The 119671-nt window shown below is 48.9% G+C and overlaps 3 protein-coding genes across 14 annotated transcripts; all 3 read right to left on the bottom strand.

Annotated features, from left to right (window-relative positions):
- Positions 1 to 7187: 7187 nt before the first annotated feature.
- On the bottom strand, positions 7188 to 33508 carry B3GNT3 (UDP-GlcNAc:betaGal beta-1,3-N-acetylglucosaminyltransferase 3). 3 transcript variants are annotated; one of them, XM_064280960.1, is made up of 5 exons: positions 33370 to 33508; positions 30089 to 30236; positions 14653 to 14711; positions 11349 to 11978; positions 7188 to 9245 (listed from the first exon to the last, which is right to left on the bottom strand). In XM_064280960.1, the coding sequence occupies exons 4-5, from the start codon at positions 11916 to 11918 to the stop codon at positions 8694 to 8696; spliced, it is 1122 nt and encodes a 373-aa protein (XP_064137030.1). In that variant the 5' UTR covers positions 11919 to 11978; positions 14653 to 14711; positions 30089 to 30236; positions 33370 to 33508; the 3' UTR covers positions 7188 to 8693. The 3 variants fall into 3 exon arrangements, with proteins under 3 accessions (XP_064137030.1, XP_064137029.1, XP_003413314.2); XM_064280959.1 differs by lacking the exon at positions 30089 to 30236; XM_003413266.3 differs by lacking the exon at positions 33370 to 33508 and having other exon boundaries at positions 30089 to 31705.
- An 11583-nt stretch (positions 33509 to 45091) lies between these two features.
- FCHO1 (FCH and mu domain containing endocytic adaptor 1) lies at positions 45092 to 76173 on the bottom strand. 10 transcript variants are annotated; one of them, XM_023552243.2, is made up of 28 exons: positions 72756 to 72865; positions 71105 to 71209; positions 70373 to 70443; positions 64928 to 65019; positions 63606 to 63680; positions 62610 to 62751; positions 60613 to 60765; positions 60277 to 60381; positions 58931 to 59029; positions 58749 to 58845; positions 57459 to 57503; positions 57260 to 57338; positions 56569 to 56593; positions 56114 to 56171; positions 55487 to 55665; positions 55378 to 55402; positions 54960 to 55113; positions 54289 to 54380; positions 53727 to 53999; positions 52266 to 52378; positions 52085 to 52157; positions 51823 to 51931; positions 51003 to 51158; positions 50616 to 50748; positions 49571 to 49695; positions 48917 to 48972; positions 48404 to 48568; positions 45092 to 48044 (listed from the first exon to the last, which is right to left on the bottom strand). In XM_023552243.2, the coding sequence occupies exons 3-28, from the start codon at positions 70397 to 70399 to the stop codon at positions 48022 to 48024; spliced, it is 2673 nt and encodes an 890-aa protein (XP_023408011.1). In that variant the 5' UTR covers positions 70400 to 70443; positions 71105 to 71209; positions 72756 to 72865; the 3' UTR covers positions 45092 to 48021. The 10 variants fall into 10 exon arrangements, with proteins under 10 accessions (XP_023408011.1, XP_064137023.1, XP_023408008.1 ...); XM_064280953.1 differs by lacking the exon at positions 72756 to 72865 and adding an exon at positions 76120 to 76173 and having other exon boundaries at positions 46784 to 48044; positions 49571 to 49770; positions 71165 to 71209; XM_023552240.2 differs by having other exon boundaries at positions 46784 to 48044; positions 49571 to 49770; positions 71165 to 71209; positions 72583 to 72845.
- Positions 76174 to 102548: 26375 nt separating this feature from the next.
- Positions 102549 to 116875, bottom strand: MAP1S (microtubule associated protein 1S). Its single transcript, XM_003413267.3, has 7 exons — positions 116755 to 116875; positions 114724 to 114825; positions 113598 to 113680; positions 112896 to 113036; positions 110017 to 112333; positions 104127 to 104362; positions 102549 to 102795 (listed from the first exon to the last, which is right to left on the bottom strand). The coding sequence occupies exons 1-7, from the start codon at positions 116873 to 116875 to the stop codon at positions 102640 to 102642; spliced, it is 3156 nt and encodes a 1051-aa protein (XP_003413315.2). The 3' UTR covers positions 102549 to 102639.
- Between the last annotated feature and the right edge of the window lie 2796 nt (positions 116876 to 119671).

Here is a 119671-nt window from a genome sequence, read left to right as displayed (position 1 = left end):
GAAAACTGAATGGACTCCTAGACTGATATACCTGATAACAGCTCTAGCCAGCTGGGGACAGGAAACCAGAGCTCCAAAGGCGAAAATAATCAAGCTAGCTCACTCAAGCAACCCATAGGGGTATACCAAAACAAAACAAAGCAAGCAGCTATGACACAGTAAGCAAGCATAAAATAATACAATAACTTATAGATGGCTCGGAGACAACAGTCAATATCAAGTCACATAAAGAAACAGGCCATGATCACCTCAACAGGCTCTCAAAACAAAGAATCCGGGGATCTTTTAGATGAAAGTGCATTCCTGGTATTAACAGATGCAGAATACAAAAGTTTAACATACAGAACCCTTCAAGACATCAAGAAGGAAATGAGGCAATACGCAGAACAAGCCAAGGAACACACAGATAAAGCAACTGAAGAAATCAGAAAGATTATTCAGGAACATAATGAAAAGTTTAATAAGCTGGAAAAATCCATAGACAGACAGCAATCAGAAATTCAGAAGATTAAAAAAAAAATTACAGAATTAGATAACTCAATAGAAAGTCAGAGAAGCAAAATTGAGCAAGTAGAAGCTAGAATTTCTGAACTCGAAGATAAATCACTTGGCACTAATATATTTGAAGAAAAATCAGATAAAAGAATTTAAAAAAGTGAAGAAACCTTAAGAATCATGTGGGACTGTATCAAGAGAAATATCCTACGAGTGATTGGAGTACCAGAACAAGGAGGGATAACAGAAAATACAGAGAAAATTGTTGAGGACTTGTTGGTAGAAAACTTCCCTGATATTGTGAAAGATGAGAAGATATCTATCCAAGATGCTCGTCGAACTCTACATAAGATAGATCTTAAAAGAAAGTCACCAAGATATATTATAGTCAAGCTTGCCAAAACCAAAGATAAAGAGACAATTAAAAGAGCAACGAGGGATAAAAGAAAAGTCACCTACAAGGGACAGCAAATAAGAATAAGCTCGGATTACTAGGCAGAAACCATGCAGGCAAGAAGACAATGGGATGCCATATTTAAAAAATTGAAGGGAAAAAATTGCCTGCCAAGAATTATATATCCATCAAAACTGTCTCTTAAATATGAAGGTGAAATTAAGACATTTCCAGATAAACACAAGTTGAGGGAATTTGTAAAAACCAAACCAAAACTACAAGAAATACGAAAGGGTATTCTTTGGTTAGAAAATTAATAATATCAGGTATCGACCCAAGACTAGAACACTGGGCAGAGCAACCAGAAGTCAACCCAGACAGGGAAATCCAAAAAAAAAAAAAAAAAAAAGGCCAACACAGTGTAATGGTGATGTTTTTATATAAAAGAAGACAACATTAAAATAATACAGAGGGACTAAGAAATATAATCATACACCTTCCATATGGAGAGGAAGATACAACGATACAAAGAAATAAAAGTTAGTTTTAAATTTAGAAAAATAGGGGTAAATAATAAGGTAACCACAAAGGAGACAAACTATCCTACTCATGAAAATAAAATACACGGGAAAAATACAGACTCAGCAGAAACAAAATCAACAACAACAAATATGAGGAAAGGACAATATATAAGGAAAATCTACTGAGCGCATAAAATCAAGTGGGAAAAAGAAGCTGTCAACACACAAAAAAAGACATCAAAATGATAGTGCTAAATTCATAGCTATCCATAATTACCCTGAATGTAAATGGACTAAATGCACCAATAAAGAGACAGACAGTGGTAGAATGGATTAAAAAACAAGATCTGTCTATATGCTGCCTACAAGAGACACTCTTAGACTTAGAGACACAAACAAACTAAAACTCAAAGGATGGAAAAAAACATATCAAGCAAACAACAATCAAAACAGAGCAGGAGTGGCAATATTAATACCTGACAAAATAGACGTTAAAGTTAAATCCATCAGAAAGGATAAGGAAGGACACTATGTAGTGATTAAAGGGATAATACACCAAGAAGATATAACCCTATTAAATATTTATGCACCCAATGACAGGGCTGCAAGATACATAAAAAAAACTATCAGCATTGAAAAGTGAGATAGACAGCTCCACGATAATAGTAGGAGACTTCAACACACCACTTTCGGTGAAGGACAGGACATCCAGAAAGAACCTCAATAAAGACATGGAAGATATAAATGCCACAATCAATCAACTTGACCTCGTAGACATATACAGAACACTTCACCCAACAGCAACCAAGTACACTTTCTTTTCTAGTGCACATGGAACATTGTCTAGAATAGACCACATATTAGGTCATAAAGCGAGCCTTAGCAGAATTCAAAACATTGAAATATTACAAAGCATCTTCTCTGACCATAAGGCCATAAAAGTAGAAATCAATAACAGGAAAAGCAGGGAAAAGAAATCAAACACTTGGAAACTGAACAATACCCTGCTCAAAAAAGACTGGACTATAGAAGACATTAAGGATGGAATAAAGAAATTCATAGATTCCAATGAGAATGAAAACACTTCCTATCAGAACCTTTGGGACACAGCAAAAGCGGTGCTCAGAGGCCAATTTATATCAATAAATGCACACATCCAAAATGAAGACAGGGCCAAAACCAAAGAACTATCCCTACAACTTGAACAAATAGAAAGCGAGCAACAAAAGAAACCCACAGGCACCAGAAGAAAACAAATAATAAAAATTAGAGCTAAACTAAATGAAATAGAAAACAGAAAAACAATTGAAAGAATTAACAAGACCAAAAGCTGGTTTTTTGAGAAGCTCAACAAAATTGATAAACCATTGGCCAAACTGACAAATGAAAAACAGGAGAGGAAGCAAATAACCTGAATAAGAAATGAGATGGGCAATACTACAATGGACCCAACTGAAATAAAAAGAATCATATCAGATTACTACGAAAAACTACTCAAACAAATTTGAAAACCTAGAAGAAATGGATGAATTCCTAGAAACACACTACCTACCTAAACTAACACAAACAGAGGTAGAACAACTAAATAGACCCATAACAAAAGAAGAGATTGAAAAGGTAATCAAAAAACTCCCAACAAAAAAAAAAGCCCTGGTCCAGATGGCTTCACTGAAGAGTGCTACCAAACTTTCAGAGAAGAGTTAACACCACTACTACTAAAGGTATTTCAGAGCATAGAAAAGGATGGAACACTACCAAACTCATTCTAGGAAGCCACCATATCCCTGATACCAAAACCAGGTAAAGACACCACAAGAAAAGATAATTTTAGACCTGTATCCCTCATGAATGTAGGTGCAAAAATCCTCAACAAAATTCTAGCCAATAGAATTCAACAACATATCAAAAAAATAATTTACTATGACCAAGTGGGATTCATACCAGGTATGCAGGGGTGGTTCAACATTAGAAAAACAATTAATGTAATCCACCACATAAATAAAACAAAAGACAAGAATCACATGATTTTATCAATTGATACAGAAAAGTCATTTGACAAAGTTCAATACTCATTCATGATAAAAACTCTCAGCAAAATAGGAATAGAAGGAAAATTTCTCAACATAATAAAGGGCATCTATACAAAGCCAACAGCCAACATCACCCTAAATGGAGAGAGCCTGAAAACATTCTCATTGAGATCGGGAACCAGGCAAGGATGCCCTTTATCACCACTCTTATTCAACATTGTGCTGGAAGTCCTAGCCAGAGCAATTAGGCTAGATAAAGAAATAAAGGGCATCCAGATTGGCAAGGAAGAAGTCAAAGTATCTCTATTTGCAGATGACATGATCTTATACACAGAAAACCCTAAGGAATCCTCCAGAAAACTACTGAAACTAACAGAAGAGTTCAGCGGAGTATCGGGATATAAGATAAACATACAAAAATCAATTGGATTCCTCTACACCAACAAAAAGAACATCGAAGAGGAAATCACCAAATCATTGCCATTTACAGTAGCCCCCAAGAAGGTAAAATACTTAGGAATAAATCTTACCAGAGATGTAAAAGACTTATACAAAGAAAACTACAGTACACTTCTGCAAGAAACCAAAAGAGACTTACATAAGTGGAAGAACATACCTTGCTAATGGATAGGAAGACTTGACATTATAAAAATGTCTATTCTACCAAAAGCGATCTATACATTTAATGCAATTCCGATCCAAATCCCAAGGACATTCTTTAATGAGATGGAGAAACAAATCACCAATTTCATATGGAAGGGAAAGAGGTCCCGGATAAATAAGGCATTACTGAAAAAGAAGAACAAAGTGGGAGGCCTTACTCCACCTGATTTTAGAACCTATTATACCACCACAGTAGTCAAAACTGCCTGGTACTGGTACAACAACAGATACATGGACCAATGGAACAGAATTGAGAATCCAGACATAAATCCATCCACATATGAGCAGCTGATATTTGACAAAGGCCCCAAAACAGTTAAATGGGGGAAAGACAGTCTTTTTAACAAATGGTGCTGGCATAACTGGATATCCATCTGCAAAAAAATGAAACAAGACCCATACCTCACTCCATGCACAAAAACTAACTCAAAATGGATCAAAGACCTGAATATAAAATCTAAAACGATAAAGATCATGGAAGAAAAAATAGGGACAATGTTAGGAGCCCTAATACACGGCATAAACAGTATAGAAAACATTATAAAGAACGTAGAAGAAAAACTAGATAACTGGGAGCTCCTAAAAATCAAACTCTTAAATGCTCATCCAAAGACTTCACCAAAAGAGTAAAAAGACTAACTACAGACTGGGAAAAAATTTTTAGCTATGACATTTCTGATCAGCGCCTGATCTCTAAAATCTACTTAATACTGCAAAAACTAAACTGCAAAAAGACAAATAACCCAATTAAAAAATGGCCAAAAGATATGAATAGACACTTCACTAAAGAAGACGTTCAGGCAGCTAACAGATATATGAGGAAGTGTTCACGATCATTAGCCACTAGAGAAATGCAGATCAAAACTACAATGAGATTTCATCTCACTCCAACAAAGCTGGCATTAATCCAAAAAACACAAAATAATAAATGTTGGAGAGGCTGTGGAGAGATTGGAACACATACACTGCTGGTGGGAATGTCAAATGGTACAACCGCTTTGGAAATTGATTTGGGGCTTCCTTAAAAAGTTAGAAATAGAACTACCATGCGGTCCGGCAATCCCACTCCTTGGAATATATCCTAAAGAAATAAGAGCCTTTACAGGAACAGATACATGCACACCCATGTTTACTGCAGCACTGTTTAAAATAGAAAGGTGGAAGCAACCAAAGTGCCCATCAACGGATGAATGGATAAATTATGGTATATTCACACAGTGGAATACTATGCATCGATAAAGAACAGTGATGAATCTGTGAAACATTTCATAACGTGGAGGAACCTGGAAGGCATTATGCTGAGTGAAATTAGTCAGTTGCAAAAGGTCAAATATTGTATAAGACTGCTATTATAAGAACTTGAGAAATAGTTTAAACTGAGAAGAAAACATTCTTTTGTGGTTAAGAGGAGGGGGAGGGAGGGAGGGTGGGAGAGAGGTATTCACTAATTAGATAGTAGATAAGAACTACGGTGACGGGAAAGACAGCACACAATACAGGGAAAGTCAGCACAATTGGACTAAACCAAAAGCAAAGAAGTTTCCCGAATAAACTGAATGCTTCGAAGGCCAGCGTAGCAGGGGCAGGGGTCTGGGGACTATGGTTTCGGGGGACATCTAAGTCAATTGGCATAATAAAATCTATTAACTAAACATTCTGCATCTCACTTTGTTTTTTTTTTATAGTAATTTTTATTGAGCTTTAAGTGAATGTTTACAAATCACGTCAGTCTGTCACATATAAGCTTATAGACACCTTACTCCTTACTCCCACTTTCCCCCTAATGAGTCAGCCCTTCCAGTCTCTCCTTTCGTGACAATTTTGCCAGTTTCTAACCCTCTCTACCCTCCCATCTCCCCTCCAGACAGGAGATGCCAACACACTCTCAAGTGTCCACCTGATACAAGTAGCTCACTCTTCATCATCATCTCTCTCCTACCCATTGTCCAGTCCCTTCCATGTCTGATGAGTTGTCTTCGGGAATGGTTCCTGTCCTGGGCCAACAGAAGGTTTGGGGACCATGACCGCCGGGATTCTTCTAGTCTCAGTCAGACCATTAAGTCTGGTCTTTTTATGAGAATTTGGGGTCTGCATCCCACTGATCTCCTGCTCCCTCAGGGGTTCTCTGTTGTGCTCCCTGTCAGGGCAGTCATCGGTTGTAGCCAGGCACCATCTAATTCTTCTGGTCTCAGGATGATGTAAGTCTCTGGTTCATGCGGCCCTTTCTGTCTCTTGGGCTCATAGTTATCGTGTGACCTTGTTGTTCTTCATTCTCCTTTGATCCAGGTGGGTTGAGACCAATTGATGCATCTTAGATGGCCGCTTGTTAGCATTTAGGACCCCAGACAACACATTTCAAAGTGGGATCTGCATCTTACTTTGAAGAGTGGTGTCGGGGGTCTTAAACGCTAGCAAGTGGCCATCCAAGATGCATCAATTGGTCTCAACCCACCTGGATCAAAGGAGAATGAAGAACAACAAGGACACAAGGTGATTATGAGCCCAAGAGACAGAAAGGGCCACATGAACCAGCGACTACATCATCCTGAGACCAGAAGCACTAGATGGTGCCCGGCTACAACCGATGACTGCCCTGAAAGGGAACACAACAGAGAACCCCTGAGGGAGCAGGAGAGCAGTGGGATGCAGACCCCAAATTCTCATAAGACCAGACTTAATGGTCTGACTGAGCCTGGAAGGACCTGGTGATCATGGCCCCCAGACCTTCTGTTGGCCCATTACAGGAACCATTCCTGAAGCCAACTCTTCAGACAGGGATTGGACTGGACAATGGGTTGGAGAGGGATGCTGGTGAGGAGTGAGCTTCTTGGATCAGCTGGACACTTGAGACTGTGTTGGCATCTCCTGCCTGGAGGGGAGATGAGAGGGTGGAGGGAGTTAGAAGCTGGTGAAAAGGACACGAAAAGAGAGAGTGGAGGGAGGGGGCAGGCTGTCTCATTAGTGGGAGAGTAATTGGGAGTGTGTAGCAAGGTGCATATGGTTTTTTGTGTGAGATGCTGACTTGATTTGTAAACTTTCACTTAAAGCACAATAAAAATTATTAAAAAAAAAAAAACAAAAAACCCTATGGAGCATTGCCCTGAGATAATTTTTAAACCTTAGACCAAAAATACCCCCTGAAGCCTTCTTAAAACCAAATAATGTCTGCTTTGAGCATTATGCTCTTTTAAGATCTATCTCTATGGGATCAAATTGACAACAGCAAATTGAGAGATTCGATAGGGACCTTAGCGGCAGTGAATTTGTTAATGGGGTAGGAACAACTCAGAAAAGAAGGGTGAGAATGGTTGCACAACTCCAAGAATGTAATCAATGTCACTGAATTGTATATGTAGAAACTGTTGAATTGGTATATGTTTTGGTGTGTATACTCTCAACAACACAATAAATAAAAAATAAATAAAATTAAGAACTTAATAATGGTTTTCTCAAAAAAAAAGAAAGAAAAGAAAACCCTATGGGGCACAGCTCTACTGACACATGGGGTCACCACAAGTCCGAGTTGATTTGATGGCAACTGGTTAACTGGTTAAATTTTCTACCGGAAAGGAAACTTTTAGGGATGAATGTAGACTGGGTTATATTAAAACTTGTAAATTGTTTTTTTTTTAAAAAAGAGCATCTACGTCTTCAAGAAATATTTTATTCCCTGAGAACTCAATCCCCAGTGCTCAATCCACTGAGGTCCCCCCACAAATGCCCATGAAGCCCAAGCCCCATACACCTGCCTGAGACCAGTGGGGCTGGAGGTCGCCAGCCCTCTTGGACCTCCCCAGACTGTGAGACATGCTGGGCTGGGGGCTAGGCCTAGCATTTCAAAGAGCTCGGGGCCACCTAATGACTTGAATCTCCCCTTCTCTGGGCTCTGGGGTGACCATGTGTGCTGGCCTCAGGCCCAGTGAAGACCCTTCCAGCCCCAACACTGTTCCCTGAATTCTTGGGGTACCCAGGTTCAAAGGCAGGGTCCTATTGGGGACTCTGTTACCTGAAATGGACAGTTTCCCTCCTCTGCCCAGTGCTTCCACCATTACAGCACTTGATACTACAGCAAGAAGGGAGTGGCTATCTGGCTCCTCCTACCACCTGAAGGGTCTATGATGGGCCAGGGGCCAAGAGGAGGACCCCTCTTTTCCAAGCTGAAGGATGCTTCTCACTTCAGCTCCACATGGACCCAGAAGTTCCTGGGTTGCCTTGAACTGTGGCTGAACTCCTCCACCATTAACCATTGTGAGTTCACTACTAAGGACTGAACAAGTCTGTGACAAAAGTCAGGGCTAGGAAATAGGACCTCGATCCAAATGGCATCGATAAAGCAGCAGCTGGGACCACAGGAGAGGTGCTTCCTTCAGTAGCCACTGAAAGGAAATGGATATTTTCAGAGGTCCCTCCAGTTGGGATTCTGGTGTTTTGAAGGATGTGTAGGAGTCTGTCAGAGAGAATATTCATTCACCAAACTCTCCTTGGTACTCCCTTATTCCTAGGCACTAAGGAGGACAAAGGTTTTAGCATCCTAGGAGGAAGGTGCTGCCCTTTCCAATGGGTATGGAGGCTGATGGTCCCAGCGCTGCCTCAGTATACCTGTGTCCGCTTGCCACAGGAGAGTTCAGGCTGGCTCAGTGCATCCCACATGAGCAGCATCTCATAGGGCAGAAAGCGATGCACTAGTAGCAAATCCTTGTAGAAGCAGGGGTCAAAGGAGGGCACACGTGCCGAGGGGGTCTGCACGCCTGACGTGCGGATGCCGTTGTGTCTGGTGGGCTTTAGGCCCTCGTGCTCCAGGCACATGCCCAGGAAGACATCATCAATGGGTAAGAGGTCCAGGGCACTGGAAGCCCGGCGCAGGGCGGTGGCCGTGAATTGGGACAACAGGAAGCCGCCGCCCCCACAGTAGGGTGGGTATTTTTCCTCCTGTGTCACTATCTTTGGTATATAGTACTTGCTCCAAGGAATCCGAATGGGACCCACACCTTGGATCAGATGTCCCACAAAGAGGTGGCGGCTGGGGTCATGATCCTTCAGGTAGGCGACCATGTTGTCAGTATGTGCAAAGACATCATCGTCCCCGTTGAGCAGGAAGCTGGCATTGCTGCATCGTGTCTCCTGCCACTGTAGGAACAGCACCTGCAGGTGGAGCGGGTAGAACACATGAAGTTTGAGGGCTGGGGTGATCAGCTCTGGTGTCCTAGTCAACTGCCTCAGCCCAGGGAGCTGGAGAAAGGACGTGTCCCCCAGTCTAGTGGCCTGGGTTCTAGACCCTTCCCTGTGGGGTAACCTTGGCAGGTGACTGGCCCTTCCTGTGCCTCAGTTTCCCACTCTTCAACAGGCCTCATTGTAGGACCTGCCTCCACGGTGTTGTTGGGGATTTATGGAGACAATGCTCCATAAAGCATTGAGAAGTGCTAAAAAATTGTCATGTTTACATTTTTGTTATTTCTTCTGATTCTGCCTGACCTGAGTTTTGTCATTAAATAATTAACTGTGTGCCTGTTATTCAACATCTGTTTCTTCCACTAGACTCTGTCCCCTCTCTGTGCCTCAGTTTCCAACTCTCCAACAGGTCCCATCATAGGATTTGCCTCTGGGATATGAAGATTCACAGACAGTGCTCTGCAAAGCATTGAGAAGTGCTTGAAAAATTGTTACATTTACATTTATTGTGACTTCTTCCAACCCTGCCTGGCCTGAGCTCTATGGTTAAATAATTAATGTGTGATTGTTATTTAACATCCGCCTCCCCCACTGTGACTCTCCCAGGGTGGGATCTGTGTCCCTCCTATGTGTGCCATTTTCCCAGCACCCAGAGTAAGGCTGGCACTTCATCAGTGCTTGATTCATATTTGTCAGGTTGCCATTTACCACACACTTCTGCGTTTTATTTTGTGAACATGGCATGCTGAGTGGTGTGCCCCTCCACCCATCCCAGCTGCAGTTTCCCCCATAATAATCCACTTGGACTGGGCATTTGTTGCGTGCTGGGCACTGTGCTCAACGCTTGCCCTACCTCAAATCCTTAATGCAACCTTAGGAGGTGGGCATGGTTTTTAACCCCATTTACACATGAGGCAATGAAGGCTCCCCAGGGAAGGTGCTTGAACAAGATTTCACAGCAGAATAGCAGTGCTTGATCTCAAACCTAGGCCTCTCTGCATTCACTATGAGCAGGAGTCTGCCCCGGACCCCTTTTCAACACATAGTCTTGACTCTGCTTGCTCCACCCACCAGCCTGAGGTAGGTCCTTGGAACCTCCACTTTCTTGTCTACAAGATGGGCAGGAGTCTCTCTACCTCTTGGAGGTCTTTATTGAGCACCTACAGTGCGCTGGGCCCTATTCTAGGCACTGGGGATATAGAGGTGAGTGAAAGAGACACAGAATCAACCTTCATGGAAAGCTAGCACCTGAACAAATAAATGAGACGTGTCCCACGCCATCATCATCATTGTTGTCTTCATCACGAATGTTAGTTGAGATTACAGCACTGGTCCGAAAAAAAAAAAAAAAAAACAACCCAAACCAGTTGCTGGCAAGTTAATTCTGACTCATGGCAACTCCTTGAGTGCGGAGTAGAACTGTGCTCCACAGGTGTTCAAGGCTGACTGCTATGAGTTGGAAACGACTCGACGGCAACAGGTTTGATTTTTTTTGGTTCAGACCATTTGGAAGCAGATAGCTAGGCCTTTCTTCTGAGCTGCCTCTGGGTGGGTTCAAATTGCCAACATTTTGTTTAGCAGTTACGTGCTTAACTCCCTTATAATTATCATCTCCTATAATTCTCACAACAGCCCTTGGAGGTGGGAGTGGGGGTCTAATTAATATCCCATTTGCCAGATAAGGAAACCGAGGCACAGAGAAGTGAATAGACTCGTCCAAGGTCAAACAGCCAGTAAGAAGCAGAGCTCAGATTTGAACTTGGGCCATTGGGCTCTGCCACCATTCCCCTGCCTGGGTTCAAACCCTGGGTACTGGGCTCTAAAATCTGTGCTTTTAACCTGCCACCCCCCCATCCCCCATACTCCAGATTCGAACCGCGTCATCCTGCTCCAAGATCCATGCTCATAACCATACCCCCCCAGCCTGGATTCACGATCTTGCCCCAGCCATCCCTTTCTCCCAGGCTCCCCGTGGGGAGGAACAGTGAACACAGTGATGGGTACAGCAGGAAGTGGCAATCTGGGTAGGAAGGACAGGTGGCCCCTTCAGGTGACCACTGGCCCCACACTGCCCACCTGCTTGAGCGTCAGGTTGAAGAAGGTGTCGTGGAAGTCCCACTGCAGGATGTCGCCATGCGCGCGCGCCTCCAGTTCCAGCAGCCAGTTCACCTTGCGGGCCTCGAGCGGGTCGGGGGCGGTGCCCACTAGGAAGAGGCGGCGCAGCTGTACGCCCAGCACCTGGCGCTCACGGCCCCACGTGCGCCGCACCAGCTCGCGCCGCTCATAGTTGGCAGGTGACGACTTGATCACCAGTAGCAGAAATACCGGCTGTGCGCACTTGTCCAGGGGCACGTCCTGCAGCACCGTGAAGTTGCGGCAGTGCTTGTATAGCAGGAAGTTGCGCACCTGCTCCGGCTGCTTTGCAAACTCTGGGTGGGAGGCTGCCGAGTAGTTTGCCTGGCAGGGAGCAGGCCGTGGGCGTGAGGCCACTGAGAGCCCGGTCACCCCGGCCTTGAGGCTACCAGGCGACTCCTCCGGGACCAGAGAGGCGGGTGGCGACACTGGCAGACTGAGGAGGAAGAGGAGGGTAAGGGCACCCAGGACCAGGGTCAAGCCCACCTTGGCTCGCAGGAGCCACCACCTCATCCTACCGGGTTAGGGTCTGGCGGAGGTCTGAGGTCGTGGGAGGAGGCCCCCTGGCTGCTCCTGTGGAGAACAAAGCTGGCTGAATCCAGTGAAGTGTGGTCACTGAGTCAGAATTGACTCAACGGTTTTGGTTTTTCCCTGAACTATATGCTGTTGGGGTTGAATTGTGTGCCCCCCCCAAAAGATGGGTTGAATCTCGACTCCACCACTTCCTGGCTATGTGCCCTCCATACCCTGGGCCTCAGTTTCCCCAGCTATAAAATGGGCATTCAAGCAGTCCCCAACTCACCCCCCACCACCACCACTTGTGAATGTATGAATGTGACTTTGTTTAGAAATAACATGTTTGCAGATGTTATTCGTTAGGCTAACCTGAGGTCATAATGGAGTAGGGCGGGTCCTAATCCAATTTGACTGGTGGTATAAAAGAGAAGATATAGCCCGTTTGGAAAGCAATTTGGCAGTTCCTCAAAAAGTTGAACAGAGAATTACCATATGACCCAGCAAACCCAATACTAGGTATGTACCCTGAAGAAGTGAAGGCAGGAATGCAGACAGAAACCTGTATACCAGTGTTCTTTGCAGCATTTTTCACAAGAGCCAAAAGGTGTACACAACAGAAACGTCCATCAACAGATGAGTGGACAAACAAAATGTGGTCTAGACACACAATGAAATGTTACTCAGCCATAAAGAGAAATGAAGTCCTGATGCATGCCAGGACATGCATGAGCCTTGATAACACCGTGTTGAGCGAGATAAGTCAGTCGCCAAAGGACAAATACTATATTATCTCGCTTACATGAAATGAGCAAATATACAGAAACCAAAGGTTATTAGTGGTTACCAGGGTTGGGAAGGAGACGGGAGTTTTTGCTTAGGGAGCACTGAGTTTATGTTCATGGAGGTGGAGTGACTTGGAAAAGGATCGTGAGAATGGCTGCAGAACTTGAAGAAGGTATTCAACATAACTGAATTGTACATGTAAAAATTGTTGAGACTGCGTATGTTTTGCTATGTATATTTTCACCACGATAAAATTTTTAAAAATTGCCATAATAAAAAAATAACATTGCACAAAAAAAGGAGACACACGCACCCACACACCCACACACACCCACACACCCCCACCCACACCCCCACCCACATCCCCACCCACACCCACACCCACACACGGGGAAGATGTCCCCGGGACAACGGATGCAGAGAGTGGGATGATGCACCCACAAGCTCAGGGCCGCCTGGAGCCAACAAGGATCCCGGAGTGTGGCCCTGATGACACCTTGACTTTGGCCTTCTCGCCTCCAGAACTGTGAGCAAGTATGTTCTGTGGTTTTAAGCCACCATTTGTGGTGCTTCCCTTACCGCAGCCCCAGGATACTCATACACACCCCCATGGACCCTAGCACCTGGTTGCACCCGTACAGTTGCTCAGTTTGGTAAAATGCTGAAATTCACCCTCATCAGACCCCACAGGACCTCTCCAGCACCCCAACCTATGTTGGCTCTGAAAGGTGCTCAGACCCTGTTGGAGGTTAAATGTTTTTGCCACCACCTCATTTGACAGAGTGGACACTGAGACATGGAGACACCAAGGTGGGTCCCCCTGACTCAGCATGCCCAGAATCTCCTCACCCATCCTGGTCCTTCCCATATTCCCACCTTGGAGATGGCCCAGGAGCCTCCCTGGGGGTGAAAATGCTGCACCAAAGAAGACAGGAAAGCCCCCCTTAATTCAGCTGAGAGCTGCTGGGGATCTTCCTGCTTCCCTTTTCACCTACCCTTCCAGGAATCTCCAAGCTTCTGGGTTTCTGGCCCAACCATTCGCCACTCTTCTTGACTGTGTTTCTAATGGTCCTCTGTCTTAGTATGGCCTCTGGCTCTTCAAAGACCCCCTTAGGCCCAACAAGTCCCAAGCTGAGCTCAGAATCTTCCTTAGCAAACTCCTATTCTTCCTTTAAAACCCATTTCAAATGACCCTTCCCCTGATAAGCACTCCTTGATCTCTCAGCAAGAGTCCTGTTTGGCACCTCCAGCCGCTGTCTCTCCCTCTGGCTCAGCCCTGGTCCCACAAATCTTGGGGTATCTGTGTCTGGGTTTATCTTCCCCCAGACTAGGGGCTCCTTGGGGGTCCTAGCAATGCCCAGCATGAAGCAGGCAGATGGGGAGGCAGAGTTTGATGAATTCATTAATAAAAGTAAATTTCTTAATTTTCTGTCTGGCAAACTCCTGTGCACCCTTCAAAACTTCAGCTCTAATGTCCCCTTTATGGAAGATTTTCTTTTCCACACCCAGACAGAGCTCTTGGTACTCCCCTCCAGATCTCTTCCCCAGCCTCCTTGGGTCCCCTCAGTGTTCTTTTGTCTGGAAAGGTCGTGTCTGTGCTGATTCCCAGACCTGAATTTGAGGATCTACGTTCCAGCGCAGCATGAAAATGCTAGATTAGACTCAAGGCAGGTTTTACTCATTCAACAAACATTTATTCACACATCCCTGAAAGGTGCAGGAAACCCCAGAATTCAAGACCACAGATGCTAGAACCCAACTCCTGAGACTGACTCTCGACTCCACCACTTTCTGGCTGTGTGCCCTCCATACCCTGGGCCTCAGTTTCTCCAGCTATAAAGTGGGCATCCAAGCAGTCCCCAACTCACAGGGCTCCCAGTGCCCAGCATGTAGTGAGCACTCACTCAATGAGTGTTTGTTGAATGAATATGAGAACCTCAACACTTACCTCAGGCTGTTTTGGGATGTCTGTGTTGGCTGGGTTTGCCTTGATCTCCCCGACAGCACCTGGAACAGTATGGAGCAGTCAGTAGGTTCTACCTGGCAGTTGTCTGGGAATAAGGAAGCGGGTGGCTTCTTCTTCTTTCCATCTGAGCCCAGGAGTTAGAGTTGGAGCTGGGGACACGCCCCCCCCAACCTGATCCCTGAGGCCACTTCCCAACATGCCCAGCCCTGTCCCTGCTCACTGCCCAGCCATGGCCTTTTCAGCCAGATGTGAATATGCAGCCCAAAAGAGGCTCAGACCACACACCCATTACTGCTGTGTGACCCCAGGGAAGCAGCTTGACCTCTCTCAGCCTCAGTTTCCTGGATGTAAAAATGAGGGGAGGGGAGAATCCACCCCAAGTAAGAGTATTAGTGTAGGATTTTACTGTGGGGTTTTAGTCTCAAACACTCTGGGCATAGTCTGGCCTCAGGGCCTTTGCACTGGCTGTTCCCTCTGCCTGGAATGCTATTCCCTGAATCTCTGCAAAGCTGCTCCAGCACCTCCTTCCAGGCTTTGCACAAATGTTCCCTTCTCAGAGAGGCCCTCCTAGGGCACACCATTTCACTGGCAGCTCTGATTCCCAATCTGTTTCTACTTTTTCTTTTTTCTATAGCATTTTCCACTTCCTAAAATGTTGTTGTTGGTTGCCATCAAGTCGATTCTAACTCATGGCAACCCCATGGGTCAGAGTAGAACTGTGCTCCATAGGATTTTCAAGGCTGTGACCTTTCAGTAGATCGCCAGGCCTTTCTTTCGAGGTGCCTCTGGATGGATTTGAGCCACTAACCTTTCAGCTAGTAGTTGAGTGCTTAACCATTGGCTCTACCTAGGGGGTCCTTACCTCCTAAAATGTATAATAAACAACTTTTTAAATTTTATAATGTTCATCGCCTTCCACCTATGTACCAGACACTTCCTGGGCACTGGGGACAGAGCATCAGACAAGAACCAGACACCCAAAATCCTCTGCCCCTAGAGAGCCCACGCTTTCCAGGGGGAGACAACACTAAACAAACAATGAAATGACAGGAGGTGACAAAAACCAAATGAGTAGATGGGGTCTGGGGGACTGGTTTGGACCAGAGGCATGAGTGGCAAAGAGAAGTCAGCCTGGCTGAGGTCTGGGGTAAGGGAGACAGAGCAGGTGCAAAGGCCCTGAGACAGGAGTGAGCTGGGGGAGCTGGAAGAGCCGAAGGGCCCAGCATCATGGTCACAGGGCCTGTCTCGTGGCTGCTGCATACGGCACAGGGCCATTCCACACCCCTCACTTGGCTTCCAGCCCAGGGGTGTGCCTTTTGGAGGGAGACCCAAAAGGTCAGTAAGAGGGGTCTTAGAATTAGACCGTGAATTGATGAATGAGATGTAATAATGAACTGAATCCCATGTGTGCACACAGAAACTCGTACACGCATGTTCATTGCAGCACTATTCACAACAGCCATAAGGTGGATACAACCCAAGTGGCCACCAGCGGATGAGTGGATAAACAAAATGGTGTATCCAAATAATGGAATATCACTCAGCCACAAAAAAGGGTGAGGTGCTGATACTTGTTAGGATGCGGATGAACTGTGAAAACATGGTGCTCAATGAGCAAAGCCAGACTCAAAAGACCACACATTGTCTGATCCTATTTACATGAAATGTCCAGAACAGACAAATCCAGAGACAGAAAGTGCAGGTGTGGTTGCCTAGGGCTTAGAGGAAAGGAAATGGGGAGTGATAGCTAATGAGGATGAGGGTTTCCTTTTGGGGTGATGGGAATGTTCCAGAACTAGACAGAGGTGGTGGTTGTACAAGATTGTGAAAGTACTAAATGCCACTTAAATGTGGGCTTTAAATGGATGAACTGCATGGTATGTGAATTGTATCTTAGTAAATTTATAAGAATTGACACCTTTGAATTGTGGCGTTGGTGAAGAATATTGAATATACCATGGGCTGCCAGAAAAATGAACAAATCTGTCTTGGACGAAGTACGGTCAGGATGCTCCTTAGAAGCAAGGATGGCAAGACTTTATGTCATGTACTTTGGATATGTTATCAGGAGGGACCAGTCCCTGGAGGAGGACCTTTTGATGTGACAGATAATTTTTGGGTGTGGCCTTTCTAGCCATGGTCTTATAACTCCCATCCAAGTGATTGGGTGAGACTGTGCATATATGGTAAAAAAGATTGGTCAGTTTCGCCATCCCGCTGGGCTTGAGGTGAGCTATCCAGAGGCACCCACCACCACCAAGGAAGAACAGCCAGGAGCCAGCATGTCCTTTGAACCTGGAATCCCTGTGCTGAGAAGCTCCTGGACCCAGGATGCAGAGAGCAAGCTGTAACCTTGAAGACAGTGAGAACTGGTAGTAGAGAAGCAGCAGAAGAGACCCGGCAGGAGAGACCCGGTAGCAGGAGACAGAGTGGTGGGCTTCTAGGCCCACAGAGAGAGAAAGCTGAGTGCCTTTGGGCAGAGGTTGTCCTAATGGAAGAACTGTCTCCTTGACTATTCCTGAGCCTGAATTGGAACCTGTTACTTCCCTAATAAACCCCATAACTGTGAGCATGATCTGTGAGTTCTGTGTGGTCATTGCAATGAATTATCAAACTCAGCAGAGAAGTAGAGAGTACTGTGGGAGGGACGGTTGGTGTCAAAGTTGGTAAAGATGGCTGAGGGAGGAGACATGTCTGACCTCCTCCTCATAGGAATCAGCCTTGGGCTGTTGATCTTGATTCTCCTTCCCCCTTGTGAGTTAGAGGAGGTTGGACGCTGCCCACATGCTGTTTATACAGACATAATGCTTGGTAAAGTAGAAGGTTGTTGAAAGAGAGGAAGGTCCACAACTAGATGGATTTACACAGTGGCTGCAACAATGGACTCAAGCATAGCAATGATTGTGAGGGTGGCGCAAGACCAGGCAGTGTTTCCTTCTGTTAGACATAAGGCCGCTATGAGTTGGAAGTGACTCTAGGGCACCTAAGAACAACAAATCTGTAACAACAACAAAAAAAAATCTAAAGGCAAAAAACAAAAAAGAGGAATGAGTTGAGTCCTAGAAGGAGATTTTCCTGAGCTGAAGAGAGGCCCAGGGTCCAGGTGGATGATGAGGGGACTGGCTCCTCACCAGGCCTGGCAGATTCTCAACTCCAAGTATGGGAAAAACCTCACAAGCTTCAGCAGAGAAACCAAGTTTCCAAATGAGAAATAAAACCAGAGAAGTCTTGGAGTTCTCCTGGGCCACACTAGTAGCCAGAGACCCCAAGAAGCTGGGAGACAAGGGTGGTAATCCGGAATCTAGGCAAGGGATGCTCACTGTCTGGGAAGAAATACACGGAGGTCCTATGAAAATTTAGAGGGTGATTCACCCCCTACCCCATCTGCAGTTGGAGTTGAAACCGGTGTTTTTCAATTGGGGTGATTTTGCCCCAGGGCACAGTTGTGGATGTCTGGAGACATTTTTGATTGCCAGGACTGAGGGGAGGGGGATGCTACTTGCAGCAAGTGGGTGGAGGCCAGGGGTACTGTTCAACACCCTACAGGGCTCAGGACGGCCCCCACCACAGAGAATGGGCCAGCCTCCATGACCCATCTGTCAGCTTGCCACACTGTGGTGGCTTCCGTATTGCTGTGATGCTGGAAGCTAGGCCACTAGTATTTCAAATACCAGCAGGGCCACCCAAGATGGGCAGGTTTCAGCAGAGCTTCCAGACTATGACAGACCAGGAAAAAAGGCCTGGCAATCTACTTCCAAAAAGCAGCCAATGAAAATCCTACGGGTCACAGAACATTGTCCAAGACTTTGACTTGCTTGCTTTGGATGCATCACCAGGAGGGACCAAGAGCTATAGAACAACATCATGTTTGGTAAAGTGGAGGGCCAGTGAAGGTGTGGGAAACCCTCAGGGAGATGGATTGACTCAACAGTCACCACAAAGATCGTGAAGATGGCGCAAGACCAGGCCAACATTTCGTTTTGTTACACATGTGGTCACCATGAGTCAGAGCTGACTTGATGGCAACTGTCTTAGTCATTTAGTGCTGCTATAACAGAAAGTGCATGGCTTTAACAAGGAGAAATTTATTTTCTCAAAATCCAGTACGCTACAAGCCCAAATTCAGGGCGTCAGCTCCAGGGAAGGCTTTCTCTGTCGGCTCTGGAGGAAGGTCCTTATCATCAATCTTCCCCGGGAGAGGAGTTTCTCAGGTGCAGGGACCCCAGGTCCAAAGGATGCGCTCTGCTCCTGGTGCTGCTTTCTCGGTGGTATGAGGTCCCCAACTCTTGCTTCCCTTTCCTTTTTATTATTTCTTGAGAGATAACAGGTGGTGCAGGCCACACCCCAGGAAAACTCCTTTTACTTTGGATCAGGGATGTGGCCTGAGCAAGGGTGTTACAATCCCATCCTCATCCTCTTTAACATAAAATTACAATCACAAAATGGAGGACAACCACAGAATACTGGGAATCATGGTCTAACCAAGTTAATACACACATTTTGGTGTGGGGGGGGGACATAATTCAATCCATGACAGCAACTAACAACCATAAATGTCAATAGTCCTGAGATCAGGGACCTTCCGCCTGCCCTGCCCCAGCTAGACAAATACGGAAACTGAAATAGAGAACTCAGCATGAGGGAGTTGAGGGGGAGAAGCAGGGGTGAGCAAAGAACCTTGATAGAGGTTTACATAAATTCGTCATATGTGGTATTATTATGAATTATTTGTATGCTATTTACATATTCGTTAAACATGTATTAAATAAAAAATTCAACCTAAGTGGATGGGGATCAATTTACTGGCTAGGTGCTTTGTAAGTTCCAAGAAAAGGCTCGGAAACAAAGGAAGATACCTCAGCAAGAAGGAATATTTATAACTCGGCCAAAGCTGGGCATTGGGGATTGAGAAGGAGCCCTGGTGGTACAGGGGTTAAAGATTCAGCCACTGACTGAAAGGTTGCTCCAAGTGAGAAAAATGTGACAGTCTGCTTCTGTAAAGATTGGAAATCCTGTGGGGGAGTTCGACTCTGTCCTACAGGGTCACTATGAGTTTACGGCAATGGGTTTTGGGTTTGGGGGTGTGAGATGGAGCTACTACTAAATAGCTCATATTACTGAGATGGGGGGGTGTCAGGTCAAAATAGAATCTTTCAGGAGGGACATTTAGTTTTATTCTTCCATTAATGTCTGCTCATATCCTTGGTGTGCGTCAGGGTTGTATCCTTTCACCAAATTTATTCAATCTGTACGCTGAGCAAATAATCCGAGAAACTGGACCATATGAAGAAGAATGGGACATCAAGATTGGAGGAAGGCTCTTTAACAACCTGTGATATGCAGATGACATAACCTTGCTTGCTGAAAGTGAAGAGGTCTTGAAGCACTTACCAATGAAGATCAAAGACCACAGCCTTCGGTATGGATTACACCTCAACATAAAGAAAACAAAAATCCTCACAACTGGACCAATTAGCAACATCATGATAAACGGAGAAAACGTTGAAGTTGTCCAAGGATTTCATATTACTTAGATCCACAATCAACCCCCATGGAAGCAGCAGTCAAGAAATCAAACAATGCAGCAACAACAACAAAAAAAGATGCATTGCATTGGGCAAATCTGCTGCAAAAGATCTCTTTAAAGCATTAAAAAGCAAAGATGTCACTTTAAGGACTAAGTTGTGTCTGTCACCAAGCCAGGGCATTTTCAATTTCCTCATATGCATGTGAAAGCTGGGCAAAAAATAAGGAAGAAGAATTGATGCCTTTAAATTATGGTGTTAGCAAAGAGTACTGAATATACCATGGACTGCCAGAAGAACAAACAAATGTGTCTTGGAAGAAGTACAGCCAGAATGCTCATCAGAAACAAGGATGGTAGGAATTCATCTCATATACTTTGGACATGTTATTAGGAGGGACCAGTCCCTGGAGAAGGGCCCATGTTTGGTAAAGTAGAGGGTCAGCAAAAAAGAGGATAACCCTCAACAAGATGGACGGACACAGTGGCTGCAACAACCAGCTCAAACATAGCCATGATTATGAGGATGGTGCAGGACCAGGCAGCGTTTCCTTCTGTTGTACACACGGCTGCTGTGAGTCAGAATCCACTCAATGGCACCTAACAACAGCAATGTATCCTTGTGACTTTTTTCCTTTGTTGTTTATTGTTAACAACTCTTTGCATATGAGGCATTTAACCCTTTATTGGCTACCTGCATCCTCAACATGTTTCTCCCTGTATTTATGGTTTCTCTAAAGAAAGGGATCCCACACATAGTCCCCGAGCTCCCACAAGGGTCCTGGCAGGGGAGGCTTGCTCCCCTCCCTCCACCTGCATAGTACTTCATGAATGCAGCCAAGATCTCCCTCCTGTCTTAACAGCTCTTATCTAATAAAACTCATCGGACACTTCTTAAAACCCCAAGCAGGGAGTGCTGCCATTCTCACAGTTGCCCACATCCAGGCTGACGGGAGAAACTCCAGGTATTCCTCTCAGCAAGGCTGAGCTTGATGAAGGTTCACTTGATTTGTCTAATAAAACCTACTGGGCACTTGTCTGGGCCACGCCCCAGACAGTGACTGAGGCCAGCCTATCTTCATGGATCCAACAGTCTAAAGGGGCTCACAGGGGCCTAGCCTGGGGTCAAGGCAGCTTCCTCAAGGACAAGATGCCTCTTAGCTGTGCCTCCTCCAAGCTACAGAGCTGCAATTCTGGGACCTTCACCAAGTGTGGCTGGGTGGTTGATGGGAAACCCCACTCAGACATGGGTTCCAGTCTCTACTCCCTGATCCCAGATTCTGCTGCCTGCTACCCACAGGCTCACCCATGAAACAGAATGATTGGACTTGTTAAGGCCCCAAAAGTGGCTTGCTCTGAAGTTCATGGGGGTCTGAATAACTCTGGGGGGAAATATAGCAACACCCCCAATTTTACAGATGGCAAACATAAGGCTCAGCAAGTTGCCCCGAGAAGACCTGAGAAAGGTCTTAAAAGCTCTTATCCCAAAACGCATATATGAAAACCATTTCTTTATTCACTTATTCATTCAACAAATATGCAAGGTTGCCAGGCTTTAGCCTCAATCCTAGATCCGAGCCCCAGGAGCCCTCAGTGTTGGGGAGACAGAGTTGGACACCTGCAGGGTCAGGGCTGGGCCAGAAGGGACAGAGATATTGAAATTGAGACTTTGATGGATGCATAGGGATTCACCACAGGGAGAAAGGGAGTTCGAGTGGAGGGAACAGTAAGTGCAAAGGCCTGGAGGGGTGTTCTGTTTAGGGAACTGCATGTAATTTATTTTGCTGAAAGGTAAATGTACTGGGTCAAATAGTAATCCCAAACATTCAGGTATACCCGGAACCTTAGAATGGAAACTTATTTGGAAACAGGGTCACTGAAGATGTAAGTAACCCAGGTAATAATTCAGATGAGATCACCCTAGGTTAGGGTGGGCCCTGTATTCATGACAAGTATCCTCATATGAAGAGGAGAAGACATAGACACAGGGCAGATGGAAAGGAAAGGCCAAAGGGACAGAATGTGGGAAGCCTTTGAGCCTTCCAGATGGGGGTGTCCAGGGGCAGTGGGAAACCCAGTTCAGGGGAGAGCTGTTGGGATGTGCTGGAATGGAAAGCACGATAAATGCAAAATGAGTCCCTCAGTCTGTCATCTGCATGTGGCTTATCTTCTCTGCACTTCTCTTGGGGTGGTTGTTTCCTGGCTTTCAAATGTGAGGGGAGGGGAGGGAGGAGCTTTACCCACTGATGCGGTTTCCACGTGTGCAGGGTCCCAGCAGTGACATCCGGCAGTGACATCCGGGACCACCAGACCAGCCAGTCCTGTTCTAGTCTGTTTGCCCTCCACACACTGGTGTAACGTCACCATCACACCCAGCCAAGCCACTTCCCCCAGTGCAGAAAAGCCACCTGTTGTCCTTGGCGGAGAGTCAGGTGTCTCCTGCCCCAAGGCCTCTGCATAGGCTGCTCCTACTGCTTGGGATGCCCCCCACCCCCAGGTCTTCCTCCTTGGTCTTCAGCCCAAATGCCACATCCTCAGAGAGGCCCCAGCCTCCAGGACAAATCACCATCCTGCATCCCACCCCGCCCCACCCCAGCTTTGCCGTTCTTTGCAGTATTCCCCAGTAATGGATTAATTTGTGTCTCCCCAAAATATGTGTTGTAAATCCTAACTCCTGTATCTGTGGATGGAAACCCTGGTAGCATAGTGGTTAGGAGTTACAGCTGCTAACCAAAAGGTCATCAGTTTGAATCCACCAGGTGCTCCTTGGAAACCCTGTGGGGCAGTGCTACTCTGTTCTATATGGTCACTAGGGGTCAGAATCAACTTGATGGCAACGGGTTTGGTTTGTTTGTTTGTTTTATATCTGTGGAGGAGTCCCCGGGTGGCAAAAACGATTACGTGCCCAACTTTGAGCTGGAAGGTTGGTGATTCGGACCCACCCAGAGGTACCTTGGAAGAAAAGACTGGTGATCTGCATTTGAAAGGTCACCACCTTGAAAACTCTAGGGAACGCGGTTCTACTCTGCACACATGGGATCCCCATGAGTCGGAATCAACTTAGCAGAAACTAACAATAAGATATGCGTGTACGTGACCCAGTTAGGAAATAGGATTTTCTTTGTCATGTGAATGAAGCCATTACCAGTGTATGGTGTGTCCTAAACCACCACTTTTAGCTCTGGTAGCACGGTGGTTAAAAGGCCAGCAGTTTGAATCTACCAGCGGCTCCTTGGAAACCCTATGGGGCAGTTCTACTCTCTACTATAGGGTGGCTATGAGTTGGAATGGACTCGACTGCAGCAGGTTTGGTTTTTTCTTTTAGACTAGACACAGAGATAAGGAAGCACAGGTCAGGGAAAACACATGCTGCTTGGAGATTGCCAAGGAAGGAGGAACAGGAACTGAAAGAGGTAAGGACCTTCCCCCAGACCTGACAGACTTCCCCTAGAGCTAAAACCCTACCTATTGCCATCCAGTAGATGCTGACTCACAGTGACCCACTAGCATCCTGAACTATGAGAACATAAATTTCCGTTATTAAAGCCACCCACTTGTATTTCTGTTACAACAGCGCTAGGAAACTAAGATAATCACCATGGGACTTGGGAAATCTACTTGCTTCTTTCCTGTCCGCCTCCCCAGCCAGCCTCTGGGAGCCCAGAGATGAGGCCAGGCGTCTTGTCCCCCATAGTGTGTCCCCACGCCCAGCACAGCCCAGGGCACACAGTGGCACTTACTAGTGTTTATAACAGGAGGGAAAGATGCTTGTGATGCCCCGCCCCCCGTTATACTAGTCTCCATTTTAAACCAGTCCCACCTGGAGCCTAGGAGGACAGGACCAAGAAGCCCCCAATATTTCTGACCCTAAATATTCCTAATGCTCTAAACAGCCGACTATTCACACTTCTAGAATATTTACAGCACATTCAATGTGCAAAAAGTACTGAATGTTAATGACTTACTGGATATGAGCCCACCCAACTCATGGTGACCCCATGTGTTACAGAGTAGAACTGAGCTCCACAGGATTTTCTAGGCTGTAATCTTAATGAAAGCAGATTGCCAGGCCCTTCTTCTGTAGCATAGCTGAGTGGGCTCAAACCACCAACATTTAGGTTAATCATAGTCAAGCATAAACCGTTCGTGCCACCTATATACAAAGAGGCGCTAAATATTCACCTGGAGACGCCGGATATTTATAACAGTATACGAAATACCTGCAAAGTAACAATCCATATTTCCAAAGCATATATTTATGATGAATTAATGAATATTAATATGATGAATATTAACAAGCCACTGAACAGCTCCAAGGCACCAAATCTTCATGGATGCTGAATATGTTAAGTCCTAAATATTAATGAATTGTTGAATATTAATGAAGCACTAGATATACAGAAAGGACCCTGGTGCCACAATGGTTAAAGTGCTCAGCTGCGAACCAAAAGGCTGACCCTTCGAACCCACCAGTGGCTCCACAGGAGAAAGACCGGGCAATCTGCCCCCATAAAGATTTCAGCCTAGGAAACCCTACTGGGCAGCTCTATTGTGTCACGCAGGCTGGTCATGGAATCAACTCAACAGCACCCAACTACAACAACAGATACACAGAGAATCCCTGGGTGGTGCACACAGCTAAGCACTTGGCTGCTAACCTAAAGGCTGGAGCCTCGAGTCTACCTAGAAGTACCTCAGAAGACAGGCCTGGTGATCTACTTCCAAAAACTCAGTAATTGAAACTCCTGGGGCGTAGAGTTACTCTCTGTTATACAGAGTCACCAGGAATCAGAATTGACTCAATGGCAACTTACTAGTTTAGATACACAGATCACTAAGCAGGATTAATTTGGGGTCTCCACTGGTGACTTCCCGTAAAAATGGCATGGCAGGGGCATCTGGGCTCCTCTAACTTCACGAGAGGGTAGGAGAATCAAGATCAATAGCCCAAAGCTGAGCCCTATGAGGCAGAGGTCAGGCATACCTTCTCCCTCCAAACTTTTTTCCAATTCTGACACCAGCCGTCCCTCCCATGGCACTCTACTTGTCTGCTCGGTTTGATAACTCATTGCAATGGCCACACAGAACTCACAGACAATACTCATGGTTTTGGGGTTTATCAGGAGGGAAGTAATAGGTTACAAATCAAGATACAGTTCTTTGATCTGGACAGCCTCTTTTCAGCTGTGCCTGCAGGCAGGCCTCTCTCTGGCCCTCAGCCCCTCAGCCTAGCCTCTGCCCTCCTCAGGCAAGTGTTACAAAGCTCTTTAGCTCCATAGACAAGTGCCCAGAGGCATTCCATTCCACCAGCAATCCTCCTGCCATAATGTGCTCAGCTCTCTCGCTCCGTGGATTGGCACACCCACTGTAACCACCTTACTCAATGGGCCAGGAACCCCACTGTGCTGTCTCATGCCAGTCTCCTGGCTTTGCTGCCACAGTTTCTCTGTTGACACTTCTCGCCATCCTGTGCCATCACAGCTCTCTTTCTATCTCCTGTGTCTAGGAGGTTCTCAGTGCAGGGACCCCAGGCCCAAAGGACGCACTCCAGTCCCATCTTCTCTTGGTGGTAGTGAGGTCTCCCTACATGGTCTGCCTCTGGATGGCTCATTTTAAGGCTAAAAGGATGACAAAATTGACCAATCCCCTTGGTAGCATTTCATACACCTTATTTGCATGGTCCCACCCCCAAAAATGACAAACTGAAGAGGAACGGCATTGTATTTGTTGCCAAAAAGAACATTTCAAGATCTATCCTGAAGTACAGCGCTGTCAGTGATAGGATAATATCCATACACCTACAAGGAAGACCAGTTAATACGACCATTATTCAATTTACGCACCAACCACTAAGGCAAAAGATGTGGAAATTGAAGATTTTTACCAACTTCTGCAGCCTGAAATTGACTGAACATGCAATCAGATGCACTAAAAATTACTAGTGATTGGAATGTGAAAGTTGAAAACAAAGAAGGATTGGCAGTTGGAAAATATGACCTTGGTGATAGAAAGGATGCCGGAGATAGCACAGCAGAATTTTGCACAACGGACGACTTCTTCACTGCAAATACCTTTTTTCAACAACATAAAGGGCAACTATACACATGGACCTTGCCGGATGGAATACACAGGAATCAAATCAACTACATCTATGGAAACAGATGATGGCAAAGCTCAACATCATCAGTCAGAATAAGGCCAGGGCCTGACCACGGAACTGACCATCAGTTGCTCATATGCAAGTTTAAGATGAAGCTGAAGAAAATTAGTACAAGCCCACAAGAGCCAAAGTACGACCTTGAGTATATTCCACTTGAATTTAGAGACCATCTTAAGAACAGATTTGACGCATTGAAGATTAATGGCTAAAGGCCAGATGAGTTCTGGAAAGACATCAAGGACATGAAGAAAGCAAGAGGTCATTAAAAGGATGGGACAGAAAGAAAAGACCAAAATGGATATCAGAAGAGACTCCGAAAGTTGCTTTTGAACATAGAATAGCTAAAGCAAATGGAAGAAATGACGTAAAAGAACTGAACAGAAGATCTCAAAGGGCAGCTTGAGAAGACAAAGCAATGAAATGTGCAAAGACCTCGAGATAGAAAACCAAAAGAGAAGAACATGCTCAGCATTCCTCAAGCTGAAAGATGTGAAGAAAAAATTCAAGCCTCGATTTGCAATAGTGAAGGAGCCTATGGGTAAAATACTGAATGACACTAGAAGCATCACAGAAGATGGACGGAATACACAGACTCGCTGTACCAAAGAGAACTGGTCGACATTTAACCATTTCAGGAGGTAGCTCATGATCAAGAACCAATGGTACTGAAGGAAGAAGTCCAAGCTGCACTGAAGACACTGGTGGAAAACAAGGCTGCAGGAATTGACGGAACACCAACTGAGATGTTTCAACAAATGGATGCGGCACTGAAGTGCTCACTGTCTATGCCAAGACATTTGGAAGACAGCTACCAGGCCAACTGACTGGAAGAGATCCATATTTATGCCTATCAATATAAAGGTGATCCAACAGAATGTGGAAATTATAGAACAATATCATTAATATCACACACAAGTAACATTTTGCTGAAAATCATCAAAAAGCAGCTGTAGCAGTACATCAGTAGGGAACTTTGAGAAATTCAAGCTGGATTCAGAAGAGGACGTGGAACCAGGGATATCATTGCTGATGTCAGATGGATCCTGGCTGAAAGCAGAGAATACCAGAAAGATGTTTACCTGTGTTTTATTGACTATGCAAAGGCATTCGACTGTGTGGATCATAACAAATTATGGATAACATTGCGAAGAATGGGAATTCCAGAACACTTAATTGTGCTCATGAGGAACGTGTACATAGATCAAGAGGCAATCATTTGAACAGAACAAGGGGATACTGTGTGGTATAAAGTCAGGAGAGGTGTGTGTCAGGGTTCTATCCTTTCACCATACTTATTCAATCTGTATGCTGAGCATATAATCCAAGAAGCTGGACTATATGAGGAAGAACGTGGCATCAGGATTCTGGGAAGACTCATTAACAACCTGCATTATGCAGATGATACAACCTTGCTTGCTGAAAGTGAAGAGGACTTGAAGCACTTACTAATGAAGATCAAAGACCACAGCCTTCAGTATGGATTGCACCTCAACATAAAGAAAACAAAAATCCTCACAACTGGACCAATGAGCTACATCATGATAAACAGAGAAAAGACTGAAGTTGTCAAGGATTTCATTTTACTTGGCTCCACAACCAACGCCCATGGAAGCAGCAGTCAAGAAATCAAAGGATGAATTGCATTGGGCAGATTTGCTGCAAAAGGCCTCTTCAAGGCATTAAAAAGCAAAGATGTCACTTTAAAAACTAAGGTGTTCCTGACCCCAGCCATGGTGTTTTCAATTGCCTATTCCGCATGTGAAAGCTGGGCAATGAATAATGAACACCAAAGAAAAACTGATGCCTTTGAATTGTGGTGTTGGTGAAGAATATTGAACATACCATGGACTGCCAAAAGAATGAACCAATCTGTCTTGGAAGAAGTACAACCAGATGCTCATTAGAAGTGAGGATGGTGAGACTTCATCTCATATACTTTGGACGTGTTATCAAGAGGGATCAGTCCTGGAGAAGGACATCGTGCTTGGTAAAGTAGAGGGTCAGTGAAAAAGAGGAAGACCCTCAATGAGCTGGGTTGATACAGTGGCTGCAACCATGGGCTCGAGCATAACAACGATTGTGAAGATGGCGCAGGACTGGGCAGTGTTTCGTTCTGTCATACAGAGAGGGTCGCTATGAGTCAGACTCGACTTGAAGGCACCTGAAAACAAGGACAACCACCACCACCCCCACAAGGGTGCTATCCCCTGTATTTGCGTTAATTAGCATGCTGTCCATTCCCCTTGTTGGGCCACAAGCACTTCATTTGCATAGTCTCACCCAGTCATTTGGTGGGAGTTATAAGAAGATGGTGAAAAAGGCCACATAAAAGCAATCCATAGCACCACACCCTATTCTTGCCTGTGTTCTCTGCTCATACCCATAGGTGACATCCAAGCCCTTGTCCAAGGTATGTGTGGGTTTGGGCACCTTCTGTCCCCCTCAACTCAGTTCTTGTCACCACCTGCCAGGAGGCTGAGAAGACTGGCACAGCTGAAAGGGACACAGGGGATCCGAATGGCAATGCCCCCTCACCCTTGCTGACACCATCAGACACGAACCTGCCCCCTTGTGCCCTGCTGTATCCCATTGCCATGGGGGCCCTCCTGACGCTGACTTGGAGATCTCCATTATGTCAAGGTGATCCCCCACACAATGCTCCCACTTTCCAGATGAGGAAATTGACGTTCAGAGAGTGCAAGTATCCGGATCCCCCAGGCCTGGGCTCCCCTGATTGGCTGGGTGACTCTGGTCAACCCACTCATTGGGTCTCAGGTTCCTCATCGGGAAATGAGGGCTCATCGCCCCCTTGTCCAGCAGCGAAAGTGGCTGTGGTGGCACCAGGAATGGCTGAGGAAGGACATCCTGGGCCTCAGTGCCACCAACCTGGCCACTGAATGGATGCCGGACCCTTGGATCTCTTGCCCTCACAGTAAGGCAGGGACCAGGCCAGAGTTGAAAACCAGTGTTTTGAGGTCGTTGTTATCACTTCAAGGTGTCCCACAGACTCTCACCTGGGATCTAGATCCAGCCCTGGAACACTCCAAGGCTGCTGGAAAGTCAAGGCTGAGGGGTGGGGGTGACAGAAACATCTAGAAGGCCCCCACTGCTGGGTATAAAGCTAGAAAAAGGCTGGAGGGCCAAGGACCAGCTCCTAGCAGGAGTCATCATTTACGAAGCCCCAATGTATTGTTTTTAGCTGCAGCTGAGTCGATTCTGACTCAGGACGATGACCCAAGGGATGCAGCATTGAACTGCTCCGTAAGGTTTTCAATGGCTGAATTTTTGGAGACAGATGCTCAGTTCTTTCTTCCGAGGTGTGTCTGGGTGGGTCCTGTGGGTTTGAACCACCAACCTTTCAGCTAGTAGAGTGCTTAACTGTTTGTGACCCCCGCAGCAGCCGTGTTCCCACTTGCTCACACCTGACTGGTCTGAGCACACATTGAGCACCTAGTGTATGCCAGGTGACAGTCCAGATTCTGGGGGCACAGTGGAAAAACCACAGTGCTTAAGGAGTCGGTGTGTTAATGGGGGACAGAGAGGCAGTGGACAAGACAAGTCTCCAGAGAGGAGGGTGGGTGAAGAAACACTCAGGAGGAAGTTGGGGGTGCTGACAGGGAAGCATGTGAGCCCTCGCCCGTGGGAGAGCCCCCGTGATGCTCACTGAGACTTGCGGGGGTGGAGGGACTGTTTCCAGTTCCCAGCTGGGTGGGAGGCACAGAGATGGTACCCACCTGCCCAAGGGCACACAGCCACAGAACCCCCACAGAAGCCGGGAGGGCTGGTGGAATTTGAACCCGGAAGGCAGGTCCCACAAGTTCAGTCCAGCCTCGCTTCACTATAATGGCAGGCTGGTCCTTTTTCACAACGGATATGAGTTGCCTTTGTAAACAGACAAAAAGTCCTAATAAAGATAAATGTCACAAAGGCCAGAACCTAACTTTGTAAAACCATATGCCCCGTGGATTTATGTAGATATAAACCCAGTATGCATGCATGTAAAAGCCTAAACCAAATCCATTGCCAAAGAGTCGCCAACTCATAGCGACCCTATAGAACACAGTACGACTGCTCCATAGGGTTTCCAAGGCTATAATCTGTGGGGTCGAACCACCGACCTTTCAGTCAGCAGCCTAGCACTTAACCACTGCACCTGGAGGACTTGAACCACTGACCTTTTAGTTAGCAGTCAATCTCTTATCTACTGTGCCACCAGCGCTCTGGTAAAAGGCTAGCTGGTGATACGGTGGGGAAATGGGGTGGGGTGGGGCTGGGTAGGACTTCAGACCTTCCTGCTCTGGGTTTCCAGGTCCCCAGGCCTCACCAGAGGTGATTCATAAGACGAACAGGGTCCTCTCACCTTCAGGAACTGACTGGGGCTTCTGGGGTGGATCCAGGAAGAGATTTACAGCAGGATAAATGCCCCAGAACAGATGCCAGCTGGGTCTCAAAGGGCAGCTCTGGGCTCATTTCCTAGGCAGGGAAACTAAGGCTCGGAGAGGCATGCCCCATCTCCCAGTTCCCCTCTGACCCTCCCCTGATCCAGGGCTGAGGCAGGGACTGTGGTCTCAGGTGACAGTCCAGGTTCTGGGGGCACCATGAAGACAGTGTTGAAAACCCCTATGCTAGTGGAGCTGGTGTGCTAATGGGGGACAGAGAGACGATGGACAAGACAAATTCCTCCTCCAGGAACTTCCTGGACCCTCAGCCTCTCAGGCTGGTCAGCCCCCACATCAGTCCCCCTACTCAGGGCCCCAGGATATTCACATTATTATTATTTATATTCAGTGATGTTGATGACATTCTTCAAGCTATGCACATTATATTCGTCTTTCGAAAACGTCACTAACGGGAATGTATGGAGCCACGTAATTAGGATTAGAGTTAACAGCCAGGTCCTGTGTGCAGTGTTTCTACCACTTGCTCATCTAAAGTCCACGCCTGCACTAGGAGGGCTGTGTGAGCCCCACGCTACAGATAGGAAAACTGAGGTACAGAGTGATCGAGGAACTCATCTGAGGAAGCCTGAATGGGGACCAGTCCCTGCCCTGAACCATCCTGTGACAGGGGCTTCCCTTAGTTTGCTATGCTGATAGTGAGCTCTCCATCATGGGAGACAATTAACTCAAGCCAGACTCCCACCAGGAGAAGGGACAGCAATAGGTGTGCTCTCTAGCTTGTGGGGGCCTCAGAGGCCAGTGGCAGGAAGAGAAGTTGCCTGGTGAGACTTCACCTGCTTCTCCTGTGCTGGCTCTGCCCAGCCACCTGGGGTCCCTGGGTCCAGCCAGCTCATCTGCAGCAGAAAAGATCAAGGCCTCCGTCTTAGTTCCGCCACACCCAGAGTACCTACACGAGGCACCACACCCTGCAGGTGAGGAAGAGGGGAAGGGAGCACCTGGGTTCGCTGGGCAAAAACAGAGCTGCCCCCTTGGCCAGGTGGGGGCCTGCTGCCTCATGCGGGACCACACCTCTTCCTCCTGACTCCAGGGACATGGATTGCCTAGGAACCCACAGGACAGTCGGTGCAAGGAAGGAGCAGGCCCAGGACCTGCCCAGACCTGGGGCAGGTCTCCCTGGGTCCTGAGTCCCAGATCTGGGCTGCTGGGGGACCTGGTTCAGACAGGAGGGTCCTCAGTTTCCCCATCTGAAAATGAGCATAAAAAAACAATCTGACCCAAAGGGAAAGGTGATTAGGAACCTGGGAAATGGAAGGGTCCAGAGCGGGGCTAATGATGTAATTATTATTACTACTGGGGTCCCTGGGTGGAATCGACTCGACGGCAGTGGGTTGGGGTGGAGCAAATGGTTAAGTGCTTCACTGCTAGCTGAAAGCTTGGCAGTTCAAACATACGCAGAGGTGCCTCGGAAGAGAGGCCTGCCGATCCACTTCTGAAAAGTCACGGCCTTGAAAACCTTATGGACACAGTTCTACTGGGCACACATGGGGTCACCATGCACTGGAGTCAACTCAATGGCAACTAACAACGACAACAAATTACTGTTATTATTAGTATAATTACGACAAGGCTCTGACGGGATGCAGCACTTATTGACTCAATTTACCTTCACCACAGTCCTGTGCCATAAGCCCACTTGACACATGAGAAAACTGAGGCTCAGAGACCTAAAGCCACTTGCCTGAGGTGTCCCAGTGGCCAGAAGTTAAAAGCTTTCCTTAGCAGAATGCCACAAATATCCTAGGCAACCAGATCACTGTTCCACCTCAAGGCAGGAAAACTGAGGCACGAAAGGAGACGAGGAACAACCTGCCCAAGTCACACAGCCAGGCACTGGTTGATCCAGGACCTGAACCCTGGCCTCACCCCTGATTAAGGTCCGGAACCCAGACCGTGTCCCCATGCCTGGTGGCAGGGGGCAACTCGGAGAGTCTGGGGTTGAGCCGTGGCCCTCACAAAAAACAACAATAATTCCACCTGGGGGGACCCAGGCATCGGTCTGCCCAGACCCTCCTAAGTCCCCAGATGTCAACCACCACAACAACGAAGACAGTAATAGTAAAGGCCAAAGCATACTGAGCACCCTGGGCTCCTGTGTTCTCAGTCCTGGAAGAGGGCGCGAGTCTGGGTTCGCGCCTTGGACGCCCAGGGTCGCCGGGCTGTCCCAGGGGCTGGGATGGGGTCTGAGCCCAGCCCTGCAGGGTGAGAGGGCGCCGCGGGGTCCCAGGTGGATCCGTGCGGGCTCCGCAAGCCCTGGCCTTCTCCAGGGGCTCCGGATCTCTTCCACTCCCCAGCTGTGCAGGAGGGTTTCAAGCAGCCATGGAAATGCTGGAGACTATTATAATTATATTCCATTGTACAACAGGGTCGCTATGAGCCGGAGCTGACTGGACCGCACCTAACAATAATTTTTACCGATGGGGGAACCATCGAGCTTATTGAGACTTGGGAAGTGGGAGGAGGCGACCCCCCAGGGACCCGCCGAGGCTTCCCTGGAGCCCCAATTCACCCCCCTCAAGTGACCGTCAAGACCATCCCCAGAGGGCCCCAACACTCACCCCCAGACAACGGCCCACACCCCGCGCCTGTATCTGAGCTTCTCTGGTCCCGCGAGCTGGAGGACGAGTTTTCCCCAGAGCCAAGGTCCCGCCTCCACCCTTCCTCCGGCTGCCTTCAGGCCCCCCAGCTGAGCCGTGTTTCCTGAGGGCGAAGTTTCCCCCGCTGCAGGTCCCTCCCTTCCTCCCGGCCCCGCCCCTTCCCCTCTCACCTCTCTCGGCCCAACTCCTTTCCTGCCCTGCCCTGGCTGCCCTCTCCCGGGTCTAGACTCTCACCGGGGTCGGGCTCGCCGCTAGAGAGTGAGCGCCCTGCAACTGGAGGTATTCAAGTTCAGAACGGGCCACCACCAAGCGCTGCCTTCTCAGTCCCGGGCCCGGGGCCTGGCGCAGCAATTGGCCCAACAGGAGCTTGATGGAGAAATGATTGAATGGGGGGCGGGGGAGGCAGGTCGAACCAGTGGTGCTTCAGGTCTCTGCAGGAGTTTCGAAAATTCCAGAACTGGAAAGCCTGTCCTGAGCTCCCTCAGACTTCCGGGTACTGGCATTTGAAGTCGAAGGTCAGAGTTGAAAATTGTGGAGTGGGGCTGGCGGGGATTCGAACCCTGCTTAGTAGGCGCTGCGTTTGGGTCTCAGAGGCATCCATCATTGAGCCTAGGGTTGGTGAGCTCCGGGTTGCAGGTGGTGCCCTGGTGGCGCAGTGGTTAAAGAGCTCAGCTGCTAACCAAAAGGTCTGCAGTTCAAACCCAGCAGCCCCTCCTTGGAAACCCAATGGGGCAGTTCTCTGTCCTATAGGATCACTATGAGTCTGACTAGACTGCAGAGGGGGAGGGGTTTCATGTGCGCCCATGGATGATTAGACACCCTGCTCCTTCCCTTCTTTCCTCCCCTTTCCTGTTTCTTCCTGGGCGGGTGGGTGGAGGCCTGGCTGTGCCTCAGTTTCCTCATATGTAGTAAAAGGGGGAGAACAGCCCTGGCTCCTTGGACTGGGAGAGGGCTGGGAAGCCGTCCTCAGCTCAGAGCAAGTGCATGATCCACATGGTTTTATGAAGGATCATTGATTCTGGAAGTGGCTGAGCCAAATGGAGCCCCTTCGGGCAGCCTGTGTTTGGGCCGCAGGTGCTTTTCACCCTTGTGGGGGTCTCAACTCCTCCCTCTAAGTTCAAAGCCCGACCAACGGGCCCTATTGCTTTATCACCTTATATGGTTCCCAGAGCTACTGGGCCTCAGGGAGGATGCTTTTGCCCTACAAAGGAGCTGGAACCCCAGGTCTGATCTTATGCTGGGCTCCTTCCTGTGTTGCCCCCAATCCCATATTTAGGGCTGTGGTAGTCGACTGGCAGGTAGAGAAGTGACCTCTGGGAAACTGAGGCCAGCTCCAGTTTCCTATCTCAGGTGTGCAGCGAATCTCCCCTGCCTGTGCACCAGATCCCTCTAAACTTGGTGTTTAGAGCTTTAAGCACAACAGCCACAGTCTGGCACCAGAGTACCCAGGTTCAAATCCCAACTGGTAGAATTTCCATAAACCCATTGATTGCCCTAGATTGTGACTCATGGAGGCTTCATGTGTGTTAGAGTAGAATTTCTCCATAGGGTTTTCTTGGCTGTGATCTTTATGGAAGTAGATTGCCAGGCCTTTCTTCTGTGATGCTGCTGGGTGGGTTCACACTACCAATCTTTAGGTTTGTTATTGAGTGCAAACCATTTGTGCCTCCTAGGGACCTCAGAAGGAAACCTGGTGGTGCAGTGGTTAAAACACCCAGCTGTTATCCAAAAGGTCAGTGGTTTGAGCCCACCAGCCACTGCATGGAAGAAGATGTGGCAGTCTGCTTCCTAAAAATTTACAACCTTGGAAACCCTATGGGACAGTTCTGCTATGTCCTATAGGGTCACTATGAGTTGGAATTGACTTGACAGCAGTGGTTTTTTTTGGGGGGGGACTTTAGAGTTACCACCTGCCACTCATCTGTCAGTTTGTCTGATATAATGCTGAAAGATGAGCCCCTCAGGTTGGAAGGCACTCAAAATACGACTGGGAAAGAGCTGCCTCCTCAAAGTAGAGTCGACCTTAATGTCACTTTCAGGACCTTTATTTGTTGATGTGGCACAACTCAAAACGAGAAGAAATAGCTGCAAGCATCCATTAGTAATCAGAACATGGAATGTACAAAGTATGAATCTAGGAAAATTGGAAGTCTTCAAAAATGGAATGGAACTCATAAACATCGATATCCTAGGCATTAGCTGTAATGGACTGGTACTGGCCATTTTGAATTGGACGATCGTATGGTCTTTTTTTTTTTTATGGTCTACTATGCCGGGAATGATAAATTTAAGAGGAATGGTGTTGCATTCATAGTCAAAAAGAATACTTCAAGATCTATTCTGAAGTACAATGCTGTTAGTGATAGAATAATATCCATGCCCCTGCAAGGAAGTCCAGTTAATACAACTACTATTCAAATTTACGCACCAACCACTAATGCCAAAGACGAAGAAATTGAAGATTTTTACCAACTTCTGCATTCTGATATTGATCAACTATACAATCAAGATGCATTGATAATTGAATGGAATGGACTGTGTAAGTTGGAAACAAAGAAGAAGGATGGTAGTTGGAAAATATGACCCTAGTGATAGAAAGGACATCGGAGATCACATTATAGAATTTTTCAAGACCAATAACTTCTTCATTGCAAATACCTATTTTCAACAACATAAATGGCAACTATACATGTGGACCACACCAAATGGAATACACAGGAATCAAATAGACTACATCTGTGGAAAGAGACAATGGAGAAGCTCAATATCATCAATCAGAACAAGGCCAGGGGCTGACTGTGGAACAAACCATCAATTGATCATATGCATGTTCAAGATGAAGCTGAAAAAAATTAGAACTAGTCCATGAGAGCCAAAGTATGACCTTGAGTATATCCCACTTGAATTTAGAGACCATTTCAAGAATAGATTTGACACATTAAACTCTAATGACCAAAGACCAGACAAGTTGTGGGATGACATCATCCATGAAGAAAGCAAGAGGTCATTAAACAGACGGGAAAGAAAGAAAAGACAAAAATGGATGTCAGAAGAGACTCTGAAACTTGCTCTTAAACACAGAGTAGCTAAAGCAAATGGAAGAAATGAGGAAGTAAAAGAGGTGAACAGAAGATTTCAAAGGATGGCCTGAGAAGACAAAGTATTATAATGAAATGTACAAAGACCTGGAGCTAGAAAACCAAAATGGCATTTCTCAAGCTAAAATAACTGAAGAAAAAATTCAGGCCTCGAGTTGCAATATTGAAGGATTCTATGGGTAAAATATTGAACAACACAGCAAGCATCAAAAGAAGGTGGAAGGAATATACAGTCACGTACCAAAAAGAATTGGTCAAAGTTCTACCATTTCGGGAGGTAGCGTATGATCAAGAACCAGTACATCCAAGCTGCACTGAAGGGAATGGCAAAAAACAAGGCTCCAGGAATTGACGGAATACCAATTGAGATGTTTCAACAAATGGATTCAGCGCTGGAGGTGCTCACTCATCAATGCCAAGAAATTTGGAAGACAGCTACCTGGTTAGCCAACTGGAAGAGATCCATATTTGTGTGCATGCCAAAGAAAGGTGATCCAGTAGAATACACAAATTACCAAACAGTATGTTTAATATCACATGCAAGAAAAACTTTGCTGAAGGTCATTCAAAGCATTTGCAGCAGTATATTGACAGGGAACTGCCAAAAATTCAAGCCAGATTCAGAAGAGGACTTGGAACGAGGGATATGATTGCTGATGTCAGATGAATCTTGGCTGAAAACAGAGACTACCAGAAGGATGTTTACCTGTGTTTTATTGACTACACAAAGGTGTTTGACTGTGTGGATCATTACAAATTATGGATAACATTGCAAAGAATGGGAATTCCAGAACAATTGATTGTGCTCGTGAGGAACCTGTACATAGACCAAGAGGCAGTTGTTTGAACAGAGCAAGGGAAGACTGCGTGGTTTAAAATCAGGCACAGTGTGCATCAGGGTCATATTCTTTCACCGTACTTACTCAATCTGTATTCTGAGCAAATAATCTGAGAAACTGGACTATAGAAAGAAGTATGTGGCATCAGAATCACGTTAACAATCTGTGGTATGCAAATAACACAACCTTCCTTGCTCAAAGTAAAGAGGTCTTGAAGCACTTACTGAAGATCAAAGACTACAACCTTGAGTATGAATTACACATCAACATAAAGAAAATGAAAATCCTCACAACAGGACCAATAAGCAACATTATGATAAGTGGAGGAAATATTATTGTGAAGGATTTCATTTTACTTGGATCCACAATCGATGTCCATGGATGCAACAGTCAAGAAATCAAAGGATGTATTGCATTTGGCAAATCTACTGCCAAAGAGCTCTTAAAAGTGTTGAAAAGCAAAGGTGTCACTTTGAGGACTAAGGTACACCTGACCCACGCTATGGTGTTTTCAATCACTTCATATGCACGCGAAAGCTGGAAAATGAACAAGGAAGACCAAAGAAGAATTGATGCATTTGAATTACGATGTCGGTGAAGAATATTGAATATACCATGGACTGCTAGAACAACGAATTTTGCCTTGGAAGAAGTACAGCTGGAATGCTCCTTAGAAGCAAGCATGGTGAGGCTTAGGACATTTGTACTTTTTACATGTTATCAGGAGGGACCAGTCCCCAGAGAAGGACATCATGCTTGGTAAAGTAGTTGTTGTTGTTAGGTGCATCGAATCAGTTCCAACTCATAGTGACCCTGTGTACACCAGAAGGAAACACTGCTTTGTCCGGCGCCCTCCTCACAATAGTTGTTAATGCTTGAGCCCATTGTTGCAGCCACTGTGTCAGTCCATCTTGTTGAGGGCCTTCTTCTTTTAAGCTGACCCTCTACTTTACCAAGCATGATGTCCTTCTCCAGGGACTGGTCCCTTGCCATCCTTGCTTCTAAGGAGCATTCTGGCTGTACTTCTTCCAAGACAGATTTGTTCGTTCTTCTGGCAGTCCATGGTATATTCGATACTGTTTGCCAACATCATAATTCAAAGGCATCCATTCTTCTTCCATCTTCCTTATTCATTGTCCAGCTTTCATACGCAGATGAGGTGATTGAAAATACCATGGCTTGGGTCAGGCGCGCCTTAGTCCTCAAAGTGACATCTATGGTTTTTAACACTTGAAAGATGTCTTTTGCTGCAGATTTGCAGAACGCAATATGTCATTTGTTTTCTTGATTGCTCCTTCCATGGGCATTGATAAAGTAGACCCACCCGTTGCCATTGAGTCGATTCCAACTCAGAGCGACCCTATAGGACAAAGTAGAGCTGCCCCATAGGGTTTCCTAGGCTGTAATCTTTTTTTTTTTTTTTTTTTTCTAATTATGCTTTAGGTGAAAGTTTACAGAGCAAATGGCTTCTTGGGTACTTTGGACAAGTTATTAGGAGGGACCCATCCCTGGGGAAGAATATCATACTTGGTAAAGTAGAAGGTCACTGAAAAAGGGGAAGACCTTCATCAAGATGAACTGACACAGTGACTGCAACAATGGGCTCAAGCATAGCAACCATTTTGAGGATGGCACAGGACTGGGCAGTGTTTCTTTCTGCCCTGCATAGGGTTGCTATGAGTTGGAACCAACTCAACAACACCAAACTATAACGGAGTTACCATGTTGTGTGCCAGCGAGTCAATTCCAACTCGTAACGATCCTATAGGACAGAATAGAACTGCCCCATGTGGTTTCCTAGACTGTAATCTTTGTGTGTGTGTGTGCTTTAGGTGAAAGTTTACAGAGCAAATTAGTTTCTCATTAAACAATCGATACATAAATTGTTTTGTGATATTGGTTGCCAACCCCATGATGTGTCAACACTATTCCCTTCTTGACCTTGGGCTCCGCATTTCCATTCATCCAGTTTTCCTTTCCCTTCCTGCTGTCTCGTCTTTGCTTTTGGGCTGGCGTGCCCATTTAGTCTCGTATACATGGTTGAACTACCTGTGTTATTGTTTGTTTTATAGGCCTGTCTAATCTTTGGCTGAAGGGTGAACTTTAAGAGTGACTTCAGTACTGAGTTAAAAGACTGTCCAGTGACCATACTCTCGGGCTTTCTCCAGTCTCTGTTAGACCAGTAAGTCTGGTCTTTTTTTGTGAGTTTGAATTTTGTTCTCTGTTTTTCTCCCACTCTGTCCGGGACCCTCTATTGTGATCCCTGTCGGAGTGATCAGTGGTGGTAGCCAGTCACCATCTAGTTGTTCTGGACTCAGCCTGGTGGAGGCTGTATTATTTGTGGTCCATTAGTCCTCTGGACTAATCTTTCCCTTGTGTCTTTGGTTTTCTTCATTGTTCTTTGCTCCAGACAGGGTGAGTCCAGTAGATGTATCTTAGATGGCCGCTCACAAGCTTGTAAGACCCCAGACGCTACTCATCAAAGTAGAATGTAGAACATTTTCTTTATAAACTGTGTTATGCCAATTGAGCTAGATGTCCCCAAAGACCATGGTCCCCAACCGTGAGCCCAGTAACTTGGTGCCTCAGGGAGGATGTGCCTATGAATCTTCTATGACTTTGCCTTAGTCAAGTTGTGCTGACTTCCTCAGTATAGTGTACTGTCTTACCTTTCACCAAACTTAACCACTTATCAATTGTCAAGCTAGTGTTTTTCCCTCCCACCTCTTCCCTCCCTCATAACCATCAAAGATTGTTTCTTTCTGTGTGTGAACTGTTCCATGAGTTTTTGTAGTAGTGGCCTCATACAGTATTTGTCCTTTGGCGATTGACTTATTACACTCAGCATAATTCCCTCCAGATTCATCCATGTTGTGAGATGTTTCACAGATTCATCATTGTTCTTTATCATTATGTAGTATTCCATCGTGTGTATTTACCAGAGTTTGTTTATCCATTCATCTGTCCATGGGCACTTAGGTTGTTTCCATCTTTTTGCTATTGCGAACAATGCTGCAGTGAACAGGAGTATGTATATGTCTATACTTGTTACGACTCTTATTTCTGTAGGATATAGTCCTAGGAGTGGGATTGCTGGATCATGTGGTATTTCCATTTCTAGCTTTTTAAGGAAGCACCATATCATTATACAAAATGGTTGTACTATTTTGCATTCTCACCAGCTGCGCATAACAGTTCCAGTCTCCTCCGAGCCTCTCCAACGCTTGTTACTTTCTGTGTTGTTTTTTTTTTTAATCAGTGCCAGTAATGCTGGGATGAAATGGTATGTTATTTTAGTTTTGATTTGTAGGCTGTAATCTTTACTGGAGCAGATTGACAAGTCTTTTCCACCATGCCACAGCTGGTGGGTTCAAACCACTGACAAGTGCTTACCTGTTTAGCCAAGGGCTACTTTAGGACTCAACAGTCCCACTCTTGGGTATATACCCAAAAGAACTGAAAAGAGGTTTTAAATTTGTAAGCAATGGTTCATAACCGACTTACTGCAATTTCGCGAATAACGCTTCCACGTAGGTAACGCGCCCATACATATAATGCACACGGCGCATCTAGGAAAATAACGTGCAAAGGGGTTTTGGTTGACTAAAAACACATAAAGCACACATTATTTGTGTAAAAATATGGCAGTTACAATAACCAAAAGGTGGAAACAACCCAAGTGACCATCCACAGATGAAAGGATAAACGCAATGTGGTCCATCCATAAAAAGGAATATTACTCAGCCATACAAAGGAATAAAGTTCTGATACCTGGTGATCAGGTTCTGATACAACCTGAATGAAACTTGAAAACATTATACTCAGTGAAAGAAGCCAGACACAAAGAACCACATATTGTAGATTCCATTTATATGAAACATCCAAAGCAGGCAAATCCATAGAGACAGGAAGTAGGCTGGTGGTGGCCAGGGGCAGGGCGAGGTCCCTGGGTGGCGTAATCGGTTTACACTCAACTACTAAACTAGAGGTTGACAGTTTGAACCCACCCTGCAGCACTGGGGAAGAAAGGCCTGGTGGTCTGCTTCTGTAAAGATGATAACCAAGAAAACCCTATGCAGCGCAGTTCTACTCTAGCGCACATGAGGTCACCATGAGTTGGAATGGACTCCACCACATGGGGTTTTTTTTGGTTTTGTTTTTCAGGTGAAGAAAATGGGGAATTATTGGTAATGGGTGTGGTGTGTTCTTCTGGGGTGATATAAAGTTTCAGGAACTAGACAATGGTGGTGGTTGCGCAACACAGTGAATGTCCTAAGTGCCACTGAACTATGCACATTAGGATGGTAATTCTATGGTGTGTGAATTTTACCTCAATTAAATATATTCTCTCTAGGTCAATTGCCAGCTGGGGTGGCCTCGGGCTGACCTGCCACTAGATGCTTCCATTTCCCCAGTGGGCCAGAGCTAAGGTTTTAGAACCTCCCAGGCAGGGGACTAGAACAGGGACAAGGGGCAAAACCACCTCCCAGGCAGAGGAGACCAAGGTGTTGTAAACCACCTAATGACACCCTTCCAGCCAGCTGACCTCCAGTCAACCTGGTCCACCCACCCTGTCTCCCCTCCTGGAAATCACCTCATGTGCCCAATACATGTCACACCCGGAAGGAGGTGAAGGCCTTGAGGTACCACACCTGGAAATGCCTTGAGTGTTTGAAAAGATGCCCGGCCTCATTTGTGCCCAAAGAAAACAAATGAAGATCACTGGAAGGTGTTAAGCCTCCTGCACTTATCAGGTCAGCACCAATCCAAATGCTGATGGAGGCTGTAGGGAAACAAGCTAGCAGATGGTATCCCTTCACGCAGTGACAGCACCCCAGCCACTCGGCCACATGAAAGCAACACAGGGACCAGCCAGGAGGGATCCATGTGTCCCAAATGCCCATGCTCACAAGTGCCCAAGACTAGAATGGGCAGGACAGGCCCACAAAATAGGACATGCAATGCTGGCTCCTTTATGGGGTGGCAACTCCCTCCCTGAGGTTCATGAACTCAGTGAACCACCCCCCCCATAGGGCAGGTTGTGCTTTGAACTTGCAGCCAGGAGCTGAGGTCCTGCAGGGGTGGGGTGGGGTGGAACATTGCACCAGAGCTGAGCCTGCCTGAAGGGTCCCTGTTTGCCTCTGTAGTCAGTCATCCTTCAAAAAGCAAGGCAGATAATTGCCCCGAAGGTGTTGGATTCTAACTCAGCTGTCGGGGGACAGCCCCAGCAAGGAAAGACCCTCACTGTGCATCCTGGCAGATAATCGGAAGAACTGACACATAGCCCTTTGAAGGTTCATACGTTCAGGGATACTTACTCACACAGCAAGCAGCTGCTCTCTCCAGTGGCGGGCGGCTAGAGTGTTTTCTGCAACCACCTAGCAAGGGACCCAAGCTTATATACCATTCCAGCTGGGACCAAGGCTCATTGTTTTTTGCCCATGTCCTTGGGCAGTCAGTGTTCCCAGGGACTTCACATCCAGGCCCAGATGTTTTCCTTCTTCTTGCTTAGGCATTCCTCGGCCTTGGCCGCTGGCCCAGTCGTGCCCCTCCTGGCCTTGTACCTTAGCCCAAGTCCACCCCAAATTCATCCCCAGCATGTTTCGGGGAAGAGCAAAGCTGATTCCATTAGGGAGGGGATGCATATAGCTGAATAGCATTACCCTACAGTCCACCCCTGCATACCCTCCTAATATCCTTACAATCTTACCACCCCATCTTCCGCAATAGCCCTCAGACTTGGTATGCAGAGGAGCATTGCAGAGCCAGACCACATACTCAGTATAACCAGCAACACAGGAAAAGACATACTAATAAGGGTCCCAATGTCACCCAGAAGCCTGTCAGCTAGGTGGACGGGAGGGATTGCAGCCAGCTAGAGACAGGGTCAGCGGCCTCATGTTTGATAGCAGTGATGTGTTGCTGCAAGTCCTGCAGAGCCAAAGACACATTTTTAGAGGCATCAGGGCTGTACATGCAACATTCAGTTTTTATCATGGCACAGGTGCCACCCTGGGTGGCGATCAGGATGTCAAGGGCCATCCTACTCTGAAGGACGACCTTCTGTATTTGTTGAGTCTCCCCATCCAGAAAGGTGATAGCCCACCTGGTGTTAAGTGCAGCCGTGGTGTGTCTGGCTAGCACCTCTACCTGCCACTCCACGTCTGTAGTGCTGGCCTGGGACTAGAACAGGGACAAGGGGCAAAACCACCATGATGTATGCTGGTATCTGTGCTGGGCTGTTATAGTTTGCCAATTCCTGGGAACACTGGGGAGGGTGGTGTAAACATTAGCAGCTAGGTACAGCTGCCCCCAGTTGCAGCGCCCCACCCAATAGCAGGGCAGGTACGGCTACCCATGAAACTGCAGGTCCAAAGCCACCCTTTGGGCAGCGGCATGTTTGCTTTTGCTTCCCTAACCAACTATTGGCAGCAACTAGCAGGGTTCTAGCACACTGCTGTTGGGGATCCAACCCATCACTCTGAGAGGACAAGAGGTATTAGTCTTGTTCTGCTGCTCCCAGTAAAGGGGAAATTGACCTTTTTTTTTTTTTAATTAAAAACTAATAATAATCTTTATTGTGCTTTAAGTGAAAGTTTACAAATCAAGTCAGTCTCTCACATATAAACTTATATACACCTTACTACATACCCCCATTTACTCTCCTGCTAATGAGTCAGCCCTCTCCCTCCTTCCAGTCTCCTTTCGTGACCGTTTTGCCAGTTTCTAACCCTCTCTACCCTCCCGTCTCCCCTTCAGACAGGAGATGCCAACACATTCTCAAGTGACCACCTGATACAGGTAGCTCACTCCTCATCAGCATCTCTCCAACCCTTTGTCCAGTCCATTCCATGTCTGATGAGTTGTCTTCAAGAATGGTTCCTATCCTGGGCCAACAGAAGGTTTGGGGACCGTGACCGCCAGGATTCTTCTAGTCTCAGTCAGACCATTAAGTCTGGTCTTTTTATGAGAATTTGGGGTCTGCATCCCACTGTCCCCCTGCTCCCTCAGGGGTTCTCTGTTGTGCTCCCTGTCAAGGCAGCTATCGGTTGTGGCCAGGCACCCTCTAGTTCTTCTGGTCTCAGGATGGTGTAAGTCTCTAGTTCATGTGGCCCTTTCTGTCTCTTGGGCTTATAATTATCTTGTGACCTTGGTGTTCTTCATTCTCCTTTGATCCAGGTGGGTTGAGACCAATTGATGCATCTTAGATGGCCGCTTGTTAGCATTTAAGACCCCAGATGCCACACTTCAAAGTGGGATGCAGATAGTTTTCTTAACAGAATTTATTTTGCCAATTGACTTAGAAGTCCTCTGAAGCCATAGTCCCCAAACCCCCTCCCTTACTCCGCTGACCTTCGAAGCATTCAGTTTATTTTTATCCAGGAAACTTCTTTGCTTTTGGTCCAGTCCAGTTGAGCTGACCTTCCCTGTATTGAGTATTGTCCTTCCCTTCACCTAAAGTAGTTCTTATCTACTAACTAATCAGTAAATAACCCTCTCCCCCCTTCCTCCCTCCCCCCTTTCGGAACTACAAAAGAATGTGTTCTTCTCAGTTTATACTATTTCTCGAGATCTTATAATAGTGGTCTTATACAGTATTTGTCCTTTTGCAACTGACTAATTTCACTCAGCATAATGCCTTCCAGGTTCCTCCATGTTACGAAATGTTTCACAGATTCCTCACTGTTCTTTATGAAGGCGTAGTATTCCATTGTGTGAATATACCATAATTTATTCATCCATTCATCCACTGATGGACACCTTGGTTGCTTCCAGCTTTTTGCTATTGTAAACAGTGCTGCAATAAACATGGGTGTGCATATATCTTTTCTTGTAAAGGCTCTGATTTCTCTAGGATATATTCCGAGGAGTGGGATTTCTGGGTTGTATGGTAGTTCTATTTCTAACTTTTTAAGGAAACGCCAGATAGATCTCCAAAGTAGTTGTACCATTTTACATTCCCACCAGCAGTGTATAAGAGTTCCAATCTCTCCGCAGCCCCTCCAACATTTATTATTTTGTGTTTTTTGGATTAATGCCAGCCTTGCATTAATCCAGATGGAATCTCATCGTAGTTTTAATTTGCAGAGAAGTACCACAATGGATGCTGTGAGGGGGGAGGGGGGATAAGGAGCTTAAAGGCCATCTCCTTTATGAAAATTTGTTTTTGGTCTTCCCCGTTACATGTTTTTACACTACAACAGAGGGATCTAGCCAGGAGGATAAGTCAGAGATTTCAGGGATAATGGGTAGCTGTTAGAAGAGTTTGGTTATATTATGAAGTATTTGAACATCTTGGTCACTTACCCCATGAAAATTCCCTTACCCCACCGTCAGACCCTAATAAAGGTCCCTCTACCCTACCCTCAACCTCCGTGTATGCTGTGGCCTATGACCATGCTGTATACCCCTGGGACCTGTGAGGCATTTTTGTGTCCTGTGGTTGAAATGACACTTTTCTTTCGGGACAGGGTACACAACCTGGGCTGGGGGAGATCATGCCCAGCTGTCCCCTCCTCGGGGTGACAACTGAGTTAGAATCAAACACACGAGGGACAATTGTGCACCTGCTTTGAGCTGACGATGGCTTCCCAGATCTCTCCCAACATTAGGAGCCAGGGCTATTTCCCCCATTTTACAGGTGAGGAAACTGAGGCACAGACAGACTCTCTCCTTCCTCAGAGGCCTAGGGGAGAGAACCCGAAAGAGAGAGAAGTGGATGTCTTAGTCATCTAGTGCTGCTATAACAGAAATAGCACAAGTGGATGGCTTTAACAAAGAGAAATTTATTCTCTCACCGTCTAGAGACTGGAAGTCCGAATTCAGGGCACCAGCTCCAGGGAAAGGCTTTCTCTTTCTGGCAGCTCTGGGGGAAGGTCTTTGTCATCAATCTTCCCTGGTTGAGGAGCTTCTCAGCGCAGGGACCCTGGGTCCAAAGGACGCGCTATTCTCCTGGCTCTTGTTTCTTAGTGGTATGAGGTCCCCCTGTCCCTCTGCTCAGCTTCTCTCTTTTATGTCTCAAAAGAGATTGATTTAAGACACAACCTAATCTTGTAGATTGTATCCTGCCTCATTAACATAACTGCAGCTAATCCCACCTTATTAACATCATAAGGGTAGGATTTACAACACATAGGAAAATCACATCAGGTGGCAAAATTGTGGACAATCACACAACACTGGGAATCTTGACCTAGCCAAGTTCACATACATGTTGGGGAACACAATTCAGTCCATAACAGTGGGTCTCAGGCCCAGTTTGGCTTGCTGCTTCCCGACCTCCGTCTGGGCCCAGCTCTGTTCCTGGGGTCTGCAAGGCCTCAGGTTGGGTGTCCAGGGTCCTCACGTGCCAGCAAGATGCAGGACTGTCTGCAGAGCCTAGACCTGCCCGCCCACACCTGTCCTGGCCCCAGCCTCAGGCCACCCCTCTGCCTTGGGCGCCCCACAGAAAAAAGCCAGCAGCCAGAACTGCTGGTGTTCTTACTCAATACCAAGTTCCCAACCTCCCTTGGCCACCCAGTGAGGTGGGTCTCAGACAAGGACTCTGAGGCCTCAGAAGTCCAGTCACGAACTCAAAGTCACACAGTCACGATTTGTGGTAAAAAAGGCTCCAAATCCAGGCTGCCTGGCTTCACAGCCTCCAAGAACTTTGTGCTCCTTCAGCCTGGCATAGACACTCAATCAACACTTGTGAGTTGATTGTTTTTTCATTGTCTGAGTTATCTAGTGCTACTACAACAAAAATACTACAAGTGGATGGCTTTAACAAACCAATTTATTTTCTCACAGTTTAGGAGACTAGAAGTCTGAATTCAGAGCGCCGGCTCTAGGGAAGGTTTTCTCTCTCTGTCAGCTCTGGAGGAAAGTCCTTGTCTCTTCTGAGCTTCTTTTCCTGGGTGATCTTTATGTGGCTTGGCATCTCTCTTTCCCCATCTCTGCTTGTTTCTCTCTCCCTAATCACCTTGGTTTATATCTCTTTCATTATCTCAAAAGAGACTGACTCAAGACATACCCTAAACTAATCCTGCCTCATTGACAAAACAAAGATAACCCATTTCCAAATGGGATTATAACCACAGGCATAGAGGTCAGGATTCACAGCACACTCACAACACATTTTTGGGGACCCAATTCAATCCATAACACTCATGGAACTTACTACTCACCATCCCTCTGCCTGGGATACCCTTCTCCATTTGGCAAACTCCTACTCATTCTTCAAAACCCTACTTAAAATCCCCCTTCCTTAGGAAGTTTTTCCAACTCCACTCTCTGGGCTCCCTCAGCTCCTGTCCCTCCCTCCAGCCCAGATCTGACCCTGTGGGGCTGGGAATGTCCTCTGGGGGTGTGTCTCCCCCAGCAATGCCTAGCACAGCTGGTCAAGACAGAGAAGAGGAGGCACTGTGAAGGAAAGCTCTCTGGCATGGAGAAGGAAACTTCCTGGAGCAGGAAAAGGTTTGTTTTTGCTTTTATTAGAAAATAGAATGTTTATTCAAAGAACATTAAAAGACTGGGCCTGCGCAGGGTTGCGTGAGGAGGAGCAAGTCTGGGGCTTGGCCAGGCTGGGCGTTGGGCTCCTCTCCACAGGGTCTGGACCTCAGGGAGGCTGGGGTGGGGGACCCCAGGGTCCACGGAAAGCGGGAGCAGGCGGCGAGCACCAGGACATAGCGCAGAGCTCAGCAGCTCACCAGGTACATCCCTGGGGGAGTGGGGGAGGGCAGTCAGGACGTGGGCAGGGTGGTCTTGGACTCCTGCCCCTCACCCCCACCTTGCTATCCCCCGATCCTCCTCCTCCTCCAAGCACGCTATAACATACTGTTCCTACTCCCCAAACAGCCCCTGTGAGGGGAGGAGCTGGGGGCGTGGGTCCAGTGGGTCTTCTGGGTCTTCCTTCTTAGCCCCTCCCATTTTAGGGCTCTGGCCTCCCTCCGTCCCCCTCCTGGATCCCCAACACCACTTGTGCTTTCCAAACATGCCTGTAGCCAAATGCTCCTGCCTCCTTCAGCCGCACTTAATAGAAACAGGAATGGGATGGAAATGGTTTCCGGGGAGGTGTACCTGTAGCGAACCTCCTCTTCACCAGTGACATGCGGTAGCCACTGCCCACGAGCTCCAGGTCCACACCCGACAGGGTGGTCCCCTCACTGGTGAACTGCGCGGCCACAGGGCTGGGCGTGCTGGGCCCTGAGCATGGCTCCCAGCTGGCGGACAGGTGGCCAGAGCCTGGGGAGGTCTGAGGGTCAGCCATGCCCCAGCCTTGGCAGAGCCGTGCTGTGACCTGGGCTCCACAGGCCCCAGTCTGTGGTCTCTGTCTGTCCCTTCCAACTTTATCTGTGCCCCTGCATCCTTCTCCTTGGCCTCACTGGGCTGTTTGTGGTTTGAAGATCAATCCTGCCACAAGACCTTTGCATAGGCTATGCTCTCCTTTCCAGCTTTGTCAAAACCCTTTCAAGCCTTCCTTGATGCCCATACTGCTCCCAGCACATCCTTGATTCTCCCCCAGTTTTAATAAGCCCCTCCCAGCTGAGACCCCCCCCCAGCCCCAAGGCCTCGCACTGAACTGGAACTCACCCCCAGCCTCGGACACATCCGGAAGCCTCCACAGGACCCGCTTCTCCTCCAGGTTCCTGGCAGCAAGAGGAGCAGTGTTAGGTCTTCTCCAGAGAGGACACTGGGAGCCTGAGGTCTGTGGTCCAGCTCAGCCACCTCCCTACTGCAGGACCCCAGCAAGTCAGTTTCCCTCTCTTGCCTCAGTTTCCCTGTCCATGAAATGGGAGTAGGGTATGGAACAGCCCTTCCCTGAGGGCCCAAGCTTTGCAGTATTTTGAGATGATACATTTAGGTCCTGTAAGGCTGGCTTCTTTGTGACAGGTTCTACCTTTTGTACAAAATGCAGGCAGCATTGTGTAGCCGAGTGCAGGGTATTTATTAAGTTCAGATCTTGTTGGGGCTGCGGACAAGTGACTCAGCCATCCTGTGCCTCAGTGTCCCCCTCTGTAAATGAGGATGATAGTGGTCCATGCCTCCTAGGATTGCTAAGGGACCTACACCAGGTAGCATGTGTAGAGTGCATGGAACATACCGAACATGCAGGAAACAGTGAGCGTTAGGTCTTATTATCAACAGTATCACCCTTAGCTTTTAAGCAGGGTGAACTCATGACATCTGGGCCTTTAGTTGTTGCATCAAGGGGAGCACGTTGCTGACCCTCCCGCACGCCCTCACCAGGTGGCAGCAGGCTGCAGGTGAACGTTGGTCACAGGCTCCCCCACAGGCAGCACGATCTGGACGTTGGTGAGTGGCGTGGGCACGGCTGTGGCGCCAGGCCGGTAGCTGTACTCCACTGAGACCTGGGTGAGGGTTGTGCTGCACTGCCACTGGGCACTCAGCTGCAGTGGCACTGATTGGGCACTGGGGCGGGAGAACTAGGAGGAGGGAGGATAAGCAGGAGGGCATGGCTTGGACCATCTGGTCCTGCCACACCACACATCATTCAACTGTCCTCTCCCTGCCTCACCACCCGCCATTCCTCCACCCACCACCCTGCACCACACACCCACCTCCTCTCCTCCCCTAAAATTCATTGCCTTGGAGTAGATTTCAACTCATAGTGACCCCATGCATTAAAGAATAGAACTGCTCCATAGTGTTTTCTTGGCTGTAATCTTTATGGAGGCAGGTGGCCAGCATTTCTTCCACAGCACTGCTGGGGAGGTTTGAACCACCAACCTTTAGGTTACTAAACTAAAAAAAACCAAACCCATTGCCATCGAGTTGATTCTAACTCATAGTGACCCTATAGGACAGAGTTGAACTGTCCCATAGAATTTCCAAGGAGCACTTGGTGTATTCAAACTGCCGACCTTTAGGTTAGCAGCATAGCACTTAACACCACGCCGCCAGGGTTTCCTAGTGGAATGCAATCCTTTTGCACCACCCAGGGGCCTTACACACCACCCAAAGGGCACCATTCCTGGGGAGACTTTAGATATCAGACCCTGTATTACATCATTCTTCCAGCAGAGGGCAGGAGAGTGCCTCATTCCAACAAATTCTGCTGACAGGTGAAGTCCAACTTCTTGGGGAAGGGCAGCTTTTAATTTCCACAGTGGTGCTGCCTGCACTAGCAGAGGCTCCACCCTCCTGCACTGCCCAGTAGTCTCCCACTCATTCCCTGCCCACCTGCTTACTTCCCCCAGCTGCACCCTACTCACGTGGCCAAGCTCCATGCCCACTACCAGTCCACCCCAGCCTATAGCCTATAGCCCACCTGATAGCGCAGCAGCACCACATTATAGTAGGAGGCAGCCGGGTTCTGCTCTGCCTGGCGCTGTAGGGCCTCAGTCAGAGCTGCCATGTTGAGCCAGAAGTCTTTGGCCTCAGGGTCACTCTGGGAGGGGTCACTACAAAGACCAGGAGTAATCACCACCACCCTCGGGAGACACCTCCAGCATCTGGTCTGCTTCCTAAAGATGCAGATTCCCTGCCCCAGCAAAGTATGACTTCATGAGGGGAAAGGTTGAAGGAAGGAAGGAAAACGAGGTTCAGAGAGGGTGAGCAACTTGTCCAGGGCCACACAGCAGATCCCTAGGGGCAGAGCAAGAACTCAGACCTCGGAAGCTCCCACTCCCATGACCCTCTGGGACCCCCGCAGTACCTGAAGAGCAGGTCTGAGTTGGGCTGAAAGTGCTCAATGGAGGCCGTGTGCACGAGGCGGAAGCTGAGGACAGGTGGGGGTGGGGTCCCACTGAACACACGCATGATGCCAGCCGGGAAGGTCATGGTCAGCTCCCCAGTTACTCGTGCCAGACAGCTGGGGAGGGAAACTGGGTGTTGGCCAGTGCGTGGCTCCTCCAGCCCCTCAAATGCAACAAGGACCTGACAGTACCCAGCATGCTTTTCCTGAACCTCCTTCATTTACATCCTTGCCAGGGGCACACTACGGAAAATCCACATTGGGCTGAAATAAGCAGAAACACCCCCTTTCCTATTTCCCTTTTCCCCTAGGCCACCAGGAAGCTCAAAGCAAAATGTTAAGTTCTGCAACTGTCTTCAGCTTGGGTTTCAAGTCTAACGCTCTCCTCCTCTTTGTGGTTTTATTTTAGTCTGTTCTGCTGGGTGCAGCCCCTAAATTATCCCCAGCTCCTCAGCTTGGCCCTAACCCACAGTCTCCCTGGGCTTGTTCATATGTTTTGGTCCCTTTCAGTTCAATGTCCACGGCAGTGTCAGAGGAGTCTAAACTTTGGCTACAACCATGGCTGGCCCTGCTTAAATGCTGTACATGGCTCTCATCACCCTTGGGACAGGGGCCCAGGCTCTTGACTTGGCGTCCAATGCCCTCCCACCCTAAAGGAGGTCAAGAAGCACATCTGAAGGCTGTCCTTGCTGGAACCTGGACACAGAACCTCCAGAAAACCCTGCTGATGATGCCAACACATCTCCTGTTTGTCCCCATCATTATCCCTGTCACAGCCTACCTGGTGCTGTGGCCACGGAAGTAGGCGTGGACATACTCTGTGAAGGCTGTGGCCACGGGCAGAGCATCCTGGGACCCCAGGACCACGGGGCTTGGGCCCCGGGAGACTCCTGAGATGGTGGGGAGGGAATGGGGGACACAGAGAGAGTGAGCACATACCCTACTCTCCGCCAACGTCACCTCCATCATACCATTCCCACCACCCAGATCAAGGAAGGAAAAACCAAGGCCCAGAGGGGGACCCCAGGGCTGCTCCCACGTACCGAGTCCTGTCTGGGTTGAGAAGCTGGACCGTTCTGGGGCGGTGCCCAGTGGAGAGGGGCTCAGGGAACGAGACTGGAAGGGAAGGAGGTGGGCTGGGCTGTGAATACCCCAGGAACAGTGCCCTAAACTGCCCCCTGGAGGTGACCCCCAGCCTGGCTCCCACCACATCCCTCACCCTACCAGGTCTCCATTGCTGCGGGTGAGAGGACAGGACACCTTCCTAGAGCGGGGTCTCCGGGGTGGGGCTGCCAGGCCCTCCTGGGCTGCAAGTTCAGCAGAAGTGGACATTAGGTCTGGGGAGCAAACACGGACACCAGGCATCAGCAAGCCACTGCCCTGTGCCTCGAGCCTCCCCAGGGGCAGGCACTCAACTGAGGACTGGCAGTTCGGGACATTTTGGAGACATCCCTTGAGGGTCTGGATGGAAAGGGGCTGCAGAGGAGGCGCCAGGCAGGACTGCAAATATGTCCACAGCCTTGAGCTTTCCAGGCATCAGACAAGTGTCAAGAAAGGGTGAGCTCCCCATTACTGGCGGGATGCAAGCAAAGACTGGATGCGTAGGAGGCAGGCATGCTGCAGGGAGAATCTAGCATGCTATGATTTAACATCCAGGCTCCCCTGGTCTCCTACCTCCCCAGTGTCCCCTGCTCTGTTTCATCCACACAGGCTTGTCTCCCACCTCCCTCTCTAGTCTGTGTTCCTTCTACCCCAGGGTTTCTCACTCCCAGCACTGCTGGCGTCTATGGTAGGGGCTGTCTTGTGCATTGTAGGGTGCTGAGCAGCATTCCTGGTCTCCACCCACTTGATGCCAGGAGCAACACCCCCCTACTTCAAGTTATGACAATCAAAAATGTCTCCTGACATTGCCAAGTGTCCCCCTGGGGTCAGAATTGGCCCCATTGACAACCATGGCTTTGCAGGAGCTCAGCCAACTTGTCTACGCTTGACTTCTCTACACTCATGGGCTACACTTATGGTCTATGCTAGCTCTCCAGCCCTCCTTTGAACCCACTGCAACCAGGCTCCTTCCCCAACTATGGCACCAATGACTCTTGTCACCATCTTTGGTCACAGAATCTGTTCCTCTGACTTGGGGACCTCACTCTCCCACCCCCGGGGCTCCCCTCCCACCTCCCTGGCTACTTCTCCGAGGCCCTCTGCCTGTTCCTCCTCCCTCCGCTTTTGATGACACCTTCCTGCAGCAGCTACCCAAGGGGCCTCCACCCAGATTCTTCCTCCCTGCCCCCTGCCCTACCCCCTCCCCTTTCTCTCTCTCCATCTTCCCCACACACTTCTCCCAGTCACACCAACCTGCTCCTCAAAGACGCCCCACTTGCTCCCATCTCAGAGACTTTGACGCCTGTGCGGTCCGCCCAGGGTGCCCTTCCCCCTGTACCTGCATAGCTCCTTCTTCACCTCCTTCCAATCTCAGCCTAGATGTCACATCCTCAGGGAGGCCCCCCCAACCCTCACCTTGCACCTGCTGCATCCTGAACCCTTAACGACCTCATTATTGTCCTTCGAGAGTGGGGCTTTCTGCCCGTCTCGATCTTGGCTGTGTCCCCAGCACCCGGTAGATGGTTAATCCAGCCTCCCCAACAGTGATTTGACCACTCTCAGACTCAGGGCCGCTGGACTCACCTCCTCCCGCCTCGGCCTCCAGCCCCCAGGGGCCTGGGGACACTGTGAGGGGTTGTGGCGAATCAGGCGGAGGGGCCTGTGCCCCCCTACACTCAGGGGTAAGCGCCCTCCGGCATGACGGGCTCTGCGGGGTGCCTGGGCGGGGTACCCAGGAGTCTGGGGAGGGGCCAGGCGCCGCGTGGGAAGGGGAGTCGAGGCCTGAGTCCTCCACGTTCTCGGGCGACGAGGAGGAGAAGGGGGAAGGGCTGGAGGTGAAGCCAAGGCTGCTGGACCCTGGGAAGAGAAGACAGGCGGTCAGAGCTAGGCCCCGGCCACCTTCCCGTAGGGTATTCTCCATGAAGGGCCGGCCCCCATTCAAAACCCCTCTCTGCCCAGCCCCCCAGACCACGCCCTCTGGTTATTTCCATCTCCAGTAATGACCCGCCCCATTCAGCGTCAGCTCCCACGCAGGCCCCACCCCTCCCAATGGACACACTCGGTGCACTGTGGCCCCGCCCACCTTCCCTGCAGCCCCGCCCATCCCCCAGCTGGCCAATCGCCCACGCCCGAAAGCCCCCATCACCTGTAAAATCTTCGTGGTCAAAGGCCGACTCGAGGGGCGGCCCAAAGAGGCTCTTGGAACACTGCTCCTCTGACTGCGGCTTTTCTGCACAGCTGGAGGACAGGGCAGCCATGAGGGGCCTCCATCCCACCTCAGGGCCTTTGCACGTGCTGTTCCCTGTCTGGAGCTCTGTTCCTGGTTCTCCTTGCCGCCACTCCCTGTTTCTTTTCAGGGCCTAGCTCTAACATCACCCCTACAGAGAGGCCCCCGCCCCTGCCCCAACTAAAGTCATCCCCTACCCTTTATCCCACTGCCTGCTTTATTTGCTTCATAGCACTTAGCAGTATCGAATATTCTCTAATTTATTTGCTAGTTTTAAAATCTGAAGCACTAGAATGTGACTCCGGGAAGGTGGACCTGTCTTGGTCACCCTGCTATATCCCTAGAGCCCAGAACAGCATGATTATACAGCAAGTGCTCAATAAATGTTCATCAAATAAATGATTAAGTATTCCCTCAAAAATGGTGCAACCCCAACTCCCCGCCAGGGTGCGAAAAGGGGAGGCAGAGACGTGCGAGGCAGTGGGAGACAAGGTAGGAGGAGGTGAGGGGGGAGACAAGGTAGGAGGAGGTGAGGGTGGGCCCACCTGCTGACCTGTAATGACCCCATGTCCCCTCCCCATGGAACCCACCTGCTGGCCCTTGGGGCAGATCGAGGCCTCTGTGGTTTCCCGGCAGCGTCCCCTATGACAGATGCACCTTGCTGAGCCTTCCCATCACCCTGCCTCTGGTGGTCCCCACTCCATAGACCAGGGGACTCAGGTGTGGGGCTGTCCAGGCAGCTGCCTGAGGTGACCAGCAAATCAAGCAGAGAGGAATTCGAACCCAAGCCAGCCTGCCTCCAGGTTTGGGCTCTTTCCCTGGCCCCGGCTGCCCCTTCAACTCTCACTTAATTTTCACCATGATCCAATTTCACAGAAGAGGAGACTGAGGGTCAGAGTAATAAAGCAACCTGCCCCAAATCACATAACAGATCTGGGATTTGAACCCACACCTATACTCCAGGCTCTTTTTCCTCCCCAAACAGAGGGTCCCTAACAGGCTACTCACGTGAAGAGTGGCGTTTCATGGTGCCCTGTGGACAAAGGGGTGGCATCAGGTACAGCTGCATCCAGCTGGCCCCCCAACCCTGCCCTAGAGCACCTCTCCCATGCCTCACCCCTGGGCCAGGAGGAAGGATGAGACTGCCCGCTGTAGCCCTGAGCTGTGCCACAGCCGCCTCCGGGCTGCAGGCCGGGGCCCGGGCCGGGGCAGGCTTGATGTGCACATAGAACTTTCGGGGCTCCTCATCGTCGAAGTCGGAATCGCTGGATGAGAAGCGGGAGGGCTCAACTGTGTGTGCACTGCAGTCAAGGGGCCAAGCAGATCCCAACATGGGGCCTCCCACTGGCCAGCCCTCAGGTCCAAGCGTGCTCCCTCCAAGGACCTACACAATTCTCTCTCTCACCACTTGCCACCCTGGATCCTGACACCATGTTTTTGGCACCTATCCAAGCCTTTGCAGAAGTCATGCCTGCCCTTAACTGGCAAACTCCTATTCAGCTGCTAAACCTCAACTCTGGTGCCTCCTCCTCCAGGAAGTACTCCTGGTTCCCCTTCTGGGATAACCCAACTGCCTTTGCTCCTTCTTGTTGAAAACTAATTGTCTGCATCTGGATCTGCCTTCTCCACACTGGGGGCTCCAGCAGGGCCCACCCCAGCATTGTTAATGGTGGACTGATCATTGCAGACAGAGCTTTGTCCTTGCAGTGCCAACAATTGCACTCAGGGGGCACTAGAAGGATATTGTTCTGCGTCACATCTGGCCGGACAGTGAAGCCTTCTTCATCCACCTCTGGACATGTCTGGGGGGAGGATGAGTGAGTCAGCCCCTGCCCTACCCCACCCCTCCCATCTCCCCCTGCGACGCCCCCACTTCTAGGCCCCAATTCAGACTTAAAATCAACACCAATGGCAATAACCATATTCCTCCAGTGTATAGGCAGAATGTGCCCCTACCCATCCTAAGGGGGTGGGACCAAGGGGTAAACTGAGGCTAGCATGGGATGTCAGTCTCTCCCACATGGTCCACAGGTGTCTGCAGCTGAGGCAGGATTTGAAACCAGGCCCTAAGCTGTGCTACCTCTAGTCCCTTGAGCTTAGGGCTTTGGCCTCCAACTTGGGCTCCAGGGGTGGGGGTCCAAGGGTGAGATCAGATGGCTGTCACTCACAGTCCAGCCCAACCCTTCCCATGGCACTTACCCCTGAATCGGGCTCCATGGAGTCTCTTGGGGACAGAGAAAGAGGTGTAGGTGTCAGTTTTATCCACCTCATCCTGCCCCCCCCCCCACAACACTGGGCATGGCACCTGGGTGAGGTCCCTGAGCTGCAATATTGTCCTGACCTAGCTCTGGAGGAAGTAGGACTCTGGATCTCACTAGGATGGGTGACTCTGCTGATAGCCCAACCAGGGGGGCGTCCTAGAGGGCTGACCTAAGAAGGTAGGGAGTGTGCAGGCTAGCCTTGGCGAAGGATGGAATCCTAAGCTAGACTGGGCAGGACTAAATTGGGGCTAGTATAGACAAGGGACTTCTGGGATAGCCTGGGAAACATGGGCATAGAGAAGAATTTGGTGCTAGTTTGGGCAGGAAGACTCTTGGGCTTCCTTAGCCAAGTAATACTTGCTGGTGGAGAAACAGCAGAGCTAGCCTTGGCAAAGGGAAGAATCCTGGGCTAGCCTGTGCACGGGCAACCTCAGGGTAGTCTGGAACAGGTAACTCCTGGCCTAGCCTTAGCTAAAGGAAGAATTCCAGACTAGCCTGGGCAGAGATAATTTGAACTAGCCTGGGACAGTGGTACTCCTGGGCTAAGCAAGAGACTTCTGGGATAGCCTGGGCAGGAGAGGGGATCCTGGGTTAGCCTGGACCAGGGCTAGGCCAGAGCACTTTCTCACACAGCTGCAGGTGGCTCCCGGTCCCGCCGGCTCAGTCCTGGAAGGCGAAAGGCCTTGGCTCCCCGCAAACGTTTCATTGCTGTGAATCAGATGCGGAGGGGCAGCTGAGCCCTGGGAGGTGCCCCCTTTCCATTGCAGATCTGCCACCCCTACCACCACAGTCTGTCCAGCCTGGGCACCCAGGCCCAGACGTACTTGCCTTCCTGCAGGGCAGCTGCACTGTACGTCTCGAAGTCCAAGGGCCCTGGGGCAGAGGAGATTGAGAAACATAACCAAGCAGAGAGACTGAGGCCTGGGGAGGGTAGCAATATACTCATGGCCACACAATAGTAGCTGGGGCCTGGGAAGGGTAGCAATACACCCTTGGCCACATGCAGCACACGGACCTGAGCTCCAGGCCAGCTGGGTTCAAGAGCAAGAGCCAAGATGTTGAACTAGCCTGAGATGGTCATTATGAGTGAGATTGGCTAGGTGGCTGTTTCCAGTTCCAACTAGATGGGCTGGAGGGAGTGACACCTGAGCTACATCCCACCAACTCATTGATTCAGGGAATGAAAACATCTTTTTTTCCTATAGCTCCAGCAAAAGTCCCAGGGCAGATTCTCACTGACTCTTCCCGAAACCAATCACCAAGGGCAGTAACTTTCAACAATTTCTAGCATGTCTAGCTGGGACCTGGGTGGGTGGGGGAATGGACGGTAACTGTACAGTGAGCTAGATCTCGAGTGCAAGGTGAGGGCCTGGGACTCTCTCCCAAGGGCAATGGGGAGCCATGGAGAATGTGTGACCAGGCACAGGACATGACAGATCTGAGCTACTGAAGGACAAGAGTGGGGGCAGGGGTGTTGCCCATACAGGGAGGGGTGGCTGAAGCCAGGGCTAAGCCATAGATAGAAACAGAGGGAGAAAGAATAAACCCTGGCAACAGACTTGACTTGGGGACATACACTGTGTACCAGCTCTTATTGAATACCTATTGTGTGACAGTGTTCACTGAGTGCCTCCTCTGTGCTGGGCACATGCTTTGCCCTTTTCCTGCATCAAATTACTGAATGTTCACCATACTATCAGTTGGAAATTATTATAACCCCCACTTTACAGTGGAGGAAACTGAGGTTCAAAGAGATCAAGACACTCATCCACAGTCACACAGTGAGTGGTGAAGAAAAGACCTGAACTCAAGTCTGATTCTACAACTTTTGCTCTCAACTCTTCCTCAACCCTGTATCTGGGTATTTTCCTCAAACTGGCCTTTTGCTCCACAATCCTCAATGGCTCTCTTGGACACCCAGGGTAAAATCTGAAAAGCTGAGCCTGGCACTCAAGGTCCCTCTGGGATCTGGTTCTAAAAGATTCCCACACAAGACCAGGCATCAAATCCTCTTCTGAGGTGGGCTGTTGAGTTGGACTTGTCATGAGCCCACTTTTCTGATGAGAAATCTGAGACCAAGGGAGATTCAGTTTCCTATCTCTTGAGCCCTGGACTCACCTGGCTTCTCCTGGCCTGTGCCTTTGCTCTCTGCAAACTTCCTGAGCAGCATCTCCACGCTGACATTCTCTATGTTCTGCTTAAACTCCTCATGGACCTGGCCAGGTGGATGGAGCATGTGACCGGGCAGGGCCCCCTTGCCCAGCATCCCAGCCTTATCCACCACCCCCGGTCCAACTCACCTGCCCAATCTGCACGTGGGTGTCCTCGACCGAGTGAGCATAGGAGCCCAGCAGTGCCTTCATATGCTTCAGGTGGGCCTCCTCCATAGCTTGGAAGCGCTAAAGCAAGAAAAAAAAGCAAGAAGAGAGGGGCAAATAAGTAGGTCAGGCAGGCTTCAGGTCATGTGAACCAGCCTGAGCGATCAGAATGTTGTTAGCCCCTGGCCTCAGTGATTGGTTTAGAGAAGAGCCAGTGAGAGTCTGCCCTGGGACTTTTGCTGGAGTTACAGGGAAAAAAAAAAAAAAATTTTTATTCCCCGAGTCAACGAGTTGGTGGAATGTAAGATGGAGCTACTGGTGGCCATTTTGCTGCATGTGGCTGCACACACACATCCACACACCCACATGCAAACACTCAGGAGGGCATGTCTGCCTGGGAGTGAAGTCCCCAGGGAGGAAAACACACCTGAGAAGCAGAGAGGCACAGCTTCCTGCCAACACCATTTGAACGCCTGGATCCAGCTGTGCCTGAAGTCCACCCCAAACTTTTCAGTTCCCGGAGACTATAAATCTCCTTGTCAATTTGAATAAAGATTTCTATCGCTTGTGACTTGAAAAAATTCTGATTGCTACTCCCAAGATTCCAAACTGCTCATGGTACAGTTGAGTGGACAGAGACCCAGAAAAGTGTAGAGTTTTGCATAAGTTCACACAGCTGGTGAGGGATGGAGGCTAGAACAGAACCCAGACCTTCCAGCCACCATGAAAGGTCAGGAGGCTCTCTATTTCTAAACTCTGCCCTGTTTTGTTCAAACCCCTTGTCAGTAATAACAGAAATAATAATAATGGCTAGGATTCATGGAGCAGTTTCTATGCATCTGGTACTGATTTGAAAACTTCACTTAAAAAACCAGCTGCTGTTGACCTGATTCTGACTCACGGTGACCCCATGTGTGTCAGAGTGGAACTGTGCTCCATGGAGTTTTCAATGGCTGAGTTTTTGAAAATAGATCATCAAGTCTTTCTTCTGAGGCACTTCTGGGTGGACTAGCACCTCCAGCCTTTGTTAGCAGCTGAACTTCACATAAACAGTGACTCATTTAATCTTTACAACAACCTTCTGAAGTAGGTGCTATTTCTCTCTCTTTTACAGGTGGGGAAACTGAGGCACAAAATGATTCGGCTTTGGAAATAATTATAACGACAACGAACACAAGAGGTTTCTGATTCTAGAAGTTGGTGGCTTTGAGCTTGTTATTCTAAGGATCCTGGGAGTAGAAGTTTCCAGAGGTTCTGGAATTCCGAGGCCTGGAGCATCCTGGGCCAAGGAATGTATACATCTCAAAGGCCCCAATGCCTGGTCTTACCAGAGCTGAGTCCAGCATCTTCTGCTCGAAGTCCGCCCGGGCCGAGTTGTACTTCTCCACGGAGCGCCGCAGGCTCTCTGCTGCCTTCTTGGTTTTGGCCTCTGCCTAGGTGGCACAAGGAGAGGTCAGGGCTGGGATGCAGACACTCACAGGCCTATCACCTGGCAAGTGGGCACCTGGGGCACCCACGGTGTGGTGATCACACACAGGTCCAATGACCATCGCTTTGTGATATGTTTTCACCTCCCATCCGGTGGCACCCCGCCCTTCTGTCAATCCCTGAGACCCCTCCCACCGCGGTGCGGGGCAGCTGGGGACGGTAAGTCCAAGGTCCACCTTGTCCATCTCCTTCTGGCTGGTGCTCTCTCTGCGCAGGCGCTCCTGGTCCATGCAGCGGTTCAGGTAGTTCTCGCGAGACTTGGGCAGCAGCTGGTTGACACCTCCGAAAACCTGCACCGCATCCAGGGTGCCCACTACCTCCTCTTTGCACTGCGGGAGAGGGGAGGAGGTGTTATTGCCACCGCAAGTCCCCGCCCCCTGGGGTTCGGAGCCTGAGCACCCCAGGTGACGACCGTGAAATCCCCAGTTTCTCAAACACTCCCTCTGGAATTCCAGGCCCACAAAGCCACTTTCCGAGTGTTTTATTAATTTAAAAATTTTTAATTTTTTAATCGGTAATATCTTCACATGATTCATATTTCTTAAAGTGCTCAGAGGTGAGCCCACGAAAAAGCCTGCCCTACCTTGACCTCCCCTAGCCCCCCGCAGGCATTGACTCAGCACACCATCAGGAGGGTAGGAGGCAGACCTGTGACAGATGGAGAAACTGAGGCACTGGTGGCTCTCTAATTCACCCAAGGTCCCTTCACGCATACGCGTCAGATCTGGGCTGTAAAACCAGGCCCTGAGGCTCCTCACTGGAGACCCAGCCTGCTATCACCCAGAACACCACCCATCCACTCCCCCCACCCTGCTTCTCAGGCCCCTGCCTGGGAGCCCCCTCATTACCGCGTCCTTTCTCTCGAAATAATCAGCACTCGGGCAAGCATATGTATTTGTTCTTTTATTCCATTTTTTTTTTAATCGCACATGGCAGAAGACCATGCTGTTTTACACATTGCTTTTCAACTTAATAATCCATCCTGAAATTGTTTCATATCAGCCCATAGAAAATGTTCTCGTCTCATTATTCCTCTTTCCCTCTGTCCCCCCATCCCCCTCCCCCCCTCCTCTAGCTTTTTCCAGAAACAGATCACAAGGCCTTTCTTTCCAGGTGCCTCTAGGTAGACTCAACCCTCCAAACTTTCTGTCAGCCCCCAAGTGTGTGAACCATTTGTACCACAAAGGGACTTCCCTACCCCCTTTTTAAATGATTGCCAATTTTCAGAACATAAATGCAAAGTGTCTATAATACTCGAATGATAAAATTTGAGTATTTTGGAATCCTTAGAGGAGCCCTGGTGCCGTAACAGTAAGCACTCAGCTCCTAACCACCAGCCGTTCTGTGGGAGAAAAGACCTGGGAGCTGCTCCCGTAATATTTAAAAAAAAAAAAAATTTTTTTTTTTTTTTTAATATTTACGACCTAGGAAACCCTATGGGGCAGTTCTACTCTGTCCTGTTGGGCAGCAATGAGTTGGAATCCACTCCACGGCACTCAAAAACAAGGGTCTAAGGCTTGCCTATTCAGCTATTCTAGGTTTGAAAGAGTACAGAAATGTGGATATCAAGATTCGAAGCTTCTAGTGGTCTAGGTCAGGGGCCAGCAAACTTTCTGCAAAGGGCCAGATAGTTCAATATTTTTGGCTTTCCGGGCCATGCAGTTTCTGTCCCAACGGTTTGACTCTGGGTTATAGTGCAAAAGCAGCCATAGACTGTATATATACATGGGTGCGGCTGGGCGCCAAGAAAACTATTTATAGACCCAGAAATTTGAATGCTGTATAAATTTTGAGGTGTCTCAAAGTATTCTTCTTCTTTTGATTTTTTTTTTTCCCCCAACCACTTAAAAATGTAAAATCCATTCTTATCTCAAGAGCCCTTGCAGAAACAGGTGGCAGGCCAGATTTGGCCCGAAGGCTGTAGCTTCCTGAGGCCCTGGTCTAGAATTCAAGGGTCTGAAATTCTACAATGGTCAGGTTTGTGAGTCTCTGCATTCGATGCTCCAGGATTCACAGAATTCTCAGAAGCACATTCCAGGGGCTGGAAGTTCAAAGACCCCAGATTCCTGAGCTGCTGGTGTCTTCACCCACCCACCAGTGTCCCCACATGCCCCCTTGAAGTCCCTGGCCATCCACCATCACCCTGCCCAGTCGCCACCACCCACCCTCGCACCTTCTTGTGCATCTTGAGCTGTTCCTCGCCACAGCGCAGCACGTCCTTGATGAGGTCCTGCAGCTTCCGTGTCAGCTCCAGGTGGCAGAGCGCCAGCTTGTCAGAGGAGACTCGAAAAACTTCCCAGAGGGGAGCAAAGGTCCTGAGGGCAGGTGAGGTCACACCTAGGGCTCAGGGGGCGACCTTCCCCCCTGCTCCCCCAGGCATCCACCCAGGTATCTCCTAGGTACCAAACCAAAACCGTTCCCCCTCGAGTTGATTCCGACTCATAGCGATCCTATGGGACTGAGTAGAACTGCCCCAAAGGGTTTCCAAGGAGCGCCTGGTGGATTCGAACTACCAATCTTTTAGTTAGCAGCCAAGCTCTTAACCATTGTGCCACCAGGGGTCACAACTAGGGCTCAGGGGGGCAACCTTCCCCCCAGTTCTTCCAGGCATCTGCCCAGGCATCTCCTTTGCACCTATGCACCAGGCTGTACTATTAAAGCCGGGTATAAAGTCACTGAGTCCCTACCACAACGGTAGGAGGCCAGCCTGTGACGGACAGGGAATCTGAGGCACAGGGGGCTCCATACTTCACCCTAGGCCCTGAGACCCCCAGGTCCTCTGGGCTATGGAGGGGTGTGGGGGCCAGGCTCAATCTGCCCACAGAGCTGAAGTCCTTCCCCCAGATCCAGTCAGGTGGATCTTCCCCCTTCAACAGAACCCCTGCCGACCTCCCTCTTGCCGACCTCCCTGCCACCTCCACTCTTGTCCCCAAGAAAACCTCTGCCCCATGGCAGCCACAAAACGCCAACTGGACCCTCCCCTCGCCTCCCCCTTCCTAGGCCCTGCAGCCACACCAGTCTCCTCCCTAATGACCCTGTTGGCCAGCGGGGACAACACCTTTGTCCACAAATTCACAGTGTGGACAGATGCCCACATCCCAGGAGGTGCCCAAAGCACCCAGCCCCACAGCCACCTTGCCGACTCCTGCCCCACCCGCAGCCTACTCACCCCACGGGGGTCCCATTGCTGGCCAGCTTGGAGAGTTTCGCCATTGCCTTCGAGTAGGTCTCTTCAATGGTGGCCCTGGGTGGGGGTGGGGGGAAGGATGGGGGAGGTTCTGAGCACTCTTGGGAAGGCCCCACTCCCAGCCTCAGTTTCCCCAACTCAAACGCAAGGAGGGGGACAATCTGACCAGGGGCAGCACAGCTCCTTGGGGGGGAGCATTTCAAAAATTCATGGAGGTGTTCCCCCTCAGTAATACATTTTATTAACAACAGTAGTAGCAGTAATACTGCACCAGCTCGCTTTATTTCTGAGCAGATATTACAAAGTGCTTCATATGGTTTGTCTTATTTAATTAAAGGAGACAAGTTCATATTTCCTTTTTCCCATCTGTGGCCAAAGAAAAATCAGTTGCCCCGAGTTGACTCTGACTCATGGCGACCCCATGTGTGTCAGAGTAGAACTGTGCTCCATAGGGTTTTCAATGACTGATTTTTTCGGGGTGCCTCTGAGTGGACTCAAACTTCCAACCTTTCAGTTAGCAGCTGAGTGCAATTAACCATGTGCACCATCCAGGGACTCCCGCGGATTTAATAACCAACCAGCTACCATCCAGTCGATTCCGACTCATGGCAACCCCCTGTGTGTCAGAGTAGAACTGCTCCATTGGGTTTTCAGTGGCTGATGTTTCGGAGGCAGGTCGCCTGGTCTTTCTTCTGAGGTGCCTCTGGGTGGACTCGAACCTCCAACCTTTTGGTTAGCTGCCGAGTGCGTTAACCGTTTGCACCACCCAGGGACTCTGGCGGATGTAACAGAAATGGGATATTTTCCAGGCATTCAGCCACTGTGAGGATGGGGGAGGGGGGCAGAGGCTGCTTTTGCAACTAGTTTATTATGTTTTCTGGGATAAGGGTGCCTGGGCCACTTTTTACACACTGAATGTAGAGTTTTTTCATCATACATGCATTTTCCTTTATCATAGCCAGGGCATAAGACTGATTTCTTTCTTTTTTTTTTTTTTTAATTCCGGTGTAGGTACATTACATTATCTATGAATTTCTTCTGGGCAGGAGAGGTTGAGTGATAAAAAGACAAGACAAGACCCAGGGTCTGACAAGGTTGAGAACTGCTGGTTTTAAGTGTCTTCAACTCCCTTTGGTTTCTTGGGGTGGGCATGACTCTCTCGGGGGAACCGGCATAGTGATAGGTGGGGCTGGTTCATGGGCGGAGCCATGGGTGAGCGTTGCTGGGCAGGTTGGTCTGTGGCGTGGCCCAGGTGGGGCCGTGAGGGGGTGTGGCCATGAGCTGGGCGGGGCGGGAAGGCTCACCTCTCCCGGATGAAGTCCGCCAACTCTTTTGTGGCAATGGGCCCTTGCTTCACACTGTGGTACAAAACCTCAAAGCCGTGGTTCTTCTCTCCCTGCAGAGGATGGAGGCGGATATTGAGAAAGGGAATGGAGAAGACATTGAGGTTGCCTAGCAACAGAAGCATGGAAGAGGAAGCAATCAGCAGAAGCTCATCCCCTTGACTGTAAGGATTGGTTCTGGCTTGAGCCAATCAGCATGTTGCATTTCCCTCTGCTCACAGTGATTGGTTCATGTGACTTAAGTTGGTTCAATCAGAGACGAGCCTGGGATTTTAGTTCCATAACGGAGGGAGAGAGTTCTCATTTGCACTTTTTTTTTTTTTTAATTTCTGTCTTTGTGTCTCCATATTTCTCTCTGTATCACTGTGTCTCTGTCTAAATCAGTCTGTTCCCTTCTGTTTTTCTCTCTGTCTCTGTGTTCTTTCACAAATGAGAAATTAATGTGGTCACACAGGAGATAGTGGACGCCAAGTGGAAATCATGAAGCTTGAAAAGAAGCTAAACCCAAGAAAGTCTAAATTTTTTTTTAAAGTGTCCTAAGTTGAGTCGCTGGATCAAACTAACCCTGAAAGTCACATTATCTCTCTTTTCAATTTTGTGAGCCAATACAATCCCTGCAAGTCGCTATGAGTCAGAGGGTAATGGGTTTGGTTTGTACCTTTGAATATGATCCTATTTGGAAATAGGGTTTTTATTTTGTTATGCTGATGAGTTCATACCAACGTAGGGTAGGCCCTAACCTAATCCCTTCTGAGTTGTAAAAGGACTAGAATAGACACAGAGACACACACATGGGGGAAGAAAGATGCCATGTGAGATCATCTACAAACCAAGGAATGTTACAGAATGCCCAGGGCTACTGACAAGGAAGAAATCGACATGGCCGAGACCTTGATTTGGACTTTTAGCCTCCGGAACTGTGAGAAAATAAATTTCTGTTCTTTAAAGCTACCCACTTGTGGTATTCTACACCAGCACTAGGTGTTTAGGTCCCCCAAACACCCAAAGGTGACACCTGTTTTTGCTAATTCATGGTATTGTTTACTTAACATGTTGATTTAAATCACTCATGTTTCGTTTCCAAATATATTTACTTTAGAGGGCAATTTTCCCCACTATTCTAAATAGAAAACCAGGGTCCCCAGCCATAATGAAGGCAACAGGGAAAAATAAGAAACAACTAAGTTTTACTGCTGACCAGATGCTGTCACCTGCACAAGATGTCATGTCCGAACCCTGAGCTGTTTGTTAAAAAGGGAGAAGAGGCAAATCAAAACCACAATGAGAATACCATCTGTCATCTAGTGCTGCTATAACAGAAATGCCCCAAGTGGATGTCTTTAAAAAAAGAAATGTATTCTCTCACAGTCTAGGAAACTAGAAGTCCGAATTTAGGGCAGCAGCTCCAGGGGAAGACTTTCTCTTTCTGTCGACTCTGGGGAAAAGTCCTTGTTATGCTTTCCCGGTCAAGGAGTTTCTCAGCTCAGGGACCCCAGGTCCAAAGGACGCACTATTCTCCTGGCTCTAGTTTCTTGGTGGTATGAAGTCCCCCTGTCTCTCTGCTGGCTTCTCTCTTTTGTATCTCAAAAGAGATTGGCTAAAGACACAATCTAATCTTGTAGATTGAGTCCTGCCTTATTAACATAACACCCACTAACCCCATCTCATCAACATCATAGAGATAGGATTTACAACACATAGGAAAATCACATCAGATGACAAAATGGTGGACAATCGCACAATACTGGGAATCATGGCCTAGCCAAATTGGTACACATATTTTTGGGGGCACAATTCAATCCATGACATCATCTCACCTCCATTAGAATGGCAATGATTAAAAAAAAAAAAAAAAAGGAAAACAACAGGTGTTGGCAAGGTTGTGGAGAAACTGGATCCCTCATCCATTGCTGGTAGGAATATAAAATGATACAGCCACTGTGGAAAACAATTTGGCGGTTCCTTAAAAAGTTGAACATAGGAAAACCATATGATCCAGCAATCACAATCCTAGGTATACAGCCAGAAGAAGCGAAGGCAGGAACACAAACAGAAACTTGTACACCAACGTTCACTACAGCACTTTTCACAACAGCCAAAGGATGGAAACAACCGAAATGTCCATCAACAGATGGATGGATAAACACAACGTGGTCCATCCAAACAATGGAACACTACTCAGCCATAAAGAGAAATGGAGTCCTGATGCATGCTACAACATGGATGAACCTTGAAAACATCATGCTCGGTGAAGTAAGTCACAAAAGAACAAGCATTGTACAACCTCACTTATATGAAATAGCTAGAATAGATAAATGAATAAAGACCAAAGTTGATGAGTGGTTACCAGCGGTGCAAGGGAGGGGGAAAGCGAGAATCACTGTTTAGGAATCATTGAGTTTCTGTTTATGGTGGTGGGAATTTGGCAATAATTATGGGTGATGGTTTACAACATGATTAATGTAATTGATTAATGTAACTGATGTCAATAAATTGTACATGTAAAAATGTTAAATTAGCAACAGTTGTGTTACATATATTTTTACAACAAAAAAAGGGGAATGCGCTAAGGTCTTAGGGAAGTAGAGAGATTTTACTACCAAACGGGGCCTTGTAATTTGGACCGGAAGACAAGGCTCAAGGAAGGATCTGAGGATATTTAATTCCTGGCACAAATCTCTGAAGCAGTCCCTTCGGCAACACTGATGGGCATAAGGCACTCAGCACTTAGCAAGGTCCCCATAAACAAGTTTCCTCCATCCTCTTCCAACCTGTGGGGTTCATCCTCCTAGTTATCTAGAAGCTTGAAGGCTAAAAGCCAGAAGCCACTACCAGATAATCCCTCTACCTGCATAAATGGAGAAACTAAGGCTCAGACTGGGGTAGACCCAGGACAGCCTCAAGCTCGAATCTCTCAGGTGTCACCCCTCATTCTATAATCATCGATGGCTCCCTATTGCCCACCAGCTGAAGTCCTAAGTCCTTAGCTTGGAATTGCTTGTCCAACCTCATTTCCCAGCTTCCTCCTGGCCTAGCCAGCAAAGCAGCAAGCAATGTAAAGACATGTACCTTTCAGGCATTGCAACTCTGCCTGGGCCATTTCTGCCCACCCAAATCTTTCTGCTTCTCAGGGGTTACTGCCAGGTCCACTCTCTCCAGGAACTTTCCCTGACCTTCTTAAGACTCCCATGACCCCCGCACTTTCACGGTTGCTCCCTCTAGCTCCCTGAGAATTCACTTTCTCTCTTCTTGCGTCAGGAGTTATATTTTTAAGATTCAAATATCAAATCCCTCTTTTATGCACTGGGTCACTTTGGGCCTGTGATGTCACTTCTCAGTTTCCTCGCTCAGCAAAACAGGGTGATGACAGCACCCACTTCCCAAGGGTCTTGGTGAGATGAGGCTGGCCAAGTGCTGGACCTCTAGGGGTGGTGGTAAGGGCCCCCCAAATGGCCCCAGGAGCTCCTGCCTGCCCACAACCCAGGGGATCCTTGGGGGAGGCCGTGCCAGGCACTGCCGCCTAGGCCAGCATCTGGGGCTGACTCAGAGCCAACCGCTGGCCCGTTTCCCAGGCCTGGCAAAGCCCCCAGTGGTGTCTACCTCCCTCTGACTGGGTTGGCAGCCGAGGGTCCTAGGACTGTCTGGCTTGGGCCTGTGTCTCCTCTTAGAACCTCCAGACACCGGCTTGCCCCCCGCACCAGCCCCAGCAGGATCTTTCTTAGATATAGCTTGAGCATGTCCCTCTACTGCTCACACTTTCCCCATGGTTCCCCAGTACTCTCTGTGCCTCAATCTCTGCCCTGGGCCCATGGAGCTGGGGCATCTCTGTCCAGCTTGATATCCCCTGACTGAGACTTCCTCAGGGCTGGCAAGGGCCCCAGCATCTCCCAGCACACAGCAACGCATGTGTGGGGGTGCCCATATAAAAACTGATTAAAAGAACTGTTGTCAAAGACAGACTGTCCCTAGGGCCCTCCCTGAGTCCTGCAGAGGTAGAAATTTCAAACTCCTTTCCCAAATGGGGAAACTGAGGCTCGAGGAGGCACAGTCACCTGATTAAGGGCTCCCAGCAGAGTCTGAATCCAAATTCAAACCTTGAACCCAAAGCTCTTAACCACTCAGCACCCAGCTGTCTTCAGGGGGGAGATAAAAAGGGTGGCTTCTATTTTCTCTTTGCTGATCTGAATTTTCTGCAGCAAGCTCGCACGCCTTGTGCAATTAAAAGAAATTTAAAATAAACGTAGGTGTCGCTGCCAGGGTTCCAAAACGTGGGCAAGGATTGATCCCCAAAAGGTCAACCCACTTACACAGAGGCGGGAACAGGGGCTGAGTGAGAGACAGCATCTCCCCAGGGTCACACAGTCATTCAGAGGCAAACGAGGGGAGTCTGACCCTTGGGGAAGGGGGCCTAGGTAACAAGGGGGTGCGGCCCCTTTAAGAAAGCAAGAGCCAGTAAAAAGAGTCCCAGTTGGGCAGGGAGGGAGCTAGCGGGCTTGTTGCCAGGGGCAACCAGTCACCTAGCAACAGGCTTCCTCTCAGCAAGCTCAGGGCCTGCAACTGTATGTGGTGGAGGGGGGGTCTTCTTCCCTGGTCCCTCCTTGACTCCTGGGCCCTCCTCTGCTTACATGCCCTCTGTGGCTCCCTATTGCCTGGCCCTACATGAGCAGTCCCTGTTCCCTGATGTTGCCACCAGTGCCACACATCTGGTCTTCTGTCCAGGCTGTTCCTCTGGCCTGAAATCCTTTTCTCCCATCCTGAAAAATCTCTCAGCTTTCAAATTCCACCACAAATGTGCTCTGGGCCCTGGCTGCTCCTCTGGGTCCCCCCAAGGTGGACTCTGCAGGGCTGGGGGTGCCTGTTCCGGGGGCAGGGCCAGGTTGGGAAAGAGCCTCTCAGATACCCCAGCATCGCCCAGGGTGGCAGGGAGTGAGTGGATGAAAGAATGGATGAATGAATGAATGAAAACAAGCCCATGCCACCTGCCCCTCCCCCAAATTAGGTCACAGCATGCTGTCCCTAGCCCAGGGGGTGGAGAGTAGAGAGGGCCACAAAGGCTTAAAAGAAAGAAAACCCCCCAACTCTCCAGGGTGGGAAGGGTGTGGAAATTCCCTGGCTGGAATGTCCTTGGATCCTGGGGCTCAGATCGAGTTCAAGCCCAGACTCTACACTTTCTCACTGGGCCTCAGTGTCCCTGGTGTTCAAGCTGTGACCTGTCCAAGGTCACATGGCCCATGAGGGCTGGGGATGCAGACTCAAACACAGCCTGACCCTTCCCATTTCAACTCCCATTCCCTGCAGACCCTCTACCTGCCTGTGGTTCTGCCTGTGAGGTGTTGGATCCCCTCACCTCCATAAAAGCCCCACGGTACTGCCAGGGGCCCCCACCAAAATAACAGTAGGACTTACCCAAAAATGCTCTCCAAAATATGACATCCTGGTGGCCGCTGTGGAAACTCCTGCAGGCTCCTGTCCAGTGCCTGCCCAAAGAGAGAGGCGAGTTTGAGCTACAAAGTAACAGCCAGTGTAGTATGGGCCTGAGGAGGGGAAACTCCAGCTGTCCTCCTTGTGGAGGAGGGACATGGAAGGTGGAGGAGGAACTGAAAGCCCCAAGGCTGGGAGCATGCCAGGGCCCCTGAGATAATTCCGGAGGAGCACCAGCCCCGGGGGACAGACCTGGACACAGACACCCCCAGACCCATCGGGTCAGCCCTGGGTTGGATAGAGGGGCAATGGCTAGGGTAGCCCAGACTGGAGGAAAGGGCATGGGAGTTGGGGCTTTAAAGCATGAACAGGAGTTCACAAGTGAGGGAATGAGCTCTAGCCTGGGCAGAGAAAATCTGGGCCATTTCACAGGTAGGGAAACTGAGGTCCACAGAGGGAAAGCCACCTGCCAAGGCTGCACAGCCAGGAAGCAACAGTGGATTCGCACCTGGACAGGCTGAGCCCAGACCCACACTCTCAGCTCCACGCTGGGCAGCTTCTACAGGAAAAGGGTCTGGTGAAAGATGGAGGCTAGGGGCTGTGACTACCCATGTGGGGGTTGGGGTCCCTGGAGTGTCCCTGAAGATCCCTTGGTAGTCTACAGAGTCCCTCTACCACAACCCATATCTGTGCACAACCCTGGGATGGGAAGCTCACCCCTCACTGAGACGACCCAGCTGGCATCAGTTCCCCCACAAGTCTGGACCCAGTGTTCACCTGATGGCTGAGTCACTGACCAGCTTCTTGCCTCAGTTTCCCCATCTGCAAAATAAGAAGGAATGGCTAGAAGGGGCTCCTCTGGGGGACCCCAGGCCTCTCTTCAGAGGGAGCTGGGCTGGGCTGCCCATCAGGGGAGGGACATGTGGTGTCCTTGGCATGTTAGTGAGGCCGGGCTTGTTACCAGAGCCCGCAGGCCTCATCCATAATTCATGACCCCATGGGCAGTATGGCAGCAGCTGGGAGCCCAGGAGGTGCAGTGGAGGCAGGGACAGGGACAGTAACCGCAAGATGTGGAGGACGGAGGAGGAGGCAGGACCTCAGGCAAGGCTGCCCCTGGCTGAGACTCAGTTTACCGAATCTTGAAAGTGAGTTTCATTTGACCCATCGTACTCAGCCCCCACTCCCTGGGCTTCTGTGATTCATCCAGTGTCTACTGTGCACAATGCCAGGGCCTCTGAGATGATCTAGTCCCAGGCCTGGCCCCCAAGGAACCCCCAGTCTAGGGACACAGTGAAACCAGACACCTCCAGGCCCATGAGGTCAGGACCAGGCTGCATGGGCAGACAAGGACTGGCGGAGCCCAGGATGAAGGAGGGGACATGGGAGTTGGGGTTTTAAAGCACGAATAGGAGTTCAACAGGCAAAAAAATTAATTTTTTTCATTCAATAAACTCTCCCAACCACCACCCTGTGCCAGGCAAAGCTGGGGTCCCTGAGAAAATTCAGCCCCTGGTGCAAACCCCTAGGAAGCCCAGTCTGAGAGGAGGTATTGCTTGACTGACATCCCAAGTGGGAGAACTCCGAAATTTCTGTCTCATTTCTTAGCTTCTGGCCATGACCTGAACCCCAAGTATTCCCAAATCCCTCAGGGCTGTGCTGATTGATATGGGAACCACTGGCCACATGTGGCTACTTAATTTTAAGCTAAATAAATTTATACAATTAAATACCCAGTCCCTTGGCTGCACCAGCAGGTGCTCCAAAGCCCCACAGGGCTGGATGGTGGACAACGCAGATTGAGAAAGTGCTGTTCTAGAGGGTCCCAGGGGCCACAGGCTCAAGTTCCCCAGACACCAAGCATGTCACTACTGTTTTTACAACTCCAAATGAATTATCCTATCCCTTCCCCCCTCCCCTCCCCCCCAACAGGCACACACTGAGCATCAAGCTATGTTGGTGCTGTGCCGGGCCCAGCTCCTCACACGAATCAGCTCACTCAACCTTCACAACCACATCAGGAGACTTAGCCCCGACTTTCCAGATGAGAAAATTGATGCACAGAGAGGCATCTCCCATCGGTGGCCCAGAGTCACTGTGATCTTGACCCCAGCCTGTCTGCCAAAAAAACACCTGTTTGGAACAACCAATTGTGGCTTGCGGTCTCAATGTCCCCTCTCCTGCCCCCTCCCACTCACCTCACCACTTAGAGCCGTAATGGAGGGCAGGGTGGCGAGAGAAGAGTGGCCGGGCCCAGGAAGTGACACCTGTTGCCTTTCCCAAAACCTAGGGTGGGTGGAGGGGCTCCTCTCTGTTCCCAAGAAGGACAAGGAGGGGCAACGGTGGCCTCCTGGTCGGGGCTCAAGCTCACCAGATGGGGCGGTGAGAGGGGCTGGGGCCCTTCTTCCAACGGGGCGGGCGCCCGGGGAGGCCACGCAGTCACTGCTACTTCCGTCAGCACCAAGCGCAGGCTCATGTGCGTAGGGGGACAGGAAGCTTGCCCCGCCCCACCCACCACCCAACTGCCACTCTACCTCCCCCCAGGAGGGCGCCCTGAAACCTGCCTGGAACCTCACAGGTGAGTAAACTGAGGCCGCTGAAACTGCGGCACCCACCCTGGGGCTATTATTACTGAATAAATAATACTAATGACAACCAGTAATAATCATAACAACAACTATAATTATTGTTGTTAGCTGCTGTCGAGTACGCCACCGACTCAAGGAAACTTCATGCAAAATGGAGAAAAATGCTGCCCGCCCCTGTGCCATTCCCATGATTGGTTGTGGATTGGACCCTTGTGATCTATAGGGCTTTCATGGGCTGATTTTTGGCTCCGCCGAAACCTATTTAACATAACAGCAACACACAAGCCTCCACTGATAGATGGATGGTGGCTGCGCGTGAGGTGCATTGGCCAGGAACCGAACCTGGGTCTCCCACGTGGAAGGCAAGAATTCTACCACTGAGTCAAAGTAATAACACTCAGAACTCAGCCACCAACCCCAGGCTAAGAATTCTACACCTCATCAGCTCGAGGTGGGCCAATTATGGCCACTTCACTGAAGGGAAAAGCGAGGCCTAGACTGGTATAGCTAGTGAAAGGCAGAGCCAGGACTTGAACCCAAGACCACATTAGGACCTTCACAGGCCCGAGGCACTTTTGCCTTCGTGGGCACCTTACTCCCTTAAAAAAGATTTATTATATTTTATGACTGCGTTGGTATAAAGATGAATACATTAATGTTATTAAACATTTTTTTCAATTCCAAAGTAATTAATTTTTTTCTTTCTTTTTTTAAAAGAAATTAAAACATGTTTGTGGACCCTCAAAGTCGTGTGGCCCCAAGCATGGTGCCTCCTATATCTAATGGGTAGGCAGGTCAGCCCTGCTCCAACTGTGTTTCCTGGGTTCCACAGCCCCAGAGCAAAGCCGAGAGACGACAGAGACCTGCCCAAGGTCACACAGCAGGCCCAGCTGACAGGGATGCCCCAGCCTCTGGTGGCTGGCCTTAGAGGGCTGAGTCCTCCTGGGGTGTCTGACCCAAGCCCCCAGCACCATTTCCCAGAAACTTGTGACTCTGAGCAGTGGCCCAGCATCCAGGCAGGCCTAGGAGCAGATAAAAACAGGACAGGAACCAAGTCAGCACACGGAGGCTCCTGTTCTGCCGCGGGAATGGGAGGGCCTGGCCGGGCATCCGGAGCCACTTACCCCTCACTGCGTGACCTTGGGCCACCCCAACATGTCTGGGCCTCTGGGGTCCTACAAAGGGGGATCTGAGGTCTTGTTTCCTCCTGGATTTAGTGCACAGCAGGGCCAGTTTGGAGGGGGTGGAGGTCCTTCCTTTCTTTTCCATGACTGGCAGTGTTTTTCTCCCCCTTCAACCCAGCCACCAGAGCTGGGACCGTGTACACAACCTGGCTTGACTGTGACAATGGCACCATGAGGCAGTTTCTCACCTTGGCCATATTCCAGTGGAGAAACTGAGGCACCTGTCCCGGGTATCAGAGAGACTTAGCCACCAGCTGAATAGCGTCTGAGCACACACTCCAGACAAACACCAGTTGCGTGACAACTGTGTACCTGACTCTACTGGGCACTGGGGAAACAACAGGCAACACCCTGTGGTGGCTCCCCGCTTTTCTCCCCCCACCCTGTCAGCTGTGACCTCATCTAATGACTACAGATATTGTCATTAATATTATAATGATCAGATCTGCATTGACAATACTTCCCACCTCCCATAAACTCCTCTGATCTTCCACAGGGAATCAGCCCAATTCACAGAAAAACAAACTGAGGTGTAGGGGGCAAAACTACCTGGACCCCAACCCTGTGCTCACCCTTCTGCCCACCCACAGAGGTGGAGACTGGATTGACAGGGGATGGGGCTGGCCCAGCAATTCCCACCTCCTCCTGCTCAGCGGCAGCAGGCTCACCTCTGGCGTGGGTGATGGTATGTGGGTCAGGGTGTGCCCCAGGTGGCCCCGCCAGTGTGACCAGGGTGGAGGGGCCCCGTCTTAACGACTGCAGCTTTGTTCTGTGTTTTATTGTCTGGAAGGGCACCCCCTCCCTTTGCCCCTGTTCTCTCTGGACCCTTCCAGCAATGTCTGGGTGCGACTATCAAATCATTTTGGAGAGCAGTAAACTGAGGTTCCAAGGCCAGCAGGCACAGGACAGGGGGTCTCCAAACCCATTGCTCTCTGCCCCCAAATCACCCACATCTTAAACAAAAAAGTGAAGTCACAACCTTGCAAAAGGTGGGGTTGGGAAGTTTGAAATCTGTAGAAGGCAAGGTCTGAAGCCCCACCCCTAATTTTCAAGAAGAAACTGAGGCTCAGAGAGGTCCTGTCACCTGTCCAAGGTCACCAGTGAGGCAGGACCGTTCGACGCCGCCTCCTGGTCCCTGCTGCGGCTCGGGCGACTCCTGGCATGGGATTCGAGGCAGATGGAGGGGCTGCCCACCCCCCAGCTCTCCTCCACACCCCACACCCCGCCGCCTCCGGCAAGAGCCTAATTTACCTCGATTTATTTTAATCCCCCCGAGAACAGATGCTGGCGCCCTCTCCCACCCCACCCCCCACCCCCCCACTGAGGCAGAGACATCTCCAAGTCTACACACCAGGCCTGAACGGATCAGTCCCTGCCAGGCAGGGGACCACCTCCCCAGAATCCCAAGCTTGAGGTTGGGATGGCAGTTAAATGTCCTCGTCTAGTGGTGGGGGCTGGGGCGGGACCGTCTAGGGAGAGGTCGGGGGTCCCCAGCTCCTCGGGCCCACGAGGCCTCGATTGGGGTTCACATTGGATAAAACGAGAAGGGGTCCCACATCTTGTCCGCTTAGGCCTGCAGGTCAGAGCTTGGAAGAGGGAAACTGATGGGTGTCCTCACCTGGGTCTCCCTAGGGGGAGGGGGCTAGTGTCCCCATCTTAGTAGCCCCTAAACCTGGACCCCGATCGAGGCTTAGAATAAAGGATTTGGGGAGGGGTTTCGCATTGCAGCCTCCCTCCTGCACGCCACGTGTCTAGGCCAGGGGACTGGGGGCTTGGGAAGGGTCCCCACCTCCGCCTGCAGATCCACAGCCGCAGTCGGGAGGAGGCCGGGGCGCCCCCTGCCAGCCCCCCACCCTGCTCGCTGTCCCCTGCGCCTCCGCTGCTGCATCTTCGCCCACTGGGATTGCCCAGTGCAGGCGCGTGAGGGTATCTGCCTGGATGGGGGTCCCGGGGAAGCACTCACCTCGGAGCTCCGCCGAGCCCGCGCCCGCCGCCACCTGCGGCTCAGTAGCTGACACCCGAGCCCGCCCCGCCCCTCCCTCCTTGGCTGCAGCGCGGCCGCCGGCTGGCCCCGCCCACGGGGCGTGGCCTAAAAAGTCCTTGCCCCTTTGATGTCGCCGGGAGGCAGGGGCGGGCTCGGGGGCCGAGCAGCCCGCGATTGGGCCGTTTGGGCGGCCGGCTCCGCCAGCCCAGCATGCTGATTGGCTGAGCCCGAGAGGCGGCTCCACTTTTATTGCCCCTTAAGTTATTTGCATATTTTAAAGAGACAGGCACCTCTCCTGCCACCTGAAACCCAGGGGAAAGGGATGACAAGCAGTTATTGATCGTCCACTGTGGGCCAGACACTGTGCAGGACACACTTGATACTCCCAATGACTATGAGTACCCTGAGAGCAGGACGTTATTAATCCTCATTATGCAGACGGGGAAACTAAGGCTCAGAGAGGGCAAGGATTTGTCCCAAGGTTGCACAGCGAGTCTCGGAGACAGCTGCAGGGAATCTGGAGATCTAACCGCAGGGCCAGGCGTACCATCCCTACTGATGCTATCAGGCCGCAGGCACCCAAAAGAGGGACTCCAGTGCCCCTTGCCTGATCCTCATGAAGTGAGATTTATCCAGTGCCTGGCGGCTCTCCATTCAACAGTCAACTCAAAGACAGAACACGCCATGATCTCACTGCTCCAGGCCTACTCCTCCACCAGCCTCTGGGCTCAGTAAGGGTAGCCCAGGAGGTCCCTGAGATTTTTCTCTTCTCTTCCTCATCCGCATTTGGAACTGCCGGCTCAGCATCTCTGAACACTCTCAGTCTGTGCCCTGGTCCAGGCCTGGTCACCTCCAGCTTGGATGCTGCCCAGTGTCCATCCCCAGTCCTGGGCAATCCCTGTTCCCCTGGCAACTACATTATTTTTATTTTTATTGTGGTAAATATATAGGTAACAAAGCATTTGGTTTTTCTATAATCTTCACATGTACTCTTCGGTGACATTAATTACATTCATCGTGGTATTCAACCATCACTATTATCTGTTCCTAAATTTTTTCAACACCCCAACAGAAACTCAGTGCCCCCCAAGCATTGTGTCTTCCTTTCCTCCTCTGTCCCACCCAAACCTGGAAACCACTAATAATCTTTAATCTCTATACGCTTACCTATTCTAGATATTTCATATAAGTAGTATCATACAATACTCACCCTTTTATGACTGATTTAGTACACTTTGTGTAATGTTTTTAAGGTGTATTCATGTTGTAGCATGCATCAGGACTTCATTTCTCTTTATGGCTGTGTAGTATTCCACTGTATGGATGGATCACATTGTGTTTATCCATCATCTGTTGATGGACACTTGGGTTGTGCCCACCTTTCAGCTATTGTGAAAAGTACTGCAATGAATATTGGTGTACAAGTATCTGTGTCCCTGCTTTTAATTCTTACAGGCAACTACATTACCTTTTAAGAAAACTTTTTAATTTAGAGGAGTTTTAGATTTACAGACTGATTGTAATAACAGTGCGTAGAGTTCCCATATACCCACACTCAGTTTCCTCTGTTATTTAATGTCTTACATTAGTCTGGCATGTTTGTCACAATGAATGAACCAGCATTGACACACTGTTATTTACCAAAACCCATACTTTATTCATGGTTCCTTAATTTTCCCCTAAAATCCTTTTTCCGTCCCCAGATCCCATCCAGGACCCCCATGACATTGAGCTGTCACGTCTCCTCAGGCTCCACTGGGCTGCGACAGTTTCTCACTCTCCTTGTTTTTGAGACTTTGATGGTTTTAAGGGGTGCTGGTCAGGTGTTTTGTAGGATGTCCCTCAATTGGGGTTTGTCTGACATTTTTCTCATGGTTGGACTGGGGCGATGAGTTTTGGGAGGAAGACCATGGAGGTGAGGTGCTCTCATCCCATCATATCCAGGGTAACTAAATCCAGGGTACATACTATCAATAGGACTTATCACTGATGATATTGACCCTGCTCACCTGGCCAAGGTGTGTTTGTCAGGTGTCTCCACTGTAAAGTGATTCTTTGTTTCCCCTTTTCATACCGTGCTCTTTGGAAGCAAGTCACTATGCACAGCCCAGACTTAAAGGGTGGGAGTTATGCTCTCCCCTTCCTTGAAAGCAGAATAGCTACATAAATCATTTGGAATTCTTCGATGGGGGAGACTTGTCTCTCCTCCCCCATTTATTTAAGTGTTGAATCATTCATACTCATTTGTTAATTTGTTCAGTCATTCATATCAGTCTGAACTCGTGGATATTTATTTTATACTTTCGGTTATAAGCCAGTGCTACTTTATCTTCTTGCTTAAATTGCTTCAGCTTTGGCCATTCGGAGCCCTTTCAGTTGGCTCCTGTGTCCGTTGGGCATACCCCCATTGTGTGTGTGTGTGTGTGTGTGTGTGTGTTTGTTGTTATCATTTTGTTTTAGTATGTCCTTACTTTCTGGCACTACAAGATGCTCCAGGCTAATCTCGTATATTCCCTGCCCTGTCCTAGAATCAGACTTCTCTCCTTTGATTGGTGAATGGTATTAGAAACCAACATCTGGAAACTAGGTGTTCTTGATGTTCCTGGGATGTGGTTTCTTCCAGCCTCTCTCAGCTGAATATACATGTGTGTGGACTAAGCTGTGTATATATACTATACCTATTGCCATTGAGTCAATTCCAACCATAGCAAACCCATGCATTACAGGATAGAACTACTCCATAGGGTTTTCTTGGTTGTAATCTTTACGAAAGCAGATCGCCATGCCTCTTCTGTGGAGCCACCGGATGGATTCGAACTCCCTAAACTTTTAGGTTAGCAGCAGATCACAATGTACGTAAATGAAAGTATATATAATTATGTATATGTATTTATATGTATACATTATTATGTATTATACATATAGACACGTTACCTATAGGAGATCCTGGGTGGCACAAACAGTTAAGCGCTCAACTTAGCCTCAAAGTCGGCAGTTCAAAGCCATCCAGAGGCACTTTGGAGGGAGCCCTGATGATCTACCTGCGAAAGGTCACAGCCTTGAAAACTCTATGGAGCATCTTTCTACTCTGCACACATGGGGTTGCCATCAGTCAGGGAACCCACTTAACACAAACTAACAGCGCATATCTATAAATATTTCTATATGTAACTATTCGTATCTATAGTAAGCTAAACATGAGTTCGCACTGATGTCTCCCACTCCAATCTATTACCACAGGGATCCTTCTAGTCTCCTCCCTTTGCTTATCTGCACCTCCCACTCCAACAATGAGTAACTGGGCTCCTGCCTTCCACCCCCCATTGACTTAATTGTTCAGTTCCAGAATCTCATACCAAACCAAACAACCAAACCTCTTGCCATTGATTCGATTCTGACTCATGGTGACCCTGCAGTGGTTTCAAAATTGTACTCACAGTGGGGGTTTTAACCAGAAAACAGATCACTTCTCTCCCTGGTTCCAAACCTGCCATGATTCCCTAGCACCATTAATAAAACCTCAAACCCCTGCCCGTGTCCCTGCTCTCATCTCTCTGCATCCCCCTCCTGTCCCACTCCAGGGCTTTGTTGCACCCCTCCCCTCAGTACTCTCCTCCAGCCCTGCATCTGTCTGCTAACTTCCCTGCCTGTGGGTCTCAGTTCCTATGGTTCCTACATGGCCTTCTCCATCAAGAAGCCCTCCTCTGGCTTCCCAGAGCTCCCTGAGTCCCCATCCGTCCCTCCTTCCAGGGGAGCCATGATCCTGCAGCTGGAATTTTGGGCTCTTCCATCACTCCCCAGTTCCACTGGGAGCTCCTTGGAGGTCTCAGCGTCATCCACACTTGCCACGTCAGCTAGGATTTGAGGTGGAGGTGGGTGTGGGGTCACATAAGACACGTCAGAGACAGGACTCAAACCCAGTGGAGCTGGTGCCAAAACTCTTTCCTGGCTTTCACTTGCCCTGGCCTCAGGTCCTGCTGTGAATGTCCTGGAGGGCAGAGAGGACAGGGTGAAGGTCAGGCCTGTCTGCAGTGCTTTGGGGTGAGCAGGTAGGCAGGAAACTCGGAGCCAGTCCTCCACCCCAATACAGCCTGAGGCCCCAAGAAGTTCAGGCCAATTTCTTATTTCTGAGGTTGAGGGGAAAAGCCCAGAAAGGTTAAGTGAAGTTTACAAGGTTGCCCAGCAAGTGGTGCCAAGCTGGGACACCAACACCACTTCCTGAACACCAACTGTGTGAAGGACACTATTGTGTGCAGGACTCTACTGTGTATGGGACCCTACTCTGTGTGGACATTTACTGTGTATACAGGACCCTACTGTGTGCAGGCACCCACTGAGTACCTACTGTGTGCAAGACTCTATGCTCAGGGGGGTATTGGTGCTTAATATGTGCAGGCACCTACTGTGTGAGAAACCCACTGTGTGAGGGCACCTACTTTGTGTGGGTACCTACTGTGTGTGGGTAGGTGTGAGCACCTACTTCTTGCAGGACCCTACTCGTGTGCAAGCTGTATAGGCGCCTCCTGTATGGGGGCACCTACTGTGTGTAGTCACCTACTGTGAGCTGGTGAGTGTGGGCACCTATTGTGTGCAGGTCCCTACTGTGTGTGGGATGCTACTACGGCAGGTGGGTCTTGGAAAATGAGCCCCTGCATGACCCTTCCTGGGGACAAGTCACCCTGCCTGCCCACCTGCATCACTGCCTCCCACAGAAAGACCTCCAACAGGGTCACTGTGTCCTTCCTGCTCCCACTGCGAGCCTTCCCCGCTCCACGAACAAAGCCCAGCCTCCTCCCTGCCCTGCTTGTACCCATGGCTCCTCAGCCCCTCAGGAGGTCTGAACTCCTCCTGGCCCCATCTGACCCCTCCTCCCCCACCAGCGTCCATCCTTCTTCCCACACACCAGCTCTCTGCCTCAGCCAGTCCCTGAACCAAGACAGTCCCCTTCTCTCAGGATCCTCTGTTGGCGCCAGAACCTCTTCTGGTCTTCTGCATCCTGGGGCCTCCCTGTCGCACTGGCCACTGGATAGTTGTCTCCTGGTGTCTGCTGACTGTGGGATGCCTGGAGAGGGAGAAGCAATCCAGGCAGGTGTAGCTCTGGGTGAGTATGGGGAGGGGCGGCTGGGGAGCAGAGGGTGGGTGCTCAGCCAAGGTCGCTTGGCTGCTCCTGCCGCCTGCTCCCCGGTCCCCAGGTGCTTCCGCAGCAGCAGCCGGGGATATTTTTAGTGCTTGCTCCAGCAAGGGTGGCAGGGGCTGGGCCAGACAGCTGCCGAAGGGTGGGGGGAGGAGGGAGGGAAAAGGAGAGGAGAGAGGGGAGAGAGAGAGACATGGGGAGAGAAAGGAAGACAGAGAGAAACACACAGAGATGGAAAGAGATTGGTATAGAGAGAGATGAGATAGAGAGTGAGGGAGAGAGAGAGAAAGAGACAGAGAGAGAGACAAGCAGAGAGAGATAAGAGAGAGAGAGACAGAGAGAAACACAGAGAGATATAGACAGATGGAGAGAGAGACAGATAGCTGCACACAAAGAGACAGAGAAACCAGGAACAGAGAAATATAGAGCCTGGGTGGGGGCCAGGATTAGGGTTGGGGGTTGAAGGGGAAGAAGGGGTCAGGGTCAGGTGCAAAGGTGGGGGCCAGGAAGGGCTGGTGTCAGGTGGGCAGGGGCAGGCAGAAGGGGCCCTTCCCAGGGGGCTACAGAGAGTGAAGGATCTGCAGGGTCAGGAAGGCCCTCAAACTGCCCAACCTCCACCACAGGCAGATTTGGGGCAGCCAACCCCAAAGACAAGCTCTGAGGGATCCAGGGAGCACAATGCTGCTGGCAGAGCCACTCCTGGGGCCAGAGGGGCCTGGTTAAAATCCAGCCTCTGCCCCTAACCCTGGACTTTCCGGAGCCTTAGTCTCCCCATCTGTCCACTGGGCACAGTGGCTACAAAATGCATTTTGTGGGAGATGACTGACCTGCCCCAACCACTTCCAGGAATCCAAGCTCAGCACCTAACTAGGGTGTGACCAGTAGAACGTCCCTGCCCACCCATTGGTTGAGGGAAAGGCACATGGCCCAGTTAGGCCAATGAAAACCAACCCTGAGACTTTAGTCAGTAACTTCAGAGAAAGAGAGCTAGCTCCCTTTCTGCTGAGAGCTGCCTGATGCCTGAATGGGAGTGAGCCCCTACAGGAAAAAAAAAAAAAACAGAGTAGAGAGATGAAGAGAGGCATGACGTGCGGCTCTGGATCCAGCTATCCCTGAAGTCAGACCTTCCTAGACTTAAGACAAGCAAGCCAATAAATTCCCTTTTTTGCTTCATTTGCTCAAAAGACAATGGGTTCGTTTCTTTCTTCTTCTTTTTAAATATTTTCTTGTGTTTTCAGTGTAAGTTTCCACAGCAAATTAGGTTTCCATCTGACAATTTCTATACAAGGTGTTCAGTGACATTAGTTACATTTTCCACGATGTGTCAACATTCTCATTAATTGCAGTTTGGTTGTTCCATTTCCAGTACTCTAGTTTCTCTGCCCTCCTTGTCTTCTCATCTTTGCTTTACAGTAATTATTGACCTTTTGGTCTCATATAGATGGTTTTTTAATGGAGCCCTGTACTCATGGGTAATATCTTTTATTTTGTGTGCTAATCTGTTATTTCGATAAAAGGTGACCTCAGGGGATATTTTCAGTTCAAGGTTTAAAGAGTATCTTAAAATAGCCTCAGGGAGTCCTCCAGTCTCAACTGGTCCAGTAAGCCTGGACTTTATTTATTTATTTGTTTTAGTGTGCTTTAAGTGGAAGTTTACAAATCAAGTCAGTCTCTCATACAAAAATTTATATACACCTTGCTATATACTCCTAATTGCTCTCTCCCTAATGAGACAGCACACTCCTTCCCTCCACTCTCTCTTTTCCTGTCCATTCAGCCAGCTTCTGACCCCCCTCTGCCCTCTCATCTCCCCTCCAGACAGGAGATGCCAACAGAGTCTCATGTGTCTACTTGATCCAAGAAGCTCATTCTTCACCAGTATCATTTTCTATCCCATTGCCCAAGTCTGGACTTTTTAAGAATTTGAGTTTTGTTCTGTGTTTTTCTCCCAGGTCCACCTACTGTGGCCCTGATCAGAACAGTTGGTAGTGGTAGCCGGGCACCATCTAGTTCTGGTCTCAGGGTAGATGAAGCTGTGGCTTGTGTAGGCTATTCTCCCTGTGGACTAGTTTCTTCTCTGAGACTTCAGGGGGTTTGTTTCTTGTACCTGAAACTATTCTAACTAATTCATGCTAAAAACACAAGTGCCCTTTCCTTCCCCAGGAACACACAGTCTCCCAGGTCCCAAACTGTTCTAGCATGCTGATACCTTAGACCAGGGGTCAGCAAACTATGGCAGGCAGGCCAAATAGTGTACACCATCTGTTGTTTTTTTTTAAAAAATAATATTTTACTTTATTTTTGGTGAAAGTATATGCAGGAAAACAGGCTCCCATTCAATAATTTCTACACATAATGTTCAGTGATGTGGGTGACATTCTTCAGTTTGTGTCAAGATTTTCATTATTTCCATTCTAGTTGTTCCATTCCTATTAACTTAGTCTTACTCCCCCCATCCCACCCCCAAACTTCTTACATATTCTTTACAGTATCAGTTGGCCATATGGTCTCATATGAACATTTTTAATTTTAATTTTATTTATTTTGTTGTTGTTGAGAATATACGCAGCAAAACAGACACCAATTCAACGATTTCTACATTAAACGAATAATTTCTTTTACAAGGATCAGCACAAAGCTGGTTCCTATGAGGCAGAAGTTGAAGATGTCCCAAATATTCAACTTTTCCTAATTGCTATACCACGCCATCATCTCTAACATCAACTGCTCCCTGTCCTCTCAGTTCTCTCCCTCCCATCTGGGTTCCCTAATTCACTGCAACGTCTTATAAACTGTGTAAAGGAAATGGCTCATGCGGTTGCCGAGGCTGACAAGTTCCAAATCTGTGGGTCAGGCATATGGCTTCTCCCAACCCACGTGGCTGCAGGGGCTGACGAACCCAAACCGGCAGTTCAGACCACAGGCTGCTGGCTCACAAGCCTGCGGAAGTTGGCGAATCTGGGCAACAAATGGAGGCTGGGGTATCCCAGAATCTGCAGGTCCGACAACAGACCTCTGGCTTGAGTCCCAAGAACCAAAGGTCAAGCTATCATGAACCAGACGTAAGAACCAGATGCAGAGAGAAAGAGAGCCTGGCCAGAACACATACATATCTTAGATGCAGGCCACGCCCCAGGGAAGGGCGTAACTTTACTAAGGACGGGACTTGAGTCATGCCCTCCTGCAAGGCTGTGACCCAAGACACCCCGTACACCAGTCCTGCCTCATCGACAGTAGAGGTCAGGGTCCACGGCACATAAAATGGAAGACAACCATATAATACTGGGAATCTTGGCTGTGATCATTAAGGTTGTGTCTCAACTTGGCTGGACCATGATTCTCAGTGGTTTGGCAGTTATGATGTAGCTTGGTGGTCATATGATGATGTGATCACTTTCATGATGAGATTTGATATAATGTGATCACCTCCATGATGGCATCTGTTGTGAGTAGCCAATCAGTTGAAAGGGAGTTTCCTTGGGGGTGTGGCCTGCATTGAATGTAGAAGTGGACTTTTTGGCAAGACGCCTGAGATTTTGCTTGCTCTGGGTGCTGCAGCTGGCTCTGTTCATCTGATCTCTGGTTCTTGGGACTTGAGCTAACAGCTTACCTGCAGTTTTGCTTGCAGATCTTGGGATTCTTCAATCTTTGAAGACTGTAAACAACAGCCTTGCTCTCTGACCAGCTGATCTTGCATTCGATGGCACCTGTGGCTACATGAAAGAGGATATGCCTCTATCCTGACCCACGGTCTTACGACAGACCAGCCTCTACAACAGACCAGCCTCTACAACTGCTTGCGCCATTTCCTGGACATAAATCTTTCTTTATATATATTTATATGCTTTACTGGTTTTCTTTCTCTAGAGAACCCAGCCTAAGAAAATGGCCTAACCAAGTTGACACATAACCCCAACCATCACAGGTTCCATATACCTTATTCTCATGTTGTTGTTGTTGTTAGGTGCCATAGAGTTGGTTCCAACTCATAGCGACCCTATGCACAACAGAAAGAAACACTGCCTGGTCCTGCGCCATCCTTAAAATCCTTGTTATGCTTGAGCTCATTGTTGCAGCCACTGTGTCAATCCACCTTGTTGAGGGCCTTCCTCTTTTCTGCTGACCCTGTACTCTGCCAAGCATGATGTCCTTCTCCAAGGACTCATCCCTCCTGACAACATGTCCAAAGTATGTAAGACACAGTCTCGCCATCCTTACCTCTAAGGAGCATTCTGGCTGCACTTCTTCCAAGACAGATTTGTTCGTTCTTTTGGCAGTCCATAGTATATTCAATATTCTTCGCCAACACCACAATTCAAAGGCGTCAACTCTTCTTCGGCCTTTCTTACTCATTGTCCAGCTTTCAATCATATGATATGATTGAAAATACCATGGCTTGGGTCAGGCCCACCTTGGTCTTCAAGGTGACATCTTTGCTCTTCAACACTTTGAAGAGGTCCTTTGCAGCAGATTTGCCCAATGTAATGTGTCTTTTGATTTCTTGACTCCTGCTTCCATGGCTGTTGATTGTGGATCCAAGTAAAATGAAATCATTGACAACTTCAGTCTTTTCTTCGTTTATCACGATGGTGCTCATTGGCCCAGTTGTGAGGATTTTTGTTTTCTTTATGTTGAGGTGTAATCCATACTGAAGGCTGCAGTCTTTGATCTTCATTAGTAAGTGCTTCAAGCCCTCTTCACTTTCAGCAAACAAGGTTGTGTCATCTGCATAACACAGGTTGTTAATGAGTCTTCCTCCAATCCTGATGCCCCGTTCTTCTTCATATAGTCCAGCTTCTTGTATTATTTGCTCAGCATACAGATTGAATAGGTATGGTGAAAGATACAACCCTCACGCACACCTTTCCTGACTTTAAACCAATCATACTTCCTTGTTCTGTCCAAACAACTCCCTCTTGATCTATGTAAAGGTTCCTTATGAGCACAATTAAGTGTTCTGGAATTCCCATTCTTCGCAGTGTTATCCATAGTTTGTTATGATCCACACAGTCGAATGCCTTTGCATAGTCAATAAAACACAGGTAAACATCCTTCTGGTATTCTCTGCTTTCAGCCAGGATCCATCTGACATCAGCAATGATATCCTTGGTTCCATGTCCTCTTCTGAAACCGGCCTGAATTTCTGGCAGTTCCCTGTCGATACACTGCTGCAGCCGTTTTTGAATGATCTTCAGCAAAATTTTGCTTGAGTGTGGTATTAACAATATTGTTCTATAATTTCCACATTCGGTTGGATCGCCTTTCTTGGGAATAGGCATAAATATGGATCTCTTCCAGTCAGTTGGCCAGGAAGCTATCTTCCATATTTCTTGGCATAGATGAGTGAGCACCTCCAGCACTGCATCTGTTTGTTGAAACGTCTCAGTTGATATTCCATCAATTCCTGGAGCCTTGTTTTTTGCCAATGCCTTCAGAGCAGCTTGGACTTCTTCCTTCAGTACCATCAGTTCCTGATCATATGCCACCTCTTGAAATGGTTGAATATCGACTAATTCTTCTTGGTATAACGACTCTGTGTATTCCTTCTGTCTTCTTTTGATGCTTCCTGCATCGTTTAATATTTTTCCCATGGAATCCTTCAGTATTGCAACTCGAGGCTTGAATTTTTTCTTCAGTTCTTTCAGCTTGAGAAACACCTAGCGTGTTCTTCCCTTTTGGTTTTCCATCTCCAGCTCTTTGCAAATGTCATTATAATACTTTACTTTGTCTTCTCGAGAGGCCCTTTGAAATCTTCTGTTCAGTTCTTTTACTTCATCAATTCTTCCTTTTGCTTTAGCTGCTTGATGCTCAAGAGCAAGTTTCAGAGTCTTGTCTGACATCCATCTTGGTCTTTTCTTTCTTTCCTGTCTTTTCAGTCCTTGATGTCATTCCACAACTCGTCTGGTCTGTGGTCACTAGTGGTCAATGCGTCAAATCTATTCTTCAGATGGTCTCTAAATTCAGGCGGGATATACTCAAGGTCATATTTTGGCTCTCGTGGACTTGATTTTCTTCAGTTTCAGCTTGAACTTGCATATAAGCAATTGATGGTCTGTTCCACAGTCGGCCCCTGGCCTTGTTCTGACTGATGATATTGAGCTTTTCCATCATCTCTTTCCACAGATGTAGTCAATTTGATTTCTGCGTGTTCCATCTGGTGAGCTCCATGTGTATAGTTGCCGTTTATGTTGGTGAAAGAAGGTATTTGCAATGAAGAAGTTGTTGGTCTTGCAAAATTCTATCATTCGATCTCCGGCATTGTTTGTATCACCAAGGCCATATTTTCCAACTGCTGATCCTTCTTCTTTGTTTCCAATTTTGCATTCCAATCACCAGTAATTATCAATGCATCTTGATTCCATGTTTGATCAATTTCAGACTGTAGCAGCTGATTAAAATCTATTTTTTCATCTTTGGCCCTAGTGGTTGGTGCGTAAATTTGAATAATAGTCGTATTAACTGGTCTTCCTTGTAGGCTTACGGATATTATCCTATCACTGACAGCGTTGTACTTCAAGACAGATTTTGAAACGTTCTTTTTGATGATGAATGCAACACCATTCCTCTTCAAGTTGTCATTCCCAGCATAGTAGACTATATGATTGTCCAATTCAAAATGGCCAATACCAGTCCATTTCAGCTCACTAATGCCTAGGATATTGATGTTTATGCATTCCATTTCATTTTTGACGATTTCCAATTTTCCTAGATTCATACTTTGTACATTCCAGGTTCCGATTATTAATGGATGTTTGCAGCTGTTTGTTCTCATTTTGAGTCGTGCCACATCAGCAAATGAAGGTCCCAAAAGCTTTACTCCATCCACATCATTAAGGTCGAGTCTACTTTGAGGAGGCAGCTCTTCCCCAGTCATCTTTTGAGTGCACTTCCAACCTGGGGGGCTCATCTTCCAGCACTATATCAGACAATGTTCCGCTGCTATTCATAAGGTTTTCACTGGCTAATGCTTTTCAGAAGTAGACTGCCAGGTCCTTCTTCCCAGTCTGTCTTAGTCTGGAAGCTGAGCTGAAACCTGTCCTCCATGGGTGACCCTTCTGGTATCTCAATACCGGTGGCATAGCTTCCAGCATCACAGCAACACACAAGCCCCCACAGTACGACAAACTGACAGACACGTGGACTGTCGCATAGTCCCACTTAATCATTGTGTGTAAGGCACAAAGACCATGGCTAGAAGGGCCATATTCAGTAATTCATTTCACTGCATACATATACCATTTTGGGACATTGGTTATATTCTTAGAGTTGTGCAACTATTCTCACCCTCCTTTTCTGAGTTTTCTTCCCCCCTATTGACATAAATTCACTGACCCCTAAGGTTCCTGTCTAATCTTTTAAGTTGCTATTGTCAGTATGATCCCAATGTAGATAGTTCTCAAAAGAGCTTAATGCTCAAGGCAGACCTTTTTTACTAGTTAAGCTAAACTATTGTTCTATTTTAAGAAGACTTCAGGAGATATTTTTGGTTTACTGTTTAAAGATGATCTCGGGCAACAGTTTCAGGGGTTCTTCCAACATTTATGACTCCAGGGAGTCTGGAGTCCATGAGAATTTGAAATTGACCAGCATTTTTCTGTAGAATCTTCACATGTCCTCCTTCTATTCCTGACGTTCCTTCTTGCTCTATTGCTCCAGGTGAATAAACTAATTATTTTGCCTTGGATGGCCAGTTGCAAGCTTTTATGACTCCAGGCACTACGCAACAAACTAGGAGGTAGAACAGAAGCACTAAACATGTTATTAGGACTATTAGCTGGGCTGTCACTTGTAACCATGACCCTAAACCTCCAAACAAAGAAAAAAAATCCTGTGAGGTTTTTGGTTGTACATAAGCAGCCTCAGCAGCTACTGTTTTTGTTGTTGTTGTAAATATGTCTATCACACAACTTTTGCAAATTCAACATTTTACAGGTGTACCGCTTATTGACAGCAAATTACAATAATCGGCCGTGCAACCCTACCCTTAATTAATGCAATATTTCTACCACTGATAACCCACTCTTTCCCCCTCCCACCCCTGGTAACTACTAATAAACTTTGTTCTGTATACATTTACCTTTTCTTGCCTTTTTATATAGTGAGGTCATACAATATTTGTCTTTTTGTGATTGGGTTATTTCACTCAGGGTATCTTCCAGCTTGTCTTAGTCATCTAGTGCTGCTGTAACAGAAATACCACAAGTGGGTGGTTAAAAAAACAAAAGTTTTTATTCTCTCACAGCCTAGTAGACTAGAAGTCCAAATTCAGGGGATTAGCTCCAGGGGAAGGCTTTCTCTGTTAGCTCTGGAGGAAGGTCCTTGTCATCAACCTTCCCCTGCACCAGGAGCTTTTCCACACAGGAAGCCCAGGTCCAAAGGACGCACTCTGCTCCCAGCTGCTGCTTTCTTGGTGGTATGAAGTCCCCCCAGTCTCTGCTCGCTACCCTTTCTTTTTATCTCTTGTAAAATAAAAGGTGGTACGGGCCACACCCCAGGGAAACTCCCTTTACATGGCATCAGGGATGTGAGCTTAGTAAGGGTGTTACAACCCCACCCTAATCCTCTTTAACATAATCTAATCTTGCCTCATTAGCCACAGGCAGAGATTAGGATTTACACCACACAGGAAAATTACAATCACAGAATGGAGGACAATCACACAATACTGGGAATCATGGCCTAACCAAGTTGACACATATTTTTGGGGGACACCATCAATCCATGACACAGCTCCATCCATATTATAGCATGTATCAAGACTTCATTTCTTCTACTGGCTGAATAGTATTTCGATGTATGTGTGTACCACATTTTGTTTATCCATTCATCTGTTAATGGACATTTAGGTTGTTCCCACCTTTTGGGTATCGTGTATAGTGCTGCAGTGAACATTGGTGTGCAGGTCCCTGTTTGAGTCTTTGCTTTCAAGTCTTTTGGGCACGTACTTAGGAGTAGAATTGCTGGGTCATATTATAGTTCTGCGGAAACCCTGCTGGCATAGTTGTTAAGAGCTATGGCTGCTAACCAAAAGGTCAGCAGTTCAAATCCACCAGGTGCCCCTGGGAAACTCTACGGGGGAAGTTCTACTCTGTCCTATAGCGTCGCAATGGGTCGAAATTGACTTGACAGCAACGGGCTTTTTTTTTTTTTTGGTTTGGTATTGTAGTTCTATTTGTAGTGTTTTAAGGAACCACCACACTGTTTTCCACAACTGGCTGTACCATTTTACATTCCCACTAGCAATGGGTAAGGGTTTCACGTTCCCCACACCCTCGCCAACATTTGTTATTTTCAGTTTTTTTTTTTCTTTTTTAATCTTAGCCATCCGATACACATCTTTCTCCGGTGGAGCAGCTGGTGGATTCAAACGACCAGCCTTTTGGTTAGCAGTTGAGTGTTTAACTGCTGTGCCACCAGGGTTCCTTTTAGCCATCTAGTAGGAGTGAAATGGTATCTCATTGTGGTTTTGATTTGCATCTATCTGATGGCTAATGATGCTGAGCATCTTTTCATGTGTTTGGTGGCCATTTGAATATCCTCTTTGGTGCAATGTCTAATCAAGTCATTTGCCGATTTTACGATTGGGTTATTTGCATTTTTGTTGCTAAATTGTCAAAGTTTTATATATATTTTGGTTATTTGATTCCTGTCACATATGTGCTTTCTGAAGATACTCTCCCAGTCAGTAGCTTATCTTTACACTTTTTCGGTAAAATCTTTTGATGAACAAAAGCTTTTAATTTTTATGAGGTCCCATTTATTTATGTTGTCTTTTGCTGTTTGTGCTTTTGTTATTATATTAGATAATCCATTGTTAAAAGCCAGACCTGACAGCATTGCCCCTGCTTTTTCTTCTAAGAATTTTATGGTTTTATTAGTTTGCACGATTAGGTCCTTAATCCATTTTGAATTTGTTTTTGTGTGTGGTCTGAGGCATGGATCCTGTGTCACTTTTCTGCCTGTGGAAATCTTATTTTCCCAGCACTACTTATTGAAGAAACTCTTCTTCCCCTATTGGACTTAGCACCCTTGTCAAAAATTAGTTGACCATAGATGTGTGTGGGTTTATTTCTGGACTCTCAATTCTTTTCCATTGGTCTATTCGTCTATTGTTATAGCAGGCTGTTTTGATTACTGTAGCTGTACATAGTATGCTTTAAAATCAGGAAGTGTGAGTCCTCCTACTTTGTTCTTCTCTTTCAACATTGCCTTAGCTAGTCAGGGCCTCTTGCCGTTTCATATAAAGTTGAGAATGTTTTTTTTTTTTTTTTTCTGTAAGGAAGAATTTTGATTGGGATTGCGTTGAATCTATAGATCACTTTGGGTAGTATTGACATCTTATCAATATTAAGTCTTCCAATCCATGAACATGTGTCTTGGTCATCTAGGGCTGCTATACCAGAAATACCACAAGCAGATGGCTTTAACAAAGAGAAGTTTATTCTCTCACAGTTCAGTAGGCCAGAAGTCTGAATTCAGGGCTCCAGCTACAAGGCAAGGCCTTCTCTTTCTGTCCGCTCTGGAGGAAGGTCCTTGTCATCAGTTTTCCCTTGCTCTGGAAGTATCTCAAGAACCTCAGGTCCAAAGGATGCGCTCTGCTCCCAGTGCTACTTTCTTGGTGGTGTGAAGTCCCCCCGTCTCTCTGCTCGCTTCTCTCTTTTATATCTCAAAAGATATTGGCTTAAGACACTAAAGGAAGAGGGGGACAGGAGCTGGTTGAATGGATGTGGGGAATACAGGGTGGAGAGGAGAAATGTGCTGTCTCGTTAGGAGGAGAGCAGCAAGGTGTGTATAACTTTTCGTATGAGAGACAACTTGATTTGTAAACTTTCACTTAAAGCACAATAAATAAATTTTAAAAAGACACCAATCTTGTAGATCTCATCAATATAACTGCCACTAATCCATCTTATTATATCATAGCGATAGGATTTACAACACATACAGAAATCACATCAGATGATAAAATGGTAGACAACCATATCATACTGGGAATCATGACCTAGCCAAGTTGACAGATGTTTTTGGGGGGCACAATTCAATCCATGACAACATGGAAAATCTTTCCACTTATTTAAATCTTCTTTAATCTCTTTCAGCAGTGTTTTATAGTTTTCATTGTATAAGTCCTTCACATCCCTGGTCAGATTTATTCCTAGGTATTTTATTCTCTTAGATGCTATTGTAAATGGAATTGTTTCCCTAATTTCTCTTTCAGATTTCTCACTGCTGCTATATAGAAACGCAACTGATTTTTATTTGTTGACCTCATACCCTGCAACTTTGCTAAATTCCTCTATTAGCTCTGGAAATTTTCTTGTGGACTCTTTGGGATTTTGTACACATAGGATCATTGCTGTTGTTAGGTGCTGTCGAGTCGGTTCCAACTCGTAGGGACCCTATGCATGACAGAACAAAATGCTGCCTGGTCCTGCGCCATCCTCACAATCATTGTTAAACTTGAGCCCGTTGTGGCCACCATGACAATCCATTTCGTTGAGGGTCTTCCTCAACATACCAAGCATGTTGTCCTTCTCCAGGGTCTGATCCCACCTGATAACTTCCAAATGATGTGAGACAAAGTCTTGCCATCCTTGCTTCTAAAGAGCATTCTGCCTGTATTTCTTTCAAGACAGATTTGCTCATTCTTTTGGCAGTCCATGGTATAGTCAATATTCTTCGCCAACACCATTATTCAAAGGCATCAATTCTTCTGTCTTCCTTATTCATTGTCCAGCTTTCACCTGCATATGAGGAGATTGAAAACACCATGCCTTGGGTCAGGTTCACCTTAGTCTTCAAAATGACATCTTTGCTCTTTAACACTTTGAAGAGGTCTCTTGCAGTAGATTTGCCTGATGAAACGCGTCTTTTGATTTTTTGACTGCCGCTTCCATGGGTATTGATTGTGGATCCAAGTAAAATGCAGCCTTTGACAACTTCAGTCTTTTCTCTGTTTATTATGGTGTTGCTTATTGGTCCACATGTTAGGATTTTTGTTTTCTTTATGTTGAGGTGTAATCCATCCTGGAGGCTATAGTTTTTGATCTTCATCAGTAAGTCTTCTTCATTTTCAGCAAGCAATGTTGTGTTATCTACATATCTCAGGTTTTGGTACAGTGACTCTGTATTCTTCCATGTTTTTTTGATGCTTCCTGTGTCATTCAGTATTTTGCCCATAGACTCCTTCAATATTGCAACTGGAGGCTTGAATTTTTTCTTCAGTTCTTTCAGCTTGAGAAACGCTGAGCCTGTTCTTCCTTTTTGGTTTTCTAATTCCAGGTCTTTGTACATGTCATTATAATACTTTGTCTTCTCAGCTCTTTTACTTCATCATTTCTTCCATTTGCTTTAGCTGCTCTACATTCAAGAGCAAGTTTCAGAGTCTCTTCTGACATCCATTTTTATCTTTTCTTCCTTTCCTGTCTTTTTAATTACCTCTTGCTTTCTTCACGTGTAATGTCTTTGATGTCATTCCACAACTCACCTGGTCTTTGGTCATTAGTGTTCAGTGCATCAAATTTATTCTTGAGATGGTCTCTAAATTCAGGTGGGGTATACTCAAGGTCCTACTCTGGCTTTTGTGGACTTGTTCTAATTTTCTTAAGCTTCAGCTTAAACTTGCATATGAGCAACTGATGGTCTGTTCTGCAGTTTGCCCCTGGTCTTGTTCTGACTGATGATACTGAGCTTTTCCATTGTCTCTTTCCACAAATGTAGGTGATTTGATTCCTGTGTTTTCCATCCGGCGAGGTCCATGTGTATAGTCATTGTTTATGTTGTTGAAAAAAGGTATTTCCAATGAAGAAGTTGGTGGTCTTGCAAGATTCTATCATGGAATCTCAGGCATCGTTTCTATCACCAAGGCCATATTTTCCAACTACTGATGCTTCTTCTTTGTTTCTAACTTTCACATTCCAATCACCAGTAATTATCAGTGCATCCTCATTGCAAGTTCCATCAATTTCAGGCTGCAGAAGTTGGTAAAAATCCTCAATTTCTTCATCTTTGGCCTATGTGGTTAGTGGAGATATTTGACTAGTAGTCATATTAACTGGTCTTCCTTGTAGGTCTGTGGATATTTTATGACTGACAGGGTCGTACTTCAGGATAGATCTTGAAATGTTCTTTTTGATGATGAATGTGATGCCATTTCTTGTCAGTTTGTCATTCCCAGCATAGACCATATGATTGTCTGATTCAAAAGGGCTGATACCAGTCCATTTCAGTTCACTAACGCCTAGGATATCGATATTTACATGTTCCATTTAATTTTTCACGATTCCAATTTTCCTAGATTCATACTTTGTACATTCCAAGTTTGAATTATTAATAGGTGTTTGCAGCTGTTTCTTCTCATTTCGAGTCATGCCACATCAGCAAATGAAGGTCCCAAAAGCTGGAGACCATCCACATCATTAAGGTCGACCTGACTTTGAGGAGGCAGCTCTTCCCCAGTAGTCTTTTGAATGCCTTCCAACCTGAGGGCTCATCTTCTGGCACTGTATCATATCATCCCTGAATAGGGATAATTTTACTTCTTCTTTTCCAATTTGGATACCTTTTCTTTTTCTTGTCTTATTGCTCATACAATTTTTAAAAGAGTGCAGTTCTCAAGGTTGGCATTCTTTACTTTTTGAGCAATGTGCTATTTAGTTAAAAGGTGATTTCAGGGAATAATTTCTGTTCAAGGTTTAAAAAGTATCTCAGGCAATCATCTCGGAGATTCTTCCAGTCTCAATGGGCTCAGGGAGTCTGGATGCTTTAAGAATTTGTATTTCTGTTCCACAGTGTTCTCCCTGTCTGTCAGGATCCATCTACTGTGACTCTGATCAGAACATTTGGTCTCCAGGTACAGAAGGCCATAGTTCATGGAGACAATTTCTTCTATATTCCAGTTCCTTCTCTGATTCTTGGATTTTCTTCATTCTCTTTTTCTCCAGATGAAGAGAAAGACCAATAGCTTTATCTTAGAGGGCTGCTTGCAAGCTGTTAAGACCCTAGGCCCTACTCACCAACTAGGATGTAGAACATGAATTTTACGAACTATGTTATGCCAATTGACTGAATTGACCTGCAACACTATGACGCTAAGTCTTCAAACCAAGAATACGAATCCCATAAGGTGACTGGTTATGTGTAAGAAGTATCTGCATCTGTAGCTCCTATTTGATTTATTATATACCACCACCTGTTTTTTTTCCTAATATTTTATTGTTTCAAGTGAAAGTTTACACAGCAAATTAGGTTCCCATTTAACAGTTTTTATACAAATTGTTCACTGCCATTGGTTACAATTTTTACAATGTGTCAGCGTTCTTATTATTTCCATTCTGCTTGCTCTGTTTCCATTGACCTAGCTTCCCTTCCCATCCTTGCCTTCTCATCATTGCTTTTGCGTAAATGTTGACTATTTGGTCTCATATAGTTAATTATTTAAGGGAGTACATTACTCACAGGTGATATATTTTATAAGCCAATTTATTATTTGGCTAAAAGGTGACCTATGCAAATAGCTTCAAATCTAAGTTCAAAAGTTGTCCTAGGGTGATAGACTCAGGGGTTCCAGTAGTCTCTTGGTCCAGTAGGTCTGGTCTTTTGTAGGAATTTGAGTTTTGTTCTACCTTTTTCTGCCATTCTATCTGGGACCCACCACCCATTTTTGTAAATAAAGTTTTATTGACATGCAGCCATGACCATTTGTTATGTGTCGTGTATGTTTGCTTTTACATGGCAAGGGCAGAGTTGAGCAGTTCCAACAGAATGTATGGGCCACAAAGCTGAAAATATTTAGTATCTCATTCTTTACAGAAAAAGAAGAAAAAAAAAAAAAAAGAAGAAGAAGTTTCATTGACCATTGTCCAAGATAAAACTAACTCTTTTGAGGGTAATTATTATTAGTGATTTTTTACCAATATTTCTGGTTCTCTTCCTACAAGAGAGGAGTGAACTTCTCCACTGAGGAAGTTAGGCAGGGTCATGTAACTTGCTTTGGCCAATGAAATGAAAATGGAAGTGGTGAGTCACTTCCAGTAAGAAGTTCTTGTTTTTAACTGTACTTTAAGTGAAAGTTTACAAATCAAGTCAGCTCCTCATACAAAAACTTATACACACCTTGCTATGAAACCCTAGCTGCTCTTCCCCTAATGTGACAGCACACTCCTCCTCTCCACTCTGTATTCCCCATGTACTTTCAACCAACTCCTGTCTCCCTCTGCCTTTTCCTCTCACCTCCAGACAGAAGCTGCCCAATAGTCTCATACGTCTACTTGAGCCAAGAAGCTCACTCCTCATCAGTATCATTTTCTGTCTTATAGTCCAGTCCAATGCCTGTTTGAAGAGTTGGCTTCGGGAATGTTTCCAGTCTTGGGCTAACAGAAGGTCCAGAGGCCATGACCTCTGGGGCCCCTACAGTCTGTCAGACCATTAAGTCTCATCTTTTTACAAGAATTTGAGGTCTGCGTCCCACTGTTCTCTTGTTCCATCAGGGATTCTCTGTTGTGTTTCCTGTCAGGGCAGTCATCGGTGGTAGCCAGGCATGATCTAGTTCTTCCGGTCTCAGGCTGATGTAATCTCTGGGTTATGTAATCTCTGGGCTTATATTTACCTTGTGTCTTTGATGTTCTTCATTCTCCTTTGCTCCAGGTGGGTTGAGACCAATTGATGCATCTTAGTTGGCCACTTGCTAGCATTTGAGATCCCAGACACCCCGGTAGGAAGATTTTAAGAGCTGGTGCATGACTCACCTGTCCTCCTCCCCCATCTCAAGACCTATGATATTCTAGATGTTGGAATTTCTGTTAGGCTGGGCTTTTGTGTGAGGGTGATGAGGAATGCAGCAACATCAGAAGCCTGAAGGGCAGGGTGATATCCACCAAATATTGAGGGCAAAAGCCAGAACCCAACAGCTTATTAAAATAGAAAGAGGGCCTGAAAAATTGGGGTTCTATCTAGGAAAGTAAGGATGGACCAATGTTAGGAAATTTATTAACAGTTTTATTTATTTATTTTTTAAAGATAGACTTGTGACCCCCTCCAGTGGTTCTTAACTTTATGTATTTTAAGGCTCTGTTAGTAGTGGCATACAAGTTTGGAGATGGTATATCTTTGGGGTGAACTAAAACCTCCAATTTGATACTTTTCTTTTCTATTAATAAACTGAAAAATAACATCTATTATTAATGTGGCTACATCATCTTTAAATTATTACTTTTTTAGTATTTACCAGATTACTTTTTCTATATTTTGCTTTCAAAATTTCAGCATCTTTATGCTTAAATGTGTCTTGTAAACAGCATAAAACTTGAATTAAAAAAAAAAAAAATGCAAGCTTTTGTCTTTTAACTGGAGTTTTTGTCCATTTACATTTATTGTAATTGCTGGCAATTTTTATGTATTGCCATTCTTATTTTGGACTTTCTATCTACCAATTTCTCTATGAGCCTTCCTTTGGATTATTTCTTTTTCATTCTAATCTCCCCTACCCTGACTAGCTTGGAAGTTATAGACTTTTTTTTTCCTTGTCATGCTTACCCTAAGAAATTTAATATTCCTCCTCTGCTTACTGAAGTTAATGTTACCATCCCCCAAATGATACAAGGATTTTAGGACTTTACTCCACAAAGCTCTTCCTTTTCTGCTATTGTTGTCTAAATTTAATTTAGTTTTTAATCCTACACATTGGACATAATTATTGTGAATAAAGGCAATTTTTTAGATTCATTTGCGTTTCCCACTTCTTCCCTCATTGTTTCTCCCTGCATCTAAGCCCTTCCACCACCTGGATTACTTTCTTTCTGCCTGAGAAATATTCCCTCTCAATGTCTTTTGATGAGTCTTGCAGGTGGAAAATTCTCGACCACTATCTTTATTTCGGAAACTGGTGGCATAGTGGTTAAGAGCTATGGCTGCTAACCAAAAGGTTGGCAGTTCAAATCCACCAGGAGCTCCTTGGAAGCTCTATGGAGCAGTTCTACTCTGTCCTATAGGGTCACTATGAGTCAGAATTGACTCAATGGCAGTGGGCTAGTGGGTGGGTCTTTATTTCACACTCACTCTCCAAAGATGTTTTGTTGAGCGAGAAGTTCTGAGTTGTTAGTGATTTTCTCCCAGCACCTTGAAGATGCTACTCCACCATGTTCTGGTTCCTAGGCTGTGGGACTAAGAAGGTGATCCTTGGTCCATGTCATTTTTCTCACTGATTTAGGTTCAAGGCACTTTCATTGAGCTGTGTTTTCATGTAGCCTGCTTGGGATGTATTTGGCATTTTGAATCTGCAAATCATTATCTTTCATGAATTCCAGAAAATTCTCAGCCGTCATCCCTTCAGATTTTGCCTCTGGGTGGCACAAACAGTTAACGTGCTTAGCTGCTAACCAAAATGTTGGAGGTTCAAGTTCACCCAGAGGCACCTCCAAAGAAAGGCCTAGAGGTCTGTTTCTGAAAAATCAGTCATTGAAAACCCTAATGAAGTGCAGTTCTATTTTGACACACACGGAGGAGCCATGAGTCAGGGTAGACTCAATGGCTGTTTTATTCTTTTTTTTAAATCCCTCCTCTCCTCATAACCTCTCTCTTTTCTCCCCTTGTTCTTGTCTATCTGTGCTGTGCTCTGGGATATTTATTCAGCTCCACCTAGCCAGTTCTCTCTCCAGCTATCTCAAGTCCACTGTTACACCCATCCAAAAACACCAAAACCTGTAGCCATCGAATTGATTCTGACTCATGGTGACCCCATGTGCTGCAGAGTAGAACTGCTCTAAGGGGTTTTCACGGGTGTAATCACCAGGCCTTTCTTTTGCGTGGGTTTCAACTGCCAACCTTTGGGTTAGCAGTCGAGAGCAAACCACTTGTGCCACCCAGGGACCTGTGCATCTGTCCAGTGAGTTTTAAACCTCGATGACTATCTTTTCAATGTGTTTTAGCTCTCTTCGGTTCTTATTCAAATGTGACTTGTCTCTTTCCTTTGTTCACATTTCGGGGTTAAACACACTGATTTGTGTCTGATGATGCTGACTTTGGAAGTATCAGCTGCCGTCTACAGCTACAGCTCGAGATGTTTGAAGCTCGCTCCTATTTCCTGGGATGTGATCTGGGGCATTACGTGAGGAGTCAGGGTCACCACTATCCTGGGCCACTTTAAACCATGTTATTGACTCAAGGCCAGATAATGTGACTGGAGTTGCAAACCCATAAGAAGCTACAAGTTAGCAGATGAGAATTTTCCCCCCTCCTTTTCCCTGGTGGTGCAGTGGTAAGACCTTGGCTGCTAACCAAAAGATCAGCAGTACAAACCCATCAGTTGCTCCTTGGAAACTCTATGGGGCAGTTCTACTCTGTCTTATAGGGTCACTATGAGTTGGAATTAACTCGATGGCAATGGGTTTTTGTTGTTGTTGTTTTTTCCCAAAAGCAACGTTTGAGAGATGCAATTTTCCTTTCCCTATGGGGTATGCACGCAGAGATAGCCTTTATTTCTATTTCACCTTTATGTTGACAGGCAGCCCTTTGAGGTCTTGAGGGGACAGAGACAGCATGGCCCTGTCCATGCCTTGAATTCAGACTCCCAGCCTCCAGAACTATGAGACAACAAATTCCTTTTCTTTAAAGACACCCAGTTAGTGGTATTTTGTTACGGCTGCCCTAGGAGATTAAGACAAGCCCATCCCCAGAGATTCTAGGATTTCGAGAGGAATGAACATATGAAAATAACTGAAAATATATGAAGGGAAGAAAAGGAAAATCAAGGTGATACAACATGCCTGACAAGATATCAAGACACACGCCAAAAAAACCCAGTTGCCATTGAGTCAACTCCCACTCATGGTGATCCTGTGTGTCAGAGTGGAACTGCACTCCACAGAGTTTTCAATGGCCAATTTTTCAAAAGGAGTTCTCCAGGCCTGTCTTCCAAGGTACCTCTGGGTGGACTCAAACCTCCAACATTTTGGTTAGCAGCTGAGAACATTCACCATTTGCACCATCCAAGGACTCTAAAGCTACGCTGCCGATTAAAACCACAAGGTCATGGTCAGCAAAGTCGGAGGTGGGTCCAGGACAGGTGGATCCAGAAACAGATGTTGGTCACTCAGGCTTTATTCAAGGGGCAGGGGCATTCCAAGTCAGCAAAGGGCAACTGGACAACTGATTAGCCCTAGGGGTGGAGACAGGCTCCACCCCATACTTCATCCCAAACTAAGTTCTAGGTGGATTAAAGGTTCAAAAGCAAAAGGTGAAATTACAAATGAAACAGCCTGAGAGAAATTTTATGAACTGTGGAAAAAATACCTAAGTATAGAAAAGAATTTTCTAATTTAAAGCTTCAGAATTAAAAACCATAAAAATAAAGCGTTTTGTGCACCAAAACCTTCCGTAAACATAATGGAAAGATAAATTTGGGAAAAAAAATACAATGTTAGAGTTTATTGTTGTTTAGCTGCCATCGAGTTGGTTCCGACTCAAAGCAACCCTGTGTGCAGAGTAGAACTGCTCCATAAGGTTTTCACGGCTGTGACCTTTCGAAAGCAGATTGCCAGGCCTGTCTTCTGAGGCACCTCTGGGTGGGTTCAAACTGCCAACCTGTTGGCTAGAGTAGTTGATCACTTAATCATTTGTGCCACCCAGGGACTCCTTAATTTACAGCATAAAAATGTACTATCCCCATTTAAAAAAAAAAACAAAACATTATATATGAATGAGAAAAAAGCAAATGACCCAATTTGAAAAAATTGAATTAGCTAATTAAAAAAAAAGGCAATAAATCTAAGAAAACCTCACCAGCGATGAATAAAATGAAGTAAGAACAAGGAGGCAGCAGTCATTACTCGACAGTGTGGCCCAATGAAAAACGGGGTGCTCAGGCCTCGAGTAAGAACAGGTCCCTCCCTGTATCTCTGGGGGGAGGTGGGGCAGTGTGGGCCAGGCTTCCCAGAACTCTCTTCCCTGCGGGTGTCCGCTGGGAGTGACCTTGGATACCAGGTCTGGAGGTGGACTTGAGCAACGTAGTCTGTTTAGTCTGGAAGGCTGGCTGGGGGTTCCACAGGCCTGATGGCTCACCTCGTGGCTGCCCCACACTCCCTGGGGCCCTCCTCCAGCTTCTGTGAGGCCTTGGCAAGGCCTGGGGTGCAGCTTCACCAGTACTCCCTCAGTCTGTCATTGTGGGCTCCGGCTTGTTGCCCTTCCAGTCTACCCACCTCACAGGCTTCAAGTTCAAGATCCCTCACAAAGCTAGCTCCGGAGCCCCTTCAAACCAGCCCCTGGCCATGGGCGGTCAGGTTCCCAGGATTCAGGCCATAGCACACATCTATCTCCAGCTGGTCCAAAATCAGGGTGTCCGAAGGGCCATGCTTCCTCCAGAGGGTCTAGGGGCAAATCCTTGTCTCTTCCAGCTTCTGGTGGATCCAGGTGTTCCTGGGCTTGTGGTCACATTGCTCCAGCCTGCCTGTCATCACATGGCGCCTTCCCTGTGTGCCTGTGTCTCTCTTCTCTTCTTATAAGGACACTTGTCATCAGGTTTAGAGCCCATCAAGGTCCCCAGGTGGTGCAAGTGGTTTGTGCTCAACTGCTAACCTAAAGGTTGACAGTTTGAACCCTCCCAGTGGTACTGCAGAAGACAGGCCTGGCAATATTCTTCCACAAAGATCTCAGCCAAGAAAACCCTATGGAGCAGTTCCAGTCTGTAACACATGGGGGCACCATGCACTGGAATCAACTCAATGGCAACTAAAAAAAAAAAAAACCCAAAAACTAAGGAGAGTGTAATCCAGGATGGTCTCATCTGGACAGCCTCAATCACTTCAGCAAAGACCCTTCTCCCTAATGAGGTCCCACTCACAGGTCCCAGGTTAGGAAGTGGACACATCTTTCTGATGGTCACCACTGAACCCACTACGAAAGGCCTCTCACCTACTATTACATCTGAGTATTTCCGCACATACAGAGAGATAGCAGGAGGGGGTTGACCAGAATATTGTAACCTTTGGACTCCAGCTTGTTTTTAAAATCTTGCTGTGATTTTTTTCTGCCTGGAGCACTGATTATGCCTATGGACAGAAGGGTAACTTTTGTCTTATGGCTTTGGAGACGCAGAGACAAGGGATCAAACCTCAGCCACCAGGAGAGGGAGCAGCCAGGACAGGCTCAGGGCTTCGCAGAGGAGTGACTCACCCGCCTAGTGGTAATTAGCTCTGAAAGACACCCTCCCCCTGCCCAGCTCTCAGATTTCCCATCTGTGAAATGGGCATGGGCCCGCACTGCGAAGGAATGGAGGCCACAGTGGAGTGAGCATGTGGTTTATTCGTGACAGGTGAGTTCTCAGGCAGTGGCAGAGCTGGGGACGGTGGGAGTGTGGGGGACAGGGCTGAGGGCTAGAACTCCACCTTGCAGGCAGGGAAGGTCTCGTCCTGCATGGCCACTGTGCTGTTGCTGCCCAGCACCGTGAGGCCCAGAGCCTGCTGCCTCGCATGTGTCTCCTGGTACCACTCGTGCATGGCTGCCGACTCAAAGGTGGGGATCAGGGTCACCTGCGGGAAACAGACAGTGATGGTGAGGGGCACCACCTGCCCCTGCCCAGAGGTGCCATGTGCCCTTTCCCAACATCTGAGGCCCTTCTGGCCTTTTCTCTGAGCTTAGAGCTCAGCATTCGGCTCCCTTCTCACCCACCTGGACATCTGAACGGTGGTCACCCCGTCCTCAAAGCCCCTTCCTTTCCCCACAGCATCACCCCCCCGCCCCCACTTTGGACATGCCATGCTCATCCCCAACTCTGGCCTTTGTCCTGTCTTGTCCCTGCTGGGAGCCCTCCTCTTGGGGCAGAACACTGAGCTGCATATGAGGAAGGCTCTGCAAGGCTCCGTGTGCCCCGTTCAACCCTGTGTGGCTCCATCTAGGATCCAAGGCTCCTCCGTGTGCCCTGACTGCCACACCTCTCAGTCCTGGCCCTGGTCTCCCTGTGGCCTCTGGGGATGACTGCAGCCCAACCCTGTGGTCACTGTCCACCTCTCCAGCCCTGCAGACATTACACACCCCACTGCCTCCCTAGCTCTCTTTGCGGAGGGGCTGGCAGGGCGTCATGGGGACAAGGGCCAGCCCCCTTCTGCCCCAGGTTTCTCTCAGATCCAACCAGGGACAGGGTGGGAACCTGTGTCTGCCCTTGGAGGCCTCGGGGATGCGCCCTGACTGCTCTGAGCCCTGTCTCCATGGGGTGGGTGACGACCATGCCAACTCTTATGTGGGTTCAACCTGAAGAGGCTGTGGAGCACTGACCCCCAACCCAGGGTTCCATAAACTGCACCGACCACGTTTACTGTTATTGTCACTCTCAGAGGCACTATTACGGGTTGAGCTGTGTCCCCCAAAGAGATTGGTTGATGTCCTAACCCCTGTACCTGCAAGCATCACTTACTTGGAAATAGGGTTTTTCTTTTGTTATCAGTTAAGTCAGAAGAGGTCATACCAGAGTAGGGTGGGTCCTAAACCTAACCCCTCCTGAGTGGTGCCTTATAAAAGGGAAGGACAGACACACACACAGGGGTTAAATGCCACATGAGGACCCCTCTATAAGCCAACAAACACTCAGAGGAGACCAGAAATGAAAGGAGACAAAGAGGACACTCCCCAGAGCCTTCGGAACGAGTGAAGTGTGGCCTTGCCGACACTCAGGTCTGGACTCTCAGCCTCTAGAACCATGAGAGTAAATGCCTGTCCTCTAAAGCCCCCACACTGTGGGACTCTGTTTTGGCCACCCCAGGAGATGGAGAGGGGCTCCAAGAGCCTATAACTACATGTCCCGAGCACCCCGGCCCATCCCTCCCCTGGAGCCCTCAGCTGTGCCTCTCCCGGTCCCATTCCTCACCTGCAGCTCTCGGTCCCACTGCTGCTTGCCAGCCAGGAGCGCATCCAGCAGGGCCCGCATGCCCTCCTCCTTGCCCTGGTCCTGGCCACTGATGACATAGCACAGGGCGCGCACCCGCCGGAAGAACTCAGCGTCCACCAGGCGGGCGCTGCTCCCGCTGGGCAGGTAGGCCAGATCCAGGTAGACAGGATTGCCTGGAGGGGCCGCTGACCCACCCACACGACTACCAGCTGCGCCTGCAGGCAAGAGAGATTGGTCAGTGAGGTGGAAGGAAAGGGGGAAGTGAGACCTGGCCAAGAAAGGGGGCACAACCAGAATGGCAGGGCGGGAAGGAGGGGTCCTGGCTGAGACAGGGCCAAGATGGGCTCCCAACCTGACCTCGAGCTCGCCGGCCCCACCCACCTGACAGCAGGCACCACCCTCCCCCAAGCAACACTTGCTCCCTAAATCTCTCTAGCTCTGCAAACACCCTCAGCTGCTCCTCTGTGCCCAGACCCCAGCCAGACATCCCCAGAGACGGAGGGTGAGGCAATCGGGGAGGGCTTCCTGAACGAAGGATTGTGGGAGACATACCCCCGAGACTGTCTGGACCTGGAACACTGCTGCTTCCACAGTCAGCAGTTCACTCAGTCAAGGGGCACTTACCCAGCCCCAGTGGGCACCAGACCCTGGGGGCACAGAGTGAGCTCAGCAAACAGAATACCAGCCCAGCTATGGCATGGGGGTCCCTCCCGAGGGCTGGCAGTGGGGAGCCTGGTGGGGGTTGGAGGGACCAGGCTAAGATGGGAGGGACCTAGGCTTGGATGGGCTGCATGGAGACAGGTAGCTGCCCCCTTGAGTCCCCCAGAGCCACCAAAGGCTGGGTTAGGCCCTCAGCTCAGGGCCTGTGCAAGTTAGACAGGCTATCAACCTCTAGACCACCAGGTCCCACCATCCCCGAGCAAACAGATCAATAATCAGCAGCTGGAAGGATGCACCTGGGTCTTTGGCACACAAAGCTGCCAAGCTCAGGTGTGGGCACAGGGGCAGATGCTGGTGCTGGCAGAACACATTTCAGCTCCAGGAAGCTGCCCCCTGCCTCCTGCCTCAGCTGCCTCCACTGTCCCAGGACAGTGACAAGGATTCGGAAGGGAGCTGTGGGAGAAAGCTATGTGAAGATGTCATTGAGAGGGAGGGTGGATCAGCTGTCTGCCTGTGGCAAAGGCTGACAGGTGAGGAGGGGGGAGGTGGGCAGGAGTCACAGAACCGGAAGGACAATGTAGACCTGGAGTCAGGAAACCATGGCCTGCAGCCGCATCTCCCCTCCCCACCACTGTTTGTGTAAACAGTTTTATTGGCGCGAAGCCATGCCCACTTGTTTACATGACTGTGGCTGCTTTGGTACTATAACAAAAAAAAAAAAAGTACTATAACAGCTGCCTTAAATACTGACTCTCTGGTCCTTTCCAGAACAGTCAGACAGCCCCTGGCTAGAGGGTCAGGTGATCCAAGGTGGTGGGAGCAAGACAGCCCAAGCAACCGAGACCATGGCCCTGGTGTCCCCTCCCCCTACTGTGCTGGGAACGCTATCCCCAGAGGCTCCGGAAGCCCATGGGCTCCCCCTCAGAACCTGTCTGAGAAACACAAGAGGGGGCAGCTCAGGTAGAGACCAGGACAGGCCATGAGGACAAGAGCCAGGAGACAGCTGCCAGCTGGGACATGCCCACCAGGACAATCAGTCCTTTTTTTCGGGTCACTCCCTGGGCACTGGGAGGAGGACCTGGCCAGAGTCAATGCTTAGTAATTGCAGACCATGTTACTGTTACTGTTGTTGTTGTTAGGTCCTGTCGAGTTGGTTCCAACTCACAGCAACCCTATGCACGACAGAACGAAACACTGCCCGGGCCTGAGCCATCCTTACAATCGTTGTTCTGCTTGAGCTCATTGTTGCAGCCACTGCGTCAGTCCACCTCGTTGAGGGCCTTCCTCTTTTCTGCTGACCCTGTACTCTGCCAAGGATGATGTCCTTCTCCAGGGACTGATCCCTCCTGACAACATCTCCAAAGTATGTAAGACGCCGTCTCGCTGTCCTTGCCTCTAAGGAGCATTCTGGTTGTACTTTTTCCAAGACAGATTTGTTCCTTCTTTTGGCAGTCCATGGTATATTCAATATTCTTCACCAACACCACAATTCAAAGGGGTCAATTATTCTTCAGTCTTCCTTGTTCATTGTCTGGCTTTCACATGCATATGACGCGATTGAAAATACCATGGCTTGGGTCAGGCCCAAGTTAGTCTTCAAGGTGACATCTTTGCTCTTCAACACTTTGAACAGGTCCTTTGCAGCAGATTTGCCCAATGCAATGTGTCTTTTGATTTCTTGACTGCTGCTTCCATGGCTGTTGACTGACTGTGGATCCAAGTAAAATGAAATCTTTGACAACTTCAATCTTTTCTCTGTTTATCATGATCTTGCTCATTGGTCCAATTGTGAGGATTTTTGTTTTATGTTGAGGTGTAATCCATACTGAAGGCTGCAGTCTTTGATCTTCATTAGTAAGTGCTTCAAGTCCTTTTCACTTTCAGCAAGCAAGGTTGTGTTATCTGCATAACAGGTTGTTAATGAGTCTTCCTCCAATCCTGATGCCCCGTTCTTCTTCATATAGTCCAGCTGCTCAGATTATTTGTTCACCATACAGATTAAATAGGTATGATGAAAGAATACATCCCTGATGCACACCTTTCCTGACTTTAAACCAATCATACCCCCTTGTTCTGTCGGAACAACTCCCTCTTGATCTATGTAAAGGTTCCTCATGAGCACAATGAAGTGTTCTGGAATTCCCATTCTTCGCAGTGTTATCCATAGTTTGTTATGATCCACACAGACGAATGCCTTTGCATAGTCAATAAAACACAGGTAAACATCCTTCTGGTATTCTCTGCTTTCAGCCAGGATCCATCTGACAGCAATGATATCCCTGGTTCTACGTCCTCTTCTGAAACCGGCCTGAATTTCTGGCAGTCCCCTGTCGATATAACGTTTCAGCCATTTTTGAATGATCTTCAGCAAAATTTTGCGAGCATGTGATATTAATGACATTGTTCTATAATTTCCACATTCGGTTGGATCATTTTTCTTGGGAATAGGCATAAATATGGATCTCTTCCAGTCAGTTGGCCAGGAAGCTGTCTTCCATATTTTTTTGGCATAGACGAGTGAGCACCTCCAGCATTGCATCTGTTTGTCAAAACATCTCAATTGATATTCCATCAATTCCTGGAGCCTTGTTTTTTGCCAATGCCTTCAGAGCAGCTTGGACTTCTCCCTTCAGTACCATCGATTCCTGATCATATGCCACCTCTTGAAATGGTTGAACATCGACTAATTCTTTTTGGTATATAATGACTCTGTGTATTCCTTCCATCTTTTGATGCTTCCTGCGTCGCTTAATATTTTCCCCATAGAATCCTTCACTACTGCAACTCGAGGCTTGAATTTTTTCTTCAGTTCTTTCAGCTTGAGAAACTGTAGTCATCCCTATTACTGCTCTTGCCAGCCCTCCTCTGGAGCTGAATGGACCACTGGCACCACCGAGCAGCTGAGATGGGGTGAGCGTGCAGTTTTGGTGCAACACACGTACCAGGTCCCTAAGACTCAGCTGCAAAAAGCAATGTGACATGTTTCACTAACCATTTTTTGCATTGATTGCATGGGGAAGTGATGTTACTTAGGGTATAATGGTGAGCGGAAGGGAGTCCCTGGGTGTTGCAAACCGGTAACACACTCAGCTGCTAGCCGAAGGGTTGGAAGTTCACATCCACCCAGAGGCACCTAAGAAGAAAGGCATGGCGACCTACTTTCAAAAAGATCACCCACAGAAAACTTGATGGAGCACAGTTCTACTGACACACATAGAGTCGTTGTGAATTGGAGTCACCCTGGCAACTGCTTTCTTTTTTGGAGAGAAGAGTTTGCAGCCTGAGTGAGGTGCCCTTAGAAAGGCTGCTGGCCAGGCCGGCCTGCATCTGGAGTCTGAGGGCATGGATCTCAGGGGGGTTCCCACCATTCCTTGAACTGGTAAGAGTGGCTCCCCGGGCCTAGACTGTTCGTGTACTCAATGTGGTTTACGCTCAACATTGACACTCCTTCTGGGCGTCTGGGATTCCAGGAAGGACCAGAGAGAGTTGCCTACATGACCACGGGCGCTGGGTCTGTAACAAACTTACCTAGCAGACAATACTTCTCAAGAGTCATCACAGCTTGCTGCTGGCCACCCAGCAGTGCCATGGAAGAAAGGCCTGGTGATTTGCTTCCTCAAAGATTACAGACAAGAAAACCCTATGGACCATATGGAGCAGTGCTACTCAGACACACATTGGGTCTGCCATCAACTTGATGGCAATGAGTTTTGTTCTTGGTTTTGGTGTGACGCTACGGGGAGAGGATGCCAGAAGTTTACGCCTGGTTCCCCAGATTCCACCCCACTCACACTCATCCTTTGCTAATTGTGCTGTGTCCTTTCTCTGTGAGAAATCACAGCTATGAGTGCAACTACCTACTCAGTCCTCCCAGCAAACCACTAGACCCGGGGGTGGTGTCGGGGGCCCCAGCACAAATGAGCTAAAGAAAATATATTTGTCCTCCTTGTATTCATGATTCCACATTTGCTAACTCACCGACTCACTAAAACTTAGTTGTAACCCCAAAATCAGCATCACAGTATGTTTGTGGTCACTCGTGGACATGCATGTTCCCAGTTGCAGTCCAACGAGGCTGGTCCGTATTCGCTAATCCAGCATTCCTGGGAACTTTCTAGAACACTGTTATTAAAGTGTAGCAAATTACATCCATGAACAATGAGACCAGAACTGGATGGTACCTGGCTACTATTTTCACTGAACATTTTGATCAAAGATTTCATAGCAGAATCCTGATCAAAAGGGGGGAAATGCAGAACAGAATTTTAAATTCTCATAGACTGTAGACTTTCTGGAACCATGGAGGGTGGACAAAGCTCTGAAACTATTCCCCTGAAGTAATCTTTAAACTTTAAGCCAAAAATATCCCCTGAAGTCATCTTAAAACCGAACAATAGTTTAGCTTAACTAGCAAAAGATGTCTGCCTTGAGCAGTACGCTCTTTTAAGACCTATCCATATGGAATCAAATTGACAACAGCAACTCAAAAATTAGACAGGAACCGTAAGGGGCAGTGAGTTTATGTTAATGAGGGAGGAACAACTCAGAAAAGGAGGGTGAGAATGGCTGCACAACTCAAAGAACTGTTATTAGCTGCTGTCAAATCGGCCCCAAATCATGGTGATCCCATGCCCAGTGAAACAGTGCCCGGTCCTGTGCCAACCCGATAATCGGTTGCAGATCTAACCGCTGTCATCCACAGGGTTTTCAGAAGTAGATGGCCAGGCCTTTCTTCCTAGCCCACCTTAGTCTGGAAGCTCTGCTGAAATCTGTTTGGCATCATAGTAACACGCAAGCCTCCACTGACAGGTGGGTGGTGGCTGCACATGAGGTGCACTGGCCAGGAGTGGCACCTGGGTCTCAACCACGGGAGGCGGGAATCCTACTACTGAACCACCACTGCCCCAGCTTCTAGAACATAACTACCCTGCGTTATGGGGATCAATTATATGCTATGAAAAATAGTTTATTTCCTAATGGAGTTAATGGCGACAGATGTGCCTTGAGTTACGTTTCTACCGGATGGTGCAGCTCGAAGACACAGGGAGGGCAGGGGCTTAAATACTGAGGCCACCACTGCCACTTTAGGACAGAAACTGAGGCTCAGAGAGGGTGGGGCATGGCTAAGGTCACACAGCAGACAGGACTGGAAGGGCGTGGCTCCTGCCCCCTCCCACCACACGAATCCGGCCCCACTCCCAGTACTCACCTGGTGGGCCTCGAGTGGCCGTCTTGGGCACGGAGGCCTTTCTGGACAGGGGTGCCCGGGCTGCCTTGTCACTGGGCTCGCACCGGGCGCTGGGAGGCCGGTTGGCCCGGTCCCCACTGGCCAGCCCCTTGGTTTTGGCAGTGCCAACCGTCGCAGCTTTGGGGCCAGTGGTACCAAGGCCAGTGCGGGCCAGGGGCTTCCGGGTACGGCCGAGGCTCTCCGGGCGCCGTGCCTGTTCGGGGTCCACCATGCAGACACCAGGTGGGGCAGGCAGCGGGTGAGGGTCCTTGAGCGAGGTGGGCAGTGGGTCACGGCGGCGACGGGGCACACCCAGGCTCTCAGTGTCATCTTCGTCTGAGTCCACAGGGCCGGGGATAACAGGCAGGGGTTCTGAGTCGGACAAAGTGGGTAGGGACTCACTGAGGGAGGTGGGTGGTGTCTCCTCCGGCCCCGGGCCACGCTCCTGGGAGCGGGCGCTGCTATCGTTGGAGCCACCGCCAGGGGAGGCTGCGGTGGCAGGGGGCACAGCCTTGCGGTGCTCGAATTCGCAGGGTGACACCAGACACAGGTCCACATCGTGTGGGGAGGCTGAACGCCGTGCCCGGGCACCACGCAGCGGGAGGCTCAGCCCAGGCTCACTGGTGGTGGCAGGTGGCGGCAGCGCCTGCTCAAAGGACACAGATAGGGACTCATCCACCTCAGTGGAGTGCGGTGAGCCCACCTCTGCGGGCAGCGAGGGCGTGGTCACAGTGGGTGAGGCATCAGGTGCTGCCTCCCCAGATCGCAGTGGGCTCAGTGACAGCTGCCCGCAACTCTCAGTGGGGCCTCCGTGGTGTGGCCCAGTGGGCGAGGGCGTGTGTGGCCGTGGTGTGCTGGCTGCTGACAGCAACTCCAGTGTCTGTTCCTCGGAGCTGCAGCCCTCATCCCCAGCGGCTGGGCTCAGGCCTAGCTCCAAGCTATGCTCTAGGCTGGGCGTAGCTGCCAGTGGGGGAGCTGGGGACATGCATGCTGCCAGCAGGGGGCTGGCCTCACCACAGCGGAAGCTGGGGGGACTGCAGGGCCCGTTCTCCATGGCTGGACGTGGTGTGTCGGGCACTCTCCGGGTCTTAGCTGACCCTGGGGCCACTGCCTTCTTGACATCAGGGGCAGTGGAGGCCCCACGGCGTGCCTCCCGGGGCTGGGTCCGCAGGGCACCAGGTCTGGGGTCCTTCTTGACCTCGCGGGGTGGCGGCCTGGCGTCCTTCTCAGTACGGGAGGGCTCTTTGCGGGCCGTTCCAGGGCGCTCCTTGCCCCTCGCACTGTCCCGGGAGGCCACGCTCTCCCTGCTCCCAGTGCGCCGTGGCCCCTCCAGATCCTGGGGCGTCACTATGGGCTCGCGCAGGAAGCCCAGGTGCTGCAGGCGGGCCAGGCCCTCAAGCAGGCGTGCGGGAGGCGTGCAGCCCGGGAAGAGCACTCGCACCACCTTCTCAGTGGGGCTGGCCGGCTGCCATACTAGCAAGACGCAGGCTGAGGCCAGCGTGCGGTCGGCATTGCGCCCAGCAGCCTCAGAGAGTGGGTGCAGCACGTACATGTCCAGTCGGCCCACACCCATCTTCTGGAAGAGTACAGTGGGCTGGGTGGGCAGTGGCCCACGGCTCAGGGGTAGGGGTGGAATGCCCAGGCGGGCCAGCAGGCCCAGTGCCAACCCTGCCTCATCCACGCCGCGCACCAGCTGGGCCTCATCGACCACCGAGTCCCCGGCTGCCCCTGTGTTCAGGAACACAACGCCTAGCTCCGGCGAGATGAGGTTGCGCAGCCCCTCATCGCCCCCGCTGCCAGCTGTCGCTGCCTCACGTTCAGCCAGCTTACGCCGCAGCAGGCTGTTGAGGCCTGGCAGGCTGTCAGCGCCAGTGTGGGTCACCAGCACTGCATCCACGCGGTCTAGGTGCCGCACCAGCTTCCAGAAGCTCGACTTGGGGCTCGAGCCACCATTGACCAGGATGGTGAAGCCGTTGACAGCAAAGAAGGCGGCATCGCCCAGGCCACCGGGGAAGACGTAGCAGCAGGGCCGGGCAATCTTGAGGAAGCCCATGGCAGCCGGTGGCTCCAGCAGCTCAAAGGGTGAGGGAGGCTCCAGCGACTCAGCCACATACTCCAGGAACTCACGCAGGCCCTCAGAGGCTGGCAGCCGCGCTGGCGGGTTCAGCCGCAGCTGGAGTGCCCCTGGCAGGCTTGGTACATTGGGCGCCAGCTGGGCCCAGTTGCCAAAGGTCGGGCAGGTGATGGTGAGTGTGGGCAGGGTAGACGGCGGGGGTGCCGAGGCCAGGAGCTCCCCGATCTGTGGGGACACCTAGAGTTAGGGGACCTCCAGCTGGCCCCTTACCTGCTCCCCACCCCCTTGGGACCAAACAGCCTCCCCCACCTGGCCTGCCCTCCCCTCCCGCCTTTCTCCCCACTGCTCCTCAGACTTCTCCCCCTCCCCAGCCCAGGGCAGCTATTCTGCTTCCTGGGACATAGCTCCTTTCATGGAGCCCTCCCAGACTCCCCACCTCCCTCCACTGTTATCAACCCCCAACTTCCCCAACTTTACAGAGCCCACTGCAACCTGCAATATGGAGACATGGTCTGCCGGTTTATTTTTGCCCTTTTTTCCCCAACCAGACTGAGGACCCTGTCTGCCTCCGTCCCCCTGGGACTCGAAATCTAGAATGCTCCATGAGGTTTCTGGGAAGTTGGCCAAGCTACAACCCAGCTTCCTGCAGCACACTTTAGTGAATGAGAGGACTGAGCCCTGAAAACCAGGGAGCTTCCTGCTCCTGCCCAACCCAGACAGGATGAGCCAGGATTTAGAGCGGGGGCGGGCGGTGGTGAGAATGGCAGGAGGGGAGAATACACCTCACCTCCTTGTCCGCCAGGACCTGGAGGAAGTGGCGTGACGAGAAGCCCCCTGTCTGGAGCAACAGCTCTCCTGTCTCCTCCAGGCATGGCCCGGCCAGCACCACCAGCTTGTGAGGGGCAGGATCCAGCAGAAAGTTCCGGAGCTAGAGGAGGGCAGAGTGTGAAGGGTCCTACTCCCTGTAGTGGGGAAGCCCCCAGCCCCAAATCTACATATCATGCCCTTCCCTAGTCCCCACCACACAGCCAGATCAGTGTTTGATCCGGAGCTGGGATGGCAGCCCCTCCAAGAACACAGGGGCTCGTACTGAGTGAAGCAGTCAGCTTGTCGGAGGGTCTCTAATGGGGTGCCCCAGGGCTCTGTCCTGCTGCTCTCTGACGAATAATGAAGAGAAAGATCTAGACTTCACCGAGGCAGGAGCATTAACAAGTCAGTTCAGGCATTGACTAGGGCCATGGAGGGAACCTTCTGGACACCAACATCAGTGTGGCCTGTGTCCCTCCAGACCTCTGTACCTGCTGAGCCTGAGCTGGGAGTGCTCCCCAGTTCCGTCACCACCACCTGCCCCACCATCACCATGGAGGAAGGAAGAGGGGCAGGCTTCCTGGGGAAGGGGTGCTGTCGCTGGGGGTCAAGAAGAGGGTTTCAGGCAGAATGACATTAGGGTCTCAGCCACCTGTCCCCTTGGACACCAAAACCCCCTTACCTCGTCACAAAGCGACTTGTCCGACGGGTTGAGGAGGACCAGGGTGTCCAGGGCATCTCCGTGGTGGTGCAGGCTCCGCTGGCCTGTGAGTGCCGGGCTGTGAGCTGGGGATGGATCCCGCCTCCCCACGTGAGCCCCCCAGCCCGGGTTAGAATGAGGAAGGATGGGGGTGCCCCTGAGCTGCCCCACTCAGCCTTACACTGTGACCACAGTGACCATGAGTCCCCACTGCATGGTGCTCCGTGGCGATCAGAGCTGCTTTCTCTGAACACTCCCAAAAGTCCTGGTAGGAGGGTGCGATTGGCACCTTATCTTACACACTGGGGCACTGAGCCCAAGGAGGACCAAAAAGGGAGGACCAACGAGGGCATGCCAGGTAGGGGCACAGCGCCAGGCAGAAGCAGTGTGAAGGGAGCCAAGGACAGAGGGCCAGGGGTGGACCATGTGGGACAGTGGGGCTGATTCTGAGACTCAAACCCTAGTCCATCCCCCAAGAACCCAGTTCTAGTCATCGTGTACCAGGCCCTGAAGTTTTGGAGGCCAAGGCCCACCAAAGCCAGTCTCTGATCATTGAACCCCTAAGCAAGCACAGATATTGCCCATTCACAGGCAGGGAAACCAAGGCAGAGAGAGGCATATGTGGCTGCCAAAGCCACATGGAGCAAATGGGATTTCCAGACTCTTCACCCTCATGAGGGGTCAGGAAGCCAGCAGGACCTGCTAGGACAATGAGGCGGCAGGCACTTCCTTCCCCTCTCATGGTGGCCAGGGGTGACTCAACTACTGGTCTTCAGGCGGGGGGGTAGGGGGAGGTGCTGGGGTGACACCTGGTATGCTCTGCTCACAGGGTCACCCCTGGATTCCCAGGGGCTGCAATCCCCTCTTCTCCATCTGACTGCTTCTTAGTTTCCCATCTATTGAGTACCTACTGTGTACAAGGCCCTGTAGAGCGCGCACATCGGATCCCATCTCCCAACTTAGCTGCTGCTCCCCTCACAAAACACTCTCCTCGGAGGGCTCTGGGCTCTGCCCCCATGCCGTGGTTTCCTCATGTGTAAGATGAGGGTGAATACACTAGCTCCTGCCTGTGGGCTGCTGAGGACAGGTGAGCTGGCATTGGCCTCACCTTTTACGATGCTGGAGAAGGTGGCCGAGTGCCGAGACACGAAGACCTTGAGCTGCTCATCGAGGCTGCAGATGCTGGGGTCCACATCCCAGGACCGGATGCCTGGTGGGTGGCAGAAGGGAAGTCAGCAGCCCCTGCTCCCAGGGTAGTTCAGTAACTAGCACCCAGGCTGTTGCCATCAAGTTGACACCAACTCCTGGTAACCCCAGGCGTGTCGGAGTAGAACTGTGTTGCAGAGAGCTTTTGAGGCTGTGACCTATCACAAGCAGATTACCAGACCTTTCTTCCAACGTGTCTCTAGATGAGTTCAAACCACCAACCTCTCAGTTAATACTTAAGCACTTAACTGTTTGCAAATGACAGCTGGGTGGCACAAACAGTTAAGCACTCAACTACTAGCCAAAAGGTTAGCAGTTCACACACACACAGGGGCACCTCTGAAGAATGGCCTGGTGATCTGATTCTGAAAGGTCACAGCCTTGAAAACCCCATGGAGTAGTTCTACTCTGCACATACAACAGAACTGACCCGACGGCAAGCAACAAGCACCTGGGGGATGAGAGCTATCCCCAGTTCCTCCCCTTGAGCTGCTCCTGCGTCCTGCGGCAGGCCTGGGGTGGGTCAGAGCCGAGCTTGTGTCTCAGGACCCATGGTGCACCTCAGCAATTTAAGGACAAGACTCAGAACCCCCTGGATGTCATCTTATCACCTCTCTCTCCTCCTTCCTTTCCTGCTCCCAGCCTCCTTCTGCTCCTCCACTGTGCAGGCCTATTCTCAGCTCTGGGCCTTAACACCAGCTGTTCCCACTGCCCTCCCCCTGCCCTTCACGTCTCATCTTTCAACTGCTTCCCCCCTGAGAAGCTCCCACCAGGCCCTGCTGTCCTTCCCCACACTCCTTGCAACAAGCCAAACTAAACCTTGTTCCTCTCCTCATTGGCTTTTGCTACACCATGAGCCAGGACATAGGGACCAGGGTGTGCCCTGTTGCCCCATTTTATAGGTGATGAGACAGAGCCTCAGGACATGTCCAAGGGATGGAGAAGGAAGGCCCTCTGGAATCAGCGTGTGGTGGACGATACCTGCCATCACACTGTGCCAGGCAGATGCAGGTACACCTGTATGACTCACCTCACCTGGGCAGGCCGCCTACCTACGCCCCAGTTAGCATCGTGTGCAGCAACGGAAAGTGGAAAATGGAGCCTGGGGGCCCAGGCCTGGCTTCTCATCCCTGCCTCCCCCAGGTGCCCTTCCTGCCCCCCCCCAAGGATGTCCCCTTCTGTCTGCTACAGGTCAGGATGAAGTGCCTGTTCCCTAAGCCCCTTCCCATCTCCCCAACCCCTCCCCCCAGCAAGTGGCACACAGCCTTGCCTGGTCACCACCCCCTTGCAGGGACAGGACCCACCCCTGGTGTCAGCCCCAGGAGGGCGGAGCAGCAGCTCCCTGTCCCTAGGGGGTTCCTAACAGGTCCTGGGATCCAAGGTGGGGACTTCTGGCCCCAGGTGCAAACACAGAGACCCGGGCATGGCGTATCTGCACGCGGAGACCCAGGAGCCCCAAGATGGGGTTTCATGATGTCGTGGACTCCGCTTGCAACGGATTCCAGGGTTCTGGCAGGGGCGATTCCCGAACTTGGGACTCCACGGGCCACCACGGCCTGGGTTGGGGAAGATGTGCTGAGACCCGGGGGTTTGAGGCAGCCCCGCCCCTCCATCCTCTTACCCCCAGGAGGGGCCCTGCGGGCGGGAAACAGGACCGTTGCCCACGTTGCCCAATCGAGCGGGCCGGGCAGTGTCCCCACCCGTGTCCCCTCCCCTGACCGCGCCGGGTGGGGCGGGGAAGCCGGGCTGGGGCTCTGCTTCCTCTGCTGGGCCTCGGCCGCCCGCCCAGGCCTGCGCCATGGCCGAGCGGGGAAGGCCCCGGAGCCCCGAGATCGCCGCGCCCGCCTGGCGTCCCCCAGCGGCCCCCGGACACCCTTCCTCAGCCCCTGCCGCGCTCGCCCTCGGGGGCCCCCAGCTTCCCCCGGCGCCCGACCTCGCTCCAGCTCCTCCAGCACATAGGACAGCAGCCCTGGGCGCCCGCACTCGCCGCCCACCACGAGCAGCAGCGCGCACGGCGCCTCCGCCGCCCCCTGCTCCGCCGCCGCCGCCGCCATCTTCGCACCGCCCGCCGCCCAGATCGCTGCCGGCCCCGCCCGCGGGCGCCGCGCTGACGTCACCTGCGGCCAATCCGGGCGCGGCGCGCCGGGCTCTGGCCCCGCCCCCAGAAGGGGTCGGGCAGAACCCACTAAAGACCGCGCCTGGGAGCCCCCCTTTGCCGCTTTCACCCCCAGGCCCTGAGAGGAGTTACTCAGCTGGGAATCGGGGCGTTGATGGGGTCGGCTGACTCCTGGGGCTCCCCACCTGGGGCTCTCCAACTGACCATTCATTCATTCAGCCAGCATGGACCGCGCGCCTACTGCGGGCCGGACAGTGTCCCTGCATTCAGGTAACTCCCATTTTACGACCCGGATGCTCCCAGACCCCAGGATGGGGACTTGAGCAGAAAAAAGGAACTCATTTTGGAGGTAGGGCGTTGAGGGATGCGTAGGGGTTTGCCAGGTGTGGGTGGTGGGGCAAGAGCATGCCAGGCAGAAGTTACAGCACAGAGAAGTTTTAGAGATAGGAAAGTACATGTGGTTTGGGACACATTCAGAGCACACTAGGTCTGCGTGGGACTGCACTTTTTCTGATCGTACTGTGCGCCAGGCATTTTATTCCACTGTTGTTGTTAGGTGCCGTCAGGAGTCAGTTCCGACCCATAGCGACCCTATGCACAACAGAACGAAACATTGCCCGGTCCTGAGCCATCCTTACAATCGTTGTTATGCTTGAGCTCATTGTTGCAGCCACTGTGTCAATCCACCTTGTTAAGGGTCTTTCTCTTTTCCGCTGACCCTGTACTTTGCCAAGCATGATGTCCTTCTCCAGGGACTGATCCCTCCTGACAACATGTCCAACGTATGTAAGACACAGTCTCGCCATCCTTGCTTCTAACGAGCATTCTGGTTGTACTTCTTCCAAGACAGATTTGTTCTTTCTTTTGGCAGTCCATGGTATATTCAATATTCTTCCAATGCCACAATTCAAAGGCGTCGATTCTGCTTAGGTCTTCCTTATGTGTTGTCCAGCTTTCACATGCATATGATGCAATTGAAAATACCATGGCTTGGGTCAGGCCCAAGTTAGTCTTCAAGGTGACATCTTTGCTCTTCAACACTTTGAAGAGGTTCTTTGCAGCAGATTTGCCCAATGCAACGCGTCTTTTGATTTCTTGACTCCTGCTTCCATGGCTGTTGATTGTGGATCCAAGTAAAATGAAATCATTGACAACGTCAGTCTTTTCTTCATTTATCATGATGTTGCTCATTGGTCCAGTTGTGAGGATTTTTGTTTTCTTTATGTTGAGATGTAATCCATACTGAAGGCTGCAGTCTTTGATCTTCATTAGTAAGTGCTTCAAGTCCTTTTCACTTTCAGGAAGCAAGGTTGTGTCATCTGCATAACCCAGGTTGTTAATGAGTCTTCCTCCAATCCTGATGCCCTGTTCTTCTTCATATAGTCCAGCTTCTTGTATTATTTGCTCAGCATACAGATTGAATAGGTATGGTGAAAGAATACAACCCTGACACACACCTTTCCTGACTTTAAACCAATCAGTATCCCCTTGTTCTGTCGGAACAACTCCCTCTTGATCTATGTAAAGGTTCCTCATGAGCACAATGAAGTGTTCTGGAATTCCCATTCTTCACAGTGTTATCCATAGTTTGTTATGATCCACACAGTCGAATGCCTTTGCATAGTCAATAAAACACAGGTAAACATCCTTCTGGTATTCTCTGCTTTCAGCCAGGATCCATCTGATAGCAATGATATCCCTGGTTCCACGTCCTCTTCTGAAACTGGCCTGAATTTCTGGCAGTTCCCTGTCAATATATTGCTGCAGCCATGTTTGGAATGATCTTCGTTAGCCGATTTCAGTTTGTGCACAAACCTGAACTGAGGTTTGGAGTGATAAAGTCACCAGGCCCTTAAGTGGCAGAGCCCAGATTTGAACCCAGCTCTGTCTGACTCCAGATCCAGCCCGTGGTAGTGACTGACTGTCTGACTCATGTGAGCATCCCTCCGCTTCCCAATCTCATTAAACCCTTTCACTGATGTCTACTACTCGAAAAATCATATTGTGTCAAACTTGGACAGTCATCCATGTCCAGAAAAGTCTGGGCTGTCTCTCTTGGGAGTGAGCGCTCTGTCTCCAGACATATCCAAAGCAAATCAGGCCAGAGATGGGAAATGTCTGGGAAGTGGAATCAGCCTCCAGCTGCTCTGCTTATCTGACTTGTTCAGCCCAACTTCCTCCCTGGCCAGTGTTTAATGGCCCCTGGCCAGGAGTCCACTTCCTCTCTCTCCTTGGCCCCCCGCATCCTTCCGCTATCCCTGTCACTCCCCCTTGGCTCCCTTGCCTATGTCCAGGCAGCCTGTGATTTTCTCTGTTAGGGCTCTGAGAAATAATGGGGCAGACGTGTCTGTGACGGGGCTGGAAGCTCGTTGGGGGCCAGATCACCAGGCTGAAGCCTCCTTAGGGCCCTGCCTTGGTGCAGGACAAGGCTAGCCATTTGGGAAGAGCACAATAAAGGCATATGGAATGAGATCAAAAACCCATTTGTCCATCATTTATTCATTTACTCATGATTCCTTCTTGTATTTTTTTACTGGGTGTCTTAGTTCTCTGGTACTGTTTTAACAGAAATACCACAAGTGGGTGCCTTTTACAAACAGTAATCTATTTTTTCACAATTCAGGAAGCTAGAAGTCCAAATTCGGGGCACCAGCTGTAGGGGAAGCCTCTCTTTCTGTAGGCTCTGGGGGAAGATGTTTTTCAATTTTCGTAGACCCAGCATTCCTTGAATCGT

Source organism: Loxodonta africana, chromosome 3, assembly GCF_030014295.1.
Source record: "Loxodonta africana isolate mLoxAfr1 chromosome 3, mLoxAfr1.hap2, whole genome shotgun sequence".
Taxonomy (NCBI): domain Eukaryota; kingdom Metazoa; phylum Chordata; class Mammalia; order Proboscidea; family Elephantidae; genus Loxodonta; species Loxodonta africana.
Note: the sequence above shows the minus strand (reverse complement) of the source record. Positions and strands in the feature narration are given on the sequence as shown.

Excerpts from the sequence above, each read along its gene's own strand:
- B3GNT3 (XM_064280960.1), bottom strand. The coding sequence starts at position 11,918 with ATGAGGTGGTGGCTCCTGCGAGCCAAGGTGGGCTTGACCCTGGTCCTG. Across the intron at positions 9,246-11,348 it reads TCAACCTGACGCTCAAGCAG|GTGCTGTTCCTACAGTGGCA; the intron begins GTGGGCAGTGTG and ends CTCCACCTGCAG.
- FCHO1 (XM_064280953.1), bottom strand. The coding sequence starts at position 70,399 with ATGTCATATTTTGGAGAGCATTTTTGG. Across the intron at positions 62,752-63,605 it reads AGCAATGGGACCCCCGTGGG|GACCTTTGCTCCCCTCTGGG; the intron begins GTGAGTAGGCTG and ends ACCTGCCCTCAG. Across the intron at positions 50,749-51,002 it reads AACTCAGACCTGCTCTTCAG|TGACCCCTCCCAGAGTGACC; the intron begins GTACTGCGGGGG and ends TGGTCTTTGTAG.
- MAP1S (XM_003413267.3), bottom strand. The coding sequence starts at position 116,875 with ATGGCGGCGGCGGCGGCGGAGCAGGGGGCGGCGGAGGCGCCGTGCGCG. Across the intron at positions 113,681-114,723 it reads CTTCTCCAGCATCGTAAAAG|GCCAGCGGAGCCTGCACCAC; the intron begins GTGAGGCCAATG and ends CGGCACTCACAG. Across the intron at positions 113,037-113,597 it reads ACAAGTCGCTTTGTGACGAG|CTCCGGAACTTTCTGCTGGA; the intron begins GTAAGGGGGTTT and ends GCCCTCCTCTAG.